At 35.9% G+C, this 144,179-nt stretch overlaps 1 protein-coding gene across 8 annotated transcripts; it reads right to left on the minus strand.

The window, feature by feature from the left end:
* Positions 1 to 10,763: 10,763 nt before the first annotated feature.
* LOC134847096 (uncharacterized) lies at positions 10,764 to 87,865 on the minus strand. 8 transcript variants are annotated; one of them, XM_063864528.1, is made up of 6 exons: positions 82,735 to 82,777; positions 82,153 to 82,635; positions 62,184 to 62,437; positions 48,919 to 49,805; positions 48,063 to 48,550; positions 10,764 to 11,829 (listed from the first exon to the last, which is right to left on the minus strand). In XM_063864528.1, the coding sequence occupies exons 4-6, from the start codon at positions 49,727 to 49,729 to the stop codon at positions 10,942 to 10,944; spliced, it is 2,187 nt and encodes a 728-aa protein (XP_063720598.1). In that variant the 5' UTR covers positions 49,730 to 49,805; positions 62,184 to 62,437; positions 82,153 to 82,635; positions 82,735 to 82,777; the 3' UTR covers positions 10,764 to 10,941. The 8 variants fall into 8 exon arrangements, with proteins under 8 accessions (XP_063720598.1, XP_063720599.1, XP_063720603.1 ...); XM_063864529.1 differs by having other exon boundaries at positions 82,153 to 82,304; positions 82,363 to 82,774; XM_063864533.1 differs by lacking the exons at positions 82,153 to 82,635; positions 82,735 to 82,777 and adding an exon at positions 87,798 to 87,865.
* Between the last annotated feature and the right edge of the window lie 56,314 nt (positions 87,866 to 144,179).

Raw genomic sequence — 144,179 nt, forward strand, 5'->3', positions numbered from 1 at the left:
TTTATCAGATAAAACCTTTTATTTTTTCTTGCCCAGTCATTACTTTCAATCAATCAGTCATTAAATTCAGATAAAAAAACAGTTACAAGAATTCATAACATCGGTTAACTTGTTAAAAATTTCCAGGGCAGAAAAGAAAGGAATCTTATTGAACTTTAATAACGATACAATGTCAGACTTACACAAGAAATTACTGGCCAAGTACAAGGGAGATCTCAGATTGCCTGACAACCCGTTATCGCTCACAGATCATTGCTCAAATAAGCTTATCAAACTCATGACGGACGAAGATAAAATCCTCAAGGAGGTAAAGAAGGCGGTACAGGAAGGCAGACCATTGGACAAATTCGGAGCCTACCTAAAAAACTTCCAGAGGGACATTCCTGTGAAAGAAGCGCTGTTATTTAACGATAAAAAATTGATAGTACCGGCTGCATTAAGATCACCATTCCTGTCACTTCTTCACGAAACTCACCCAGGACAGTTCGGGATGAAAGCCTTGGCAGAAAACACCTATACAGAGAGATCTACCATCACGGAAAGAATTGCATTCAGTGTATCATGGCGGGTAAGAACCTAAAAGTGTTACTGGGGACGAACAATACTGAGAAATTACCGATTCTGACCGAACCAAACGAAGAAGTAGATTTAGACTTTGCGGGCCTGTTGGACAAGAGTTGGGGAAACTCTAAATACCTTCTGTTATGCATCGATCGCTTTTCAAAGTTTCCATCTGCAAAGGTAGTGAACAATACCTCGGCTTTTTCTATTTTAACCTTCATGACAGATTACTGCCATCTTCACGGATTTCCAAAGTCCATTAGAGCCGACCATGGGTCATGTTTTACTTCGTTTGATTTTAGAAACTTCTGTGAGAAGAACAACATTAATTTAATCCTATGTACGGTCGGGGATCATAGATCCAACGGAGTAGTAGAAAGACTCATTTACACCGTCAAAGCTAAGCTACTGGCAATGTCGTTCAACGATCCAAAACCATCTTTAAATACGGCAATTGATAAAATTATTTGAAATATCCGTTCGACAAAACAATCATCAATTGGATGCTCTCCTTTCTCAGAACATTTTAATAGATCGCCCAATACGTTCTGGAAATCTTTGGTCTCTCACGCAATTAGTTTAGATTAGGGGAAGTCAATTCTATCAAAGGACAGAGCACAAGACTTGAAGATGGCTATCTGGAAAACAGAGCAATGGAGGAAAGAGGGTACGAGAGCGACCCTGCGGACAGAGTAGATAGAAATCTCCAGCGAGCCCCACTGTCAAACCCTTTCAGCCAAGAAGGTAACAGTTAACAGGAGGGAAGGCGAACCGTATTTTAAACCACTTGGGAGTAAACCTCTGTCAGACACGAAGCATACGGTCACATTAGACAACGGACACGTGATCAGAAAATCTGACTTAGCTTTTAACAAAATCCAACCGGCAGCTCCTAGGACATTTTCGGCAAGACCGAATTCGCTAATTAATAATAATGATTTAGCAGGCAAGCGAAAAAGAAACTCCCCTTCCAAGAGACCATATTCAAATGTAGGAGGCCCTTCAACGAGTTACACACCAACGGGAGGAAATACAAACAAAAGGAGGAGAACTATCACCACGAGCTCGAAAGGTTCACATTTCGACTTTAATAGCTTAGATTCTTCGTTAGAGTTTGACCTTCGGGATAAAGTCATTGATGACTACTTGCGTACGGAAGCGGAAACTGTATGTAGTACACCGACTGCTAACATACATAGTGATTTAGATCAGCCAAGAAGTACCGTACAAAGCCAAACAAACACTCAGACAACGATCACTATACCAACAGGCACAAGCGACGACCCAATTCGAGTGGACAGCTCTCCGGAGAAGACAATGGAGACACCAAAAACTCCGATATCCTTAAAACATCGTGCAAAAAGGAATCCAGGCCCCCCTAAATTTTACGGTGATAGGCGGTTTATCGACCAAGTGACGCTTGGAACGGACACCAACAGTGCAGTAGACTCCGATGACGAACTGCTAATTACGTTCTCCGGTGCAAAGAGTCCACGATCTACTTTAACGTACTGTACGACGTCGCCTTCGGATTATCTGACACCTATTGAAGAGATCCCACACCACACGACACTGGTTGCGGAAACCACACAAGGTCCTTTTTCAACACCCTCCTCTCAAGCAAAAAAGGCCGCATGGGTATCTCCACCATTGGTAGAAGTTACTAGTAATACCCAGGATGATGACGGCAGTGACATATCCGCGGGAATTGACACTGATGTAAGAAGAGAGGCCGATAACTTCCATGATAGATATAACGCCACGGCCTTAAACTCTGAAAACTGTTAAACTCTGGTAACATGATATCTTTTGTGTTTGCTTTAGCTTTTATCCATTGGATAAACCATTTTTTTAAAATTATTATCTAATTAGTGATTTAGTTAGTTTGCTTTAATTGTATAAATGCTACATAACCCCAGTTGTACATATCATCTTGTACATTCAGTATTGATATTTGTGTAAACCTGTAAGTAGCCTGTATATATTACCATATAATCACCTCCATTGTAATTTGTACTCTCTGTAAATGCCCATTGGTGCTAAACGTGGTTACTTTTTGTTTCTACTTTGGCCCTGGTGGAGCGAGGGGAGATGGAGTATATGTGTGATATTGGCTACATCGACGAGCGGGCAGATATTAATTTTTATGCAGTGGGGAATGTTGTGATTTAGTATTTTTAGTATGTTATAACCTTGGTCTCTATTATCTAATTATGTACCAGTCAATATTCACTCTACGAAGTCCAGTGGACTTCGGATCACTAGTTGCTCTTTTTGGACTACAGTCAGTTTTAATTCAAACAATACATTTATTCTCTTTTAACCTTAGTTAGATACTTTAGTTACCAGTGGTAAACCTACACTTTTATTAATACATTTTTTGTATAAGCCCGCAATTCGCGCTTTTCCCCAGGGATAAAATTTGAAACGTGTGCTGAGTCTAATATTTGTTTAGTTGTTTGTGGTCCAGTTTACGAACGTTGAGTGACCTGTACCCACCGTCATGTGAGCGATGCGATTGTACACTCTAGCTAATGTTTTTGTAGATTTCATCTTTGCGGCTCTAGAGTTTTTTTCCAATCTCGAGTTTTTTACACTAAATCTGTGCAGTTTCTGACGTTTCCAGACTTGTTTGTTCTTAAGTATCTTTTTCGATGACTGATGATTCTCGTTCTTTGAAAATTGTCCAACATCCTGTGATAACCATTATCTCAAAATCTTCTGTGGCATCCGCGTTCTCAACTAGTTTGCGTTCTCAACTTCCCTTGAATCGTCTGAAAATTATCTTGCTATCTTATCCAAATCCTGGGCAGTTTTTCGAAATGATTTTGCCAAATATTTTACCACATCTTGTAGTGCATGTTTTTTCTATCTCTTTATCCTTATCCGAGTTTTTGCTGTTTCGTTTATCCGAGTTTTGTTGTCTATTCTGTTGATTTCTGAACACCAATATTTTTTTTTATTTTTTTGTTTGTTTTGACTTGACTGGTTGTTTTCCCTGCAGTTTGACTTTTGTTTCGATGCATGTGTTGCTTGTTTGCTATGTTTGAATTTCTCAGCTCATTTTAACGCTTCTCCTTGCGAAAACTTTCCAAGTGAGTTTATACTGAAGAGTAACTTTCCTCACTTGAAAGATTAAGAGATCCCGGATTAAACGTCCTCAAGGAGTCCACTTCGGATTAAACGTCCACTTCTGATCCCGGATTAAACGTCCACTTCTGATCTGACTGCTTGAGCAGCTAGTGTCGCACGAAACGCTTTTAAAATTGGATTTTGTTTCTGTACTTATGTGAACAATTTGTGTCTTTCCCATGTAATATTTTTTTCTTTTTTCAAAAATTACTGTGAACATGATATAGATCTTTAAATGACCGTTTTGAGTGAGGATTGGTCTAAAACAGTTTATCTTTCCAACCCACTCTAAGGCTAGATTCAGACGTGAGGCCATTTTTGTTGCACTTGAGTAAGAAAAACACATGATGTCCGACTTCTGGTCCTCTCACGGTTCTTCTTGAATTTTCTACTCCCACTTTTTCTTTTGCCAATCTATCTTGCTATAACCCCGTTGCTTCTGCAGTCGTCGACTTTGTAGGTCCTGGTGTTTCCGGACTCGGTAGTTGTTCTAATATGAAAGGTTCCTCTGGTAGCAGTATTATACGTTGGCCCGGTTTCTATTTTATTGTCGCTGCTATCATAAACTGGTTCAACCACGTTTTAATCAGCCATGGTGGTTTGCTGACGCCAACCCTACAGCAATGAATTACTCAGATATGTCCTGTTCTCTTGGTTTGCAAATCTTGCTGATTGCGCCATGTGATATTTTATGATCTGAGTAATAACTGAATGCCCGTGAAACTAGATTTATAAATTACGACCTATGGTTTATCTGAATATTCTGAATGGTACTGAATCTAAACGACAACCGCAGCATATTGAGTTTAAGATAATGTCTATTTTGATTAAGCACCCTGGGTGACGTTGACCTTGACCGGCGGTTTACCTTAATAATAATTAAAAAGTTACAGTTTAACTGGCTACTGCCACAGCAGTCAGTGCCACACTGACACAAGCTCACTGTGTTATTCAATATAGTTTTTCAAAGTTTTTTTTATTTGTTGTAATTTTTGTGATGGCAACGTTCTGTGCAACTGATACAGCAACCAGCTGTGCTATCTTGACCTCTGCGAAATTCCACAATGACTGTCAAGTTTTCTCCGCTCTATGTAAGCATTCCGTCGCAGCGTTTTAATGATCTTCGGAAAGTTGCTATCAAACAGTGCGTTCTTTTGTGCTACCTTTTTTCGCAAAACTCTGTGTGTAGATTTCTTATGTTAAAACATCACCCCTATATTCGTCAAAAAAGTGAAGCAAGCAGTAAAATTGAATCAAAACGACCAGCTGGTTAAAAAACAGACACCAAAAGTCGAGGTGGATGGGTGGTGTGTTTTAAAATGCCACTGATTTTGGAGTAATATTGCACTGATCTGCTGCTAAGTACAAGTAATGTTGTGCTGTTATTTCAGGTGATGGCTCTACACATGGCAATGTGTCTGCTGAATCTGTTTGTGTCTGCCTACCAAGACAGTGTTGTGTCCTTCGATGACAAAATATCCATCACTCTTTTACCCCATTTGCACCTCACAATTGTGGCATGTTTTGGACTATACGAGGTCAACACGGTCAACGCAATCGATGTCAGAGTGCAGGATAGTGCTCGCAACTAACAAGAAATTCAGGGAAAAAAGTGAAAATTTTTGAAAAAAAAAATCTTTTTTAGATCTAAACAAAATTTCTTTCTTTCAAATTTCCTTGCATAAGTTATGGTGATCGCAACATTCTGTGCAATGCAGACAACAACCGGCTATCCTTGTATTCAATTTTGCTTTTGATGTGAATTCTGGTAAGAACTTTGGGTTTTCTATGACACTCGAGTCACCCAAGAGCAACTCATAGGCTTATCTGATCCGTGGACCAGATTGGCTCAAATCGTTTTCTTTTCGAGTCGAGATATTGCTCCATTAATTACATAATGCTCAATCAAAAAAGATAACTGAAAAGTCATTGCGATCAAATTTCTTTCAATGTAGCAATTACAATTCAGCTAAATGAGAACATTTTTCCATGAGTTGAACTGCAGAGCACTTCTGCAGGACACAGTCTCGGCAAGATACGTAGCCCTAATCTTCTCAATCATGGCTTGTCTCATGTCCGAAGTATGCTACTTGCTCAAAGACAACATTTTCGGCCAGGCGGGATGGTTCGTGTCTAGCATCATACTTCACAGGTTGTCTTCATCGCCGTTCACCCCACCCTCCCTCCCATATAAAAAATTTTGCTCGTGTTGGCTGAGTTCTAAATGACAAATGAAGCTTAGCAACAACATTGTTTGGTCAGCAGGAAGCGGAAAAAAAGTAACTACTTTATGATTTAAGTTTTCTAAACTTTTTTCGCTATTAATTATGTTCGCGTTATTTTGCCCTAAAAACAGCAATTTTTTTAAAATCCATAAATTGGAGTCTGTGATGAAAAAACCTGCCAAATTCGATCATGCATGGATAAAATTAAGCTCAAGTTTGGTGAATTTTTAAAAGAATTTTTAAGCAAAAACTGCGTGATTGTTAGAAAAGACAGATGGAAACGTGCAAAAATGTTTGATTTTTGCGCTTATAAGATGAAATTTGAACGTTTCTCTACTCTCTTAGTTTTTCTTTTTAGCAATAAAAAAGGTGTTTTTTTCCGGCCAAATGATTACTTTTTTCCGCTCCCTGTTGAGCAGTCTTAGAATCGTTTTTTTAACCGTGTAAAATTTGATTTGAAGTAATGAATTCTCAGTAGTAGTATCTTTATGACTCAGATCTAAGATTTTCGCAAATATAGAGGAGTTGATTAAACTAAACTGTTTTTTCTTAAATGAATAGAAACCGGGATTGAGAGCATTGGAAAAGTTTTTTAAAATCAATAGAAGTTTCTCAGAAAATGTTTTAAAGGCCATATCTGTTAGATATTGTTAATTTTCCATCTTTTTGGTTTGCTGAGACGGTATAAGATTAGGTGTTACGAGATCACTCTACCTGCAGTTCTTCCCATCAACCAGATGTCGCCTCAGGCGCGCGCTACCAATGCCTTCAAGACCATGTTCCTCAAGATGATTTCAGTATTCTCTGTGTTGCTGTTTTACGTGTTCATTGTCGGAATGGCAGTCGCCTCTCAGGTTAAACTTCACTAGAGATCTTTCTATCTTTTTGTGGATTATCTTACCAAGCTCGAAATTTGGTTTAAACTTTAGTGTAAGTGGTTATACGTGATAATAAGCTAAGTTGTGTTTCACTTAATGTCCACTTGTGGCATTTTTTTTATTACCAGGAAAAAGTTTTGAAATTTGTCTACGCTCATCTGCACATTTTAGCGGCTTGACTTGATTTTTTTCTTTGTTTCGAATTCATTTAAGAAATGGCATGAAATTGAGAACACCAAAAAACTAGCTATATTCGTCGCAAAAAAATCCTTGTTTTTCAATCAATTCCTACAAAAAAAATCAAAATTAGCAGCAAACATTGATTCACATGCTCTACAGTGCTGGTTTAAATTATCCGGAAAAACACATTTAACTCATTAAGAGACCACACTCTGCATTTTGTGAACTTCAAGTGGATTCCACAACAAGCCAAAATCAGATTTGTCACAGAATCCGCATCATTGCGATTTTTCTGTGATCTTTCATGCTGTTTTCGGTTCCACAAACAAATAGCTAAAACACAACCGCTCAAAATTGCTCTGAAAGTAGACAAATTTGCGTAACTTTTACTACATTTTCAAATTGAATCTATTTTTGCGAGTCATCATTAAGACTGTCCAACAGTTCAATCTCATCTCATTTACTGCAAAGAGCTTGAGCTAACCAGCTAAATTTTAAATCTTGAAAAAAAAATGAACTCCTTCCCGATCATAAATACTAAGAAATTGAACATTTTTGCAATCTCAAATCTGAAAAAATTAACACGTTTCCAATCTCAAACACTGAAAGATTGAACACTTCTCCCATCCTAAATACCGAAAAATTGGACACCTTTACTTTCCAGTTTCAAATACTGAAAGAATGAAAGCAAACCGAAGTAAGGAAATTCATGGATTATAAAGATGAAATACCAATCAATTTTATTCGAAACACAAAAGGTGTACATCCAGTTTTTGGCTGTACAGCGATTTAAGGTTTGTCATTGGATTCCACTGGCAAAAATTAAATCCTTGTTTCAAACCCGCATTTGCTTGATCGAAAATTAGCTTTGAATTGTTCAAGCAAAAACTGTTTCAGCTTTTCAGAAAAAAACTACGATCCACTCAGAATTGTCAAGTCGGCTTTCGTTTGCCGAATCCACTTACATTTTGCGGAATCCGAATACAATTGCGGAATCCGGAACAACTAATGATGTTCTCTTGTTGCGGAATCCTCGACAAAACTATTGTTTCGAAAAACCTAACATTAGATGTTTTTACGCGGAACCCACAGAAGTTCTGTAAATGGAACCACTAATTTTGGGCTCAAAATTTTGGGCTCGCTTCCTGATATACTCCCTAGGTCTTTGGTATAATTTTAAATCAGATTGAGTTATGATCCATTTTTGCCTATGTACGTTTTCTCCAACATTATCATAAAAATTCTGAGAAGTTTTAATCGAAAGAAAATGTTCAAGGAATTGTTTCTGTAAACGGGCTACTATCTATTTTTAAACCGCGATGGACTTGTATCAAAACAACATATTCTTAAAACTATCAAACAGGTACCCCAACTTTATCTGGCCCACTTGTTCAAAAATAGATTTTTACATTCAGTTTTTTCTGCACAGTGAGAATGTTTTGCGCTAGTTTTCTTATACTTTAATTAGTTTTATCAAGATTTTTCAGGAAGGAAAATCACAGATTTCATGATTGATTTTCATGCAAGTGGAAGTACAAGTTTCTTTTATTTATTTTTGTGAATATCACATCAAAACAACTCCGACCTGCTCTTTTTTATAAGGGTTCAATGTTTTGTCTTTGTTTTTTGACCGACGTGGTCGTATTTTGACCAAAAGTCCATGATCGCGCAGAGCCTTTAGCCGAAATGAAAGTCAAAACAAAAAGTTTAATTGAGTGGAACATAAAGTAGAACTGAGTTAGAACAAAAAATAGTTCAAAAGCGCAGCATAAAAATGATAAACAAAAACTTGAGCAAAAAGTTTCTGGTTTAAGGGAAACCTTACTCAGATATGGTGTTAAGCAAAAGTCATTCAAGAAGAGTTGGTTACCGCAAGCCATAAAGTTCCAGGCGACCTCTAAACCTTGATGATCTAAAGGCTCCCACGGTAGGAAGCACTAGAAAAAGTGTAAACATTTACAAATATTTATTGGGGGTTTGTTAATTTAAAATGATCAGAAAAAAATTTCCACAAATTATCACGTGAATAATTTCGATTAGAATTTACCTTTTTTTATGTTGCGTGAAAGATTTATAAATTGAGTGTTTAAATTGGTCAAACTTCATTAAATAGTGAAAATGATCGAGTCGAATCCTGCTTGATCGAATTTGATCAAAACTAATACTGGTTGGGCTGAAATTAGTCGAACTATTACAAAATGGTCAAAAAGGTTGAGCTGATTTTGCTATGTCAAACTTGGTTGAAGTATAATTGATTTTAATCAAAACTTTTGGCTAAAATGGTCGAACTGTGACTTGAATGGCCGGAAAACTCACAAAAACTTGTGTAGAAAAAATGGTGTTGTTTTTCCTTTTTTCAGACTGACACAAAATTTGCATTTGCCACGATGAGAATTTTCATGTTGTTTGAATCTGAGCTTAGCTTTTTCCTCGTCTGATTAAACTTATTCCATCATGTCTGTAAGACATAAATATGTCGATTGACTATAAAAAAGCTCATTTTGAAACTTGAACATGAACACCTTGGACATTTAATTTCTACGTAATTTCAAATGCTTCAAATCAAATAGAAATTTTGGCCCTGTATTTGGCAAAAACCCACTCTATTCTGGAAAACTCCACGCAATTTTTCGGTCTCTTTTTTGTCTGAAGTTCCACGCAAAAATTCAGTCTCTTTTTGTCTGAAGTGAAAATGATTAAGCAAGCATATCAATTTCAGGATTGAATTGTTTTGCCTGGACACTTTATATCAAGGTTAAAGATGCGCTGAAAGTTAAGATACCCAAAGAAGGCTCTGAAAACTATTTTAAATTATTCGACTTGCTTTTTCATTGATTTTTTCTCGAAATCATGGATTTGATAAATAACCTTCAGAAACCATTGTTACACCATATAAAAGGAATTTGCTCCTGACAAGGCGGGGTGGAAATAATCATATTTTTAGTTCAGTGCCAGCATTTTCTACTTATTCTATACTATTTTAGAAGTCATGGACCCACTCGCTCTACAATTTCGGCTACCTGGCGGGGGTCCTGTTTCTATTCGAGATGTCCCTTGCCCGCTTTATATTCAAGGCACTCTACAGTCAGCAGGTGGGACAGTTATTGTACTAGAAGAAGTCAAAATTGGGGGGGGGGGTAACGAACCAAAAAAATTGTTGACAATATATTTTTGTTAAGCAGGGTCATTAATCGTTCGAGTCAAACTTTCCCTAGGATAAAATATAAAGAGTAACTGAAACGATGCTTTATCGGATAAAGATTCAGTTTTTTAGGACTTGGCAGTACTCGCTGCTTTTCTCCTTCTCGTGAGCGGACACATCTTCGCCTACTCGCGACACATAAACCCGAATGAGACAACGACAGACGACAGCAGCGATTTGAACTTGTTTGCGCGCTTTCTCGAATATTGTGCTCAGTTCATAGTTTTCACCTCTGTAGTCAAGTTTGAGAACCAGATTTACTTCAAGCGAGTTGACTACCAGTGATGACATTACTATGACAAGATGGACGTACTACACATGTCTTCTTTTCCAACTCCGCCATTCATTGATTTAAAGCATGAACACGATTTTTCCCCATTATTTTTACTTCCAGAAAATAAAAAAACTTGCACAATCGAATTGTTTTAACCGAAATTTTCCAATTGTAAAAAATTATTTGCGTGATCATTATTTAAAAAAGTAATGGCAGGGCGAGGAAATTGAAGTTCAAGTTGTTTAACTTTTGTCGTGAAGAAAAATTGTCTTTTTTATCGTGCTTCTTTGTCTTAAAGGTAAAAGTTGGAACATTTATTATGAATCAAACAAAAATACATTTTTTCGTCCATTTAAATTCACTTTGCATCTATACAATACCCATTGCAATTAGTAATTGAACTATAATATATATTACTAATTTAGCAATTGAGAAATGATTTGGTGTGAAAAATGTGTAGGTAAAGGTAACAATAACGATAGATAAAGGTTAGGTCTCTGGTGGCTCTGATGCGCCGCCGTCCTGCTCATCTGCGGCTAAATAATGGTGGCTTGACTTAATGTTTGGCATCCTCAGTTTTGAAATGGACGTCGAGGAGGTTGAGGTTGTCATTGCAATTCCCGAGGACAGTTTGCTCGGAACTTGCACGTTGCTAGATGCTGCGCCACCGGAGCCCCCGGAGGTCGACCCAGTTCCAGGTGCTGATGGGGTTGGTTTTTTGTCGATTCGGCTAGGAGAATCATCTGATGGGGGCTGCTCTTTATCTTTGGTTTTAAACTGATAGAATCTGGATCGGTTGGCGGGTGCTAGACTGTTGTGCTGTGATTGGGCGGGGGATGTCGTGGAGCGTGGGAAGGAGGGCGAAGCCATTGAGTTGCTCGCAGATGTCACTAGGGAGTCTTCTGATGAGTTTCGAGGCAGTTGGATGTTCTTGGACAACGATGACCTCATAATGTCATCGGCGTCTATGTGAAGCGGATTGTTGAGATGAGACGATTGGATATTGGTACTCCTGAACCGTGAGTTAGATTCAATTGATTCACTTTTGCGAGACGCCTTTTGATTGAATTTGGAGTTCCCAGTGCCTTCAACTTGCTCCCGTTCGGTTATATCGCCGTTCGTTTCGGCGAACGATCGGACAGGTGTGGTGTCACAGCTACTCGGCTGTTTGCAAGTGAGATTCAGCTGCACGGGCTTGGAGGTGTTTGATGAGTCAACACAGAGGTCTACACTCACAGTTGAGAAGTCCACATCAGAGAATCCGGCGTCGAATGATGCAGTCCGGATGGCGTCCTTGATGAGGGTCTCGGCCAACTGCAAGTTCAAATTGACTCGGCTTCCATTCTGAGATGAGTTCAGCTCAAAGGAACTGGATAGCTGAAACACGTATCTCTAGGATTGATTTTATCGCTGTACAGCTACCGCCACGAGCATTGAAAGAATGAACAGGCTTTGATTTGCAATAACCCGCAGAAAAAATATCGTTGCGGTCCTTCTGGAACCTTTTCGTGACATAATTTAGTTTAATGATTATGTGATATCCGTGAATGCTGTACGCTAAACTTAAACTAAACCAAGAATAGCCGGTTTGATAAAATGTTCCTTTGTTACGGTTAATTCTACTTAGTTACAAATAAGATATGTTTAAAAAGTGAATTAATCTCTAAGTTAAAACATTAAAAAAGTGAGCGGTCATTCTCTCCGTCGGAGAGAATGAAGATAGCAAGGTCAAATCAAGATTAACCAGTTAAGATACTTTAAAGTAATTAGTGAAATGAAACAAATGGTAAGAATCACAACATTCCCCTTAGTGGGAAAAAATTTAAGTTACTAAGCGCCATGATATCTAACATGTTAACAATCCCTTTTTCTCCCTCTCGAGAAGTCCAACAAATGAAATTTTAAATACTGCACAGTATAACAAATGTCATTTTGATGCTCCAAAGGAATGACTAAATTATAGAGGATAATAAATTTCCTAAATCCGGCGGATTGTAATCCGTAGTTACAGCTAAGTAAGCACTAATTGCGCTTTAGACAAAATACTAGTACAGATTATAAATGACTAAATGTGAGATTTAAAAATTTGATTGAGTTTAGCTGTCCCCTTCCATAAATTTTTCCAGCTCGGCGTTGAAAATTTCACTATCTAAGTCGATGTAATTTTCAAAACAGTTCACGGCATCTCTCAGAGAATCGTCAGTAGAGGCGATGGAGAATCGATCAGGAGATTGGGTGTAAGCTAGGTCCGGTGTACTGTCTTCCGGTAGTGTGTTGCAAATGTTGGTCTGATTATCCAAGGGATTCTCTCTGAAAGTTTGTGTGGGGGAGCTCGAGCTGTCATCCTCGTCCAGAGATATAGGATTAATAGCGGAGCCTGGTTGGTTTTCTAGCTCATCTATAATATCTATGAAATATCGCTTACCATAGAATTTAGGGGGGCCAACATTTCGGCTTGAACGTCTTAAAATAAGTTCGTTACCGGTGGTATTAATTTCCTTAGGATGTCTATCCTCGCTGGTTCCAATTTCGTCTGAGGAGTCCTCTATTTCGAAAACTGGGAAATCGACCGGTTTTTCTCCCACCAATGGTTTTGTCCAATCCGAAGGAATGTTTGGCGGCTCCGTTGTCGTAGCCGTAGAAGGTTCGTCAGGTGAATGTGAGGTAGTTTGAAGTGCTGGTTTTATACTAATTGGGCATTCCGCTGTGTCCGAGGGTTGAGATTGTTCGTCTAAAATCTCAGGTTTTATATTAGTTTGATATGTTTTAGGGTCTAATGATGAGGTAGGTTCTTTTTTAAAATTGTCGTTATCTGAAATGAAGCGTTTTCTTATCATTTCTCTACATGGGAAACCTCCCGCAATCCATTCCCAATCGCTAATGTCCGACGTATCCGACGGAATAAACATTGATTCGTCACCTGCTAGGTATCCAGTATTCGACGTCGAGGCTTTATTTTGGTTCTTCTTCGATTTGTTGCATTTTGAAGGCTGGTTCGTTCCTCTAGATCTGGTGGTGACCGGGGTGGGCGACACTGTTTGTCTTCCTGACTTAGTGTCTGGTTTCCGCGTCTGTTGTGTCTTCGATTTGTGTGACTTTCTTGGACCTACTTGTAAATCACCGTTAGAGAAAAAAGGAAAGGAGATAATTCCTTTGAATGAACGAATTGTAGAAGATTTAGACTTTGGAATGGCGATGTCCGATTTTCTAATAATTTTTCCGTCGGATAATTCAACCGTGGATTTTGTTGAGTTTATTATTTTCTGACCTAGTTGTTTAAAGAAGGGATTTCCGTTTATACTTCTGTTAGTTTTCCGTAGTAATTTACCTTTAAACGGACTGTTTAAGGACACTCGGGCTGATTGAGGTTTTGAAGTAGTGGGAAGGTCTGAATCATAGCCTTTCTCCAATGGTGACTGGTTCTTTTTCGGTATAAGGGAGTCTTTGTATCCGTCCTCTGCCCGATCGTCAGCGTTCCAGTCGAGGGCCCTTTCTCTGCTTAAGATCAACTTCCCTTTGTCTAAAAATCCACCGGATAAATTATTAGATGCCAATTGCTTCCAGATCGTGTTCGGTTTTCTATTAAAGTGTATTTCGAACGGTGAGCATTTAATTTTAGATTGGAAGGAAGATCGTAGATTCCAAATGATTTTCGAAATGGCGGTTTGTAATGTGGGTTTTTGTTGATCCAGTGACATTGCTAATAATTTGATTTTTACAGTATGAACAAGTTTTTCTACAAGACCGTTAGAACGATGGTCCCCAACTGTACAGAATATTAGTTTGATATTAAGAGAATTGCAAAAAAATTTAAAATCCTGACTAGTAAAGCAGGATGCGTGGTCGACCCGAATAGATTTTGGAATCCCATGGAGATAAAAATAATCTTGAAAAAATTCAATTACTGTGTTTGATGACGTTGAAGATGTAATTTTTGCTGAAGGGAATTTTGAAAAACGGTCTATACACAATAAGATGTATTTATTGTTTCCCCAGTTGTTATCTAGTGGGCCGGCAAAATCAAGATTTATTTCCTCATTAGGTTCAAATAAGGTGGGAAGTTCACTAATTTGTGAAGTTGGAATGATGCTTTTTATGTTCTTACCGGTTTGCGTGCATTGTGTGCAATTAATCCCGTGGAAGTAAATTTGTCGATATATGTGTGGCCACCAAATGTATTGTGCCAAGTATTTCATACCGAATTGGCCAGGGTGAGATTCATGTAATGTTTTTAAAACGGCGTTTCTAAGTGTAAACGGAATAACTAGTTTTCCATCCATATATAATAGTCCGTCGGATTCATGAAGTTCTTTCGAAAATTGGTGTAGATAACGGGAATTTGCATTGATGTTATCTACTTTTTTCTGTAGAGCTTTAACAATTGGGTTTAATAATTCATCATCTTCCGTTAATAAAGCGACCAATTTTGCATTGAATAATGTATTTAAATCCAAAGGTCTTTCGGGTAACTTGAGATTTTCTCGGAGTTTAGTTACTAACTTCTTGTGTTCTGATGAAATTTGAAAATCGATAGAGACCTGTAACCTGGAAGTGGAAGGATTTACTACAATTTGGTTATTTGACATATTTACACTATTTATAAGTTTGAGATCCGAAGGATTACTAATTAAGCTACTGTTAAAGATTAAAAAATAGATAAAGGCTGAATTTGATAGGATAATTTTAGTAAAATCAGTGTTTGAGAAATCCAAAGGAATACATTTAGAATTACAAAGTTCTGTTCTATAATGTTTTTGATTGCAGATTGAAATGGAAGAGCTGACGAAATTCAATGCTGTGATTATTACGTGATTTCGTAATTTCATGTAATGGGAATTTTCCGAAATCGAATTAATTGAATTACGTAATGGATTTTCATTATCCGAAGGATTGAGTGCACTATATATTTTTTTGGTAGTAGCAACTACAAATTCTTCGTCGTAGTGTGATGAGGGAATTGCTTTACCCGAAGGAGTTCTTGAAATTAAGTCTGTAAAACCCATATCTTTTCCCGCTAAGTGTTTGATAGTAAAATTGAATGGTAGGAGACGATCTACCCATCTTGTCAATCGGCTATGGTATGTTTTGTTTCCGTGATTTGGTGACAAAGCGGAAAGGAGAGCTTTGTGGTCAGTGATAATTTCAAATTCGGAGCCATAGAGATAATTTTTGTAATGTTCAACCGCCCATACAACTCCTAATAACTCTAATTCGTTTGTTGAATATTTCGATTCGTGCGGATTTAAAAATCTTGAAGCAAATGACACTGTTTTCCAAACTTTCTCATGAAGTTGTTCAAGGGATGCACCTAATCCATTATGTGAAGCATCTGTTTTTACTCTCGTGGGCTTTTTTACGTCGAAATGATTGTTTTCGGTAAGATTTACTATTTCAGATTTAATCTTGACAAAAGCTTTTGAGTGATCTTCATTCCAAAGGAAAATTGACTTCTTGTTTAAAAGAGGTCTAAGCGGGCTTCCGAGGGATGCTAGATTTGGTACAAATTTAATGTACTGATTAGTTGACCCGAAGAATGATCTTAATTCTTTTAGATTCTTTGGGGTTGGAATATCTTTGATTGCCTTGGTTTTATCGAATAATGGGGCGATTCCGGATTTCGATATTTTAAAACCGAGCCATTCAATTTCTTTTTGGAAGAATTTGCACTTCGACCATTTAACTGCGAAATTGTAAGTGTCTAACGTTGATAAAATTTTGTAAACGATTTTCTTGTGATCGTTAAAACTTCCTTTGGAAGCGACTAATATATCATCGAGGTAGCAATTTGTAAAAAGAATGTTTCCCAAAGTTGAGTCCATGACTCTCTGAAACTCGTTTGGCATATCGCCGAGTCCGTAAAAACCCGTTAAAAATTGATAAGTGCCTGTTATATCTCCGCCGACTAGACTAAAGTTGCATTGGCTGCTAGTAAAATTGTCCAGTGCGAGTTGACTATATGCGTTCTTTAGGTCTAGGTTTGTAAACCATACTTCTCCGGCGGAATTGTCCGAAATTTGAGCCGCCACGTTATCAACTAATTCGTGTATATTAGGCATCTGATATTTGTTCTTGTATATTTGTTTGTTGATGAATTTTGAATCAAGGGCTAACTTTATCGATTTGTCTTTTTTACAAGTAATAACTATCGGACTAATAAATCTGTCCTCGTCACAGTTTTCTAATTTTTTGATGTGTCCTTCGGATTTAAGCCTGTATAATTCTGTTTTTACTGAGTCTAGTAAGTGTAAAGGGACCCTCCTGCCTTTTAATTGAATTGGCTTTAATGGTTCATGAAAATGTGTTATTTTTGTTTGATTCTTTATTTTTCCAATCCGAAGGAATAGTCGTTTGAAGGTTTTTCCAATCATTTCAATTTCATTATCTATGTCAAGTGAAGTAACGGAATTGATAGACTTACAAGTTCTCTTGTTGGTGAGTGTTGCGTATTGTTTTTGTGAAACTTCGATTCCGACTTTTGGTAAATTGTCGTTTCCCAAGATGTTTCTTTCATGACCTTGAGTTAGAAAGAAGTGGCATTCCTTGTGGGACCATCCATTTGAGAAAATTGGTACAATTACTTTTCCAGTGATATTTATTGCATTGTTCGTAAATCCACAATAGAGTTCCTTGGTAGCTTTATCCACTGGATATATTTTCACGTAGGGGTCTCGTAGTCTCAACTCGTGTAACACATTCTGTTTAAGGAAGCTTACAGGGCTTGCTGAATCCACCTGTTTGTTCAGAATTACTTGGTTTTCATTTCCTAAGCCGATATTTAGTAGTTTCTTCATCTCCTTTCCTTGATCATCGTAGATAGTTGTTACGTTTAATACTGAGTAATCGTCATTATCGCTTTGTCCAGACTCTGACCATGCATTTATTACTCCACAGCATTCTCTATTAGCGGTGTCAATATGTACATCTGGTTGTTCCGAAGGATAATGATGATCCGTATTATTTACAATTTGGCTATCCACAATATTTACATTTTTACGGCGTGATTTACAAAGTCTAGTAAAATGTCCTCGATATTTACAAGTCGTACATGTTGTATCTTTAGCAGGGCAAACCGCTAGATGTCCTTTTGTAAAACTTCCGCCGCATTTCATACATGTGTTGTTTCTTTCGATGTTTAGGGTGGGTTCTCTTTTTACATTAAAATGATTAAAAGATTTGTTGGAAGAATATCCGCTGGATTTAAAAGTACTCGTCATCTTTATGTGGTTTGTAATTACTTTTTCATCAATCAGGGCTACGTTTAAGGCTTCTAGTGGCGGTAAGGTTTCCGTGAGAAGTTTCCGTTGGATATCTGAATTCTTCATGTTATTAATAAAAATATCTCTAATCCATTCGTCTTCTCCTGTGGGAATGTTACATCGTTTTGCCATTTCAGCCAGTGCCCCCCAGAATTGTTCTAATGATTCTCTGTCCCTCTGTTTTCTGTTTAAGAGTTTGTGTCTTTCGAAGGTTATGTTTGTTTTTCTCACAAAAGCTGTGGACAAATTGTCCCAAAATTCTTTGAAAGAAATTTGTAGAACTTTGACTCTTGTGAACTTCTGGCCGAATATTTTCTTTCCTTCGTTTCCAAGGGCTAGATAGAGTATGGATCTTAGTTTTTTGTCCGCCTCTTCCAGTCTCATACCGTTGAATTTCTTGGTTTCTAACTTTATTGAGGCCATTTCTTCATCATCGAATCTCTTTTGTTCTTGGATATTCCTCTCGATGCGTGATGTTTTTTGAGCGTCGGATTCGTTTTCCGGCGGATTTTCCAATGTTGGGGGAGGTGGGTGATATCGTTCCGTTGGATTCAAGAGATTTTCGATGTCGATATTCTCTTTTGCGATTATCGCTAGCTGGAATAGATCGCTCCACTCTTCCCAAGGAATTGGTGGGTCCACTGTGTGGTTCTGCCAAAATGAAGGTATACCTCTCACGTTTGATTCGAACCTGCTGGCTGCGCCATGATAAAATGTTCCTTTGTTACGGTTAATTCTACTTAGTTACAAATAAGATATGTTTAAAAAGTGAATTAATCTCTAAGTTAAAACATTAAAAAAGTGAGCGGTCATTCTCTCCGTCGGAGAGAATGAAGATAGCAAGGTCAAATCAAGATTAACCAGTTAAGATACTTTAAAGTAATTAGTGAAATGAAACAAATGGTAAGAATCACAACACGGTTGCTGTGCAAGAAGCAACAAATGTTCCAATCATATTCTAAGAAAAATACATGATATTTTCCTCTTTTTTTTCAAGTTAGTGACGTTTTTGTGTGTGGTGTGATCTGAGCATCTGACGACGAAAGCCTATCATTTAGACAATGTCGACATATTTTACATTCACAGTAGAACAGGCAAAATGAGCCTTGATTTTGTCAAAAATCACAAAACGAATTGTTAAAAAAAAATTGAAAAAATGTTTGAAGTTCCTAGCAGATAGTTTATTTGAATTGTTAAGTTTAAATTCTAATACAGCCCTGAAAACAATTTAAAAAAAACTGCTAAAGTGAAACCTAACTTTCATGGCTTATCCTTCTATAAGAAATCGGGTCAGCTCGCTTGCTTTACTCGCTCGAAAATGATCAAGAACTGTTTTTCTCAACCAACCAGTTTGAAACTAGTTTTTCTCAACACTGGGACAACATTTTTGAAAATTTTTAATTTTGTTCTAATCAGCGCTAAAAGGGCTTAAAATTGATATACCACTCTTGACATTTCATTGGTTATTAGTGGTCACCTTTCTTGGTTAAAAAGTTAAAAAGTGAAATAAGCTTTCTGGCTCACTTTTTGCTTGAAAGTAGACAAAAAAGCAAAAATGTGAAAAACATTTGCTAGCTTGCTTTACTCGCTCGAAATTGTTTTTAATCTCAAAAACTTCAAAACCAGTGTTTCTCGACACTTCGACAATGTGTGAGCCCATTCTGATGAATAGCTGTGGTACCCGATTTTGCGTGGAGAACAGAAAAAAACTAAAACATATCCGAAAAAATTGTTCCTCCACATTTTTCAAATAGTTAGAGCAAATACTGAATCAAGGTAAAGTAACATATTGAAGTGTTTAGATACATAATGACAAAAACTTGATTAGATTTTCGTGAGGATAAGATGAATAAAAGCATCACAATCAACTGTAATCTTTCAACAGTAAAAAATCTGTGAGATCGCGCTCGCACTTAACTTCAGCACTAAGAATTCACTGGTCGCTAATCCAATAAAATAAATGGATTTATTTTAGGCTGATCATATTGCCCTCCTTGGGAAAAAATTGAAATACTCTCAAAAACTTTGAGTAAGTTTTGAGTTTTTAATTTCTTCATTACACTCAGTTTAGGTTTTAAAAACAGGTTCACATAATTTTTCAGTGCTAATTTTGCTTCCAACTACAGACGTTTCCTCATCAATGATAAAAATTTTCCAAAAGATATGGATACCGCACTAAAAGCTGTATACAAATCTCCTTTTGCGGAGTTGAACGCAATAATTACCCTCTTGATCCTGCCTCTTCTACTTAGTTGAACACATGTCGGAACGGGATGCCATAGAACCTAGTCTCCCTTTTGGTTCTACTTGAGCTTCTCAATAAACTGGAGATGTATGATTTGGCGTCCTCTTTTGGTAGCATGTCTTTCAATTTCTGCGTTCCTGCTTCTTCCTGCGTTTTGGTTTGTTGCCTCTGACAGTTAAATAAACTGTTGCGCTCATTTTTGCTTGCGGATAAAACTTGGCTGAGAAATTGGTAGGCTTTCTATTGTTGTGTCATTGGCTTGGGTACTGCAATCGTTTGTCAGACGACAAGGAATCAGAATTGTCCACTGTCTGCCTTGATATCTATCCTTACAGATTTCAAAATCGTAAAAATCCAGTCCGATGTTTTCTGGTATACAACAATTGTGTTAGGTGAATGAATAATATCGTGTTCGAGATTACTTTAAGATTTGAGACGACTTGTCTGCTGCTTCCAACCAACTCTAAACCTCATCGTGCCCTTGCTTAGATCGTTTCTCAACGGTGGATGCCAACAACCGGTATCAATCTGTGAAACTTTTGAAGAACCAATCTGCTTTTTCACCTCGATTGACCATTTCCGATATCTTTTGCGAGTCCGATCATTCTATCATTTGCTCTACTGTTAGCTTGTTATTTTCAAAGTTCTCATGATCTAAACTATTTTAAAGTCTATCTGCTCAAAGTGAGGAAAAATCGATAAGTTTCCTTTCAAAACAAAAATTTCCGACCAAGTTGACAAAAAGGCATATCTTTCAGAAATGTGTGCTAAGGGGTCCGAATATCTTCGTTAGTACGTTAAATTACAAATTGAATATCGGTGAAAATTGATTCCATTTGCATCGCTTCTAATTTTTTTAACTGCCTGGATACGAACTTAGCCTCAATCACACTTGTCTTCAACTGGACAAACCATCTGTTCAATTCCAATCTTCTTACAAAGTTCGTTTATAGCAATTTGCAAACCTGAACTTTGATAGGAACGCATTGAATCAGGCGTACTATGCTAATGAATATATCTTTTTAAGAATTTGTTAATTTGTTTGCTCATGGTTGTTTTGGTAATCAAAACTAAAGGATAATTTCAATTACGGTCTATGGCTGAAAAAATGTAAATTTTACTGCCTAGTTATTCCATTATAAGCAGATAAACTCTATGTATTTCTTTATCTGGCGCATTGAACTATGGTAGGAAATTAGATGAATTGGATGATTTCAAATTTTCGATATTCTTACCAAATTCTGAATATCAACGGTAATTTTGACAAATTAATATAACTTCACGGTGCATTCGTAGCCACCAAATACAGACTGCAGCGTCAATTTTCGCTTCCTGGCGTGGTTGTTTTTGGCGGAATTGATGGAAAACCGTTTTCGGCAGTCAAAAACGTAATGTTTTTTGTTTGTCAATAACGACACAATCATTGATGACTGAGAAATAGTCCTGAAACTGGCTATTAGCGGCTAAAATACTTTTCTTCAACAGCCCTAACTGGGATTCTTCTGTAAATAGCTCATTCTACATTTTTGCGTCAAGCAAATTCAATAAACCTGCAGTAGAAACTGACTTGTTTATCACACAATTGGCGTAATTCTCGTGACCAACATGTTCATTTCATTTACCATAATATCGATACTGGATGTTTCTGCTGACCTCTTTGATTTAAATTTGACCAAATTGTTAGCGTTATTATTTTTGAGGCTAGTCGCTTATGCCACTTAACTCTTGTCCGCCTAATTTGCTGGTTTTTTTCATGTGTTTCGGTGCGCTGCAATCTACTCCGGCTACCACTTGTTTCCGCAACTGCCTATTGATATGTCCTGAGTTAGGACCGAGTTGGTTAACTCATAGAGTAATTTCGGATAGGGTACACCGTCTGCTCGTCACGCTATCTTATTTTCGGCCGGATAGATTCGTGCAACTTCTTAGTCTAATACCGATCCTAATCTTACTCTTATACTATCTAGTCTCAGGTTGTTTAACTAGTCTCTGCTAGGCTCAATAGATCTAGGGTATACTGGTTTATTGCGGCTGCTGAAGTGCTCGGGAGAGTCCAACTAATTTCTAAGTTAAATTCAAATCTCTCTGGTGCTGAAATTACAAGTAACTTCAGCACTTACAAATAAGTGGGTTGTTAGTTAGATGGATCATGATTGGTTAATATTAAATACTTTACATTGGTAAAATATCTAAATTATCCAATCATAAAATGTAGTTTAGATCAGGTTCCACCCATCCGGGTTTTACAGAATTTTTTAGAATAGTTCTTCTGCAATTCGAAGGATGGATGATGGACGTTGGTGTTTGGCGAACATCTTATTTCTTCTGTTTCCTCTTTGTTAAAGAAGTTCCAGGAAGCTGGAGTTAGAGACATAAGACGTTGTGTCTTCTAGTGACAACGACTAAGTCTTTGCAACAAACTCAAATCTGATTTCAGAATGGTTTGCTATGTCAGGTTTTTCTGTTCTGCGTGGAGAACTTCTTTTGTGTCTGATCTAATTTGGGAATGGCGTAGAGATTGTGCGTGGAGGGGATGCCTGGTTACTCGGATCTGTACATATACTTGAACATCGAGGTGGTCATTGGTCTAGTTCAATGAAGTCCTTTTCTGCGAAGTCAAGTCGTACTCTAAATCCTTTGAGTTGTGATTGTGAGTGGCATATCGATTGTGGTTGGTCATTCTCTCTCGAGTGTAGTGGGTTCGTTTTGTCTTTAGATGTTCGTCCTTGGTGTTGTATTCTGATCTATGTATTGCATAATGTAATTTACATTTTATAAAACATTTATTAGTTTAATATTTTTTAATTATGATTTTAGTTAGTTGTTTTCACAAAAGCTTTTTGTTTTAGTTCGGTTATTTTGAAGAGTTACTCACACTTGAGTAGCTCTTATTAAAAATAGAGGTGTGGTCACAAAGCGTGGATGTAGCGCGGTGGGTTAGGCCGGCTATAGAGCATGCTCAGGACGTCCTTCCTGGTGGGTTAGGCCAGGAGTGGGAGTATGATTTCATGCGGTTTTTGTGAGGGGTCCTGTTATGTGACAACGTTTTATGTTGGGTTTGTTGTGGTTTTTCTTATGTCTTGTTGGTTATGTCCTTTTTCCAAAAAGCAAATTGTTCGTGGTATGGGTTTGTCTTTCGACTTTTTTGTGTTTTATTATTTCTTTCTTAGACTTTATAATAGTCTTCAAAAGAATAAATTGTCCAGTTTTAAACTGGGTTAATCCGGTTTGGGTACCGTTGGTTTCCTTTTCTTAGTCATGCTGTTATTCTATGATTTGTGGTATTTAGTAAGCTGCGTTGGTTAGTTTTGTTTAGTATATGATTCCTTTCCAACCGGGTTAAAGGAAAGTTTGAAACATGTTATTATATGTTAGAGTTGTTGAGTGTGAAAACTTGAAACTGAAATTCATTATTTTAAACAATTCTTCGTGGGCGAGCTGTGCGAGTGTGGATAGAATTTCTGTGCGAATGAATGGGAATATCAAAAGGTTAGTACTGCATTTGCATTTTATTAATTTACTGCATAGAATTTGGAAATTTACTGCTAGTTATGGGGGATTTTAAGTTACAAATTTTCATCATAATTAGATTTACTGCTTGTGGGGAAAATTTTAGAAATGAATTTACTGCATTGGTATTAAATTTATAAATTTATAAGTGTAAGAGATTAATAGAATTGTTGAAATCTGTTTGATGAAATTTGCGATCTTTATTTGTCTTTTGTGGTTTTTGTAGGTGATCGTCGGATGAAGGCTAAAAATCTAAAGAAAACATGGATAAAGTATGGTGAGTTTTTTTAATATTTTAATTAGTTAGTAATATTCATTTAATTCATACTTACCTGTTAGTCGTCGGGGAAAAAACCGTGGGGGAAGATGTCGTGGATGAGATCGGAATTTGTTAGTAGTTTAGCTAAGATGCGGATGATATTTTTAGTCTGAAGCAGTGGCCAAAGCAATTGAAGTGCCTTAATAGTGGTTAGTTCTTCAGTGCCAACTGCAAACTCATAAGGTGTGTTTTGGATTAGATTATATAATTTGTGATTGAATTTAGTGTTGTGGATGAATTCTAAAATTGGGATTTCTATAGGTTGTACAAACTCGTGCGGGATAAGGAAGGGTCGGGATTCTTCGGCGTTGAAGGTCTTGGTGATGGGACAGAAGATGTACATTTGGGTTATGGGATCATAATTGCGAAGAATACCATGAAGGTTAGTATCTTTAATGCAATATGTGAAATTTAGGAAAAATGGTGAAGTGTATTTGGAATTAATGAATTGAAAGCGATGGTGTGGTTGTCTAGAGGGTGTGTGTAGGTCAAAGTGATTTTGGATGAAGCGGTAATAACTATATGTGTGGGTTTGTTTAGTGCGCAACATAATATCGTGTGAGCAGTGTAAATCTCTTTCGTGTGGTGCAAGGAAATGAAAGGTTAGTGAAAATATTTGGAAGCGTTCTTTAAAACTTTCGTATGCTTGTGTGTCTGTTAGTGCTTCTGAAATAATGTGATCAAACTTTCGGTCGAAGATGTTTAGTGTAAATATATATGGTGTCTTGATGAAAAATTTCTCGGTAATTTGTGGATTAGCGAAGCGATCGTCGTCTAAGAATTGATCTTGGTTAGCTCTGATGATGTTTTGATCATAGTATTCGAGTGTATATTCGTTAGCTCTAGGTGCAGTGTGTGTTTTAGTGATTTTTTATATCCAACGTAAGTAAATTGTCTAGCGGTTAGTGGTGTAGTGAGTCGATATAGCATGTCCGTATTTCGCTCTATATCGATGTGAGTGTTAGATAAAGGTAAGCAAAGAGGGTTAGTAAAATGATAATATGAGGTCCAAGAGAGAGTGGGCATTAAAACGTATTCATCTACAAAGTTGCGTGTTTCGTTAGTGTCGTGGGGGGTGTTTAAGGTGTATTGTGGGAATGAGGGTAAGGTGATGGCTAAGAATTCTTTTGTGTTAGTATGCTTGGGGTGGTTGATGTATTCACGGGCTGTTCCTGGTTTTGCTGGGAAAGGATGGTTGGCGAACTTTCTTTTAAAATTTCTTTAAGCTCTATTAGTGTTGAGTGAAGATTCAGTTGATGTGGATGATGGTGCTAATGATTCAGTATAATTTGAAGAGGGTGTAGGGGTAGGGGGGTTGGATGAATTTATTGTGGAGGAGATTTGGTTTATGGTTGGGGTATTAAGGTGGTAGGGTTGTTGTTGAAGGGTAATAAAATTATCTAGCTCTGGGGAGATTCGGGGGGTGTCTGGAGAATGAGATGATTGGTCAGAATGGTATGAGGAGTAGGTTGGGGTAACTTGGGAAGCATAAGAGGGTGTGGGAGTGATTGGGTCAGGGTTATTGGATAATATGGGTTGAAAAGGGGGTTGAGAAAATTTAGAAGAGTTATGAAAATTATTGGATGGGGATGGTTCTGAGTCGGCAAATTCATCGGGGGTTTCAATATTCGGGTTATTGAGTTGTGAGATGGAATATATAACTGAGATGTGTGAATTAGTGTCGGAATTCATGCCTGATGTTACATTACTAGATGGAAAATCGGGTGGCGGAAAAGCAAAAAGTGGTATTATTGGGATTGGAGAGGTAAGATTGGTTGGGTGGGAATTTGATCGGTGTAGTGATCCAAGTTGGCGGCTCATCGTGGGCTAAAACAATGATTATTTTGAGACTGAAAAGCGGTGGTATGGGGTTGTTCAATAATTTGTTCATAAGTATTATGGTCTTGTGACTGGTGTGTCATTATATGTTGGATGGGACTTTGTGATGTGGTGAGTTGAAAATTTGGATTATGTGTGATGGCTAAATTTCGAAAATTTCGTGGGACTAGGGATAGTGGATGGTTATTTGGTAGGGGTGGTAATTGTGGTGCCGTTGGCGTTATGTCTACATTGTTATGTTCTTCGTCGTATGTATTTTGTCGTGTTGCTATTTTTGTGTTATATTCTTTTATTTGTGCGTCTAAAAGAATTTTGTTTATAGATGTAGAAAAGATTCCAAAAAATCCTGCAAAGAGTATGCGTGCTACGCTTGCTTGTCTGTTTACTTGTGTGTGTATAGCACATGTGTTGTAGATTCCTTTTAAAAGTGAGAAAAGAAATCCAATAAAGTTAAACATTGCGTATAAAATAGTCAATTTTTCTAAGATGTAGTAGGGCCATCCTAGAAAATCGAGGATCTCATTTTTGAGTGTAACAAAGCTAAAAATGTTAATTGGTGATATATCTTGGGGACGGTATTTTTCACCGTTTAGATATATATAATCTTTAATGTCTTTAAAATATCCGCTATAGTCTTGCGTGTAGATATCGGCAAATCCTGCGGTTTCTGCAAGTTTGCGTAAATTTTAGTCTATTGATTGTCTTTGTATAGTGTCCATTTGTGTTAATAATTCTTGGAATTGTTGTGTTCTAATGTGATGTTGAATATCTGATTTTGAATAGATTCCTATTGATTGTAAGTCTATATTTGGGTTTCGAGCAATAGCGCGAATGCTTTCTGGTGAAAATTTTTTGAGTGATTGCATTAATGTGGGATATGGAGTGAGAAGATAATATTTATTTTCATCAGGGTTTAGTTGTACTACATTGTGGCTGTTTTCTGATCCACATGGGACTGCGGTATCCCAGAAATAGGTTCTTCGTGAAAGTGTATCCACGAAATGTACTTTATTCTTATAAAAGATAGGGATTCTTTTATAACATCGTTTATCTTCAAAAACGTATAGTGGTGATACTTTTTTAGTACAAGTATAAAACCATAAGATGTTTCCTTCATAGTCTAAAAAATTTGATCTATTTCCAGATAATAAGTATCCTGCATAGGGTATTTTTAATACTGCTAGTGCAAGTGATTGTAATATTTGTGTTCGTTCTAATTCGCATAGTTGGTGTAGTGTTTCTAATTCGGAGAGTGACATTTCTTGAAAAATTCGGCTAATTGTATAATCTAGTTTCATATCTAAATGAATATCATAGTGGATATTACCGAAATATGTAGTATTCATTAGTGATAATTCTTGTAAGCGTGTGCTTCTGGTGTCATGGGGTTTTAGATGTCCACCAGGTTGTCCGTTGCTTTTTTCAAAATTAACTGGTATATAGGATGTTCCTTCGTTTGGAGGATGACCTGTGGCATATGGGTCGATTTTTACTTTTCCAGTGGTCATGTCGAATCCTTTTTCGTATTCAACTAATATTTCAGAGTATTGTGTTCTGTGAAGTGGATTCCTGTATTTACATGCAAGTTCTGTTTCTTGATATATTTGAAAACGTGTCAATTTATTTTCTATATTGTCTATGTTTCTAAAGTTAGAACTTAGTTTTCGTGATGGATGGACTTGTTCATATGGAATTGATTGTATAAAATATTTTTCGTGAAATTTTATCATACGAGCGTGTATTTTTGCTACTTGAAATGTTGTACATGTATCTTCGGGGAACCAAACAATTGTTGCTTGTGTTCTCGTTGTAGGGTCGCAACAACCTTGATCATTTTTACAAGGTAATCGGATTCCTTGATAGATCATTGTATTATCTGATAAATCTCGTGTTAGTTGTATTTTTTCGAGTTGTATTTTCCAATCGAAAAACATTATTTCTTGGTATCCTTTATTTTTTGTGTCTGCTTTGCAGTTTGATGGGTCATTTATACCAATGTGTGGTATCCAATGTTTATCGTGTAGGTCATAGGTTAATCGTCCGTGTGCGCCGTTATACGGGTATTTTTCGTCTAGTTTTATATGTCCTTGGTGTCTTTCAAGTTGTGATTGATGTACAGAGTCTGAAAAAACTTGAAAATTAACTAACTTTCTTGCGGAGTTTTTATTTAGTGTGATGTTTAGTCTAAGTAATTCATTTTTACAATCGTCGGGATTGAGATGTAAAAGACGTTCTATATTACTCTGATAGAATGATTCATGGTCAAGTCGGTTTTTGTTTCCGTTCGAGACTTGTGAACAATGTACTTTCTTTTCGGAAAATGTTGCTGTGAATTTATAACCTGTAACTGTTGTTGCTCGGGCTTTTGAATAGAGTGTTGCTATTACATCTGTGGTTTCTATAGCTTGTGGTTCTGTTTCACATTGTGATACTTGATTTATTGCATATTTATGTAGTGTTTTTTGTTCATTTTCTTCACAATCGTAATGTGTTACTAATAAATCTTGTGGTCCTGTACGAGGGGAAGGGTTTATGTTTTGATTTGAGATTACTAGAAAAAGGAGTTGGAGAAAAATTAATAATTTTAGAATATACATGTGTATGATAATCCTGAGTATGGATTATAAAATGTAATGTAGCCAATTGTGTTTTTGGTATATCTGTCGTATTTGTATATTACTTCAGTAGTTATAAACGGTGGTGGTAGTGATTGAGCTGTTATGTTAGGTGGATTTAATGGGTAGGGATGTTGGGTAATATTATTTAACTTAACTGTGATTTCAAACTTTAATTGTAAACTGTTTTGTTGGAGTATTTGAATATTGTGATCACGGATATCGTTGTGAATATCTTGGCGATATTGTAATCTATTAAGTGCCCAGTTATGAAGGCGGTTACTTTCTTGATGTTGTCCAAATAATGGTGGAGGTGCTGTAAATGTATTCCAATCTAGTCTTAAAGGAATATTTATTGATGATTGTTCTCGATATCTGGCGTCGAGATTATTTGGAAAATTTAAGTTAAAAGGTGGTGGTGAAATCTGGCTTATTGATGGTGTTGATGGTAGTGATAATGTTTCTGGTAGTGATGAGGATGTTGTTGTATCCGTAGAAATATCTATTGGATTATTGACTAAATTTAATTCACCTTGTGTAAATGAATGTGTTGTCCAATATGGTAGTCGTGATGCCTGGTTTGGGGGGTTAAAGGGATTTTCACGTATTTGTTCAGATGTTGGTGTTGAACCTAAGTAATCTGATGGTAGGCTTGAGGTGCTACGTTGTGAAAGAAGCGTAGGGGTTTCTGGTAATATACCAATGGGGTTTTCTGGAGTGTTTTGTGATGGGGATTGAGGTATATCAAAATGAACTCGGGGAGTTTGAAAATTTCTGTTTCGTCGAGGATGTATAATTTGTCTATTTATTTCGACTGTATTTTGGTTTTGACTAGGATTTCTTATTCTACTTAGTTCTTGTGGTAGTGTTGGGTATAGGTTATATGTTGGTTCGCTTAGAGGTGCTTGTCGTTGAACTGGTTCTAGTGGTTCTGATAAACGAGCATGTCGTTCTTCAAAAGTGTATGGATTGTCTTGAAAAGAAATTCGTGTAGATGTTTGAGGGTTTTGAGTAATTGAAGGTGGTGTTTGGTTATCTTGGGATGATGTCGGTGAAGACTGACTTTGTGACTGTTGGGTAGCAATTTTTGATGGATTTTTGAATTGTTACTTTAGTGGGAAGGTTTATGTTTATTATAATATTCTTCCAAAAAAAGAATTAGAAGGATTGTTGCTAGGGCAAATGTGAAGATTGCTTTCTTTATACATTTACATATTGTCAAAATGAGGGATGATAAGAATGCTATGAAAATTACAAACAATAAAAAAATATCAGTTCTACTGAAATTTTTTCGTATCATTTAGACAAGTTATATGAATCGTACCTGTGGATGTAATCAAGGGTTTTGGAAAGTTGGAGGAATAGTTCGAGTATAGTGTAGAAAATTAAAAAAATGTTACAAAAAACGATTAGGATTATTAGAAAAGATTCAAGTATATCAAAAAGAAATATTATAAAGGTTTCAAGTATTGTAAAAAAATGTTTAAAATTTATGAGTATTTGAGTAACTGATTGAGAGAAGAGCATTTAAGAAATGATCTCTTGGTCGAATATTTTTTGCTGTTCGAGGCGATTTTCTAGTGTGGTCGGATTATTTATTAGTTTTTTGACAAGTGGGTTGAGTTTTGTAAAAAATTGTTGGGGGCAATTTTCATGGTGATTGGGAGGTCGTCTTTTTCTTTATTTTTGTTTGTCAAATGATCCGGGGTATGGTGAGATTTTTATACTTTAGGCTAATTAAAATGTTCATTTTGTTACTTTAGGCTAAGTTAACAAATTTGCTTTGGGGGTATTCGTGGTCTGAGTTGGGGAAATATTGTTGATCTTTGGGTTATTAGATAAGGGAGGGGTACGGTATTATGGTGATATTTATTTTAGTTGTCAAGTTGGAGTGGTTTGCTTATTTTTGACCTGGAGGTCGTAAAGTTATAGTTATAGATGTGCCTGGAGTTTTATATGATTCGTCTAATTGGTCTTAGTTTGAGTTAGAGAAAGTGACGGATTGGATGAATCCTATTGGTCTATTTTGAACTAGAATTATTGCGTACTTGTCAGCATGTTATTTTGAAAAATGTAAATGAAAAATGTTTCGGAGGTTTCAAGATAGTGAAGTATAATGTTAAAATTACTTTTGAAATTCCACTTTCTTTAAAATTTTAGATTGGGGGATGAATATTTTATAGTTTTTACGTGGTTGATTTCGGAGTCTTGTTGTTTTTCTATTTTCTGATTTGTCGATTTGTTCTTGGGGTATTATTTGTTCGGTCATTTTTTTATTTTTTCTTTGTTTTGGGGATTCTTTATGGTTTTGTGTATTGTTTTTGGTGGCGATTGGTTTTGTGTTTTGATTTTCGGTGGGGTTATCATTTTGTTCTGTGTTTTTCAGATGTGGTTCATTTTGAATGATTTTTAATCCTGTGAAAGAATATAATTGAGTTAATTCGCGGAGTGCGTATTCTTTTGGGTAATAAGGTAATAGGTTGTTTCGATGTTGAACGATTTCTTTTTTGTTTGAGTCGGTAATTTTATATGTGACATCAGTGGGTTTTGCAATTATTTGGTATGGTCCTTTTCGAAGGGGTTGTAATTTTTTAGAAATTCCTTTTTGAGTATTAAAATTAGGTATTAAAACAAATGTTCCAATTTTTAATTCGGAGGCTGGTGTAAAACGTGAATTGATTTGTTCATTAATGTTTTGTCTTTGTAATAACTTTTTTGTTATTTTTTGATAAATTTCATTGTGTTTTTTATCTCTATTTAGAATCCATTCGGTGTGTGTACCGGAGGCTAGTTTAAGAATTTGTGGGTGATGAAAATGATCTTCATCGTGTGTATGTAAAGGTAGGTTATAACAAATTGAGTCTTTATTTGGTTGACAATAAACTTGTGCGTTTTTATGAGAATTTGCTGTAAACATTATTGGTTTGCGTGGCTTTTGGTTAAAAACCATTTCGTATGGTGATATTCCTAAAGTTGTCGTAATTTGTGAATTATACGCTAAGGGAAATAATTTTACATCTGCTGACCATTCGGTATATTTTGTATCATTTCCGTTGATGATACATCTAAGATATTCTTGTAATGAACGGTTCATACCTTCGACTAAGCCGTTTGTCCAAGGTGCATGAGATGTACGTGGTTTGTGTTTAATATTTGTTTAAATGGCTTATTTAAAATTTTGCTTTGCTCCATTGTTCTGGTGGGGAGGAGAAATAATTGGATTTTTCCGTAGTTTATCAATGTTGATCCTTGTGCTGTTGCTAACTTACTGGAGGTTTCAAGAGGTGTTAGCTTTGGGTGTAAAGTTTTTATTTCATTCCATGTGGGGATGTTTATTATGTTTGATTCTGCTCCTGAATCAATTAAAAAATCTATTTCAAGGTCTGGTGGTTGAAATTCTTTATTTCTTGGGCTTTCTAAGAGAAATGGTATTGTCCAAATTTTTTCTTTGGGTTGTCCTTTTTGTATATTTTGATAAATGTGGTTTGTATTCAAGCATTTTGTTTTGGTATTTTTATTGGTTTGATTTGTAGTGTTAATCTCATTTGTTTCTTGCGTCGTTGGTGTGGAATTTATGGGTGTAGTGTAATAATTTTGAAGAAATTCTGATTGATTTTCATATATGTGTGATGAAAAGGGTTGTTCATATATGACAGATTCATAGTCATTTTCGACTTTTATCATATTGATAGAAAGAGTGTTTTCAGTATCACTTTCTGAATCTGATGATGTACAGTTTATTTGATTGAGTTGTAACGTATCAGTTACTGTGTCATCAATACCTGGAGGGTCTGATGTTGTTTCTGGATTAGATTGTACTTGATTGATTTGTCTTTGATGTTTAGGTGTACTACTTCTGTGGCGATTATTAGAATTATTATAGTTATTATTATTCCGGTGTGGTGATTGGGAATAATTTCTATAACGATTATTATAACTTGAGTGTCGATTTTGTGAATTATTTCGCGATCTGTTTTGGTAATTATTGTTTGGTCTGTTGTAGTTCGATCTATTATATGAGTTATTCCTTGATTGATTGTTCGGGTAATTCTGGTTTCGGTTGTTTGAATAACTTCTATTTCGATTATAGGAGTAGTTTCTATTCCTATTGTATGATGAATTTCGTGATTGGTTGTTTGGATAGTAGTTATTTCTTGATTGGGAATTAGATCTAGAAACAAATCGTTGTGTATTTGAATTTGATCTGGAGTAGTTATTTCTACTATTTGGTCTATTGTAGTGATTTTGTGATGAATTTTGTGTGTTTCTTCGTTCTGGCGATCTTCCTCTATAACTTGAGTTATATGGTGATTGATTTCTTGTATAATTTGTATTGTTCGGGAGTGGTTTTCCTGAACTGTTGTTGCTGTAGACTGTTTTGTTCGGTAGATTTTGATCTTTTTTCATGTATTGATAGAATGATTTATTTGGTTCTTTATATTTTTGAGGTTTATTTTGATTGTCTTGCTGTTTTTGTCTACATTCGGAAATACTATGTCCGTATCGTCGGCAATAATTACACCATTTTTTGAAAGATGGTTTGCCTTTAAAGTTTGGGTTCTTTTCGTAAATATTGAGTATTTCAGTGATTTTTTCAACGAGGTCTGTCTCTGATTCCTGTATATTATTAATATTAGTGGGAGTCGTTTCAATTCTGTTAACGTATTGTAATTTCAGATTTTCCGTTTCTTCTAGTTTCATCGTGATTTCTGCTTGTTCTAATTTGTCTACTAGTTTTCGAAAATCTAAATTGGGTTCTCGAATTGAAGAAGGATGGGATGCTCTCTTTTTTATTGCTATTTTCCTTAATTGTGGTGTTAAGGTCATCATTAAGATTTCTGTCATCTTTGTGTTTTTATAGTCGTGTGTATTTAATGAATATGCTTTTCGAACTAGTGTTTCGATTCGTACTGCTATTTGCTTGATGGTTTCGTTTGGTAATCTGCGAATTTCATTACATAAAACTCTTTGTTGTTGTTTGTTTCTTTCGGAGTCAAACATTTTTGAAAATTCCTGTGTAAACCTTTTCCAGTTTGATTTTATTTCTAGAGGTAGTACTGAAAACCATTTTTGGGCTGCGCCATCTAAGGTTGTTTGTATTAACGCTGTGCGTCGATGTATCCAGTTTTGATGTAGTGGCGTATTAATTGGTTCAGGTCCAATATTTAAAATCAGGTTTGCTGTTACTGCATTTAAATAATCTTCTACAGAGTATTCAGGGTCTGTTCCTGTGAAAACCATTAAAGGTTTGTTTGATGTTATTGATGATCCACCCATAAGGTATGGATTCATTGTCATTTGTAATGATTCTGCTGCATTTGGCATTTGAGAAAAATTTGAAAGTTGGTTTCTTGTTATTTCATGTTGTTGGAGATAATATGGGAGTGGTATTTCATTTTGCATTTGTGATGGTTGATACGAATGTGCAGTCATTGGATTTTGTTGTTGAATTGGTTGAAAAGATTGTGTATTAATTAGATTTTGTTGTTGAATTGGTTGTTGATGTTGTGCATCTATTGGTTGTGGAGAAAAATTTCTATGATTTGTACGTGTTCTCTGTATTCCTTGTCTACGATATTCTCGAATATTTGGTGCAAATATATCTGGTTGTAAGAAATCATCATCTGAGGATAAATAATCCATTTGATAAGATGTCTGTTTTTTATTTTTATTTTGTTGAAAAAATGGGTAATTTTCACTGTGATCCTGTGGAGGATTTGTTTGGAAATTTATTGAATTAGGTTGGGTCATTGGGTTATCCCAATTTCGAGATCTTGTATATTGGTTAAAATTTCTTTGTGGTTGGTTATATGTTTTTGATGGATGTGTATAATTATAATTATGGTCTGCAAAGTTGTTTCTAGTGAATGTTTTGCGTGTTTTTGATGGTATTGTCATGGGTCTGTATGTTTGGTAATCCATATGTGAATATTTAGGAGCAACCGAAGGTTTAACGGTTGATTGTAAGGTTACCTGTGTTTGTGAAGGATTTGTATTTCTTGGTGTTGTTAAATTTGGGCGTATTGGTGAAATACTTTGTTGTGTAGTTGTTGTGTGTACAATTTCTTCATTTATGAAGTGTGATGGTGTCTGGATATCTTGTTGAGTAAGATTCCTAGTTCCATTGAGGTTTTCATTGTGTATAACTGTAGAGTTTAAACTATTATTTTGTGTATCGGGCAAAAATGTATTGTAGTTTAATGGTGTTGCATCAATGGTTAATGGTATTACTTTTACATAATCTCTTATGTAAGATATCGTACTTATTGCTTGACTTGAGATTGATTGTGGGAAGCTTATAAATGCGGAATGAGACCATTCGGGGTCCCAAACATAATCTGATTGTTCTGTGATAGCGGTATCATCGTTCGAGTTTTGGGGTCTAAAATTTTTTCTTGCTTGTGCAATTAAATCAATATTGTGTGTGAAATAATCTATTATGAACCATGCCAAAATTTTTTGTAGATCGTGTTTTGTATGTTGTGAAACGTCGTCTTTCGTGAAATTTTCTTTAATGATGTTTAAATAACTAGAGAGTAGTGTGATTTCATGTCGTACTTTCAAATGTTTAGATGTTTCTGTCGGTGAGACATTTGTTATTGGGATTTCGTTTTCTAATATCGAAATATAACTATATATTATTGCGAAAACTTCATTGGTGAATATGGAGTTTGCTCTTTGTGAGTTATGATATTGGATGCTTTTTATATATTCTGAAAAAACTTTTGAAAATTCTAAATCAAGATCGTCTGTTTGAATTGTATATTTTCTATTATTATGGTTTGGTGAGGTGAATTCTATGGAGTAGATTCCATACTGTTGTGTTATGTTGCATATATCTTTTAAGTAGTGGTCTATGATTTGTCTTTTGATTTTTACATCTGGGAACTCTGTTTTACATGGACTGATTCCGGGTTCAAATAAATTTAATAGTAAATTTTTGCAAAATATATGCTGTCCTCTATCAGTGGTTGCATCTACTATAAAAGGAAAGATTTCATCATCATCTGGACTTTCTTCACCTGGGGTGTGCGTTGAGCTCATTTTTTCGTTCGATGACTGTTAATATGTAATTATTAATGTGTCGAATTGGTTGATTCCAATTGTATAAATGTACTGGTTTGTGTTTATACTGCTTTTTTATTCTTCTTTTTCCTCTTTTTGATGAATTTGAAGTTGTTTCTGAGTCAGAAAAATATAATTGATCGTGAAGTGGGCAATTTTTATCTATTGATTCTTTTAGTTTGTAAAGTTCGTCTAAACTGTTGGTTTTTGATTCTGAAAATGCGTTTCGATTTTTTGAAAATCTTTTTCGTGTTATTTGTCTTTGTTTCGTTATTATTTTTCTTTTTAGTGTTTGTCGTTTTGTTCGAATGTATCCAACTGTTTGTGTATGAGGTGTGATTACAAGGTCGTATTTTTTGTTATCTATTTCACAATTGTGTAAAACGATTGTTTGTTTATTTCCTAGGTTTTTAAATGACATAAGGTTTAGGATGACGGATGCAAAAGGTTGTTAAATGATTTCTATTTTCCTAAACTGTTAGTTCTTACGATTTTTTGGTTAGCTTAACCTGGGTCTATTTGTTCAGGGTTGGAGAGAAAAGTATATCGATTCCGAAGAATGATTTTTTACTTTCTCGTGGCTAGTATAAGTTAAGGTGTTAACTTACTTAATCTTACTTAGGGGTAGTGATTGTGTTCAAGGGTTGGAGAATAGTAAATCGATCCACAAGGTTCAGGTATAATTAGAACGCGAGTAGTTCGTTAGATACTATTTTAAACTTACTAAGTCTAAGATTTATCCTGGGTCTGGTAAGAGGGGGGGTCAAGTGAAGGATGAATAACCGAAGTTCTTCACTGTTTATCCTAATTTGAATGATTAGTTTTGTTTAAAAATTTCTATTAGTCTTAGGTCTTTAGAAAGGGTTGGGTAGTGAATCGACGTTTGAGGTCGTTAGACACTAATTAAGTGGGTGGGGGAGAACAAAGTTGTTCTGTTTGATCCAAGGATAAGCCTTGATGATCAAATTTGAAATTTAATTAAGTAGAAAATGATTTAAGATCCAAGGATAAGCCTTGATGATCTGGTTTTAAAATTAAGTGAATTTAAGTTTTAATAAAATTTTAAATGTGTGTAAAGGAAAGATTTAGTGTTTTGATGATATTAGTGGGTTTATGATTGCTGTTATGTTTTAGATGATGGAGCTGGAACAACAGGATGATTTATGATTACTAACCATTTATTGTCATGCTACTAATTTTTATTTTTATTTTTCAATAAATATTTTCAAACATGTTTTGTATATTACTGCAGAGTTTTAGGAAAACGATCTTAGATCTTTTTATCAATCGTTATTGTATATTAATAATTTTGTTTAGCGCCTGAAATGATTTTGAAGATTAACTTCAAGGTTTTATGTTTGCAAATGAAAATCTAAATTCATTGCCAGTAGTATTCTAAATATAAAAGTTTGTTCTGGTTTTTGCCTAACTATCATATAGCTATATGGCAAGTTTCTACTTTGTCGTATGTCGTCTCTGGTTCGAGGTCTTCTTCCAATTCCGGGTAGTTCTGTTATGGTTCGGAATATTGGCTCTGATCTATTGAGTCGTAGAGACATTTCGATTAAATTATTGTCGTATAACATTTTGTAAATGTTTTTATCTAATTTCTAATCTATTTTGGTTAATTCTAAGCTATTAAGGTCTTGTTCGAGACTTATGGTCGCACCAGATGAGTTAGGACCGAGTTGGTTAACTCATAGAGTAATTTCGGATAGGGTACACCGTCTGCTCGTCACGCTATCTTATTTTCGGCCGGATAGATTCGTGCAACTTCTTAGTCTAATACCGATCCTAATCTTACTCTTATACTATCTAGTCTCAGGTTGTTTAACTAGTCTCTGCTAGGCTCAATAGATCTAGGGTATACTGGTTTATTGCGGCTGCTGAAGTGCTCGGGAGAGTCCAACTAATTTCTAAGTTAAATTCAAATCTCTCTGGTGCTGAAATTACAAGTAACTTCAGCACTTACAAATAAGTGGGTTGTTAGTTAGATGGATCATGATTGGTTAATATTAATTTGGTGCAAATATATCTGGTTGTAAGAAATCATCATCTGAGGATAAATAATCCATTTGATAAGATGTCTGTTTTTTATTTTTATTTTGTTGAAAAAATGGGTAATTTTCACTGTGATCCTGTGGAGGATTTGTTTGGAAATTTATTGAATTAGGTTGGGTCATTGGGTTATCCCAATTTCGAGATCTTGTATATTGGTTAAAATTTCTTTGTGGTTGGTTATATGTTTTTGATGGATGTGTATAATTATAATTATGGTCTGCAAAGTTGTTTCTAGTGAATGTTTTGCGTGTTTTTGATGGTATTGTCATGGGTCTGTATGTTTGGTAATCCATATGTGAATATTTAGGAGCAACCGAAGGTTTAACGGTTGATTGTAAGGTTACCTGTGTTTGTGAAGGATTTGTATTTCTTGGTGTTGTTAAATTTGGGCGTATTGGTGAAATACTTTGTTGTGTAGTTGTTGTGTGTACAATTTCTTCATTTATGAAGTGTGATGGTGTCTGGATATCTTGTTGAGTAAGATTCCTAGTTCCATTGAGGTTTTCATTGTGTATAACTGTAGAGTTTAAACTATTATTTTGTGTATCGGGCAAAAATGTATTGTAGTTTAATGGTGTTGCATCAATGGTTAATGGTATTACTTTTACATAATCTCTTATGTAAGATATCGTACTTATTGCTTGACTTGAGATTGATTGTGGGAAGCTTATAAATGCGGAATGAGACCATTCGGGGTCCCAAACATAATCTGATTGTTCTGTGATAGCGGTATCATCGTTCGAGTTTTGGGGTCTAAAATTTTTTCTTGCTTGTGCAATTAAATCAATATTGTGTGTGAAATAATCTATTATGAACCATGCCAAAATTTTTTGTAGATCGTGTTTTGTATGTTGTGAAACGTCGTCTTTCGTGAAATTTTCTTTAATGATGTTTAAATAACTAGAGAGTAGTGTGATTTCATGTCGTACTTTCAAATGTTTAGATGTTTCTGTCGGTGAGACATTTGTTATTGGGATTTCGTTTTCTAATATCGAAATATAACTATATATTATTGCGAAAACTTCATTGGTGAATATGGAGTTTGCTCTTTGTGAGTTATGATATTGGATGCTTTTTATATATTCTGAAAAAACTTTTGAAAATTCTAAATCAAGATCGTCTGTTTGAATTGTATATTTTCTATTATTATGGTTTGGTGAGGTGAATTCTATGGAGTAGATTCCATACTGTTGTGTTATGTTGCATATATCTTTTAAGTAGTGGTCTATGATTTGTCTTTTGATTTTTACATCTGGGAACTCTGTTTTACATGGACTGATTCCGGGTTCAAATAAATTTAATAGTAAATTTTTGCAAAATATATGCTGTCCTCTATCAGTGGTTGCATCTACTATAAAAGGAAAGATTTCATCATCATCTGGACTTTCTTCACCTGGGGTGTGCGTTGAGCTCATTTTTTCGTTCGATGACTGTTAATATGTAATTATTAATGTGTCGAATTGGTTGATTCCAATTGTATAAATGTACTGGTTTGTGTTTATACTGCTTTTTTATTCTTCTTTTTCCTCTTTTTGATGAATTTGAAGTTGTTTCTGAGTCAGAAAAATATAATTGATCGTGAAGTGGGCAATTTTTATCTATTGATTCTTTTAGTTTGTAAAGTTCGTCTAAACTGTTGGTTTCTGATTCTGAAAATGCGTTTCGATTTTTTGAAAATCTTTTTCGTGTTATTTGTCTTTGTTTCGTTATTATTTTTCTTTTTAGTGTTTGTCGTTTTGTTCGAATGTATCCAACTGTTTGTGTATGAGGTGTGATTACAAGGTCGTATTTTTTGTTATCTATTTCACAATTGTGTAAAACGATTGTTTGTTTATTTCCTAGGTTTTTAAATGACATAAGGTTTAGGATGACGGATGCAAAAGGTGGTTAAATGATTTCTATTTTCCTAAACTGTTAGTTCTTACGATTTTTTGGTTAGCTTAACCTGGGTCTATTTGTTCAGGGTTGGAGAGAAAAGTATATCGATTCCGAAGAATGATTTTTTACTTTCTCGTGGCTAGTATAAGTTAAGGTGTTAACTTACTTAATCTTACTTAGGGGTAGTGATTGTGTTCAAGGGTTGGAGAATAGTAAATCGATCCACAAGGTTCAGGTATAATTAGAACGCGAGTAGTTCGTTAGATACTATTTTAAACTTACTAAGTCTAAGATTTATCCTGGGTCTGGTAAGAGGGGGGGTCAAGTGAAGGATGAATAACCGAAGTTCTTCACTGTTTATCCTAATTTGAATGATTAGTTTTGTTTAAAAATTTCTATTAGTCTTAGGTCTTTAGAAAGGGTTGGGTAGTGAATCGACGTTTGAGGTCGTTAGACACTAATTAAGTGGGTGGGGGAGAACAAAGTTGTTCTGTTTGATCCAAGGATAAGCCTTGATGATCAAATTTGAAATTTAATTAAGTAGAAAATGATTTAAGATCCAAGGATAAGCCTTGATGATCTGGTTTTAAAATTAAGTGAATTTAAGTTTTAATAAAATTTTAAATGTGTGTAAAGGAAAGATTTAGTGTTTTGATGATATTAGTGGGTTTATGATTGCTGTTATGTTTTAGATGATGGAGCTGGAACAACAGGATGATTTATGATTACTAACCATTTATTGTCATGCTACTAATTTTTATTTTTATTTTTCAATAAATATTTTTCAAACATGTTTTGTATATTACTGCAGAGTTTTAGGAAAACGATCTTAGATCTTTTTATCAATCGTTATTGTATATTAATAATTTTGTTTAGCGCCTGAAATGATTTTGAAGATTAACTTCAAGGTTTTATGTTTGCAAATGAAAATCTAAATTCATTGCCAGTAGTATTCTAAATATAAAAGTTTGTTCTGGTTTTTGCCTAACTATCATATAGCTATATGGCAAGTTTCTACTTTGTCGTATGTCGTCTCTGGTTCGAGGTCTTCTTCCAATTCCGGGTAGTTCTGTTATGGTTCGGAATATTGGCTCTGATCTATTGAGTCGTAGAGACATTTCGATTAAATTATTGTCGTATAACATTTTGTAAATGTTTTTATCTAATTTCTAATCTATTTTGGTTAATTCTAAGCTATTAAGGTCTTGTTCGAGACTTATGGTCGCACCAGATGAGTTAGGACCGAGTTGGTTAACTCATAGAGTAATTTCGGATAGGGTACACCGTCTGCTCGTCACGCTATCTTATTTTCGGCCGGATAGATTCGTGCAACTTCTTAGTCTAATACCGATCCTAATCTTACTCTTATACGATCTAGTCTCAGGTTGTTTAACTAGTCTCTGCTAGGCTCAATAGATCTAGGGTATACTGGTTTATTGCGGCTGCTGAAGTGCTCGGGAGAGTCCAACTAATTTCTAAGTTAAATTCAAATCTCTCTGGTGCTGAAATTACAAGTAACTTCAGCACTTACAAATAAGTGGGTTGTTAGTTAGATGGATCATGATTGGTTAATATTAAATACTTTACATTGGTAAAATATCTAAATTATCCAATCATAAAATGTAGTTTAGATCAGGTTCCAGTTCGGACATTGATGGATGATAAAATTTTTTCGCTAATTGACATTTACAAAAAAACGATAAGCCGGAATATTTAAAAAAAAGGTTGTACTCTCTATGAGATTAAGGGAACGTGGAAAAAGTCTAAAATATGACTCTGATTTACTTAGTGTAAATTTACTGTCTCTGAACTCGCCCACTTCATGCAGCTTTGTGTGGTAAATATTAAGCGTCTAATCCGACGGATTGCTTGAACCTGATTGGCTGATTTTAAATTTGTGAATTGGGCCGGCTCTTTCAATTTTAATCGGAAAAAAAAACAATTACGAAATACCTCGCCGTTTCCGAACAAAAATTACGTATTCAGCGGCTTAAATAACATTGATTCATGGGTCGAATGCATGTAGCGACACACTTGTTCGGATTAAAATAGAATGACCTGTTTTTCTTTGGTCTATTTTCTGTATCCAGGTTCTATATTTCCAAGCAAGGTACATAATAACTGTCTCAATGGATACTTGGACCATTTTTTTTTGACGATTGGGACATGTTCTAACAGTTTTCAGGTATGGTTTTTGAATGTACTAAAAAAAATTTTAATTCTTCTAAAACTGTAACAGCCCTGTCAAAATCAGTTTAACATTAAGTTTTTTGTCCTAACTAGGTTGGGATGGCGCTAGAAAACTGGGTTTTCTGAATAGATAAACTGCGATACCAATATTGACTCCTGACATTTGGGAAATTGAAAATTCAAACAGTAATAAACGTTCTGCTCACCTGATGAGTCGCGATTGAGACTTCTTTTTTATAGGATAGCTAGAAGTAAGGCCTTGTGATTAGTGGACTTATAAGTAAATTCTCAACAAACAGTTTTTGCAAAATTTACCATACCCAAAAATTCCTAGTAGCTCTAGGTTGTTGGTAAGATATTTCTATTCCATCTGATTTAGGAACCTAGTTATAAAGGTTGTTGGGCCCAGTTTTTTCATTTAGTTTCTTGTTCTCAAGCGACTCCCATTACTTTCTTCTTGGCATCACACTTTATTCTTGATGATTTTGTTGCAAAATAAAGAGACCATTTTGTTGACTCAATCAGATTTAAATTTCTTTTTGATTGTTTTGTTTTGCACATTTTCCAGAAAAAAGTCAGTTTACTGCGAGCTTGAAGCGATGGCCTGAGCGGTTCAGCTCTTGATTGTAAATTTGGAAAAACATTGACAAGTGATATGAAATTCCAACTAAGAACCTCGATTTTTTTTTACTTTTCGGCGGCGTTAGGTATAGCACTGTTTTTTGTTTTCAGAGTTTTGAGCGAACACTTTCTGGATCTATATGAAACCCTAAGCATGTCATTTTTTCTAAGAAAACTAAAATTTGCTTCTTTTTAATTCAATTATTTTGCCATTGGCTTTTCAAAATTCTTAAACTGTTTTGTTATGATCTGAAATAGAGCTCCTTGAAACGACGAGAACTTCGTCCAAAAAAAAACTTTCCTAAAAATCCCTGAAAGGCGTTGTTCATCGCCTACTGAAACTCTTTTGGCGTATCTGTGAGAACCTAGAAACTCATTTTAAATCAGCAGGGCCAATAAACTCACGGCAATCAATACTGAAACATTGTTTTCTCACGGACTCGTTCAAAGATAACTTTTTTAAATTTAACTTAAAATCAAAATAAATTGGTTTCGAATGGTGCAAGGAAAAGTTTTTCGTTGCTTGTTCACAGTTGTCATCCTGTGTTTTTATCTTCAAACATCTCATATTCTTCGAAATAATATGCAAATGGTGTCGAAGTTCTAATATCATAGGAGTCAGTTATGCGCGATGAAAGCCCCAGTTAACAGCGTGTGAATATTTAGAATGCCATTCCAATTGTGTAACCGTCCTCAACGCCGAGGGATCGCCATTTGGATCTTGTGCCTCTGATGCAAATGTTGGTTGCTCTTAGTATAGCGAATGAAATTCTACATCTCACCCAGCACATGGCATGACTATATGGGTGGTCCCATTTTGATGCCAGACCATTTACTAGTCGTTTGAGGAAAAACGTGAACTCCGGTGCCAAAACACCATCTATTGAAGTGACAAGTGGAGTGAAAGACATGTGCTTTTCTTCACAAGCTGGTCCATACTTATTTTTTTTCTCAATCTCTGCAGTTTTCAGTACAATCATGGGATTGCGGTTTTGGTAAGACGGAGCGTCAGTGTCTGTAACACGGATGTCGAACGACGCAGCCGACTGTCCATCCCAAACCCCACGAGCTGAAAGATCTGCAGTTAGTGCCGGGGTTCCATTTTCTACATCTGGTTCCTTTACGACAGGTTCTCTTTTCACGTCCTTCCACAAAATTGAAGCAAGATCGCCCACTGCGTCTCTTATTTCGTTGTGTCGTAGTGTTACCAGTCCGCCCTTCTTGCAAGAAAGTGCATGCTGTAAGTCAAAATCTTGTCGACATCCATCGCATTTCGAGAAAGAACGTTTGAGTGGTTTTCTGTACCTGATACATAGAGCGTCTCTGAACTCTGTGGCTGACAAATCAAAATTATCTTTCAACAAGGGCAGCGAAGTTAGCCACTAGGAACAGTTGTTGTCGATTATTCTCCGGATCGCTCGTTTCTGATCTGCTGGTAAAACTGCAAGCAATTCATCGAGTTTATCTTTGTCCACAGCATTTTGTTTCTCCTCGTGGTTTTTTCTTGCTTCTCTCATCTTTGTTTTGTGTAGAGTTTGGTCGAAATCATCTTGGAGAAGGATCGAACTCACGAGACAGTCGGTTGCTTCACGTGAAGTGGAAAATGCTAGTTCGCCACCTTCTATTGGATTTCAAACACCTAGTCCCCCTCTTTTGACAGGAAGTGAATACAAAACACGATCTGAGTGTAAGACACTAGAAGTTCCTAGTAAGCTTGGCAAAAAGTTTTCTTCCAACATCTTCTCGAGAGGAGCAAACAACTGCGACGTATCTTTGACTACTTTCTGGACAAAATTCCATTCGCATTGCAGTGATCTTGTTTTTGTTAATCCAACTAAAGCAGCTTGAGGTTCTTTATCTGCCGTTTAGGACAACTCGCCAAGACAATCCAGCCATTCTTGGACCATTTTTAAAGTGAAACGAATTTTGCCTTCATCAGAGCCAATAAATCCGCCCAAATAATTTCTACTTTCAACTATTCTGATGCCGAACCTGTCAAACAATTGATGAGCTTTTTCAACAAAGTTCGGCTGAACAACCAAATAACTTTTGCTTGGCTCGGGGTAATAGCCATACTTCGGGCCGTTTTCAGTCAAAGATGACAACCTTTCAACCAGGATTTCTAGTGCGCCGAGAGCTCCCGAATCATCTGCATACCATGTTTGTAAATACTTATCTCGGTCTTTGAGTGATTCAATCAATGGCATCAATGAAACACCATAGAATAACATCGCTAGTGGATCACCCTGTGTAGTGCCTTCACTACTGAAAAGAAGTTCTGTCGTTCCTGCAAAAATTAGCGGAGCATACCTTCTATAAGTGTTGAAAAGAAATCGTGAGCACCTTGGCCAAAGTATTCTAGCATTCCATAGAGCCGTTTCCTTGTTCAATGCATTGAATACATTTGAGGCATCCATCAATAGAAGACCATGTCTGTCCTCTTTGGTGCTATTAAACAACTCCTCCACTGCGTGTACAGCTCCTTCTATTCCTGCTTTCACACCACAAGCTAGTTGTTGAGATCCACAGGTTTCTTTGAGATCTTTTTTGGTCGCTTCGGCCATACATTTACACATTATTCTTCGCAAACACTCACCTATGCCAATGGGTCTAACTCCGGGCACTTGTCCAAAGCGATCAGACGACCTGACATCAATGCTCGTATTTGGTTCCATGGAATAATTTCGTTAGCCATCTTTGTCTCTCAAAGCCGAACTATGTCCTCCAAATCGAAGAAATGCGCCTTTCCAGTGTTCCGAATCTGTTCCTGAAGGTCCGGCTCCACCGTGCATTGACCTCGCAAATTTTTCTATATAAGAAGAAGTGATGGTTACTATTTCTAACTCAGGTAAGCTGTCTACTTGTATTCTTGCTTCTTCTTTTGACTGTTTTGCTACGGGATGTTTTTCTTTCAGAATGTCAATGACTAATTTTCTTGTTTTTGTTGTGGAATCAATAACTTCGTCATTTGGATGGAGCAAACCTCCGCCAGATCTGCTTGTCAGCCAACGCATGGCAGTTCGAACTTTCCCTTCCATCATCATTCGTGCAAAAACTACTGCGGTGTGCTCCTCTTCAGATCTATTTTTTTATAGGTTTCCTCGGTTGTTTTTGTGAACATCGTTTGGCTTCTTGTTGTAGATTATTGAATTTACTTTTTTCCCAGTCTTCAAGTCCTCTTCCTATCAAAGCTCTCACATCACGTGTGGTTTTTATCATTGGGTCCCGCTGTAAGATTAATCGGCTGAATACAAGAAGTCGTTCTGAACATTCGTTTTGGTTCAATCGGCAGACTTCTTTCGTTAAAAGATCAACGTATTTACTGCCAATGTTTCCCCCGGGACTAAATACAGTTTGCTGATACCATCTGTTTCCCCATTCAGTTTCTCTAACTTCCTTAGATATGTCGAGAGACCCTCCAAAGGCGTCAAACAAACAGTTTGTGACGTTTTCTGTAATGGGTACGACAGGATAATGGTCTTGCTCGCTGAGGGTCATTACACGAAGCTGTTGAGTCGCCCCAGTATGTTGTTCTTCATTTTCTATTTTGTCTTCGGTTTCGTTGTATGAATCCTCTTGTTCATCGTCACTAACTCTCTGCGACGCAGAAATGGAGTCCTCATTTGGATTTTCTTCCGAGTGAAAACGAAAACCAAAAAAAGACGGCGGTCTTATTGCTCTGTCGCTTCTCCTCAACATTTCGTGTCGGGGTTGACAAACTCCTCAATAGTTGCAATAGTTGCAATAGTTGCGATAGTTGCTATTGTTGCAATAGTTACAATAGTTGCAATAGTTGCAATAGTTGCAATTGTTACAATAGTTGCAATAGTTGCAATAGTTGCAATATTTGCAATAGTTACAATAATTGCAATAGTTGTCATTGTTGTTGTGGTTGTTGTTGTTTTTTTCCTTTTTCTTTTCTTGTTTAACAAGAAGATAACGTTCAAAGATAACTGGCTGAAGGCGTATTTTATGTCTAATGTTGTTGACCACACTTTCTTGGCGAATTCAATGTAATAACCTTCGCTGCTGAGTCCAGCAGTACTAAAAAAAATTTTGCAAATGTTTACAAAAGATTTGGGATTTCGTCGATTTGGAATCAATAGCTAAATTATCCGAGCCCTTCTTTTCTGGCGTGGTTACTGATGAAGCTGCAAATTGCACAGATGTGTATATTTCCAACTTGGTTATGAGCTCTTCTTTTATCAGCTTTTTGATCTCTGCTCTTTCTTTTGGCTGATTAAAAGCTGGTACCATACCGTTTTTTTCTTGAAATGAATTTTCAAACAGTAAATAAACGTTGTGGTTGTTTCAATGCGATTGAATTCAGCATTCTATTTCTTCTTAGCTAAGGTTTCCAGAATTGGGACTAATCCTACTCTTCGTCTCCGGTCGCTTCAATTTCCCCAACTGGAAATTTCATCGGCTTGACGAGGGTAGCCGCAAAGCCAATCGGATTTCATGTGTCTAATCCCAAAGAAATTATCTTGTTTATTTTTCAGATATCAAGAAATGTAATTTTTCCACTACCCTGCCACTTGAATGTATGTGATTAACTAATATATCGAAACTTTTGATTGAGCGACGGTTGTAAACGACGTCTTTTATCTTGCTTGGATACTTGTCTAATGATTACACTCTAGCGTTATTTTTTCCTTTTATTAAGTGATTCGGTCCTCTTAAATATAAAAGATGTCCGGCTTCTTGTGTCCACGTCGGCCCTGAAAATTGAGCTCATTGTTCTGAAAGTTACCCCAGGCATTTCGTCTGACCCGTTGCTGCAATAATCACTTCTAGCTTTTTTACCGTTTCTACTTGTTTATTTTTTTGTTCTTAGGTCTGTGTAATCAGATTCCTGGTCTGATACTATGAATTTCAATCTTTTTCTTCAGATTATTCTGCGTTTTTGTCATTGGATTTTGAGAACCTACAGCTTTTTGCAAAAGGCTCGTTCTCGTCAGCTGTTACATGTTGCTGTACATCTGTCTGTTTACTCTGGCGTAGTCTTGTTTCTGTGAAAAACTTTGTCGGTGTTAGCTGGCCTTTCCCCCGTCCTGTAGTTGCTCTGTTTTTCGATCAATTGTTTTTCAATTGAATGGACATGGTAGGCTCCTGCTTAATCTTGAATGGGTTTCCAGAGGTAGTGGATGAAGAGATCTGTTTTTCAAGGTGTTGGCTATTGCATATCTTTTTTTTTACAGAAAAGCGGATTTAAGTGTTTCGTCTTTGTTTTCGTCTGGTCTAAAACAACTCTTTTGGGATCGCCACGAGCCTAATTTTGGCAAAGAAAATATCAATTATTGCCTCGTTTTCGACGTCTTCTATGTATCCGAGTTTAGCAGCCTGCCCTGATAGCCTCAGGTGAAACGCTTCATTCCTTTTTCTATTTGGTTAGCGACCTTTTTACTATATAGTTTTTATCACAATAGCCTCCATTCTACGATATAGTTTTTTGTCGCATTTAAATAGTCGTTTTTAATAGAACGAATGCAAGGTCAGATCCAAACATCCCATGGTTACCGAGGTTTAGTCGATGGCTTAGACCAAAAAAACTGGTACTCCGACCAGATCTGTTCTTTCGTCCAAAAAATGGTTTACTGATGGCTGCTCCATTTGATATCCGTGAATGCTGTAAGCTAAACTCAATCTAAAATTATGAAAACAATGTAAAGTAATTATCGAGTTTTCTTAGTTGCATAATTTTAAAACACTTGGTTACATAACGATACGGATAAAATGAATCAGTGAATCGAAATCAACTGTAGTCCTTTAACAGCAGAAAAGCTCTGAGAACGCTCACAAACTTTCAAACTCAATTTTTGCACTAAAAGTTGACAGGTCATTAGTAAATTAATCTGAGTCGCTACATTTTAGGCTGAACTTTAAATTTATTGCTGTAGAGTTTAAATAAATCGCAGATAATAATTTTTATAGAGATATCGAGAAAACAAAGCCAAGATTAGGCTGATATGTTCTAACTCTGGGACGAAAATCAGAAAGCGAAAACTTACGTTTTGGAAAGGTGGAATTTTGCTGGCGTGTCCAGACACTGAGAAGCTGGAACTCAAACTGTTCAGACCACGGAGGGCCAGTCCTTCTAGGAAGCCCACACTGCTCATTCTGTCATCAGTGGTCGTCCTTTCGGGCTCATCGGACTCATTGTTAGCAATGCTTCTCTTCGCTGATCCCGAGTCATTATCGGTTGCTCCTGGACCACCTCCGCCCGAAGACTGGGATCCAAAGTATCCGGCCTCTTCGTCCTCGTATCTCAGATTGGATCCCGGGTGGTGATGTGATTTGTGTTGCGCTTTTCTTCGACTTCCTGGCGCACTCGTGGGAGATTGGGTTTGTTGGCCTCCTCCATTTGCCCAGGGGGGATTGGGCTTTGATTGTGGTCCAGTAGAGACACTAACGGAGTGGTCATTGTGGTTCGCCAGACTTACTCCCGAGTTCTTCTTAGAAGAGGAGCTTCCGCCAGCACTGCTTATTGGCGAAGAGCCTGAACAAGTTATGACACCTAGGACTCTTTGTTGGGAATCTTCAAACTTTGGGACCCTTCAAATTTCAGAATTCTGATTAAATTAATAATATTTTGATTAATTTTTAAGAAAAGGTTTGCACAAAACACTGTAAAAAGGTTTTAAAAATATAGTAAAAATCATCAGATTAGTCATATTCATCACCATTTTCTCGACGCTGAAAAGATTATTTAATTTTTTGTCACTGCTCAAACTGCATCTAAAATGGCTTCAAAATGCTATGGAAATTTTGCGACGTGTTTTAGTAGTATTTGGTTTTGCATTGAAAAAAACACAAATCCAAAGTTCCGCCCAGTGGTCGGAATAAGCAAATTAGTCGGTAACATACCGGTGTTATTGTCGCTATCAAGGGTGTTTGAGGACCTGTTAGTTGTGAGTGCTCTGTGTTGTCTGCTGAGGAGAGATGATGGGGGCAACTGATCGTCGTCCACTTGAAGGGAACCTATCAAGTTAGTCTCGGGCGCATTGGTGAGACACTTTCTAAACTGCTCCTGCTGCTCTAGATCTATCAGGAGTCGTGTGTGTCGCGAGAGGTCAAACAGTTGCTCCAGCTCCGATTTGGCCTCTTCAAACATGAGGTCACAGAACTGTTTGAACGACTGAAGAGTCTCTAGCTCAGTGATTTTGCGGTAGCACTTTGAACACACTCCTTTGTGATAGGAAACATCCTTGGAGAAGTTGGGAAAAGATTCTCGCACCAAGTCTTTGTTCACAGGTAGAGTGCTGTCTGCCGCATGGTCCAAACAGACGAAGCAAAGTGAACGACTGTTGGCTGAAGAAGGGAAATTAGACGAAAAGCCACCGCCAGTTCCTGTGCCAGCTGCTGTTGAATAGCTGAGCGACGCGAGGGAACTGTTCAAATTGATGGTAGACGTCACTTCGTCATTTGAAGATCCGATGCTCTGACTAGCCGGCGAGAGCGTCGGTGAGTTACTTCGCTTGGCGCCTCGAGAGTTGCTGCTGCTGTGCACCGAATGCTCGTAGTGTTTGTGTCTTACAGCTTTGCGAGAGTGATTCGAATAGTCGGTAAGGGCCAATGGGCTTCCGGTTTGAGACAATGTCGGATTCGAAACCTCAACAGTCACGACTTCGGACTCCTGTGAGAGACTAGCTGCGGCATCCTTCTTACAGTCCCGCATATTTGTTCCAAATGATGTAATAATCGTTTTCAGCTCATTTTGCGACAAGGAGGTTTTCTACTATCTGAATAGAATTCTAAAACAAATCGATACTTGCTCAAAGTAAATCGCATGCCTATTTACAATTTTCAATTGGGGTGGCTTTAAGACTGTTTGTCAGGCAATTAGTGTTCAAGCAATCAAAATGTTTCCCTAGATTTGAGCGTTGATGATCCAAAAAATGTTAAAATAGCTTGGGCGATGTAAATGAGGCGCCCCCGCCTTTTAACCATATTCTGCATCTAAATTCATGTTTCACTTAACAATCGGATATTTGATTTGAATTTAGTTTCCAAATTCGTAGAAATTAGACAATAAATCAATCATGTGGTGGCAAAATTTCTAGAATTAAATATTTTTTAAAATTTTTTCTATAAAAAATATTTTAGATCTGCAAAAACTTTGGTTCATTTGATTTGGAGAAGATTTTGAATATACAACTCTTACAAAATTACAAATAATGGCCTCAGAAAAAGGTTCATTTTAAAAACTGAAAGCCAAAATTGCTGCTGAAGGGTGGAAAGGTTAAAACATAACCAGCATAAATAATAGATCTGAACTCAAATGGCTGAGAATTATAGAATCCAAATAAGAAGGAGAATGTATTTCTTCAGACAATTAAATGCAAAAATACAGAAAATGAAGAAACACATTTTTAATAGTCATCATTGAATTTATCTGACATTTTGTATAACATATCTGAAGAGGATAGACCAAGGGCATAATAATTGCCCGCTTGACGTCTACCCGGGTAGTAGTAAGACACGAAAAGTATAATAACTATAAATAAAAAGTATTGAAATCATAAAAATGAAAATTTTTCAATTTGTTTTTTTTTCAACTCCTTTCGAAAACATTTTTTTTTCGAGAATTTATTGAGAGGATAGAAGTTTATATCAGCGAATCGGAATTCAGAAATCACTATTCATATCCAACTGAGAAAACTTTAATCATCGGAGTGTTCTGCATTTGGAGCTTCTGTCTGAAATAATAGGTGGCACCCCGAATTACGGATGACAAGTTTTTGAAAATGAAAATTAGCCATTCAGAACCTCACTTAAAAAAATACTGGAGATTAAAGTCAATGTTAGCCAATTGCACTAAAAGCAGACAAGACTGCTCGGATATCAGGACAAAGCCCTGAGTGTTCCGACGGTCCCTTAATTCATATCGAATCGTTTTTGGGAAAAGAAAATATTGAAAACCTGTAAACTTTGAACAATATAAAAATGTTAAATGTTGAGTCGTATAAAATCAATACGACCGATCCGATTAACTAGCCTCCATTTAGTCCATAACATGGCCAATTTGGTAATTTTCAAACCCCCAGAACTTCAAAAAAAATAGTCGACGGTAAAATATCTTTTTACATTTGAACTCAGGAAGCCAAAATCTGCAATGGGGCATAAAAAGTTTTGTTGAAAATTATTATATCGATCGGTGAAAATTGACTGAATAAAAAAGCATAAATATTCCGGTTTCTTCGAAAGTCAAAACAATAACACTATTGGAATGATGCGTTTTAAGCGCTGGCCGTTCTGGGGACGCAAATTGTTCATGAAAACGACAAGCGTTGATCAGAGCTAAGTGGCGACGCGCGCAAAGAGCGCCCAGCTCCAGGTTACTAGTAGATAGTTACATTTCGCTTCCTCTTAACTGTGCTTTCAGTTTTTGGCACAAACAATTCAGCGAATGTATGAGTACGTAACAATTTCGGACGAATCTGGTTCGAATTTCTTATAACAATCGTTCGGCCTTCCCGGGTTGAGCTCACATTGAAAATTAGCGATAAAAAAGTGAAAAGAATCAGCGATCGCCATCGATGAATTATCGATGTTCATTGCCACAATAGCAAATTTTATCGATAAACATCGCTAATTTGGCTTATTTTTAGTGATGAAACAGCGATAAAAAACCTATCAAAATGAGAAAAATAGTGCTCTAACAGGGGTTCCATCCCCTAACCTTGATGAGAAAAATAGTGCTCTAACAGGGGTTCCATCCCCTAACCTTGTATCCTACCTCTTTGCTATCAATCCTTAAATAAATTAAAGGTAAAGATCTTATGAGCTATAACTCTAATTTGAAAGCTACTAGAATGAGTTAAAATTTCTTAAGTTTTAGCGATGATTTTCTACGGAATCATTAGTGAAACAGCTCTGAAAAATCGCAGGTTTATCTATGCAACAAACTCTGAATTATACATGAATCAGCGGTGGAAAATAGCGATCACTAGGATACTACAGAAAAAGCAATAATTAACGGTGGGACTTCAACCTGGGTTTCTATCCTTCCAATAGCCACCACTGGAATAGCTCTAGCACGTATCAGGTTGAACTCGCATTTACATGAATCTTTTCGAGCTTTTTTAAATTGAACTGATGGTATGTCGTAAATCCCGTTTTTTTAGAATGCAGTGTGTGATTGAAGGCTTGTTTTATAAACAAGTGGATGTAGCAAGATTTGAAAAACCGAGGTTTTTTAAACCGTTCCAACCCTGATGAAAAACGACGAATAAGTGGATTTTTTTTTTCAAAATTGAATCAATAATATTAACAAGACTGCTCGTATTAGTAGCATAAAAAAATTAAATGTAATGAAATAAAAAGAAAAATTTTTTTTCTAAAATTTGAAATTTTTTTATGAAATCATCCCCCCACACGCCATATAAAGTACAAAGGAATAGATTTCGCTCTTTGAAACATATCAATTATGGTAAATAAGCTTCTTTCAACCAATTTGGAACAATTTTTAAGACGGATTAAATCTCCGCTTACGCGTTAATAGCGTGATATATATCGCGCGTTAATTGTCCCAAGTTGGCCAAAATGCCAATTTTCAACCCCCATAACTTTACAAAAATGATCACAGGTAAAATATCTCTTGAAATTCAATATTAGGACAACAATACCTTTTGAATGATATAAAAAAACTCCGTCAAAAATGGCTAGTTAAAAAGCCGAAATTTGTCTGAAGAAAAAATAACCCACCCCGAGCACAAATATTCCGTTACTTTCGTATCGAAAGTCGGAACAATAAATGCTGGCTATTAATATTCAAAATGATTTCATCTGAGTTACCTTCAAACTCCCTGCTTTTGCTATTTTCTTCCCGTAAATTTTGCAAAAACGAGCTTGAGATCGTTCATAAATTTTGCTGAATTTGTTCTTTTAGCAATTTTTTACTGTGTTTACGGCTCTAGATCCAAGCACCATTTTTCTTAGAAAAATTCTTCCAATATAGTAAAAAAAAATGTTCATTTTTTCCGCATTTAGGTGGGTATAACAAAAAGACCAATTTAAAACCGACCTAAAAATTTCGGAGTTTTTGTAAACTTTTTTAAGGTCATCTACGTTGATTTTCGGAATCCTCCCAAAAAATTATTAAGATCTTGGATGCTACAGATTGTTTTCGCTCTTCTTTAGGTGCAATCCCTCTTCACATTTAGAATATACTAGAAGCAAAAACCACAAATGAAACCTTTTGATGTTGATCAGCCAAATACAGATAGTCGATCTGTCGTTATGAAGTACCAAAGGGAGGAATTTTTGGGCGGCAAGGGTGTCTATTTCCAACGCATTATTCCCATCCCCATTATCAAAACCTATAACTGTTTGGGAAAAGTTCACCTACACCAAGCCATTGTCTTTGTCTTTTTCCAATTCTTGATTGGAATAATTCAGAACTAAAAATTTACGAGCTTTGTTGAAAAACACAAAACAAAAATTTAAAATTTTTCAAGCGAAAAACTACATGTCATTGAATTTTTCATAATCGTTTTTCACAAAAAAAAGAGGAATGGCCAGTTGAACAGTAGCACAGAGTGTTTCGACCATTTTCTTCAAAACAAATTTCGACCATTTTCTATAAAACAAATAAAATGTGTTTTCTTTTTTTTAATAGTCCTTTTTATGCGTGGTAGTTTCGACACTCAAATAGACAAATTGGGCAACAATTTATGTATAAAGTTGATAAAAAAAAATCATACTTTTTTCTGAATTGTCTTGAAAAAACTTTTTAAAATTTTTGATTGTTTTTCCCCGAGAAGCTATAAAATTTTTTATAAAAGACCAATTTTTCTCGACACTGGGACAACTTTTTAAAATGTTTAAAAGACGTTCGAATTAAGACTGAAATTTTTTTTGTATAACATGTCACTCAATCCATTCCATTTTTCTCTTGTTGTGTCTAAATTTGAGAGGAAAACAAAAAACAAGACTGCTCGTATCAAGCCGAGGCCCTGAATGTTCTGACTGCCTTTTGAGGTTTATGGAGCAGTAATTACACGAAGAAATAAATGTAAAAAATATAAAATAACACGAAAAATTAAGAATAAAAAAAAGATAAAATAAATTTTTTTAAATTTAGAATTTTTGCAAAAATCATATCCCCACACGCCATATAAAGAACAAAGTGATAGATTTTGCTCCTAGCAACAAATCAATACTGGCAAATAAGCTTCTTTCAACCAATTTGGAACGATTTCTAAGACGGATTAAATCTCCGCTTACGCGTTAATAGAGCGAAATATCCCGGGTTGACGTCCATAAAAGAAAAATGCTTATCATACAATTTCATACAGGGCGGCTATGGAAAAATTGCTTATCATACAATTTTCAAAATTAAAAAACTGTATTAAACGTTTTCAGAGAAATACTTCTGTTCTACTTTCATCTTTTGAATCTTTCTGCTCAATAAAAACATGATTTTTATTTTAGTCAAAAAAACGCTTATCCTAATATTTTCATATATGAAAATTGTATGATAAGCATTTTATTATAGAAAAAAATCATCAAAATTAATTTAACGATGTTGTTGGATGAATTTACATGAAATTAAAAAAAAATTTGAAAGAATGCAATTTGACTCTCGAAAATATGATTTTAACTTTGGTCGAAAAAATGCTTATAATATAATTTTCATATATGAAAATTGTATGATATGCATTTTTTCATAAGCAAAATTACAAAGTTGAGGTAAAAAAGCTTTTAATCCTTTTTTTGGTTACAAACTTGCTTTTGTGCTTAAATATAAATTTTTGTGAAAAAAAAATTTGCATGCAAAATTAGACTTTTTGTGTTTATAAAATTATACTTTTTATTATATTTTATTATATATTTTTTTCATATTTAAGCTCAGGGCAATACTACCTTTCGAATGATATGAAAAAAACCCGTCAAAAATGGCTAGTTAAAAAGTCTAAATTTGTCTGAAGAAAAAAAACCCGATTTATAGCCACCCCGAGCACAAATATTCGGAACAATAAAAAACTCAAAACGACTGAAAAAATGTTCGTCCCTATTTTCTAATTAAAACTTATACGTTGCAGAGTAAAATAGCAACAGGGAATTTTGCTACTTAACTATTCATCTTTGTAATAAATTATTTTTTTTTGGCTAGGAGCGGATTGAGCAAAAGTGATATGTATTAAGGTTTTGATGTAAGTGAATTCAGCCAATTTAAGTTAATTCCGCAAAATGTAATTTATTGTGTAATGAATATATATTTGCTCGACGATTCTACAACTTGTGTTGCGGATTTAGCTAATTATTTGCCTGTTTCGGACCAATTTTGAGAAATACATTGTTTTAGCTATTTGCTCGTAGAATCCAAAACAACACAGAGAATAAAAACTGGCAATGTTGCGGTTTCCGCAACAAGTCAGTTTTCGGCCTACTGCGGAATCCGCTTACAATTCACAAAATACACAGTTTGACCTCGTAATGTTTCAATTGCCATTCGAATGGTACTGTTTAGCATACGTTTGAATTTTGAAATCTATTTTAAATGCTTAGTTACACTAAATGTTTTTCATTTCATATTTGGAATTCGGATTTTTGCAAAAATTTGAACCATTTAAACCAAAAAAAAATTGTAATAACTGATGTGCATGATTTATAGCCACTGCCAGTTGTCATTTAATTTTCTTATGAAAATGAGAACTTCTAAGCGATCTGCTTCCTCACTATATTCAAGATAAATGTGAAGCTGTGATTTTTTGTTCAAGAGTGCTAAGCCAGAGCTATCTTAGGTGGCATGAATCCGTCAGGAAAACTTATAAATTCTAAGACCACCTGACGTTAGTCTCAAAATTATTGTAAGCAATAAAAATTTAGAAGTAAAAAGTCTCAGTTTTCGCTCTTTCGAATAAAATATAGGGCGAATAGCTCAACGGAATTGATTGAATTTTTACCCCTCTCTTAAACTATACATGAAACAGTTAATAGTTCGCTCAATTTGGTGTAAAAAGATTTCAATCGAAAATATTGATAAAAAAAAGCCCGCACAGTTTTAAAATAGTTCGTCTATAAGTTCACGTTTCTCCATAACACTTGTAACTTTACTTCCAAAACGGGCGCGATTATTTTTTCAGACTATTTATCTAAAAACGCGCGATAAAGCTCAAAACTTTTGTAGGACAAAAAAGAACTATATATAAAATACAAATTAAAAACAAATTTCTTCAGAAATATGCTTCTTGGAAAATAGCTTCTTATAAAAATGGGCCCAAAGAGTATTTTTTAAGATAGCTTGACTTACTAAAGTGTATAAAACAGAATATAAAACAAAATGGGAAATATTGTTTTTTTTTGCTTACCGGATGCAAAAAAAACTCGCCATGTAAAAAATTCAGCAAGTGTTGAAATAATGATTAACTTGTTTTGTTTATCAGCAATATGTTAATAGAAGATGTGATGTGCGTTTGTTGCGTATCTTTTGCATTTATGATGTTTTAGGCTGTTTTTTGAAGCAACCATCAATATGTAACTCAAATAAATGTGTGTGTATTAGTAGTGGTTTTGTTTAAATGCTATTTAAAGGAAGTTCAAATAAGTGATTGATATTTGATGGATAAAACAATATGAAACTCGCAGCAAAAAATTGAAAAATCTATCTAATTTGGCCAGCATTTGCGAGGTTTCTTTCTTCATTAATGGTCCAGTGTTCAACAAAAAATGGCCTTAAGATAAAAAAAGATATCCTGAAAACTTCTAAGGTTTGCATTGCATTGGTTCGAATTTCTTCAATTAATTGCAAAAAACCAGTTGCCGTGAATTAAACTCAAAATTTTCCGAACAGAGGATGTTCCAAAAAACATTATTTATTAAGAAAAACAAATTTGGTAGAAGTATTTTTCTGGCGATTCTGCCAATTTACAAGAGTTTTAGAAAGAGCTCTTAATCATATAGTAAAACAAGACTGCTCGTATCAGGGCGAAGCCCTGAATGTTTTGACTGCCTTTTAAGGTCTAGAGAGCAGTAATAACATGAAAAAATTAAGTTGAATAAAATCAACCGAGTTTTTTTTTATTTGAGATTTTTTGTGAAAATCATCCCGCCACACGTCATATAAAATACAAAGTAAAAGATTTTGCTCTTAGTAAAAAACAATTTTGGCAAATAAGCTTTCTTCTACCAATTTGGAACAATTTCCAGGGCGGATTAGATCTACGCTTACGCGTTAAAGCGCGAAATATATCGCGCGTTAATTGTCCCAAATTGGCCGAAATGGCAATCTTTAGACCCCCATAACTTTTCAAAAAAATCACAGGTGATGTATCTTTTCAAATTTAAGCTCAGGACCACAATACCTTTCGAATGATATTTAAAAAACTCCGTCAAAAATGGCTAGTTAAAACGTCGAAATTTGTCTGAAGAAAAAAAACCACGTGCACAAATATTATGTTACTTTCGTTACAAAAGTCGAAACAAAAGTATCGACAAAAAACGGTGGAAAGCTGACGCTTTTAATTTTCTTATCCGATCAACTTCCCCGCTGAAAATCTGTCTAAAAACAGAAACATTCCAGCCAGTTTTTCTTGAAAATGAGACTTTTCTTCTAGAACTTTTGCATTAAGCATCTTTAAACTCATTTTTTTCGCAAAATAATGCTTACTTCTCTTGCGTGAACAGCTATTTAGCTGTCCAATCATAGGAATTTAGCATTTATTTTAGAAAAACTAGATTTATTTGTTCCGAACACTTCAAAGATCAAAAAGTGAAAATAATGATACTTCATGCACATATCTGATTATAAGTATCTTAGTGTCAAAAAAGCTGACCTGAATGTTTGGCTTGAAGAGAAAGGATGAAATGATCAGTTTTGAAAACCATGATCAGTTCTAAACCTTTTCTGAGTCAGTACGAAAACTCTAGTACCGATTATCTCTGAGTCATAGTTGAAATGCAAAAAAGCTCTTAACGGGAATGAGGCCCATAGTCTACAGACTTTTAGCCACTTAGAAAACTTTTCAACCGTCGTATCCCTAAAATCTTACTCATTCAGTGGTATAAAAGGCAGTAGTATAAAATATAGTTCCATCATTCAGAATTGCACGTGCTCTATTTGGCTTTCATGATTGTTGTGGTTATAATTTGTTGAGCGTTAGATAATGATCAATTTTTGGTTGTGCTAGAAGAAGGTCTGCAACAACTTGAGTTTCAGGCTATAGTTGAAATCGCAGTCGGGTGATCAGGAAAAGAAGTAGACATACACGTCCTCCGACCTAGTTTCGACTCATTGATGAGACTGATGATACAGAAGAGCTCGATGATAGTGACTCTCAACAAAAGCAGACTGGTTTGAAACAACCAATGCAAAATTTGACAACAACAGAATCTTCAGTACATTGCCGGCAACAAAAGAAACTTTCCACTGAGCTTCTTGATATCGAGCATCATAATGTAAGCAGTAGTTCAACTCGAAGTATGGGAAATTTGTCTTCGTTAAGTGCTTTAGAGATGTCATTTTATCGTAAATTACCAAACTACACACCCTTGACCTCACATGCTGATTGTATGTGGCAAGAACACAACCTTGTGAAAAGTGCGAAGTCATCGATGAACTGTATGAGAAAGTGCTGATTGGAAACCAAATTATTTGTTTCAAGTTCCGTTAGGTGCTGAAGAAAACCGGCTCGTTGAAGAAATGGCAGAATGGTTTTTTGCATTTGTTGAGAATTCTTGTAATGAACTTATTGCTATTCAGACAGCAAGGCTCATGCCACCACTTCTTCTTCAGAATATTTGCACAAAGTCAAAAACCTTATTCTACATCTCAAGCGCAGAAAAGTGGCAATTTGAAAAAAAAATTGAAGGAAGAAACGGCTGAAGAAAGGTACGTTTGTTCAAAGTAAGCTGCGTCTCATGAATAACAAAGTTCCTTAAGATAAACTTGCTTGCTCGTTTGCTAACCTCATGATGGAAGGAAAAATGATAGGTGCTATGCGATTGCTCAGTGGGGGGAAACTGAGGTTCTGAAATTGGACGATCTGACAGAAGTGAAAAAAAAATTGATGAAAATTAACGTGAGCACACCGTGAAACTATCTGTTTGTGAAGCATTGAAAGATAAACACCCTGCATCTCGTGAGTTCACCAAATCAGCAGACTTACCACAGACGCAAGAATTATCAGACACAGCTTTCCATTCTGCTGTTATTTTTGATAGTTTCAACTCTTATTAGAGTCGCCGGTGTGCTCGGAACCCATTTGAAGCAGCAGGACCCTCTGGCGCCGATGCTTTGCTTTGTAAACGCTTTTGTATGGTATTTGTTGAAAAGTATAACATTTTGTGAGAAGCATTGACCATGGCATCTCGTAAACTAGATACTTCGGTAGCAAATCTTTAGGGAGTGCATGCATTAAACGCTTCTCGTCTCAATCGTTTGGAGAAAATCTAGGTATCAGATAAAATGGCATTGGAGAAGATGCACGCTGAATCAATTCCAAGAGCACATTTCGTACCGCTGGTGCAACTGGGACGTCCCAACTGTGTGCTGGCCAACGGTCGTCTTGCGAGGCAACGGTTTCAGCTCTCACGTCTGTTTTATTGAGTTCGAAACTGAAAGACTGCTGCTGGGTGATGCTAGCAATGCATTTAATGAGCTCAACAAAACAGCTTGCTTTATTCAAAAATTATAATGAGTGCTAAGCTATGACCACTTTTCTCACCAACCTTTACAAGCCTGCAAACTTGTTGATAGACTGATGTCAATGTGTGGTATAGCTCTGTTCTCTCATTGAATGACTCCATGACCTTGTTAAGCAATTTTGGCATGCCAATGACTCTGCTGCAGGTGGAAAACTTGAATAACTGAACTTATGGTGGGAAGCGTTGAAAGAACTCAGACCGGAGCATGGGTATTTCCCGACTACTTCCAAGACTGAGCTTATTGTTAAACGTGACCACGTGGACTTTGCAGAACGTCTTTTCGCAGGAAGTGGTATAATAATTCTTTCAGAAGGACACAAAAATTTATGACGCCCTATTAGCAGCAAAAAAAATCTTTGAACAACGTGTTCTCAAAAAGTGAAATGGATAGATAAATGGACTTGAGAGTTTATCTCACATCGCTGAGACGCAACCACACTGTACTTTTGCAGCTTTTACGCATAGTTTCATTCCGAAGTGAAGTAGACGATGAGAGTGATCGGCTGTCGCCAAAGTGAAACTAAAAATACTCTCACCAAACGCGAAAGCAAAATCAGAACGCAGTTCTTGCCAAAGCTGAATGGTAGAGTATCACCAGAAGACATTGAAAGATCTGTGCTAGAGCTTCCGGCAAGACTGGGTGGTTTGAACACTATCAATCCAGAAACAGACGCCGCTCAGAATTTCAAAGACTATGAGTGACTCTGTAAACCTGTTGCTGAGAATCTTTTGTCAAGCAATAATGATTTAGCCGGAGTTGCAATTAGGCAGAAATGAGCATCTATTCAAAACAGAAGGAGAGCGAACGGTGAGCCGAAAGAAAAAAAGTTGCTCTGTTGTAGTCGCTTGTCACGCCATACTCAGAAGCATTTGAACTGACAAATGAAAGAGGCGCGTCAAGCTGGCACACAAACTTGTCGTTAGAAGAACATGGTTTTTGTCCTGAACAAAGCAGCGTTACGGGATGCCTTGTGCTTGCGATATAATTGGCCACTGAAAGGTGTCCCTTCTCATTGTGTTTGTGGAAAAATTTTCTCGGTTGAGCATTGCCTGTCTTGCCCTGCTGGAGGCTTTCCGGCTATTCGGTTTCGTCAAGTGAAAAACATAACAGCAGAAATGTTGACTGAATTTTGCGATGATCAGTGAGAAAAAAGAAATAACTTCGTATAGCCAAGTGCTTTCGTAGACTTGATGTCTTCTTGGATTTGCGCTTCTCAGATCTTCGATCATGTGTATCCGTGGATCCCGTTCATCATATCGGAGACCGACGCATGATTGTGTGAGCAAACAATTTTTGAAGCGCGCTTGATGGACATCAGTTAATTTGAATAGATATTTCTTTTTTTCCCTTTTGTCTTTTATTTATTATTCTACCATTTGTCTGTTAGCTGTTATAAATTGTTCGAACATGACCTCATCAGTGCAGAATAGGGATATGAAGATGACTTCAATGCAACAGAAGTACCGCCCACCTTGGAAGTTGATGTTTACGGTTTGAATGGAGCTGATGTTTATGAAACAGGAAGCGATTTTTATCAGTTCAATTCTACTGATTCTAATCACTCAATCAATGGAAATTTTGATTGGAAACAATTCTATTTAAAATTGCCTTCTTAAAACAGAAAAACAAAGTGCATAAAATTTTCATCGCTGTTTTAAGCCCTGATCAGTTGCCACGTGTTTATCAACATTACAGCTGCAGCACTGTCTCATGATATGTGGCTATTTGATGGCTATTTCTTAGGCTTCAACCCGCGAGGTTGATTGTTTCTGCTGAATATGAAAATATGTGATTGTTTTTTTTAAAGTTATAGGAAAATTTTGGGACTACTTTGACCACTATAATACGATTGGGATAATTTACGCGCAATTTATTTTTCCCTTCTTAAGTGAAAGCGGCAATAAAAATTCTTTCACTTGAATTGAGATAAATAATCTTTTCTTAAATGTCCATTACCAGACGCAAAAAATATTGCTTCTTGCTAAAACATGAAAGTCAAAAATATAAAGCAATGGAACTCTTCTAAATTTTTTTTGCACTTTGTTAAGCACTTTGCTAATACCTGTTTTCATCGTCATTCAAAAGCAGTCAGGTTTTTCAGTGATTATATAGAGTTTAATCAAGCTAATATAGTTTTTCAATTGTTCAATTGTGTTATCGAATTTTAGACGTGATTCGGATTTCGAAAAAAAATCAAAAACGTTTTTCTGAATATCGAGAAAAATTTATCTGATCTTTTTTTGTTTTTCAGACCAATTTCCTCAGATCAGGAACTAAGTTTTCGAGTCCTTGCTGGCCAGTTACTTCACTTGAGAGACATTTTTAAAACGTTAATTGACCTTATATAACAAATGATTGGAAATTTTGTTAGAACCCCCTCCCATCATGCCCCCTAAATGCCCCCTAAATGTTTGGATCGCTTTTTTACAGTTAAAAAACCATAATTTCGTATTTTCATACAATCGATTGAAATATATCTCACCTGATAAGTGACCAGGGTAACTATATAGTGAGAAGCAGTTTCGGTCGGTCGGTGAGTTGAATTGCGTAATTGACGAATTTTGGCGAGAACTGTGAATCAAAGTGTTGAATCCTTCATTCATCCTGAGACCAAAGATGAACCACGGAGACTAATAAGGTCATCATACTTCATATGTACTGGCCTATATCGAATCTGCTGAAGAATCGTGGGCGAGGAAATTGGTACTCGTTTGATCATGTGATGATATCCCACTTCTAAACAACAAAGCTGGTAAATGTTGTACATCAAAAAAGCCGTGGGCAAATATCTCAAAGGTTTTCAAAATAAGTTTTCCCATTGAGCTCAATTGTACCTAATTACAAATATTTTAATCCGCACTTTCAGATTTTGAGGATTTCGAAAAGCCCCTAACAATTTAATTCAAAACGCACTCTTCAATTTTAATTAAAAATAGTATGTGGAACATGAGTCATGATGGGAGTTTCTGAGAAGGACGCTCGGCGTCTCAACAGCTTACCCTTGACGAGAAACTTTTCGATTTTAGTGTGGTTACTTAAATTACAACTCCAGAGAATGGGACGAAAGTTTAACAAGAAACCGTAAAATCAGGCAAATTAACTGTAAGCTCTCATTCTAAATTCGAAATATAATCGTACAATTCAACTAATTTAGTAAGTTTTGTTTCTTGTAATTAAACCAAATTAACAATAGCTTAAACGAACTGAAAAAAGTAGTTCAGTTTAAACTTTTTTACGAATGAGTTCGTAAAAATGATGCCTGCGTTTATTTTTCTGAACTTGAATAGGGTTGAAGAATAGTGAACAAAACGGGGAGCGACAGGTTGAAAGTTATTTTTCAAATGAAGAAAAAATTCACTCGAGATGTTGAGAATGAGAAGCGACTTTGGAAAGAGTTAATGTCTTTGGTTGCAAGCACAGTTGCAAAAGAGGAATTGGATTGAAAAAGTGGTGAAAAAGTAGTAAAATAAGGGGTGGGGCGAGGAGGGATTAGATTAGACTACTGCATGTTGTAATGTATGCTGTCAAGGGATAAGTGATGGTTTTGTCTTACCCCGGGGAACGAGTCTCAGTTTTCAATTCTGGTTTCAAATTCACAACGAGTATCAGGGAGGATAGAGTTAGAGCTGTAGAATTAAAAAAGGACCCAGCTATGGCGGAAAAAGGGCTTAGAATTTAAGAAGACGGGACAGTTATAATTCATAATTTGTGCTTCTTTCAGGTTTTTTTTTCATAAAATAAAAATACAGACTAATAATCAGCGCCTGTTGGGAGTCGGTAGTATGTTACCTTACAAGAGGAGTAGAATTGCAACATGGATTTTAAGCTCCTTTTGGCTAATAGACGGTTGGGGGGATTGTGAAGTGCGTGCTGTACTGCTTAATGGCAGATATCTGTTGTTTGATATAACATAAACAGCGCCGCGGTGGATGATATAAATGTTATGTTATGTAATAATGTCATCATGTAGCTGGTTTAGTTCTATATATATATATATATATATATATATATATATATATATATATATATATATATATATAATTTTTCTATTTCTTTTTTTTTCTGATTTTTAGCTAAACGAACATGATGAAGTGTATATGGTATTACATGGGATGGTAAGCTGGTAGCACCATATAATATAGATGGTATATCGATGCTATGTATGATGGTATAGATGGAAGGGAATTGGTGCAGGGGGATAAGCGAGACTTCTCTGTCTTCCCCTTCTCTCTCTGTTTTTCTGTCCTGGCTTGCATTACGCTCCTATGCTTATGCGGCGCCGCTTACTTCTGGTTATCCATGTAGCTAGAACTATATACTCTAGACCATACGGATATGATATAAGGCCATGCAACCGCTCCTCGTCGCTGTTTTTTCTGCAACTTAACTGTGTCTCCGCCGCAATCCCCGCCGCCACTAGAGCAACCACTGGCACTCCACCATTGCGCATGAGGAAAGTGGCCAAAATTTTATTACACTACTTTTTTATCCCCGTCTCTCTCTCTCTCTCTCTCTCTCTCTCTTTCGCTAGTCTTGGTCGGAGTAAAAAATATATCAAATGCATATGGTGCTTGCCTGGTTGTTGGTTGTGAAACCTCAAGCAATGCAATATAAGTAATTAGCTTTTGAGTATTCGAAGGAATTAGTTGGTATAAAATGGCGTAAAATTGAATATAAAAGCGCTGCCGGTCTTTTTCAAACGGCCATCTCCTTTGAGAAGAGATGTTAGCTTACCTGCGTTTGATATTACTCAAGACATGTGGCTATCAATCACTTTCATCTTCTAATGTTCGTCCGGTTTTCCAACCTTCCAATTTTGGAACTGAATCACCGTAAAAGTGGTCTCGTTGGGACCAAGTTAACATCTTAGATCTGGGATCAATGGCCCAGCGCTGCATAAAAATACTCGATTCTTATTGGCTCAAAATTCGATCCAAGCTAACATCCTTCCCCTAAACTGCCTTGGGGAGATGTTAACTTGATCCGGAATCCGTCATACCATTTAGGCAAAGAAGTTCGCAAAAAAAGCTAAATATGAGAAACCGAGGTAATTTTCTTCATATCTTAAAAAAAATCGCAAAATCATGAGAACGTTTTGAACAAAAAAAAACGGTTGTCGGCGTAACTTACTTGTTTTCCCAAACTAAGAAAAAAACGATATTTAATTTTTTGTCAATTGAGAACTTTTATCAGCTCAGAAAAAATGTCGGAAAAAAGAGTAATGTCATTAAACAATGGTTTCGTCTGACTATTGACGCAACGGGTTCTGATCGCCAGGCGGAATGAGTCTTATTTAGTTCACGCATTCAACCGTTTTCATTTGCTTTCCAGATAGAAGACAACAGAATCATGTGCTGTGAAATGCGCATCCAAACACCTGATATCTAATGGGATCGATCCACCTACTTCCTAAAAGGTGCAATACAGAAGCCTACCTTGTAGTTATGTTGTAAAACAGAATGAGGAACGCCCACTCTTAGAAAAACAGATAAACAGATTATGCGGGGCAACCAATCACATCAAAAGGCAGCAGTGTAATATTGTCCTCTGCCTCTAGATTGTTGTAACCCAATATGATTTCTTTATAAAAAAAGATTGCCCGCAGTAGGCTGAAGTTCAGTTTGCATTGGCGAGCCTATGCCTTTGCTTCAAAAAGCGAACGAAAAACTGAAAAAATTGAGACATCTATTCAAATGACCTCAAATCAATGAAACCTTCTATTGAACTAGCGAACTCTAAGCTAAATGCTTGAAAAAAACTGCTCCTATATCTTGAAATTTATCGACTGCTCTTTGCGTCTCGAAGGGTTTCTGGTACGAGAAACATTGACCAAAATTGAGTTTTGCGCTGATAATCCCAAACAAATATTAAGTTTAAATTTTGAGTCGTTTATGAAATTAATACTACCAATCTGGAGTGCAGTCTGCATTTAGACAGCCCCATATTCATACTCGTCAGTGAGCAGACAAAAACTATATTAACCAATCAGAATTCAGATGAGAAAGCAAACTTACGAAATAATTAATTATTACTTATAAATTTTTTCCTTGTCTTGATTTTGATTGGTTGATATAGTATTTGCCTGCTCACTGACGAGTAAGAATACGCGGTCGTCTAAAAACTGCTACGTAACCGACTAACTAGCTTGCCTCAATTCACTTCAGAATGATTGCTTTAGTATTGGATATTTAAGTTAAAAGTGTTACACTTATTTGAGTGTGTTTTCAATGAGAGAACAAAAAAAAACCTTTTGAACAGTTTTTGGAGCAACCACAGCCAACAAAAAAGCGAGAAAGTTTTTTGTTTGTTGAGAAAGTCGAGAAGTCAAAACGTACCCATTTGTGTTGGAGAAAGTCAAAACATATCTATGGGGGGGTCCAACAAACAACTTTTTTATTTGTCAGTCGAGAGTCGAGAAATTCGAAACCTATCGAATTTGTGTCGCGAAAATCTAAACAGACTAATATGGGTCAAAAAAGTTAAAAACTGGTTTTATTGGGTCGAGAAAATCAAAACAGACTAATATTTGGTCGAGAAAATCGATACATACCAAAATTTGTCGGTAACGCAGCAGTTTTTGCCCGAGAAAGGCGAAACAAAAATTGAGCACCTCGACCCGGGTTTCAGCATTAAAATATGAAAGGAACATTTCAGTTAGATTATTTTCAGAAAAAATTAGAGGTATTTTTTATAGCGATTAGCGCGACCCATCAAACAGATTTTGGGATCGATTCAACTACTAAGCAATTATTTTTGTAAAAACGATGAAAAATTTAAAGACGATTAATGAATTAAAGACAACGATAACAGTTTACAGTTTCGCTCCACTGGAGCAGAGTAGTATCAAAGTCAGATAAAACTTGTTAAAAATCTCAATTAAATGAAAACAGTACAAATCTCCAACTGGGAAAAAATGCAGTTGAAACTTTGGGATGAAAGTGCCAACGTTTGATTTAGAAGGTAAATGTTTCTTCGAAGAAGGGAAGGTTTTCAGAATTTGTCATTTTTTTGTAGTGACTTCTCTATTAGTTTCCAATGAATTTCAACGTAACCGTTTTCTACCCTATTGTCCACAGCCCACCCGCATCCAGTTTCAAGCGTTAATAATCAATTATAATATGATTTTAGTACCTGTCTTATAAAAATTGAGAAAAAAACGCTTCTAATCAAACTATAATCGATTAGAATTTCTCTTTTTGAAATCAAATACAATCAGTTATTATACATTATAATCGATTATAAGTGATTATTTTAATCCGCATTTCTAAATTGTTCGTTTTAAAGGAAAAATCCATAATAATGGATTACAATTGTTTAAAATCCCTGTTGTTTGCCCATTTTGTCTTCGTTGATTATAATTTTGACAAAAGTACAATTAAGATTGTAATATAATCGATTGTTTTCTCTTTTTACTGAGTGCGGGTAGTTTTATAATCTAAATTCCAAAATGATAGATTTTCACAAGTCTAAAACGTTGCAAGTGTTAGAACAAGCAAGAATTTTTCATAACCATTGTTGTTTTTTCTTGAATTAATTTTGGTAATCTCAAAATCATCTGGAATCTCACTTTGTAAATGATTTTGAAATTTCTGTAAACATTGTTTGTTTAATAGATTCTATTAAGTGAATACTTAGTGACTAATTAGTGAACAATTTTTTGGGCCAAACCGTTGGACTGATGATGCCAGACTTATAAAAACAAGAAAATTCAATGTGACAAATCAAAGAACAAAGATCAAATGTGAGAATATGATTAGTACGACTAGTACAAAAATAATACGATCAATTAGCTAGCCTCAAATCGATTTGCAACAATTTTGTTGTTCGGGGTAAGACGCCACGCATAAATAATTCGCATTACGCTGTCAGGATTATGGAAAAAATCTTCAAATTTTGCATAAATTAGTCCAGAGCATGGTCAAATTGGAAAAATTCAAACTCCCAAAACTTTGCAAAAATTAATCAGGATCAAGTTAACATCCTCCCCCCTCCACCCCAGCGTTCAGTTTAAATTAAATTTGCAAAGCGCTGCGTGTAAAATGCTCAATTTTGATTGGCTGAAAAATCGAACTCATAAACAACATCCTCCCCCTTAAACATATTTGGGGAAGGATGTTGACTTGGTCCAATGATCAAAAATGTTTTTTAAATTTGATTTGAAGTAGGCGATATCTTCAATGGGGCATAAAAGTTTTTTGTTAACCACTGTTTTTTTGATCGCCGAAAACTGATTGTATAAAAAAAACAGACCAAGCATAAATAATCCGTTTTCTTGGAAAGTAGGAGAACAATAATTTCTGATAAATATTGGTACTAGTGAAGAATATGATTTCCATGCTTGTGAAACACGTAGCGTAACCTACTCTAAATGATTTAGGGATTCCGTGAGGAAAATAATTGATTGAAAATACTTTTGGAGAGTTTACTTGAAATCATTTCGCCAAGAAAACTGATTTTTGGTCAACCTACAGAGGGACGTGTTTAAACTGGCCTCAATTTAATTCCATTAGCACCGCAAATTTTAAATGGCTTTACTTGCCATAAAAATTGGGGAATTCAGTCAATTCTTTTGGAAGACAATGGAGGAATAAAGTTTTCACCGCAAATTAAACACCCTTTATTTGAGACAGGGGCGGATTTAGGATTTTCTCGAGGAGGGCGAATTTTCAAAAAAAAAATTCAAAAGTTTTGTCGAACTTCTTTTTAGTTCAACCAAATTGGTTTTGCGAGCTCTCCCAAAGCAGAACAAAGAGCCTGTTTTCGCCAAAACTAATGCGCCGCAGGCAAACTTTTGAAAAAAAAACAGGCCGAAAAGGGCGTTTTTGGCTTTAAAATTTGCTTGCGAGGGCAACCGTTCTCCAGTAAGCTTGCTAGAGTCAATCATCAAAGACATTGTGTTATCCGTTTGTTTTTGTACTTGTGTTATCTTTTATATCAAAATGGGTATTTTGGCTTTTAAGTGAGATTTAACATTAATGTTCGAATTGATATGTGCGTGTTATTGCATCACCGGCCAAGGAAGTAAAAAAAAGTAATTAATAAAAAATTAAACATCGTTTTTTTGTATCTATTAATATCTTCTACAAGCTCAAGTATCGATACAAAAATCTTTTTCAAAAAGATAATCGCAGAAGATAATCGCTGAATTCAGTGTTACAATCTCGCGAAACGCGACCTGGTTTAGAGTGGGTAGCGAGTATAAGTGACAATGTTGAAAGATTATTCAGCTTGGCGAAAACTTGTCCGCTGATAAACGCAAAAAAGTATTGCCGGTGTATCTGGAATCTCAAATAATTTTTGCGATGTCGTAAGATTAATGATATCATCAATAAAAGTCATTGATATTTTTTTTTCAAGTTGATAACAGCTATTTTTTTCATAAGCCTATTTGGGATTATCTAGCTAATCTTTTTTAAGTTTTCGATTATTCGATATAGCTATTTTTATCCAAAGATAATATCCAGATAAGATATTTTAAGCCCCTCTCATCGACTTTTTAAAAGTCGCATAGATTGCTTGTACCGTTATCCAGCTGTATCTAAATGTATTCGGTTTTTAGGGTGAGATTGGAGTGCTAAAACTTTCCACTGGAGACTTGAGTCATCTGCGAAGCAGCGTGAACTCACAAATTGCGAATGTTTGGCTACAGATATTTATTTTAAATATTCTGTTTGGCATCTGATACTTATTCTTTGAACAAAAACTGGTCCAGCTGAATATAATTTTTTTGCAATTTATTACGATTAACCTTTTGATCTTTCTCTCAATTTTCTACTTGATCTTTATATCAATTATCTTCATTCCAAAATGTTTTTTTTTGGCACTGAGACGTAAAAGTTCTGGTGCAATTAAAGGGAGAAGACAGTGGGGGTACTCTCTGGCGTTTTAATTGTGTTGGTATCAAAATTTTGTGCAAATGAGTTACTTGATCCGAAGTTCATAGAAAACTGAATATTTATGCACGGTTAGTTTTTTTATTCAGTCAATTTTGGCCGGTCAGTTTTATTCAGTCAATTTGCTGCACCATGAAAGCCTACTTGGCCGTACACAAAATTCTTTTTAAAGTTTCGTCGCAAAGAATTGAGAAGCAAATTATCTAAGAAAAATCAAGTTTTGGTAAAATATACCTTTCTTGTTCTCATTAAAAGCTGAAACACAAACAGCTTTTCGAAGGCAACCAAAAGGTATTGCCGTGTCTATAATATATTCATTGGAATCCCCCAATAATTAAAAAAATATATAAGCTTTCAGTTTCTTTAAAAAAATGATGCAAAATTTACCATAGACGAAAAATTTTGCATCAAAATAACAAATTCAACAAATTTGTTACCCAAAGAGTGTTTTGTTAACCGGATTGATGTTTTGTTGTTCCGAATTTCGTAACGAAAGTAACGGAAAAATTGTGCTCGTGGTGGTATTTTTTTCAGACAAATTTCGAGTTGTTAACAATTGACGGGATTTTTTATCATTCAAAAGGTATTGCTGTTCCGAGCTTAAATTTGAAAAAAAATATCCTTGACTGTCACAAAAAATCTGTCATAAAAAAGTTTCGTTTTATTTTATAACATTTACTTTTTTTCAGGTTATTACTGCTCATGAGACCTTAAAAAGCAGTCTGAACAATCAGGGCTTCGCCCTGATACGAGCAGTTTTGTTTCCCTTTTAAAATTAAAGGTCAATTGAAGGAAACATTTTAGAAGTTCTTCATAATGATAATCATAACAACAATTCTAAATTGTTTGCAATGTAGATTCCATTCACTGTAAAATAGCTCGTTTTCATCCTGCTATGACTTCTGTTGGTTTTTTATATCGATAGCTAATTAATAAATCAATAAAAATGATTTAGTGAAACTTTGAAGCGAAAAAAGGGGAAGTTTCAGCAGTATACCTACCCTTGACAGCAATTTTTATTTTAATTATTTTTACTCAAAAATGAGTTTTACCAATTGATAATTTCCTAGAAAAAAAATTTTCCAAAAACTCATGATTGAAGATTTTTAATTGACATTCTGTGCAGCTCTGAATCTAGGTTACAAAATCGGGGTAGTATTTTAGAACAAATTTGAAAAGTTTAATGATTCTAACATTTATTGAAGTTTGCTGGTTACCCTTTGAATGTACAGTATCTGCCTAGCTGAAAATCTCTTTTTCAAAATTGTATTCAATTTTTTTCAGTCACAGCTGCCTAGCTATGGCCGATATGCACGCTTTTCGCAAAACCTTACATAGTAACTTCAATAAGTATATTTTTGTTTTTGTCTTATTTTTTCTGTGCTCTCATTTTTTCCCTTAAAACAAATAATTTTGATGAGTTGTTTGATTTTAAGTTCAATTGTTTCTAATTTAGTTTTGTCTGATGACGCATGAGACAACACCCCGTACTTCCCAATTCAAACAACAGTATTTCTGTTTTCTTGTTAATATAGTTTTCAGCTAAAAGTGAGCTCAAAACACAAAAAAATTCTCATATTAACTAAATCCGGACCTTGTAACAAATCTCTCGCCCTATAAATAACTAAAACAAAAGTTCAACATATGTGAATTTTGTTTTTAGTAACGAATCGCAATAGTTAGGGGTAGTTAGAGAGACCCTTAAAATCTTCACCCATTGTCATCTTTGCTCACATTTCTCAAAAAGTGGTAAGAACGTTTACCTCCAAATAGTTCTTATATTTAAGATGTTTAAGTAATTCTGAAGCCATGAATCTATGATGATCAAGATTTCTACACTAAATTAATTTATTCCCGAAGCTGAGCTGGCGAGTACGTGCATCAAATATTTGCCGGTATTATGTTATTATTAGTATGTTAATAATTCTGGGAATTCTATGCGTGACATGGGTTCAAATGAAGTTTGAGATAGCAGACCAGACATGTCAGCAGGGATATTTTGAAGGCCGACTAGCGTCTTCGTATTACACTAAGATGGCAGTCTTTCCGCTTTCTCATTAAAATTCCCAATTACACCTGATGCAATAAAAGAAATCAAAGTAGGGGGGGGGGGTTGATGAAGGGTTTAGGGGAGGGGTTTAGGTTAGGAGCTGAGGGGATTTAGCTTTGTAGCGGAAATTAAAACTCAAATCAAGATACGCTGGAATGGTGAAAGATGACAGAAAGGCGGTAGAGGCGGACTTAGAGATACAGATTGAAAGTAAGTCATGCGTATAAGACGACATAAAACCAATATTTAATCGGTTGCTGCTTCTAAACGCTTTGGATATATTAAACACCACCATATAATTGAAACGACCCATCTTCCCTTGACTTTAAAGTACCTTGTTTTCAATGGATGCAGAAGTTAGCGCGCGTTGCCACAATACTGCTCGTAACAGAGCGAAGCCGTGAATGATCCGATTGCCCTCTAACGACGATCGAAAGCTCTTCGGAAAAAAATGCTAAATTTCGAGAAAAAAGTGGAAAATTTTGATTTGTTTTTCATAACTTTACAAGTTAACCCCCCAACACACGCGATGTAAAGTTCAATGTGATATACTTTACGTGTGAAAGCGTATTCATAGAAACAAATCGGTTACCTCAATTCAAATTGGAATGTTTTATTTGTCACACACTTCAATACGACAAATTATAATGCAAGATTTAAAAAAAATAGCCCGCAGTATAGAAGACTGCTCGTATATTAGATATTTTTTTGAAAATTATCCGCCCACACGCCATATAAAGTACAAAGTGATAGATTTCAGTCCGAGTAAGAAATCAATTATGGCAAATAAGCTTTCTTCAACCAATTGGGAACAATTTCTAAGACACAGATTAAATCTCAGCTTACGCGGTAATAGCGCGCAATATATCGCGCGTTATCGGTCCCAAATTGGCCAAAATGGCAATCTTTAAACCCTCATAACTTTACAAAAAACGATCACAGGTAAAATATCGTTTCAAATTTAAGCTCAGAACAACAATACCTTCCGAATGTTGTAAAATGGCTGATTAGATAGTCGACATTTGTTTGAAGAAAAAAAACACCCGGAGCACAAATATTCAGTTTTTTGTTTGTTACGAAAGTTGGAACAATTATAGCCATAAAAATAGTCTCAAAATTAAACTCGTATAACTTTGCGAACAATGACCACAGGTGATTTTTTTTGGTTCGGTTTTCATAATGAATGTAACTGAATATTTGTGCTCGAGGTGGATTTTTTCTTTCGACTTTTTAAATAGCCATTTTTGACAGAATTTTTTTATCATTCAAAAGGTATTGTCTTGAGCTTAAAATTGAAATTATATTTTTAATAAACTTATCGGGTTAAGATATCAATTTTGACCACTTTGGGACAATTACCTCGCGATATATTTCGCGCTATTAACGCGTAAGCGGAGATTTAATCCATCTTAAAAATCGGAAATTGTTCCAAATTAGATGAAAGAAGCTTATTTGCCATGATTGATTTGTTACAAGGAGCAAAATCTATCACTTTGTATTTTATATGGTGTGTGGTTTTAAAAGTTTTAAAATTGTTTCTTATCATTTTTTACATTAAATTTTTTAAATGTTTTTACTGCTGCATAGACCTTAAAAGGCTGTCGGAACATTCAGGGTTTCGTCCTGATACGAGCATTTTTGTTTAAATTGGTGCACTGTGCAGACTGAAAAAGAGATCTGTAAAAAAATGCTAGTGAAAAAGACGAAGTTTGTCCCGAGAAAAACACCAGCTCGTGCACAATCTTTCCGTTATTTTCTTCGAAAAACAAAAAACTAGATTCCTTTTCCAGCGATCTTTTCTCTGAATAAGTTAGTAAAATCCAACAAGAGTCAACCGTTAGGCCAACCGAATTGATTTCTCGAGGTCTCCCGAAAAATGATATGAGCCCTCCAAAGTTTCTCAATTTCTCCCAAAAAAACTATAAAGCCCTTTTTGACAAAACTGTAAGAACCCTATTCGGCAGTCAGTAGAAAAATTGTACGAACTGCATACAGGATTACTGTTAGCAAAATTATAGTAGATTAATTAAAGCAGTCGACGCTTTTATGAGTTAATTGTTTTGCTAATTTCTAATAATTTCAGTTTATCTTGATCTCAAATCTCCAATAATTGTTCAATGATTTTTAATTTTAGAATTGGCGCCAAAAAATTCTAATTTTTGCGGGGGGAGTGCGCGCCGAACAAGCGCAATTTTTTGGTCAAAAGTTTTCAAAAAATACTCAAAAACGTCTTTTTTTTTGGCCTGCTTTTTCAAAAATTTTCTAGTGATTTGGGAGAGCTCAGAAAACCAATTTAATTGACCTAAAAAAGGTCGGTTCAATTTTTGAATTTTTTTTTGAAAATCCACTCCCCCCCTCGAGAAAATCCGAGATCCGTCCCTGAATTCGGGTGCTGATCTAGGACTCTTTGGAGGACGCGCTGAGATAACATTTAATAAGTATTACACCTATTTTTAGATTTTTTAGTTCTTAATTTCAAAAACTTATTTTTTTTCTCATAATTTTTTCGGCTATTAATTACTTGAGATACAAAAAAATTCAGTTAAACTACTCAATGCATTACCTTGTGCGAGCAGAGAAGTCTTGTTTTTTTTTGTCCCTCAATGAGTTAATTGCTTTGCTAATTTGGAATGATTTCCGATTTCCGCAGGCTAACTTTTGAATAAAGAGGTCAAACATACCTTTTTGTAAAATTTTGGCCAAAGATTTGCGTTTTTCAGTGTGCGCTCCCTCTCAAATAAACTATATATTTGTGTCAAAGGCGCCTTCAGAAAAAATTTACTGTTAGTAGACCAAAAATAGATTTCAAAAAATAATACCAAAGGGGACCCATTGGTTAGTGAGGGTTTCGAAAGTCTGAGGGAGACGGCGTCCGACCCGAGCCATGGCCATCAATTTAAGTTAAAATTTTATGGATAAAAACCGATTATAATATGTTTTCAGTGTCAGCCTCCACAAAAATTAAAAATAATCGATTATAATTGAATAAAAATGGCTTCGAATCTATATATTTTTTGAGAAATCAATTTGATCCATTTTATCCTATCTGAAACTATAACAAAGGATAATTCATTTTTTCTAAAGTTATTTTGAAACTTTCAACACTGTGCAGTGTTTTCACCAATTGGCAGTTGCTTTTGACTCAGAAAATTGTTATTTTGTTTTCACGTTTTCCTTCACAGATTTGCATGTAATTTTTTTTATACATTCTTTTCATTTTACGTCTCTCATTTCCTCCTTGTACCCCATCCAACGCTAAGCTTCCTTTTAGGTATAACCCCCCTGTGGTGGTTGGCCATGATGAACGCAACGTCCAACTATTTTGAATCCTCCCTCAGTTTGCCACCTACTAAAATGTTTTCCTTCCTCCCCCAACATAAACTATCCCCAACATCCGAGGGTCTGTGTGTGGGGGGACTTGAAATCAAAGGGAAGGGGCGTTAAATTAGGAGAGGGGATCAAAGTGAGACGTGAGGGGGATGAGGAAGGGGCAAAAGGGAAAAGGTGGCGGAAGGGTGTGTGAGTGTGAGGGGTCTGGAACGAAGTATGGTGGTTGAGTATATTAGGATATTGAAAAGCCTTTTTCGATACGTTAACTTATTTCCCAAGTTAAGCAACTCAATTGTATCTATGATCAGAAAGATAATATTTTAGCGGTCAGTCGACGATGTCAGACACTCTGAAGGCCAGCAAGTACCTGTCAACGATTGCTAGCATCGAAGAAGAAAAGAAATGGTTGACAGAACGATAAATAGACATGAACTAGTTTGAACTTGAATGACTAATTTAACGACATTGGTATTCCCTCTTGTGAAATGAAATTTGAATAGGTACATACGAAATGAATTTTATGGATAGATAATTCAAAGTACTCAATTGAAATGTATTTGGCAGCTACAAAAAGCACCAAGTACGGCAAATCTTTAACTAAACTTTCGGTTTTCGACTCCGAACAGTCGTGCTCTCCCTGGACTATAACAGTTTCAAATAGTTTTTTCTGGTTAGTCTCTTTTTGATCAATTTTCATTGCCGCCTTTTGAGAAGTAGTAAATCATAACAGTGCCCATTCTATTTCGCCCGATTCATCTGAATGCAGTTTTTTCCTGGGTGCTGTTGCAGACTCGGCTTGTGTATGGCACAAGCCTTTGCTTGCGCCCTTTTTTTCGGTATCACTTCCGCCGGTGCTGGTACGGTTTGTGCCGGTGGTTCGTTAAGCTCTTCGAACACGTCATTTAGCCTTTTTTGTTCCTTTCCTCTAATTTAGCCCGCTTTTGCTTTCTCTGTGTCGCCTTTGCTCGCGCTCGACCCTGGTTTTAGGCTTGCTTCTGCTTTCTTGATTTCGGTAGGCGAGTTTCACCTGCTCACTTTGGTTGCTTCGTCCGCTTCAAGAGCCCTGTTGCGGCCTATTTTGTCCGTTCTGAGGGCTCTATAGAGGCCTGGATCTGGGATCATTGCTGGCAGCTCGCGTTCCGGTAGTTCCGATTTTGTCAGTAATTTTCCATCATGCGCTTCGATGATAGCGGCCTATCATCCTCGTCCGACTCAGATTCCTCTTTGGCTTCGATTCGTCTCCGTTTTTGCTCGACTTAGCTTTGTGCGGTCGTTTAGGTTTTTTTGCACTTTTTAGCATCTTCCTCGGCTCCAATTTGGCATCTTCCTCGGTGCCATCGCCATCTTGAATTGTCGTCACTTTTTCACACTGGTCTCTTTTCTATCAGCTGCCAGCCCAGTTTGGCCATCAGGTCCCGTCCCGTTTTTGACGGTCGATTTCCTCCTATCACTTTCATTGATGCTGAGGCTGCCCACTCATTCGACACGAGTATTATTTTAATCGTTCCAATTTAGTGGAGTGGGTTTTTCTCTTAATCTCGGAACTCTAGATCGGAATTCTTGAGTGTTAGTTCAGATACCTTTTTTTTCTGCGGAGCCTAACGTTTTTTGAAGTTCCTCAATCATGGAGATCGATATCCGCAACCCTCTGTCGAACCATACACTATTTTTTTCTATTGATTATGATCGGCAGTTTTGCGCCGGCAACCGTCAATTTCGTCTTTTTCCTCGATCGTTTTGCCATACCTAGATAGTTCTTTGAACTATCTGAGTCCTCGGAAGAATTGCGTTTCGTTGGTGTATTCACTCACCTCACTGAATTCTCTTACTGCGTTGTATCGTCGACCGTGTCTTCCAGCTCGAACTGCTTGTAGTCCTCCTGTCTCTTAGTCATTGCTACCGAGGATCGTCCCCGATTAGTTCTCTTAGTCAGACAAGTCTTTGTAAAATTCCCCAACTTTTGAAAAAATTTTATGTAACTCTTTTTGCTTCACATTCGTTCCTTCGTTCATAAAACCCGGTTTGTCACAATTGTAACACCTACGATCCCCATAATAGTTCCCCCTCGGAATTATCCTCTCTCTCTCTTGGAATAAACCACGTCCTCGCCCTCGATTCTTCCTTTATCCGCCCCTGATTTTTCCCAGCGATTCCGTCCCGACTTGCAGTTCTCCACACGTCGGTCCGCTTGCTGGTGCTCCCTCAACTGCAATTGACGTCTTTGCGTAATTGTTCCCCCGCTCGTACGACAACACCATTCGATACACCTCCTCCGGGGTTTTCGTCGATCTACACAGCTCATTTTGGGCTCCGCGGTTTGTCACAATCACCGTGAACACATCCATCAAAATCCGGGTTTCCAGCGCTCCGAAGTTGAACGTAGCCATGAGACCGCTTAGCAGGAGTGAAATTGTCCAGTGTTTCGCTGATTCGTTTTTTTTTTGCAATAGCAGTTGAAAGATCTTGTAAATCTCATTTCCTTCCTTTTTGAATTCTCGCTCGACCGCATCCAGTACCCTCGAGTAGCGTGTGACCACCAGATCAAAGTGCGGTATCCTTTTATACAGTTCGTTTCGACCTTGTTCCCCCAGAAACATGTGTAGATTAGAGATCAGTGTTTGCTTCGATTCCACTCTATATTTCACGTCTTTGTCCGCCGCTAGAGCCCCTATCTGCGCCGCCGTAAGGGTGTCCCCAAAGTAAAAAATTGCTGAAATAATAGAGTATTCCCCACCGAAAGCGATGTATACAAAATTTCCACAGCATCGGTGGTTCGGCGGGTTTCTTTGGCAAGAAAGACGTAATCCGCAGTGGGTTTTCCTCCTTTAAGTACTGCTTGCTGCACCATGTTGAAAACTTCATTTAGTACCTTCAATAAAATCCCAAGTTAAGCAACTCAATTGTATCTATGGTCAAAACGATGATGCTTGAGCGGTCAACCAACGAAGTCAGACACTCCGAAAGCCAGTACCTGTCACTGATGGCTAGCACCGAAGGGGAGCAAAAATGAATGACAGAATGATATGTAGATATGATTTAGTTTGAACTTGAATGCCTAATTTAACGGTGGCGACAGGGAGTTTTTGTGGAATGGGTTGTGGTGGTGGGTGTGAAAGGGGAAAGGGGGATGTGAGTGTGAAATTTTGTTTTTTTTTGGGAAGGGGGTACTTATAAAGGAACATAATCGGTCGGGTCTTAGTTTTGCAGACTGGTGCAAAAAATAGAGTAAACATTTCAGATTTGCAAAAAAAAAAATCATTTTTCGTGGATTTTTTGAACAAAAAATTTAATATACTGAAAAAAATGGAGTACATATATTATAATGGATTGTAATGACACTTTGAATTTGGGGAAAATCGGTTGTTATGAATATTATCGAATTTTATTGTTCATCCAACCATGAAAATGGGTTTTTAGGGGATTTTAAATTCAATATTCAAAACATCATTACAAATCATTATCTATTATAATTCATTTTTTTCATTATATTCGACTCTGGTAGCCAAAATTTTCCAAAGGGTCCTCCCTTTGGTATAATTTTACGAGTATCATTTTTGGCTGCTCAACATTAAAAACGTTCTAAATAACTAAAAATAACCAACCCGAGCACAAATAGATGATCACTTTTTTTGAAAGACAGAACAAAAAGCGGCGATGTTCAGAAAAATTGATGTTTGCAGCAATAATTTATCTCATATAGCGATTAGATTTAAAACAGATGAGAAATTTATGAAGTTAGATGGTACAATACACGGAATTGAATAAATTGTATGAGTTGGCGCCGTGCCTGTATTGTCTTCAAGTCACACCATAGCTTACCATGCTCATTCATTTTCACTCTTCTTCGCAAAAATTGTTGTCTTTTTTCTGGCTGTACTTTGTCCCTTTTTTGTGTTGTCGCCGCCGTTTAATTTTTTTCAATTGACGTCACAAGAATACTGAGAGGGAGGAAGTGAATTTTAAATGAGGTGTGGAGGTTTATTTCTATAAGTAACCAGACAGAGTTACTACTTTCTCCTCGCTTCCTCCCTTCATCAATTCCCCATATTACCTTTTCCTTCTTTTTCCCTTCTGCGAATCACTTACCTTTCCTTTTCATTTCCTTTCTTCGCTCTTTTTTGTTATAATCTAAAAGCATGCTTTAGAACAATGTAACACGATCGTGATGCGGTTCAAACGTTTACGATTGCAACCGGATGTGTAAATTAGACTAACGCGGAAGCAGATAGAAAGAAAAAAAAAGTTTTTTGTTCCGACTTTGGACAAAAGTGAAAAAAAAAAATTAGTTGGCCTGTTTCTCGTTGTTCCGAAAAAAGTAGAAACAACCGATAGAAAGACTTTGGACGAAAATGAAAAAAAAATTAGTTGGTCTGATTCTCTTTGTTCCGACAGAAGTCGACGTTTGAACTAGCCACTAATAAAAAAAATTCATACCATCTGAAAACTATTGATAATCTGAGTTGAAAATGAAAGAGATATTTCACCTGCTAGAGTTATTGTCAATTAGAAACAATTAGCATGCATTATAATTCTTGGTATCAAAGTCTAAAGGCGATTCAAACTGGGTTGATGCAAGCTTTGGCTTTATTATTACACAGCTGGACGCTAAAGAGCTATTTTTTGTAGAGAGCGCGAGAGGGGATTTAAAAAACTGAAAGATTTAAAAGATTTTATCAAAAATTATTTCTTAGACGTGATAGGGCTGTCGTAAAAATTCAGTGATTTGCCATGAAATTAGCAGTCTTGTTAGGCTAGTCGATGTTTGTATAAAGCTAATTTTAATCCGACCCTCGTAACGAAAATAACGGAATATTTGTGCTCGGGGTGGGTTTTTTTCTTCAGACATTTTTCGACTTCTTAACGAACCATTTTTGACAGAATTTTTTTTATCATTCAAAAGTTGTTGTTATTCTGAGCCTAAATTTGAAAAGATATTTTACCTGCGAACTTTTTTCGTAAAGTTATGGGGTTTAAAGATTGCCATTTTGGCCAATTTGGGACAATTAACGCGCGGTATATTTCGGGCTTTTAACGCGTATGCGGATATTTAATCCGTCTTAGAAATCGTTCCAAATTGGTTGAAGGAAGCTGATTTGTCATAGTTGTTACTACGTACTTTATATTGTTTGTTTGTTACTACGTACTTTATATGGCGTGTGGGGGCTCTTTTTCCTTTTCTCCCCGCCTGCAAATTTTTTAGAGTAATTTTTCTGTTCACATTGTCGAATTGTTATCAAATTTGGCATACGGACTGATTAGGCCATGACAAACTTATTTAACTTTCATACTCAACCTTGTAAAACCACTCGTTACAACATGAAATCGATACTTTTGTGAGGTGGGGGAAAAAGGAAAAAGAGCCCGTGTGGGGAATGATTTTCACAAAAAATCTCGAATTAAAAAAAATCATTTTATTTTTAATCATTTAATTTTCATGTGGTTACTGCCCAATAGACCTTAAAAAGCAGTCGAAACATTCAAAGCTTCGCATTGATACGAGCAGTCTTGTCTGAATTTGCATCAATTTACATTTCATGGTTTTAGTAGTCATAATAGCGCAGTTTTTCCATAAAAAAAACCGTTTGAATTTTTGATATTCAAATTTTCAACGCCAGAAACTTATCAACAAATTATTACTGAACTGAAACTATCTTTTTACCTGAAATCATTTTTAGTAAGAATGTAGGGGTTTGAAAATTGCTAATTTGGTATAATTAACGCGCGATAAATTGCGTTCTTATAAAACGCTAGCTGCTTGTTAATGCGTTCCAAAATGATGCTAGACACAGCCTTCATTTTATTCCCCCATACGCTCAATAAAACATAAAGAAAAAATGAAGAAATATTTTTATCTATTTTTCTTTTTCGTTTATTTCGTCAATTATTCAAGCAAAAAACTTTTATGTGACCTCAAAATTAAGTCCTGTTTTATTCTAAATTTAATCGCAGAATAATTTTGTACTAAAGTTTGGTTACTCGCTCATAATTACTGGTCCAACCAACCATCTAAGAAAAAGACGGAATATTTGAGCTTGGGGTGATTTTTTTCTGCAGACAAATTTCGATTTTTTAACTAGCAATTTTTGATGGTAATTTTTTAAAAACACAATTTGAAAACTAATTTTGTCCTAAGTTTAAATTTGAAAAACTATTCACCTGTAATCAATTGTCGTAAAGTTGTGAGGGTGTAAGGATTGCCACTTTGAGCAAATTAGGACAATTAATGCGCGATATATTTCGTGCTATTAACGTGTAAGCGGAGATTTATTCCGTTTCAAAAATTGTTTCAATATGAATTGAGTTATGTTATTTGTTGCATTTAACACTTTGTTAAATGCAAAATCTATAATTTTGTACTTTACGAGCATGTGGAGGGATGATTTTCAAACAAAAAATCTCAAAAAAAAATTTTTTTCATTAAATTTTTTTTTGTGAATACCACTTCAGTGACCTTTAAAACAGTCATATCTCTCAGAACTTTGTCCTAATACGCTCAGTCATTTGTCATTTTCATCTTGATATTTTGTGTGCAGTGGAAAACTCAACCAGTAATGTGAATAATACTGAATTTTTCTCAATTAAAGCATAAGGGGCCATCAAAACTATCATGATACGAGCAGTCTTGTTATCATATTATTCTCAAATAAGTTTATTTTAAGCGATTTAGAAATTTATAGGGTTGGAAATTCGGGAAGGTACTGTTTGGTTTTACTCAACTAAAACCAAAAACAGTACAGTGTCTCCTTTGATCAACTCAGGGCAGTATGAAACAAGGTTCAAGGCAGTATGAGGTATCAAATCAAGGCAGTTTGAAACAAGGTAGCACAGAATGTTCCGACCGCCAAATCTACAAAAACTTCTTTTTGTATGTGATGGGATAGAAAATTATTTAAAAAAACTATAAAAAAAGGGGGGAAAAACGAAAACACACTTCAATGCAAAATTCTTCCCCATTTTCAATGGCCGGATCAATAACCTTTAGTTTCTGATGAAAAAAATTGAGATTTTTGGCAAAGAATGAAATTTTTCTAAGCCTAAGTTAAAAATTAGAGCTCACTTTGTTGTCCAGCGCTAAGTATAATTTTTAGTTCTGCACCTAATAGAATTTGAGATTTTCTGGGTCTCGACCATGTCTAAAAAACGCCTCCTCTCCCCTTAATTAGTACTTCAATGCTTACGTGATTGTTGTTGCTTTTGCGTTGTTATCTCTAAATGGCTTCCAATACTCTATTAAAATGGCTTTATTAAAATAGTAAGAAGTTTCAATGATCTCTGTATTCAATTTCTTAAAAAGTTAAGACAAAAATGAGAAGTAAAAAAAAGAAGAGAACTTTTGCAAGAAAATGAACGATAATAAAAGCCAATTAAAGCAACTGTAATTTTTAAACCTCTTGTAAGATAAAGAACAAGGCTGCACAACTACACAGTCAGAATGGATCTTGGCACCCTGTGCCTTTAACTGTGCCTGGCATCTACAAAGGCTTATTCGTTTCTGCTTAGAAGAAGGGGGTACGACAAATAAAAGCCAGTGGAATCGAATTTAAGTTGGAGAAGGGAGAGAGAAAGAGAGGGAAAGCTATAAGAAGTGAACGGGGTAATGTTTTTTGTCCCTTGTGTGAACTGTTAAGTTCCTTCAACAAACGTACGGTTGATCGGTTTTACTTATCACACACACACACACATATATATATATATACAGAGCTGAAAGTGTTGGGAGGGCTGAAAAGAAAGCAATGGAAAAGGACTACTGAGGAATTTACTAGTGCTGTTGGTTGAATAGCGGGTATGCAAATGAAAAGAGCAAAATAGGAATTAATAACGGAAGAAAGAAACGGCGCAAATGGTAAGAAAGTGAAGCATGGCAGGAGGTAGCTAACAGGCTCAATTCCTCATTTCATAAGTCTCAATTCAGTTCAAACTGTCTGCACGCTGTAAACGTCTCCATAGTCCATTACAAAGTTGCAAAATCACGCAAGCCTATCAAAAAAAGTCGATCGGATTTTTCGAACATACGAGAGACTCAAAACATGTTTAGTTGTCCTCAGTACTACTGTGCGCAAGAATTTTTCAAGGGGGTGCTTTTTCGATTTTTTCGTTGTCAGTTTTTGAGACGAACTTTGAGCCAAACTTTATGCGGCAAATTTAAAAAAAAAGACGAAAAATAACGTTAGAGGGCGTTTTTTGGAAATTTTTTAGGGACGCGCTATCCCATCTCAAACTAAGTGTATGTTGGCGCCAAATACTCCTTTGAAAAAATTATTGGGTTGGTCAACCAAAAACTGATGGAGGCCGTAAAATAGGGACGTTTTGGAAAAGTTGACCACCTAAATTGCGGGGAGAGACAAGTCATCGCCCGACACCCTCCACCCGCCTCCAACCTTCTGCCTTCCCCTCCCTCCACGCGCCGGCTATTCCTTGCGGAACGAGTGGGCACAACGATTTCAGCTGATTTTATAGAGCAAGAAGAAATCAATATAGGCCACATCTTATTTCCAATCGTGTATGCAACGAATCTGCATCCGAAAATGGAAGATCCGGTAGAGGGAGAGAAAGGGAATGACAAAGATCGAGAGGCAAGTAACGAGGAGCAAGTTAGACTATGGCAAAAACAAGAAAACAGACGGCTTGACTGAAAAAAAATTAATCGGAGAAAAGTGGACAAAAAGCTCAAATTTTAATGTTTTTGTCATTGGAAAAGCTGCAAGGGTAGACTGCATTTTTCTTACCAGAAGTTCCCGTATATAAAAAGTTTTGATGTCAACCTCATTAAACAATGGGCGAAGATGGAGGACGCTTCTGTGAAAGAAGTGAACTTTTCGAAGCTTAGATTTATTATTTTCGGTCTGCAACAAAGAGACGTTGAAGCAGTTCTATAGAGCCTTGACAAATTTGATTGTAGGATGAGACTTCGGGAGTAAGAAGAATTTAGTCGCCACGAACACGTTCATATTAAACATGACACTCGAGTATAGAAAGAAACAATAATTACAAGCCAGGCAAAAGATAACTGCCATAATTGCGGTAATAGGCTTATAAACTAATTCACCGGAAAAGACGCCCAGGTAGAAACATTGCTTACAAAAATCGTAATTTAGGAGTCATTTTATGAAACATTTTAAAATTGAACCCGCAGTCAACGCGGTCAATGGCAATGGAGAATGCTCGGAGTAAAAAAACTGCAACGACATTCGGATTTGTGAGGAAGAATCATGGGTCGAAGAGTTCGGCGTATTTTCAACAAACATCGTGCGGGACGCGGCGGATAAAGAGAACTAACCATTTTTGTCAGCAAACTTAAGCAAGCATGTCTGAGTAAGCGAATTTCGGATCGATTGGGCCAACAGAGCCATTTTTTGCAGATAAAAGTTGCGTCATCTCAAGATAAGTGATAGGATGTTATCAATTCCTTTAAGACAACCAGAACTCAAGAAAAATTTTTAGCGAGCCATTGACGGCGCAATAAATGCGTGGACAAGCAATCTTTCGTTAAGAGTCGACAGGGTGGTAAATCAAAAAGCCAGAGAGATATATTGGGCGAAAATGTTCCCGTGGGGTTGGGTACTTAAGTTTGTTCAAGGCTTACAAACTAAGAAAATGAACATAACTCTGACAGACAGCCATTGCAGCCCATGGAGCTATTGAAAATATCATTTACCAATTCAGCATAAAATTTAAAACAAGACTGCTGTTTCAAATAGGCTTCTTTCAATCAATTTGGAACAATTTTTAAGACGGATTAAATCTCCTTTACGCGTTAATAGCGCGAAATATTTCGCGCGCAAAAAAAAATGTCTCAGATTGGCCAAAATGGCAATCTTTAAACCCCCATAACTTTACGAAAAACGATCACAGGTGAAACATCTTTTCAAGTTTGAGCTCATGACAACAATTCCTTTCGAATGATATAAAAAAAATTCCGTCAAAAATGGCTAGTTAAAAATTGCCTGAAGAAAAAAAACCCAACTCGAGCACAAATACTCCGTTACTTTCGTATCGAAAGCCGGAACAACAAGATTCTAGACAAATTAGAGTCAAGAGACTATTGCAGAGCTATTAAAAGGCGGTATTTTAATAATTCGGTTCTTGTACGGAAGACTTTATTTTACCGATAGTGTTGCTTGCAAAAAGGGACAGTTCTGTGATAATTGCTCAAATCGAAAGTTAAAAACCTAGCAGATTTACGGTATTAGATACCAAATGCTTAATTTGAGCGAGTTTGATGATAACGTAACACTGGATATGATTGGTATCACTACTTGCTCAATTTAGAAATCAAAAATCAATTATGCATTTTTTAAGATGAAGCTGAGCGCAAAAACGAGCGAATCGTGAAATTTCTTTATTATAGCGACAGGGTTTATTGTATAATGATACGTTCAAGACAAAGTTTTATGGTATGGGCAAATTAATTGTATCACAATTCAATATGTATTTGATACAAGTTACCAACCCGAGACTCAGATTGTGGAACAGCTTTTTGAAATACTGCGAGTGTCTGACAAAACTTATACGACAATGAAATGACCGATGACAATGTTTTTGAGCGAGAAATAATTAAATTGGAGACTCGTTTGTCATATATTTGCCCGAAAATTCTTCTGAAAATGGAGGGCCTTATATGTATGTACACACACACACACACACACACACACACACACACACACACACACACACACACACACACACACACACACACACACACACACACACACACACACACACACACACACACAAACACACACACACACACACACACACGCACACACACACACACACACATATATATATATATATATATATATATATATATATATATATATATATATATATATTTATTTACATATACCAATATATTTCCAATATATATATATATATATATATATATATATATATATATATATATATATGAAGTTGAGCACAAAAACGAGGAAACAGTCTATATATATATAATTATATATAAAAATTAAAAAATATATATTTACTTATTATATATATATATATATATATATATATATATATATATATATATATATATATATATATATAAATGTATTTGTAAACTGTCCTCCACTTGTGCTCAATCTGACCCCCGCATTGCTAACCGGTAGCAAATAAACATCGAACCGTGACCAATGGCCTACCATTGAACCAAAAAACTTCTGGAATTCATTTGGCACGTCACCCAAACCATAAAATTTGTGTTGAAGCTATCATTACAGGTGAAACCATGTCGCCATAAGAAAAATTTTGCACTGTTTGCTCATTTTTGCGCTCAACTTCATCTTGGAAAATGCATTTTTAAAATGATTTCCGAAAACCAAGCTGAGTACTTTGTGTTACCAATGATGTCCAGTGTTACGTTATCAACAAACTCGCTCAAATTAAGCATTCGATATCTATTACGATAGATCTGCTAAATACTTAATGTTCGCTGTGTGTGCCATATTCGCAGAACCATCCCTCTATAAGAACAACACTGTCGGCAATATTAAGGCTTACGTACAAAAAGCTGCATTACCGTCTTTCAATAGTTCAGCATTAGTTCCTCGACTTTCGATAAAACTTGGCCAGATTTTTTTGATTTTCTAGTTTGTCCACTTTGAACAAACTTCAGTCCCTAACCCCAGGATGGCATTTTCCCTCAATATATCTCTCTGCCCATTTTTGGCTATAAAACAGTTCGCCGTAGGATATTGACCGCCCAGCCGAATATCTACATATCTGGTTATAAAAAGATCCCACATTGTTCAAAATCATCAATTTGACGTGAAAAACAAAAACAGCGTGAAACTCAATGCGTGTAAAGCGGGATCAAGTGCGGACGAAGAAAAATCACCCTAGAGTATTGAGAATCAGTTTCTTATGCCTTAAGATTTTTTGAATAAAGCCGAATTGAAACAGCAGAATAGAATTTGCATAGAATACAGTGGATTTGGGTGGTAGCGCATGATCGGACTTTTTTTGGAATGCCTCTCAAGATAAAAACAGACCACAAGGTTTTATCGTTACGCTTAGCGGAAATGAAGAAAATTACAAAAACCACAAAAACTGAGCACATTCGTGGGAAAAAAATCAGCGGCTTGTCGTCTATTTGTTGAGGCAAAACTCTCAGAGTTTTCAGTACCAGACAAGATTGGGACACCGTTATTAAGACATGCAATATATTATTCTATTACTGGTAAAAAACGTAACATAGTTACTTAATTTAGCCTCAAAGTGATTTTTTTCTCATTTTTTGGCGTTTTCAGCAAACACTCTAAAAAAGTTCAGGTAAATTTACCTTAAGAATTACCTTAAGTTACCTCAACAGTTACGGCAAAAAGTGCTCAGCTTAACTTTACCTCAAGTCAACTCAACTACTACCGTAACTCACCTCAAGTTTACCTTAAAGTTTGTGGGGGAACTACCTTAAATTTTGCCTTAAGTCACCCCAAGTTTTCCCTAGTATTTTAATTTCAAATGAAACGTACCAAATGCGCTTTTATTTTTCGTTAAATTTGTGTTCTAGGCTTTTTTCTAGCTTGATTTCCCGTTCGGAACAACAACCCTGCCCTTAGAAGTAAAATGAGTCCAAGTTTCTAATAAAAAATGTTATACTCAAAGTTTCCGCGCAGATAGTGGTTTGTTGCTGATCTAATTTATTGGTTTCTAATCAGTTGGGTTCGGCTTAAGCAAGGGCCACCCTGGAAGGTATAAGATGCCAGATGTAAGCAAAAACAGTTTCTCGCACCGTACACAAATGAACAGATTCATATTCAACAGAAGAAAAGCAAAAGGATAAAAAGCAATAAAAAAAGCGATAAAAACTTTAAATCTGTCATACCTGTAAGAAATTTTATCTCAATTCCAGCCAGTCGAGGAACAAAACCGGGATAATGAATTAGATTTTCCCAGTCCCTTGCCTTCGGTGTAAGGAAATGAGAAATATGTGTTGAGGCGTGCAAATAGATTTTCTAAATTCCCCATTGTGCAATTATCATTGCGTACTTGTGCAACGGTCATATTATGACTTTAGAAAAATTAATACATTATCTTGCACGAGAGTCCGAGGGCCATAGCGTGCGAGTTCGGCATCCGAGTTTGAGGGTTATTCAGATGAACCAAGGAGATGGGTTCCATTTGAGAAGTTTGCATCAGGTCAAAATTATTTTATTTTGTCGAACATTGAGCTATTGGTCTGGTAGGACGATTGATTCTTACGCCTAGAAAGTGACTTCTAGTAATGTATTTTGATCGATTATTTTAAATTTTCATTAAACTAAGCAACAATAGATAGCATGATCACTACTAATAGCACAGCTTATCAGTGATTGGTAGACGATTAATTCTTAGACCAAGAGAGCGCTTCTAGCATTGTTTTTCGATCGAGTCTAATATACTGTCATTGAAATCAGCAACAACAAGCTATTAAAATAATTTCAACTGAAATATTTCAAGTTGATCTATATACCAGATCGGTTGGTGAAAAGTTTAAGTTTTTCTAAGCAAGCTATTCAAGCTACTAAACTTTGAAAAAATTCAAGTTGTATCATTGACTAATTAGCTTCGTTAAAATTTAAGTTTTTCTAAGCAAACTATTCAAAATATGAAACTTTGAAAGTTATTCTTTAGCGTGAATTAATAATCAGTAATTTTTCTAAACAGGAGGTTGCTCTTTTTAGTTGATTCGTTTCAGACAGAGAGGAATCTGTGAACGCGAAACTTTTTAAAAAAGTAGACAGGAATTTCGGTTTTTTTTTCAAACAGAATTCTAGAATGTCCTAGGCTTAAAGATGTTTGGACTTTCTGATCTAAACTTTTTTAAACGTTGCACTCGATAACCCCTTAAACATTAAGCCTTATTCTGAAAACGTGTTATTCATTTAATATATAAGATGAAAGATATGATGATCAACAATGATAGCATAGTTTATCAGTGATTGGTAAACGATTAGTTCTTGCGCTTAGAGAGCGACTTTTAGCAATGACTTCCGACCGAGTATGTTGAGCCTTCAGCAATGAAATCTATCATGATCAAAACTGATAGGACAGCTTACCAGTGGTTGATAAAACGATTGATTCTTACGCCTAGAGAGCTTTTTCTAGCAATATTTTTCGATCGAGTACGTTAATACTTCATTAAAATCAACTATGAAAGATATCATGATCACTACTGATAGTAAATTGTATCTGTGATTGTTAGAACGAATAATTCTTACGCCTAGAGAGCGACTTTTCACAATATCCTTCAATCGAGATTATTGAGACTTCAGGAAAATCAGCGATGAAAGATATTATGATTACTATTGATAGTACAAACTATCAATGATTGGTAGAAAGATTAATTCTTACGCCAGCAAAGTGACTTCTACCAATGTTTTTTGATCAAAAATTTTAATTTTACGTTGAAATCAGTGATGAAAGATATCATTGTCACTGCTGACAGTACAGCCTATCAGTGATTGGTGGATTTGGTTAATAACTACGCCTGTAAAGCGAATATTAGCAATGTTTTTTGAAAGAGTAAGTTAGCTGTTAATCAAAAGGATATCCAGTTCACTACTGAGAGTACAGCGTATCGGTGATTGTTAAAATTTTTCTTGCGCATAGTGAGCGATTTCTAGCAATCTCTTTCAAACGATTATGATTAAAATTTCCAAAATGAGTAATGAAAGATATCATGTAGATTTATGTTAGTATAGCTTATCGGTGATTGGTGAAACGATTAGAAATGACGGCTTGAGGGTGGCCTTTTGCAATAACTTTTGATCGAGTGTGTTATATTTTCAGTAAAAAGAGTTATGAATGATATAAGGTTCACTAATGATAGTTTAAAATATCGGTGATTGGTGACATGATTATTTCTTACACCAAGAGGGCCAATTCTAGCGATGACTTTCGATCGAGTATGTTTGTTTTTCTTTAAAATCAACAATGAAAAATAGTTTTCTTTAAAATCAACAATGAAAAAACAGCGTTTCAATGGTTGGTAGAACGATTAGTTTTTAGGCATTGAGAGCAATACGCAACAATTATTGTCGATCGTGGATGTTAAACTCTCATTGAAACCAGCAATGAAAGATATCATGGTCACTACTGAGAGTACATTGTAACAGTGATTGTTAGAACGGTTAACTCCTACGCCTAGAGAGCATTTTCTAGCAATGTCTTGCAAACGAGTATGCTTGAATTTTTGAAATGTGGACTGACAGATATCATGATGAGTAATGATATCACAGCTCATCAGTGATTGGTAAAACGAAAAGACAATCGAAAATGTTAAGTTTTCAACAAAATGACCACTGAATAATATCAAGATCACTAGTGATTGTAAAGTCTATCAGTGAACATTTCTTTCGCCTAGAGAGCAACTTATTGCAATTGCAATGTCTTTTGATCGAGTTTTAACTTTTTCAAAATGAAAATGAAAGATATCATTATATCATTACTGTTAGTACAGTTTAACATTGATTGCTGAAACGAATAACTCTTACGGCTAGAGAGTGACTTCTTGATATGTCTTTCGATCGAGTTTGTTGAATAATCACTAAAGTCAGCAATGAAAGATATCGGGATCACTGTTGTTAGTATAGCTCATGATGATTGTCAGAAAGATTATTTCTTGCGTCTAGAAATACTTTTTGGCAAAATCTTTTGATCGAGTTTTTTAATTTATTCCACAACATGAGCAATGAATGATATCAAGATTATTGAAAGTAAATTGATTGAATTTAACGCCTAGGGGGCGACTGCTAGCGATGATTTTCGATCAAGAATGCTTAGTTTTCCTTAAGCTTAACAAAGAAAGATTTCAACAAGACTACTGATTGGTATACCGAATTATGCGTACACCTATAGGAGGATTTCTTGCGATGACTTTTGATGGAGAAGGTTCATCTTTTTTTAAAACTAATAGTGAATGTATAATCAGGACTACTCATAGACGACGCTCATAGAGCGAATCAGTGATTTGTAGATCGATTAGCTTTTGCGCCTAGATAGCGACATATTGCTATTTTTTTCGATCGAGTATGTTAAACTTTTTAAAATGAGCAATGAAAGATATCATGATCACTAGTGATAGTACAAATTTTCAGTGTTTGGAAATAAGATTTCAAGTTAGGCCGAAAAGGCGACTTCTAGCGACTTCTTTCGATCGAGTATGATAAAAATTCACCAAAATCAGCAAAAAAAACTATCATGATCATCGTCGATATTACAGCTTAACAGTGATTTCTAGAACGATTAGTTTCTATGCCTAGAGAGCAACTTAAAGCAAAGTCTTTTGATCGAGTTAACTGATTTTTTTTTAAATGAGCTTTGAAAGATTTCATGATCAATACTTAGTACAGCTTATCAGTGGTTGGTAAAACGATTAATTTTTACGCATAAACGTTCATCAAAATCAACCATGAAAGGTATCATTAGAACTACTGACAGAAAAGCGTATCAATGATTGAAAGAATGATTAGCTTTACGTCTAAAGTGCAATTTGCAGCTCATCAGTGATTGGAAAAAAAGAAAAATTCTTGCTCTCTAGAGAGCGAACTTTAGCAAAATTTCTCAATCAAAGATGCTAAATTTTCATTGAAATCAGCTACAAAATTATCATGACCACAAACGAAAACGTAGTTCATCATTGGTTGGTACAATGATCAATTCTAGTGCCCAGAGAGCAACTTCTAGCAATGACTTTTGACTGAGTTTATTTAAATTTCAAAAAGATCAGCAACGAAAAATTTCCTGATCCCGGCAGATAGTAGAGCGCATCAGTGGTTCGTAAAACCATTAGTTTTTACGCCTACTGAACGATCTACATCAAAACTTTTGAAGGAATTTGTTGAAATTTCTATACAATCATCAACAAAGATATCATGATTACTGCTAAAAGTATAGCGTATCAATCATTGGTATAATGGTTAGTTCTCATACGATTTTCAAATGATTTTTTAGCAAGGATTTTCAAAGGAGTCTGTTAAACCTTCTTTAAAGTGAGCAATGAAATATATCGTATATCGATATATCATAATTTATTTAATCAGTGATTGGTTAATAATTTTTTCTATCGGCAAGAGAGCGACATCTAGCAATGTCTTTCAAACGAATAGCTTAAACCTTCTTTGAAAATGAGCAATGACAGCTGTCATGATCACTAATGATAGCTCAGCTATCATGGATTGGTAACAGGATTAATTCTTAAGCCTAGAGATCGTCTTCTTGTAATGTCTTCTATTTATTGGATTATAAATCGATTGTCATTCGATATTGGATAATCAATTATTATATTAATCTGTTTTTAGACACAGCAATGAGAGTTAACTTGATTACTAGTGATAGCCCAGTTTATCAGTGATTGGTAAAAATGACTAACTCTTACAGCTAGAGAGCGACTTCTTTCAATGTTTTTTTGATCGAGTATGTTAAACATTCAAAAACCATCAGCAATGAAAGATATTATAATCATTGTTGACTGTACAGCTCAACAGTGATAGGTAGAACGTTTAATTTGTACGTCTAGATATCGATTTATAGCATAATCTTTCAATCGACTATGTTGAATCTTCAATAAAAACCAATGAAAGGTATCATAATCACTATTGACTTTACAAACCGACAGTGAGTGTTAGAACGGTTAATTTTTAGGCCTAAAAGCCACTTCTAGCTATGTCTTTCAATCGAGTAGGTTGAATTTTCAAAACTGAAATCATCGGTTTCGGAAAATTTTAGTATGCTCATCAACGAAAAATATCATGAATACTACTGGAAATTCAGCTTAAGAATCATTGCTAGAATGGCTAGTTATCATATTACGAGATCGCAATGCTTTTTCAAAGGTGTCTGAACCCTCTTTAAAGTATGCAATGAAAGATATTGTGATCAGTACTGACAGTTCAGTGTATCGGTGATTGGTTAATGATTATTTCTAACGGCTAAAGAGCCATGTCTTTCAAGTGAACAGGTTAAATCCTCCTTGAAATATGAGCAATGAGAAACATCATGAGCACTGCTGATAGTAAAGCGTATCATGGATTGGTAACACGACTAATTCTTAAGCCTATAGATCGACATCTAGCAATTTAATTCGATCGAGCATGTTGCCTTTGTTCAAAATGAGCAATGAAAGGTGTCACGATCACTAGTGATAGTACTGTTTATCAGTTATTTGTGATACGATTAGTTCTTACGACTAATAAGTAATTTTCCTAAATACTTTTCGACTAAGTGTATACGATTCATTTGAACCAGCAATGAGAAATATCATGATCACATCTGATATTACCCCTAATCAGTGATTGGTAGAATGATTAATTTTTGCTCTCTAGAGCAATTGCTAGCAAAAGTTTCTCAATCGAGGATGTTAATTCTTACTTAAAATCAGCAATGGAAGTTAGCTTGACCATTATATTAGTAGAGTTAATCATTGATTGGTAGAACGATTAATTTTAAAGCCTAAAAAACGACTTCTAGCATTGATTTTTGTTCGAGTATTTTTAATTTCCATTATTTCATCAATGAAAGGTATCAAGATGATGACTGATAGTACAGCATACCAGAGTGATTTGTAGAACGGTTAGTTTTTTTGCCTAATGAACAGTTTATAGCAATTTATTTGCAACGAGTTCATTAATGTTTTCCTTATGATCAGCAATGATCACTGATCACTTTTGATCACTTTTGATTGTACAGCTCAACACTGATTGGTAGATTGACTAGTTTTTACAAAAAGAGAGCAAATAACAGCAATGTCATTTCATTGAGTAATTGATTTTTTTTGAAAATGAGAAGTGAAAGACTTCATGATCACTAGTGACAATACATCTTATTAGTGATTAATAAAACGATTAATTCGTACGGATAGAGATTCATAAAAATCAACAAGGAAAAAAATCAATGATTGCTAGAGAACGATTAATAGCAATTTCTTTCGATCGAGGAAGGATTAGTCCTCATATCTAGAAAGCAAATTCTAGCAAAACTGTTCAAAATGTAGGCCAAATCTCACTTAAAATGAGCAATGATTGATATCATGATCACTAGTGATAGAGCAACGTATCATGGATTGGTAAAAATATTATTTCTTAAACATAGTGAGAGTTTTCTCGCAATGTCTTTCGATCGAGCATGATAACTTTCTTCCACGTTCTTTCACGACAAGGCATGAATGAAAAATGAAATATTAGAACGCGTGATTGAAAAAAAAATAAATTTACATAGTTTCGCGCACTTTTCCCGGCTCTTTCAGAATTTTCGGGGCTCTTTCAAAATTTTCTGGCATCAGTCCCTCAGATAGAGCAAAAACTTACTCTTCAACAGTTAGAACATAGTTGAAGATGGCATCGGAAAAAAAGAGCCGGGCTCTTTTTCCCTCGGGCATCTTTCAACTATGTTCTAACTACTACAAAGATATCATGATCAGTACTAATAATACTGCTTATCATTCAATGGTAAAACAATTAGTTCTTACGCCTAGAGCAACTGAATGCAATTTGTTTCGATCGAGTATATTAGGTTTTTTAAAAAGAGAAGTGAAAGACTTCATGATCACTGGTGACAGTACAGCTTATTAAGGATTAATAAAACGATTAATTCACTCTTGAGCATAAAGGTTCACAAAAAACAACAATGAAAAAAATCAATGATTGTGAAACGATTAGTTGTTATACCTAGAGACTACTAATAGCAATTTTTTTGATCGAGGAACGATTAGTTTTTAGTTCTAGAAGGCGACTGTTAGCAAAATTTTTTGAAGAAGTACGTCAAACTTTACCTAAAATGAGCAATGAAAGATATCATAATCAATTTTTAAAAATCGGCCAGTTTTTCAGTGATTGGTATAATGAAAATTTCTAACGGCTAAAGAGCAATTTCTAGCAAAAATTTTCAAAGGAGTGAGTTAAATTTTTTCTTGGAATGAACAATGAAAGATATCATGATCGCTAGTGATAGAGCAGCAAATCATGGATTGGTAAAACGAAACGACTAATTCTTAAACGTAGATAGCGTCTTCTAGCAATGTCTTTCGATCGACCATAATAGATTTTTAATGAGCAAAGAAAGACGTCATGATCAATACTGATAGTACTGCTTATCAGTGATTGGTGACACGATTCGTACTTAAGCTCACAGAGAGATTTCTAGCAATGTCTTCTGATCGATAATGTTAACTTTTTAAAATGAGTAGTGAAAGATATCATGATCAGTACTGATAATACTGCTTATCGGTGATTGGCGAAACGGTTGAATGCAATTTCTTGAATGCAGTGCGACTGAATGCAATTTCTTTCGAGCGATTTCTTGCAATGTTTTTCAATCGAGTAAGTCAAATTTTCATTGAAATGAACAATGAAAGATATCAAGATCAGAACTGATGAAACTGCTTATCAGTGATTGGTGAAACGTTTAGTTCTCACGCCTAGAGAGCGACTTGTAGCAATGTCTTTTCTCAACAATGTTAATTTTTTTAATGCAAAAGTTATCATGATCACTACTGATAGTACAGTCTGTGAGTGATGGTTGGTGAAACGATTAATTGTTACAAGTAAAGAGTGAGTTCTTTCAATATGTTTCGAGTAAGTATATGAAATTTGCCTAAACCAGGAACGAAAGATATCATAATGCTAAGGATATTACACCTCATCAGTGATTGATAGAAAAATTGATTCTTGCTCTCCAAGAGCGACATCTAGCAAAGTTTCTCAACAAGCGAGGATGCTAAATTTTCCTTAAAATCAGCAATGAAAATTCTTTTGATCACTTATGATACTACGGTTTATAATTGGTTGGCGGAATGATTATTTCTGATGTCAAGAGAGCGACATCTAATTTTGACTTTCGGTTAGGTTTATTAAACCTTCAACAAAATCAGCAACGGAAGATATCATGATCACGACTGATAAAACAGTTTATCTGTGTGATTTCTAGGACGATTAATTTTTTAAATCTAGAGAACGATTTATAGGAATATCTTTCGATCGAGTTTGTTGCAACTTCCTTATGATCAGCAACGAAAAATATCACAGTTACTACTGACAGTGCAAGGTATCAATCATTGTAGAACGATTAGTTAGTATTTCTAGAGACCGATTTCTTACCAGGTCTTTCATTGAGTGCATTCTTGCGAAGTCTTTTGATTTAATTTACTAAATTATCTTTAAAATCATCAAGGAAGGAGGATTTCATGATCGGTTAATTTTCACGTCTTCAGTGACTTAGAGCAATGTAATTTATGTTAAAATTTCATAATAATCAGCACTAAGAGTAACTTTGATCTCTACTGATACAACCCCTTAGCAAAGTCTGGTAGAACGACTAATTTATTTTCTTAGAGGGCGACTTTTTGCAATGATTTTCTTTCGAGTATCTTTATTTTTTTAGAAACAGCAATGAAGGATATTGTGATAACTACTGATAGTACACCTTATCAGTAATTGTTAAAATAATTTTTTGTTGGCCCAGAGACAGATTTTTTGCCAGGTATTTCGATTGAGTGTGTTGAATGTTCGTTAAAATCAGCAATTAAAATCAATACCTAATGACAGTACAGCATATCAGTGATTAGCAAAACAATTAATCTTTTTTACTTGAAAAGCGATTTCTAGCAATGTTTTTCGATTGAATTTATTAGACTAACAATAACAAAAGCAATCAGAGATATCAGGATGACAACTGATAGTACAGCTTATCAGTGATTGGTAGAACGGTTAATTTTTTCGCCTTGAGTGGCCTCAACTAAAAGCTTTTGATAGAGTATCTGAAACGTTCATCAAAGTTAGCATTCTACGATATTTGATCTCTACTGGTAGTAAAATTATCAGTGATTGGTAGAACAATGATTTCTTTTGCCTAGAGAGCGACAATGGCTTTCGATCGAGTGAACTAGGTTTTCGTTATAATTAGCAATGAAGGTGGATTTCATGTTCCCTTTTGAGGGCCAAGCTTTTCAGTGAAAAGTAGAATGGTAATTTGTACGCCTAGAGTTACTTTGAGCAATGCATTTTGATGGAGTTTTTAAAATTTCACTAACTTCAATATTAAAAATTTTTTGATCTCCACTGATAAAAAACCTTATCAGTGATTGGTAGAACAATTATTTCTTCCGCCTAGAGAGCAAATTCTTGTATTGTTTTCCCCTCCATTGTGTTATTTTTTTAGAAACAGCAATGAAAGCATCATGATCACTACTGATGGTACAGTTTATGACTGATTGGTTGAATGATTAATTTCTACGACTAGAGAGCGAATTTTTCTAACGTCATTCGATCGAGCATACTATATCTTCATTAAATTCAGAAATGAAACGTAACATGATAACTACTGATTCTCGGTGATTAATAGGGCATATCTAAAGTAGAGTCTCTCGGTAAATGGTAGATCAGCCAATTTTTACACCTAGATAGCGACCTACTGCAATGTCTTTTGAACGATTATACTGAACCTTCATTGAAATCAGCAACGAAGGATGATTTAATGATCACTATTGATAATGAAGCTTATCAGTGATTGGTAGAACGGTTACTTTTTGTGCCTAGGTTGGTTTCGAGCAATGTTTTTGATAGAGTATGTTAAACTTTTTTTGAAATCAGCATTAAACAATTTTTTGATCTCTACTGATAGTACACCATATCAGTGATTGGTACAACGACTAGCTCTTCTGCCTTGAGAGCTACTTTTTGCAATGTTTTTCCATAGAACATCTTAGTGTTTTTTTAAAAACAACAATGAAGGATATCATTCTAACTACTGATAGTAAAGCTTATCAGTGATTGGTAGAACGGTTATGTTTTACGCCTAGAGTGGTTTCGAGCAGTGTGTTTTGATAGAGTATGCTAAAACTTTGTTGAAATCAGCATTAAAAGATATTTTGATCTCCTCTGATATTACATTTTATCAGTGATGGAAAGAACTAATAATTCTTCTGCCTAGAGCTCGACTTTTTTCAATGTTTTTCCGCCAAGCACTTTTTTTAGAAACAGTAATGATCACTTTTGATGGCGAAGCTAATCAGTGAATGATAGAATGGTCAATTTTACGCCTAGATTGACTTTGAGCAATAGATTTTGATAGAGTATGTTAAAGTTTCACTAATTTCAGCGTTTATATACATTTTGATTTCTACTGATAATTTTCTAATAATTTTTTTTGTCTAGTGAGTGAATTCTTGCGAAGTCTTTTGATTTAGTTTACTAAATTATCTTTAAAATCATCAAGGAAGGAGGATTTCATGATCGGTTAATTTTCATGTCTTCAGTGACTTAGAGCACTGTAATTTGATAGATTATGTTAAAATTTTATAATAATCAGCATTAAGAGTTACTTTGATCTCTACTGATACAACCTCTTAGCAAAGTCTGGTAGAACGACTAATTTATCTTCTTAGAGAGCGACTTTTTGCAATGATTTTTTTTCGAGTATCTTTAGTGTTTTTTAGAAACAGCAATGAAGGATATTGTGATAACTACTGATAGTACACCATATCAGTTATGGATTTTTGTTGGCCCAGAGACCGATTTCTTGCAAGGTCTTTCGATTGAGTGTGTTGAATGCTCGTTAAAATCAGCAACTAAAAATACAACCTACTAACAGTACAGCCTATCAGTGATTAGCAAAACAATTGATATTTTTACTTGAAAAGCTACTTCCAGCAATATTTTTCGATTGAATTTATTAAAGTATCAAAAACATAAGCAGTGAGAGATATCAGGATGATAACTGATAGTACAGCTTATCAGTGATTCGCAGAACGACTAATGTTTGTGCTAAGAGGGCGACTCTTTGCAATATCTTTTGATCAAGTATATTAAATCTTCATTATTGTCAACAATGATAGATATCATGATTACTCTTGATAATATCAATGGTTCCCTGAAAATTTATTTTCTACGCCTAGAGAAAGTTTTCTGATAATGTTTTCCGCTCGATTAGTTTGTGCCTTCATTAACTTCAACAAGGAAAGATATCATGATGTTACTAAATAAGCAGCTTGCGAGTGATTGGAAAATCTTTTTCTTAACGTAGAGAGAAAATTCTAGTAATTTTTGTCAATCGAGTGCAGTAAGTTTTCTTTAAAAAAGTGAATGTATATTACTCTGAAATTACTGATAGTACAGTTTATCAGTGATTCGTATAACGATTAGTTTTACGCATGAAGAGCGCCTTCTAGCAATGTCTTAAGATTGATTATGTTAAATTTTCATAAAATCAGCAATGAAGGATATTATGTTATCTTCTGACAGTGCAGCTTATCAGAGATTGTTTGAACGACTTGATCTTACGCCTAGAGAGCGAATTTTTACAATATTTTTTGATCGAACTTGTTAAAATTTCATGAAAACCAGTAATGAAAGATATCATGATCAGTGGTTCGTAGAGCGACTAACTCTTATGCTTGCAAAGCGTCTTCTATCAATGTTTTTGATCGAGTACTTTAAATTCTCATTAAAATTAGCAAGAAGAAAAGGTTTGATAATCATTAATAATGGTACAGTTTATCAGTGATTGGTAGAACGATGAAATCACACAGCTAGAGATTGTTTTACTTGCAAAGTTTTTCGATCGATTACGTAGGGCTTTCATTTATTTCAACAATAAACAATTACAGTTTCCACTAAAAGTACAGTTGCTCAATGATTGGTAGACCGTGTTTTTCGTAGAGACAAATTTCTGACACTGTCTTTCGATCGACTACACTTAAGTTTTTTTTTAAAACCACCAATGAATGTTATTATGATCTCTACTGATAGCTTAGTTTGTCAGTGATTGGTAGAACGATTGGTTTTTAAGCATCGAGAGCAAATTACGGCGATGTGTTTCTATCGAGAGCATTATACTTGCATCAAAATCACAAATGAAGAAAACTTGATCTCTACCGATAGTAAAACTTATCAGTGATAGGAAAATACTTACTTGTTCAAACCTAGAGATCAAACTTTAACAATTTTTATCGATCGAGTGTGTTCAATTTTCAATAAAATCAGCTTTGAAAGATTTCTTGATCAATATTGATAGTACAACTTAACAGTATTGGTGGATTGGTTATAACTACCCCTGCAAAGCGAATATTAGCAATGTCTTTTGAACGAGCAAGTTAGACGTTAATCTAAAGAAGCAATGAAAGATATCCTGATCACTACTGATTGTACAGCGTCTCAGCGTCTCAGTGATTGCTAAAAACAAATAACTTTTGCGCTTAGAGCGCAAATTTTAGCAGTTTTTTTCGATCGAGCATGCAAAAATCTCATCAAAACCAGCGAGGGAAGTTATCATGGTCATTACTTATAAACTAATATAGTTATTACTTATTAAGAGTAAACGAATTAATTCTTACGCCTAGAGAGCAACATCTAGCAAAGTTTTCCAAACGAGTTTGTTAATTTTTTCAATTAAACTTGCAACGGAAGACATGATGATCACTACTGATAGTACAGTAATTGTAGAATGAATAAGTTTTGCGCTTGTAGAGCAAAATTTAGCAATGTCTTTCGATCGAGTATGTTGAGCCTTTAATAAAATCAGCAATGAAAGATATCATGATCACCACTGGCGTTACAGCTTTACAGTTATTGGTAGAATGATTAAGCCTTAAAACAAGAGAGCAAGTTCTAGCAATGTTTTTCTATCAAATTTAAAGAACTTTCATGGAAGTCAGCAGTGGAAGGCGTGAAGATCACTGAAGATAGTACAGCTGATGAGTGATAAGTAAAAAGAAATAATTCATATGACTAGAGAGCGTTTTTTGGCAACGTTAACCAATGAGTATGTTGTTTTCCTCTGAAAGTCAGCAATGAAAGATATCATGATCATTTCTCAGCAATTGGAAGAGTGATTAGATCTTACGCCTACGGAGCGTGTTCTAGCAATATCTTTTGATCGAGCTTATTAAAACATCTTTAAGATCAGCAATGAAAGATATCATGAGTACAGCCCATCAATGATTGGTAGATCGATTACTTTTTACGGCTGAAGAGCGACATCTAGAGTCTTTCGATAGAGCTTGTTAAATTTTTATTAAAACCAGCAATGAAAGTTATCATGACCATTACTGATAACACAGCTTGTCATTGATTAGTATACTGATTAGTTCTTACGCCTAGAGAGCTACTTCTAGCAACGTTATTTGCTCGAGCATGTTAACCTTAATTGAAATGGCCTATGTTTCGACTGTGCTCGACCTATGTTCCAACTTTCTCGACCAAAATCGGGTATGTTTCGACTTTAGCGACCTATATTCCGAGTTTCTCGACCAAAATCGGGTTTGTTTCGATTTCTTGATCTATGTTTCGACTTTCTGGACCAAAATCGACTTTGTGCTTGACTTAAAATTGCATCTCGAACGCGAATAATCAGTCACAAAACTGCAAGTGCTCGACTCTCAACTAAGGCGCAACTAAGATCACCAAGTAATGTGTCGTCGGAGGGATTAGCAGTGCAAACAACAGGTTGTGCGAAACCGAATCTAGAAGCGTTGACAACGATGAATAGTCGCCTAACTCGACGTCAGTGGCAGCGAATAGAGCAAAGGATGTGTCATGGATTGTTCGTTACTCGAACTCGGAATATACTACAATGCAAATGGAGATGGTTGAAAAAAGTATACTATAGTCCCGTTTTATCTTGTTCAAAGGACGCGAAGACAAAGCAAGCCAATTGTGAAACGCAATTCCGCAGAGCAAGAGGGTATCAGCCATTGATCACAGAGACTCAAAGATTACCAGCAAACGGGAGTAAGAGGTTTTCACCTCCCCATAGACGCCCGTGGCAAAGCTCAAAATCATGACGCCAGCTGATTATGTACAGCCACAGGCTGAAAATCTAGCCCCCGTTTTTGAAAGAACAGCTTACGCTGAAAACCTTAAGAATTCCCGGTGCAAAACAAGCGACTCTTAGACAACTACCTCAGTTGCTAGGTGACCGATAAACCTTTTTTTTTCAAATTGCACAGCAATCGAAGGAGGGAAAATAATGTCGTCAGGATCAATTCAAGGTTGAAAAGCGAGAGGGAAAGATTGTCATAGGGAGCACTAGCGACGAGGACAGCTCGAAACGTATAGACGTTGAATAGGTACCAAGGGGGTGCATGTGCAAGCCCGAGAGTAGAGCCACCAAAGGTCCACAACAAAGTACAAACACCAAAAAACACAAGGATGAGACGGCGGACTTTTACAAGGAGTTGAGCCCCTTTTTACTGGGGAGGGAGCAGACCATGTGACTGATGGCATCAAGGGCTTAAAAAAGAATCATTTTCATACTTTACGGATGTCATGAAGAAATTACGAAGGATCTTTGATCATTATATGAGCTCGGTCAAAATTTTTGACGAAGAGGGAAACTTAGATGACATAATTCAAGCTGCAAACCGAAGAATTAAGTCGAGAAACAGAGGTGTGAAAAAATACTTCGTTCAGCAGATAAATAGACATTTCTCAGGACTAGTGAAAATATGCGAGGCTATGGATAGAGCTTTCGAACTTTATTGCTAGTAACTAACTATATCTCCTAAAAGGGATAGACGGCTGTGTTGCTCAAGTCAGCTCATAAGAGAATCAAAACTGGCGACGATTCAGATCAATAGTGGAAGATTTTATAGAGGCCATGTAAGGAATTAACGGGAGAGGACGAGGATATAATCATGGATGAGCTGCAAGAACAGACACTGTACTTAGTCTGAAACTATTCTATGAGTTAGCCAAAAAACGGAACCAACTCAGTACGCAAAAACTAGAAAAAAGTTTCCTAAATGTAATACTTTATTAGAATAAGGATAGCCACATTCATAAAAACTGGGTTGCGATAATCTGGACATACCTTCACATTAGAGCCGTTTCTAGCCCGCATGGATGATAATCAATTATATTGAATTTTCGTGGTCTGTGTCAATAAATTTCAATTATATTAGATTATAATCGATTAAAAATGGATTACAATCCATTATTTTTTATATCAATATAATCAATTATAATCGATTATAAGCCATTAAAAACGGATTATGTTTCATATATTTTTATGCCAAAATAATCGCTTATAATTGGTTATAGTCAATTATAATGGAATTTTTCGAGAGGTTAGTCACGAAATTTACAAGTTTTTATAAATTTATCGCATTTCCTGTTTAGTGCAGTTGCTTCATTAGGTTTCATAAAATTTTACATTTCACTTCTCAATTATTATAATTTTTTTTCTTATATACCCTTTTTACTAATGCATGATGTGATTGAAGAACTATACAAAAGCGTATAAAAGTAGTTAATGGACAACTTTTGATTTCATAAAATGAATGAAAAACACAAAATGAAATATAATAAAACAAAATTCTAATTTCTTTTTTGTACACAAATTGGGATAAACAAACGTTACTCGATCGTTTTATTTAACTCACTCGAAATTGAACAAAACTCAAGAACTGTTTTCAATTGTTCTCAACGTTGCAACGATTTTTTGAATTTTTATAGTAGTCTTTCGTAATCCTTTTTCAATCCGAGCTCCGCGATTTTTCTCATAAAACTTTGTGAAAGTTGAAAGAAACATCCCGACAGCTTGGACTTTGAATTTTTCTGAAACGCTTGAATAGCGGCCTGCTCAAAATCCAGCAAAACTTTTTCAGGTCTACTATCAGGGGCTAGTATTTTTAAGGCTTCTAAGAAACGGTGGTAAGTTTTTTCTGGTTTATTTGACAGGAACGCATATATGCAAGCGGGGGCTATTCCTGAAAGACTAACATGTATGGAGTAAAGTTGATAAAACATTTTCGGGGTGACTTTGAAAGTTCCATCAGCCAACCAAAAATTTGATGTTTCAAGCACACGTACCATTTCAGGGTCGCCGAATAAAATAATCCTCTCGTGATCATTTTGCCCACTGTCAAAACTTCTGGTTGCTGGAGAGACTGGTAAGACTTCTTCTCGTTGCTTGCGCGCTCGTTATGCGGTGCGAAATAAGTTTTCTTTTTGGTTGGTAGGGCTAATTGAGTAGCAATGTCTTCTGTAATGGGCTGAATGGCGGTTGCGACTGCGACTGTTGGGGTGTTAATATTGCTTACATCCTTGATGTTTTTTAAAACTAGTCGAGCATCGGGTTTGCCTGTGGAAATATCGTGATTATGTTGACCCCTCGTTTCAATTAAGTTTTCTCCATCCGTAATTGCTGTTGCGCGGCATTTATGGGTTTGGTTTTTCGAATATTTCCAATTTTTTGCTGTCTTGTTTTTGCGTTTAAGGTGATACTCGTGGCCTGATACCACTAGCATTTGTTTTTTTTCAAAGATAGAGTAAAATGGAATGACGCTTCAAACATTATATCTGATAGAGTGATACAACAATGGTTAAAGAAATAGGCAGTATATTTTTTTTTATAAAACTCACAAACGTCTTCTGTTGCCTTCAATTAGCACCATATAGGTTATCTCTGTTTTAAACACTGAGTGAGGAATTATTTCTCTAACTAATCGAAATGCAATTTTTTTTGAGATGCTAGAGGCATCAAGTGAATTAAGACTAGCTTTTCAGGCCTCAAATAGTAAACTTAATTGGACTACTCCTGTACTTATAAAAAGGACCTAATTTGAAACAAATTATCTTCATTAAAAGGGGGTTAATTTTTTGAGGGGTTATCATGTTAGGGGGTTATAATATAGGCGGTGTAAGCATAGGGGGTTAAATATCGTGGGGTTAAAGAGTGGGACACCGTTCAAATCACGACTGAAAGAGTTTTTTTTTTTTAAAGTCATTTGACCATTCCGAATATTATTTAAATAATATTCGTAATGGTCAAATGAATTTAAAAAAAATAACTTTTCCAGTCGTGATTGTAGCACCTGAATTTGCATGGAAAGAAAAGAAAAAAAAACCGAAAACAAACCCGAATACAAAATTACTCCCCATTTTCAATGGTTAAAAAAGCAAGTGTGTTTACTAAGCTACCGGGGATGCTAAACTTCTCCCATCTTGCCAGAAACTAAATGGAGAAGTGCACTAGTAGAGTCAGTAATCAGTATTTTTGCTCAGTTTTTGTTTCATATTACCTCTATCAGATATAGTTTTAGATTGGTTGAAGGAGGAAAGTAGAGAATGGTGAAATAATAACTGATGATTACATAGAACTGATTACAATTCAAGGTTTTCACCGGTTTGATCGTTGAGTTTGCTGTTGACTGTTTTAGCAGATGCACCCTTGGCGTGAGTGCTTAAATTCAGTTTTAATGTTCACACTGTCCTCGCTTTTAACTTTAATATTAACGTTACGGATAACATAGGGTTTCGGTAACTTCCACAGTCTGTTATACGATCCTCTTGCGGTGTTTTGGTGTATCGAAACTTTGAACACAATACTGAAAATCTGATATTTCAACTCTACACAAAGTCCATTTAAATTTTTTTAATTTTTGGGATCGTTTAATCCATTAATTTTTAAAATTTTTGACAGGAAAAATTGCAAAACTCGACATTATTTGAACCGTGATAAACCAATATTGACCTTCATTCCATCAGGTATGAGAGAAGCCTTTAAGGGTCTGTATAACACCATCTGACTTCATTTGGCATTGGCAATTTACTCTTATGGACCATTACCTCCACTCTGGAACCTGATCTAAACTACATTTTATGATTGGATAAATTAAATGTTTTACCAATGTAAAGTATTTAATATTAACCAATCATGATCCATCTAACTAACAACCCACTTATTTGTAAGTGCTGAAGTTACTTGTAATTTCAGCACCAGAGAGATTTGAATTTAACTTAGAAATTAGTTGGACTCTCCCGAGCACTTCAGCAGCCGCAATAAACCAGTATACCCTAGATCTATTGAGCCTAGCAGAGACTAGTTAAACAACCTGAGACTAGATAGTATAAGAGTAAGATTAGGATCGGTATTAGACTAAGAAGTTGCACGAATCTATCCGGCCGAAAATAAGATAGCGTGACGAGCAGACGGTGTACCCTATCCGAAATTACTCTATGAGTTACACTTCGGTCCTAACTCATCTGGTGCGACCATAAGTCTCGAACAAGACCTTAATAGATTAGAATTAACCAAAAATAGATTAGAAATTAGACAAAAACATTTACAAAATGTTATACGACAATAATTTAATTGAAATGTCTCTCCGACTCAATAGATCAGAGCCAATATTCCGAACCATAATAGAACTACCCGGAATTGGAAGAAGACATCGAACCAAAGACGACATACGACAAAGTAGAAACTTGCCGTATAGTTATATGATAGTTCGGCAAAAGCCAGAACAAACTTTTATATTTCGAATACTACTTGCAATGAATTTAGATTTCCATTTGCAAACATAAAACCTTGAAGTTAATCTTCAAAATCATTTCAGGCGCTAAAAACAAAATTAATATTATACAATAACGATTGATAAAAAGATCTAAGATCGTTTTCCTAAAACTCTGCAGTATTATACAAAACATGTTTGAAAAATATTTATTGGAAAATAAAAATAAAAATTAGTAGCATGACAATAAATGGTTAGTAATCATAAATCATCTTGTTGTTCCAGCTTCATCACCTAAAACATAACAGCAATCATCAACTCACTAATATCATCAAAACACTAAATATTTCCTTTACACACATCTAAAATTTTATTAAAACTTAAAGTCACTTAATTTTAAAACCAGATCATCAAGGCTTATCCTTGGATCTTAAATCATTTTCTACTTAATTAAATTTCAAAATTGATCATCAAGGCTTATCCTTGGATCAAACAGAACAACTTTGTTCTCCCCCACCCACTTAATTAGTGTCTAACGACCTCAAACGTCGATTCACTACCCAACCCTTTCTAAAGACCCAAGACTAATAGAAATTTTTAAACAAAACTAATCATTCAAATTAGGATAAACAGTGAAGAACTTCGGTTAATCATCCTTCACTTGACCCCCCCTCTTACCAGACCCAGGATAAATCTTAGACTTAGTAAGTTTAAAATAGTATCTAACGAACTACTCGCGTTCTAATTATACCTGAACCTTGTGGATCGATTTACTATTCTCCAACCCTTGAACACAATCACTACCCCTAAGTAAGATTAAGTAAGTTAACACCTTAGCTTATACTAGTCACGAGAAAGTAAAAATCATTCTTCGGAATCGATATACTTTTCTCTCCAACCCTGAACAAATAGACCCAGGTTAAGCTAACCAAAAAATCGTAAGAACTAACAGTTTAAGAAAATAGAAATCATTTAACAACCTTTTGCATCCGTCATCCTAAACCTTATGTCATTTAAAAACCTAGGAAATAAACAAACAATCATTTTACACAATTGTGAAATAGATAACAAAAAATACGACCTTGTAATCACACCTCATACACAAACAATTGGATACATTCGAACAAAACGACAAACACTAAAGAAAAAAAATAATAACTAAACAAAGACAAATAACACGAAAAAGATTTTCAAAAAATCGAAACGCATTTTCAGAATCAGAAACCAACAGTTTAGACGAACTTTACAAACTAAAAGAATCAATAGATAAAAATTACCCACTTCACGATCAATTATATTTTTCTGACTCAGAAACAACTTCAAATTCATCACAAAGAGGAAAAAGAAGAATAAAAAAACAGTACAAACACAAACCAGTACATTTATACAATTGGAATCAACCAATTCGACACATTAATAATTACATATTAACAGTCATCGAACGGAAAAATGAGTTCAACGCACACCCCAGGTGACGAAACTCCAGATGATGATGAAATCTTTCCTTTTATAGTAGACGCAGATACTGATAGAGGACAACACATATTTTGTCAAAATTTACTCGTAAATTTATTTGAACCCGGAATCAGTCCATGTAAAACAGAGTTCCCCGATGTAAAAATCAAAAGACAAATCATAGATCACTATCTAAAAGATATATGCAACATAACACAGCAGTATGGAATCTACTCTATAGAATTCACTTCCCCAAACCATAATAATAGAACATATACTATTCAAACAGACGATCTTGATTTAGAATTTTCAAAAGTTTTTTCAGAATATATAAAAAGCATCCAATACCATAACTCACAAAGAGCAAACTCCATATTCACCAATGAAGTTTTCGCAATAATATATAGTTATATTTCGATATTAGAAAATGAACTCCCACTAACAAATGTCTCACCGACAGAAACATCCAAACATTTGAAAGTACGACATGAAATCACACTACTCTCTAGTTATTTAAACATCATTAAAGAAAATTTCACGAAAGACGACGTTTCACAACATACCAAACACGATTTACAAAAAATTTTGGCATGGTTCATAATAGATTATTTCACACACAATATTGATTTAATTGCACAAGCAAGAAAAAATTTTAGACCCCAAAATTCGAACGATGATACCGCTATCACAGAACAATCAGATTATGTTTGGGACCCCGAATGGTCTCATCCCGCATTTATAAGCTTTCCACAATCAATCTCAAGTCAAGCAATAGGTACAATATCTTACATAAGAGATTACGTAAGAGTAATACCATTAACAATTGATGCAACACCATTAAACTATAATACATTTTTACCCGATACACAAAATAATAGTTTAAACTCTACAGTCATACACAACGAAAACCTCAATGGAACTAGGAATCTTACTCAACAAGATATCCAGACACCATCACACTTCATAAATGAAGAAATTGTACACACAACAACTACACAACAAAGTATTTCACCAATACGCCCAAATTTAACAACACCAAGAAATACAAATCCTTCACAAACACAGGTAACCTTACAATCAACCGTTAAACCTTCGGTTGCTCCTAAATATTCACATATGGATTACCAAACATACAGACCCATGACAATACCATCAAAAACACGTAAAACATTCACTAGAAACAACTTTGCAGACCATAATTATAATTATACACATCCATCAAAAACAAATTATCAACCACAAAGGAATTTTAATCAATATACAAAACCTCGAAACTGGGATAACCCAACGGCCCAATATAATTCCGAAGAAACGGAGAATCTGAAATTACAATACGTTAACAAAATTGAAACGACTTCCACTAATATTAATAATATACAGGAATCAGAAACAGACCTCGTTGAAAAAATCACTGAAATACTCAATATTTACGAAAAGAACCCGAACTTTAAAGGCAAACCATCTTTCAAAAAATGGTGTAATTATTGCCGCCGATACGGACATAGTATTTCCGAATGTAGACAAAAACAGCAAGATAGTCAAAATAAACCTCAAAAATACAAAGAACCAAATAAATCATTCTATCAATACATGAAAAAAGATCAAAATCTACCGAACAAAACAGTTCACAGCAACAACAGTTCAGGAAAACCACTCCCGAACAATACAAATTATACAAGAAATCAATCACCATATAACTCAAGTTATAGAGGAAGATCACCAGAACGAAGAAACACGTATAATCCATCACAAAATCACTACAATAGACCAAATAGTAGAAATAACTACTCCAGATCAAATTCAAATACACAACAATTTGTTTCTAGATCTAATTCCCAATCAAGAAATAACTACTATCCAAACAACCAATCACGAAATTCATCATACAATAGGAATAGAAACTACTCCTATAATAGAAATAGAAGTTATTCAAACAACCGAAACCAGAATTACCCGAACAATCGATCAAGGAATAACTCATATAATAGATCGAACTATAACAGACCAAACAATAATTACCAAAACAGATCGCGAAATAATTCACAAAATCGACACCCAAGTTATAATAATCGTTATAGAAATTATTCCCAATCACCACATAGGAATAATAATAACTATAATAATTCTAATAATCGTCACAGAAGCAGTACACCTAAACATCAAAGACAAATCAATCAAGTACAAGCTAACCCAGAAACAACATCAGACCCTCCAGGTATTGATGACACAGTAACTGATACGTTACAACTCAATCAAATAAACTGTACATCATCAGATTCAGAAAGTGATACTGAAAACACTCTTGCTATCAATATGATAAAAGTCGAAAATGACTATGAATCTGTCATATATGAACAACCCTTTCCATCACATATATATGAAAATCAATCAGAATTTCTTCAAAATAATTACACTACACCCATAAATTCCACACCAACGACGCAAGAAACAAATGAGATAAACACTACAAATCAAACCAATAAAAATACCAAAACAAAATGCTTGAATACAAACCACATTTATCAAAATATACAAAAAGAACAACCCAAAGAAAAAATTTGGACAATACCATTTCTCTTAGAAAGCCCAAGAAATAAAGAATTTCAACCACCAGACCTTGAAATAGATTTTTTAATTGATTCAGGAGCAGAATCAAACATAATAAACATTCCCACATGGAATGAAATAAAAACTTTACATCCAAAGCTAACACCTCTTGAAACCTCCAGTAAGCTAGCAACAGCACAAGGATCAACATTGATAAACTACGGAAAAATCCAATTATTTCTCCTCCCTACCAGAACAATGGAGCAAAGTAAAATTCTAAACAAGCCATTTAAACAAATATTCCATATCACTGATATTAAATATAATATCATTGGAATACCATTTATTTCAAAGTATATACCAACAATTAACATACTAAATAGTAAAATATTAATCAAAGATAAATATACAAAAACAAAAGAAACATCCTTAACATTTTTTCAAAGATTAAATAAACAACCACCATTCTTTTCAAAATTTTATCCAATATTTAACCAACAAAGAAAACACCTGAAACCACTATCAGGAAACATCTATAATTTTTCAATCAAACAAGTTCACCAATATGATAAAAAACAAAACAAACAAAAATTTTATATGTCAGATTTTGAATTCAAACCTATTCATAAATTTTTCAAAATCACAATCTCTTCAATAAAATATTTGAAAAATTCGAATTCAGATATTATTTCCTTACATGTCTATAATAATACACCTTACCAAGTAACATTATCTTTAGGACTTTTAGGATATTGTGAAACCAACGCTACAATATCACCAATACACGAAAAAGCCTATCGCGTAAATAATATACTCCAATTACTAGATATTTTCCAATCTACAATTCTTAATGAAGAATTATCTATAAATAATATAATAAGTAACGAAAACAGAAATACGGATTATTTCACAAAAACTCCATATTTCAAACCTACATTCAACATAAGTAACTACACAGCAGACCAACAGAAATTTTTAACAATGTTTAATTTCCAACATTCACAAATAACACAAGACAATTTCGAAAAATTAGCCAAACAGCTAATTAAATATTCATCAGTCTATGCAACATCAAAATTCGATGTTGGCAAAATCAGTTCATCACTACATCTCCCGTTAAAACCAGACGCAGTTTTCAAAAAACAGAGAGCAAGTAAAGTACCAATTCACTTACATGATAAAGTAAACAGATTACTCGATATTTTAGAACAATACAACATTATATCACCAGTTAATAAAGAAGAACAACCAAAAGGCAACACATTCATCAACCCCGTTATCATTCTAGCTAAAGGAGAATCATTAAAAATCGTTCTCGACGCTAGATACCTCAATTCACTCATAGATGAATCAAAATGTAATTGGCCCATTGAACCAATACAAGTTATTTTAACAAAAATAAACGGCAAATACTTCACAACCGCCGATATGAATAGTGCATACAATCAAATGCCACTAGATGAACAATCACGACGTTTAACACAATTTGTTATCGGAAACCAACAATATGAATTCAACCGCTTATTCTATGGAATATCCATAGGACCAGCAGCATTTTCAGCTTTTATGAGCAAAATTTTTAGACCACTAATACTCAAGAAAAACGCAATCACCTATCTAGACGATGTTTTTATGCAATCACAAACAAAAGACGAAATGTTCAGTGTTTTAGAAAAATATCACCAAATACTTCAGAACGAAAATCTGAAGGCCGCCCCCGATAAATCACACTTCTTTTTGACAAGAGTTAAATTCTTAGGACATAACATAGAAAGAAAAACAATCACTCCACTGAAATCACGCATTGACGCTATTCAAAAACTTCAACCACCAACAAATAAAAAGAAAATCCAAGAATTCCTTGGAATGTTAAACTTTTTAAGTAAATATGTTTATAAAATGCAATTATATCTACGACCATTTTACAACATCCTTAGACAACAAAATAACTTTGAATGGAACACAGAACATCAAACACGATTTGAAGAAATAAAGAAACTTTTAACTGAACAAATTTCAAACACAATTCCAGACTCAAATCAACCATTTTATGCAATGTGCGATGCTTCGAACTTTGGCATCGGCGCAGCACTATTACAATCACATAATGGTACAAATAAAATGAACTTGATATCAGCAAATTCTCGATTATTCACTCAAGCAGAGCTACGACTCTCAACTCTAATGAGAGAATGTACAGCCATAATATATACACTGACAGAATATGAATTTCTGATACTTGGATCAAAACATCCCACAGTTTTATTCACAGACCACAAACCAATCATTTTTCTTTTCACACAGAAATCTAACCCAAACCACCGAGTTTACAGATTTCAACTAATTCTAATGAAATTTCCAAACTTACATATAGTTTGGACTGCAGGAAAAAATCTTGCATTACCAGACACCTTAAGTCGAAATACACCACCTGAATTACTTACACGAAAAACAACAGTTGAAATACCCAAAAACATAAAATTCTACCTTGCAGAAAACGAAACATCACCTCGATTAGAATGCAAATATGCAGTTAAAACTGATATTGAACAATCACAAATAAATAATTTACAACATTTCCCACTTTATTTAGATTGTCAAAATAATCATTATGAAGTTGATCTACTTGGAACATCAACTTTCAAACCAATCCCATATTCTCAATGGATAAAAAGTAACACCCAACAAAAACGAACAAAACAACACCTACCTAAGAAAGACCATTTTCCACTAATCGAAAAAGAAGATTTAACTGATAAAATAAATTTATCAGGACCACAAACAAATGATTCAAAATACACAATAAATCAAGTTTTTGACCTCCATGACCCACTTGATACAATACCCTTATCTAAATTAGAAATCGAAAACATTTTCCTCCCCCCAACAGAAACAATTACAATTTCAACACTGAAACAATACCAAAACCTTGACCCAGTAATTCGACAACTGAAATCATGGCACAAATATAAAACTAAACCTATCAAAGCAGATTCAACCATTCTAGGAAACAAAACACTCCTCCGATACTTTCGCAAATTTAACAACACAACAATTAACGAAAAAACAGACCTTTTAGAGTATAACCTAAATGAATCTACAGTTCCCTGTCTCCCTATAAGTATGATTCTTATAGCTTTTAATATTTCACATACACAAAATATTAAAGGACACTCTGGATCAGAAAAAACATATTCAAATTTTATACAAAATTTTTACTTCCCAAATGCACCGATTTGGATAAAAGTACTATGCAATGATTGTATAGTATGTCAACTGAATAAACCTTACCCAAATCAAAAACAAATAGCACAAAAACAAGATTTTAAAGGACAAAGTTTGTACTTTAATCACCGTATCTCATTTGATACTAAAGGACCAATTTCACCCTCATCAGAAGGAAACTCCTACATTATGGTAATTGTTGACGCATTTACACATTATGTAGCACTTAACCCAGTACCACATTGTAACGCTTATTACGCTTACACAACACTCTATGAACACTGGATAGCAAAATTCGGACTACCAGAAATTTTAGTTACAGACAACGGTACAGAATTCATAAATAATGAAATAATAACACTATGTCATTTATACAACATTAAACACAAACCACGTACATCTCATGCACCTTGGACAAACGGCTTAGTCGAAGGTATGAACCGTTCACTACAAGAATATCTTAGATGTATCATCAACGGAAATGATACAAAATATACCGAATGGTCAGCAGATGTAAAATTATTTCCCTTAGCATATAATTTACAAATCACAACAACTTTAGGAATGTCACCATATGAAATGGTTTTCAACCAAAAGCCACGCAAACCAATAATGTTTACAGCAAATTCCCATAAAAACGCACAAGGTTATTGTCAACCAACTAAAGACTCAATTTGTTATAACCTACCTTTACATACACACGATGAAGATCATTTTCATCACCCACAAATTCTTAAATTAGCCTCCGGTACACACACCGAATGGATTTTAAATAGAGATAAGAAACACAATGAAATTTACCAAAAAATAACGAAAAAGTTATTACAAAGACAAAACATAAATGAACAAATCAATTCACGTTTTACACCAGCTTCCGATTTAAAAATTGGAACATTTGTTTTAATACCTAATTTTAATACTCAAAAAGGAATTTCTAAAAAATTACAACCCCTTCGAAAAGGACCCTACCAAATAATTGCAAAACCCACTGATGTCACATATAAAATTACCAACTCAAACAAAAAAGAAATCGTTCAACATCGAAACAACCTATTACCTTATTACCCAAAAGAATACGCACTCCGCGAATTAACTCAATTATATTCTTTCACAGGATTAAAAATCATTCAAAATGAACCACATCTGAAAAACACAGAACAAAATGATAACCCCACCGAAAATCAAAACACAAAACCAACCGCCACCAAAATCAATACACAAAACCATAAAGAATCTCCAAAACAAAGAAAAAATAGAAAAATGACCGAACAAATAATACCCCAAGAAGAAATAGACAAATCTGAACATAGGAAAACAACAAGACTCCGAAATCAACCACGTAAAAACTACAAAATGTTCATCCCCCAATCTAAAATATTAAAGAAAGTAGAATTTAAAAAGTAATTTTAAGATTTTATACTTCACAATCTTGAAACCTCCGTAACATTTTTCATTTCATTTTTTCAAAATAACATGCTCACAAGTACGCAATAATTCTAGTTCAAAATAGACCAATAGGATCCATCCAATCCGTCACTTTCTCTAACTCAAACTAAGATCAATTAGACGAATAATCTAGAACTCCAGGCACATCTCTAACTATAACTTTACAACCTCCAGGTCAAAAATAAGCAAACCACTCCAACTTGACAGCTAAAATAAACATCACCATAATACCGTACCCCTCCCTTATCTAATAACCCAAAGATCAACAATATTTCCCCAACTCAGACCACGAATACCCCCAAAACAAATTTGATAACTTAGCCTAAAGTAACAAAATGAAGATTTTAATTAGCCTAAAGTATAAAAATCTCACCATACCCCGGATCATTTGACAAACAAAAATAAAGAAAAAGACGACCTCCCAGTCACCATGAAAATTGCCCCCAACAATTTTTTACAAAACTCAACCCACTTGTCAAAAAACTAATAAATAATTCGACCACACTAGAAAATCGCCTCAAACAGCAAAAAATATTCGACCAAGAGATCATTTCTTAAATGCTTTTCTCTCAAACAGTCGCTCAAATACTTATAAATTTTAAACATTTTTTTTCAATACTTGAAGCTTTTATAATATTTCTTTTTGATCTACTTGAATCTTTTCTAATAATCTTAATCATTTTTTGTAACATTTTTTTAATTTTCTACACAATACTCGAACTATTCCTCCAACTTTCCAAAACCCTTGAATATATCCACAGGTACGATTTTAACAACTTGTCTAAATGATACGAACAATTTTCAGTAGAACTGATATTTTTTTATTGTTTGTAATTTTCATAACATTTCTATCATCCCTCATTTTGACAATATGTAAATGTATAAAGAAAGCAATCATCACATTTGCCCTAGCAACAATTTTTTTAATTATTTTTTTGGAAGAATATTATAATAAACATAAACCTTCCCACTAAAGTAACAATTCAAAAATCCATCAAAAATTGCTACCCAACAGTCACAGAATCAGTCTTCACCGACATCATCCCAAGATAACCAAACACCACCTTCAACTACTCAAAATCCTCCAACATCTACACGTATTTCTTTTCAAGACAATCCATACACTTTTGAAGAACAACACGCTCGTTTATCTGAACCACTAGAACCAGTTCAACGACAAGCATCCCTAAGTGAACCAACATATAATCTTTACCCAACACTACCACAAGAACTAAGTAGAATACGAAACCTTAGTCAAAACCAAAACACAACAGAAATAGATAGACAAATTATACATCCTCGACGAAACAGAAATTTTCAAACTCCCCGAGTTCATTTTGATATACCTCAATCCCCATCACAAACCACTCCAGAAAACACCACTGGTATCACACCAGAAACTCCTACACTTTTTTCACAACGAAGCACTTCAAGTCTCCCCTCAGACTACTTAGGTTCAACACCAACATCTGAACAAGCACGAGAAAATCCTTTTAACCCCCCAAACCTAACATCACGACTTCCATATTGGACTACACATTCATTTACACAAGGTGAACCAAATTTAGTCAATGACCCCATAGATATTTCTACGGATACAACAACATCCTCATCACTACCAGAAACATTATCACTACCATCAACACCATCAATAAGCCAATTTTCACCACTACCCTTTAACTTAAATTTTCCAAATAATCTCGACGCCAGATATCGAGAACAATCATCAATAAATATTCCTTTAAGATTAGATTGGAATACATTCACAGCACCTCCACCATTATTTGGACAACATCAAGAAAGTAACCGCCTTCATAACTGGGCACTTAATAGATTACAATATCGCCAAGATATTCACAACGATATCCGTGATCACAATATTCAAATACTCCAACAAAACAGTTTACAATTAAAGTTTGAAATCACAGTTAAATTAAACAATATTACACAACATCCCTACCCATTAAATCCACCTAACATAACAGCTCAATCATTACCACCACCGTTTATAACTACTGAAGTAATATATAAGTACGACAGATACACCAAAAACACAATTGGTTACATTACATTTTATAACCCATACTCAGGATTATCATACACATGTATATTCTAAAATTATTAATTTTTCTCCAACTCCTTTTTCTAGTAACCTCAAATCAAAACATAAACCCTTCCCCTCGTACAGGACCACAAGATTTATTAGTAACACATTACGATTGCGAAGAAAATGAACAAAAAACACTACATAAATATGCAATAAATCAAGTATCACAATGTGAAACAGAACCACAAGCTATAGAAACCACAGATATAATAGCAACACTCTATTCAAAAGCCCGAGCAACAACAGTTACAGGTTATAAATTCACAGCAACATTTTCCGAAAAGAAAGTACATTGTTCACAAGTCTCGAACGGAAACAAAAACCGACTTGACCATGAATCATTCTATCAAAGTAATATAGAACGTCTTTTACATCTCAATCCCGACGATTGTAAAAATGAATTACTTAGACTAAACATCACACGAAATAAAAACTCCCAAAGAAAGTTAGTAAATTTTCAAGTTTTTTCAGACTCTGTACATCAATCACAACTTGAAAGACACCAAGGACATATAAAACTAGACGAAAAATACCCGTATAACGGCGCACACGGACGATTAACCTATGACCTACATGATAAACATTGGATACCATACATTGGTATAAATAACCCATCAAACTGCAAAGCAGACACGAAAAATAAAGGATACCAAGAAATAATGTTTTTCGATTGGAAAATACAACTCGAAAAAATACAACTCACACGAGATTTATCTGATAATACAATGATCTATCAAGGAATCCGACTACCTTGTAAAAATGATCAAGGATATTGCGACCCTACAACGAGAACACAAGCAACAATTGTTTGGTTCCCCGAAGATACATGTACAACATTTCAAGTAGCAAAAATACACGCTCGTATGATAAAATTTCACGAAAAATATTTTATACAATCAATTCCATATGAACAAGTCCATCCATCACGAAAACTAAGTTCCGATTTTAGAAACATAGATAATATAGAAAATAAATTGACACGTTTTCAAATATATCAAGAAACAGAACTTGCATGTAAATACAGGAATCCACTTCACAGAACACAATACTCTGAAATATTAGTTGAATACGAAAAAGGATTCGACATGACCACTGGAAAAGTGAAAATCGACCCATATGCCACAGGTCATCCTCTAAACGAAGGAACATCCTATATACCAGTTAATTTTGAAAAAAGCAACGGACAACCTGGTGGACATCTAAAACCTTATGACACCAGAAGCACACGCTTACAAGAACTATCACTAATGAATACTACATATTTCGGTAATATCCACTATGATATTCATTTGGATATGAAACTAGACTATACAATTAGCCGCATTTTTCAAGAAATGTCACTCTCCGAATTAGAAACACTACACCAACTATGCGAATTAGAACGAACACAAATATTACAATCACTTGCACTAGCAGTATTAAAAATACCCTACGCAGGATACTTATTATCTGGAAATAGATCAAATTTTTTAGACTACGAAGGAAACATCTTATGGTTTTATACTTGTACCAAAAAAGTATCACCACTCTACGTTTTTGAAGATAAACGATGTTATAAAAGAATCCCTATCTTTTATAAGAATAAAGTACATTTCGTGGATACACTTTCACGAAGAACCTATTTCTGGGGTACCGCAGTCCCATGTGGATCAGAAAATAGCCACAACGTAGTACAACTAAACCCTGATGAAAATAAATATTACCTTCTCACTCCATATCCCACATTAATGCAATCACTCAAAAAATTTTCACCAGAAAGCATTCGCGCTATCGCTCGAAACCCAAATATAGACTTACAATCAATAGGAATATACTCAAAATCAGATATTCAACATCACATTAGAACACAACAATTCCAGGAATTATTAACACAAATGGACACAATACAAAGACAATCAATTGACCAAAACTTACGCAAACTTGCAGAAACCGCAGGTTTTGCCGATATCTACACACAAGACTATAGCGGATATTTTAAAGACATTAAAGATTATATATATCTAAACGGCGAAAAATACCGTCCCCAAGATATATCACCAATTAACATTTTTAGCTTTGTAACACTCAAAAATGAGATCCTCGATTTTCTAGGATGGCCCTACTACATCTTAGAAAAATTGACTATTTTATACGCAATGCTTAACTTTATTGGATTTCTTTTCTCACTCTTAAAAGGAATCTACAATACATGTGCTATACACACACAAGTAAACAGACAAGCAAGCGTAGCACGCATACTCTTTGCAGGATTTTTTGGAATTTTTTCCACATCTATAAACAAAATTCTTTTAGACGCACAAATAAAAGAATATAACACAAAAATAACAACACGACAAAATACATACGACGAAGAACATAACAATGTCGACACACAGCCAACGGCACCACAATTACCACCCCTACTAAATAACCATCCACTATCCCTAGTCCCACGAAATTTTCGAAATTTAGCCATCACACATAATCCAAATTTTAGACTCACCACATCGCAAAGTCCCGTCCAACATATAATAACACATCCATCACAAGATGATAATACTTATGAACAAATTATTGAACAACCCCATACCACCGCTTTTCAATCTCAAAATAATAATTTTTTTAGCCCACGATGAGCCGCCAACTTGGATCACTCCATCGATCAAATTCCAATCCAACCAACCTTCCTTCTTCAATCCCAATAATACCACTTTTTGCTTTTCCGCCACCCGATTTTCCACCTAGCAATGTAACATCAGGCATGAATTCCGACACTAACTCACAAATTTCAGTTTTATACTCCATTTCACAGCTAAATAATCCGAATATTGAAACCCCCGATGAATTTGCCGACTCAGAACCATCTCCATCCAATAATTTTCATAACCCTTCTCATTTTTCTCAACCTCCTTTTCAACCCATATTGTCAAATAACCCTGACCCAATCACTCCCACACCCTCTTATGCTTCCCAAGTTACCCCAACCTATTCCTCATACCATTCTGACCAATCATCTCCAGACACCCCCCAAATCTCCCCAGAGCTAGACAATTTTATTACCCTCCAACAACAACCCTACCACCTTAACACCCCGACCATAAACCAAATCTCCTCCACTACAAATTCATCCAATCCCCCTACACCCTCTTCAAATTATACTGAATCATTAGCACCATCATCCACATCAACTGAATCCTCACTCAACACTAATAGAGCTTACCGCACTTTTAAAAGAAAGTTCCCCAACCATCCTTTCCCAGCAAAACCAGGAACAGCCCGTGAATACATCAACCACCCCCAACATACTAACACCAAAGAATTTTTAGCTATCACTTTACCCTCATTTCCACAATACACCTTAAACACCCCTCATGACGCTAACGAAACACGCAACTTTGTAGACGAATACGTTTTAATGCCCACTCTCTCTTGGACCTCATACTATCATTTCACTAACCCTCTTTGCTTACCTTTAACCAACACTTCCATCGATACAGACCGAAACAAAGATATGCTATATCGACTAACTACACCACTCACCGCTAGACAGTTTACTTACGTAGGATATAAAAAATCACTAAAAATACACACTGCACCTAGAGCTAATGAATATACACTAGAATACTACGATCACAACATCATCAGAGCTAACTAAGATCAATTCTTAGACGACGATCGCTTCGCTAATCCACAAATCACCGAGAAATTTTTCATCAAGACACCATATGTATTTACACTAAACATTTTCGACCGAAAGTTTGATCACATTATTTCAGAAGCACTAACAAACACACAAGCATACGAAAGTTTTAAAGAACGTTTCCAAATCTTTTCACTAACCTTTCATTTCCTTGCACCACACGAAAGAGATTTACACTGCTCACACGATATTATGTTGCGCACTAAACAAACACATACATACAGTTACTATCGTTTCATCCAAAATCACTTTGACCTCCACACACCCTCTAGACAACCACACCATCGTTTCCAATTCATCAATTCAAAATACACTTCACCGTATTTCCTAAATTTCACATATTGTATTAAAAACACTAACCTCCATGGTATTCTTCGTAATTATGACCCCATAACCCAAATGTATATTTTCTGCCCCATCACCAAGACCTTCAACGCCGAAGAATCCCGACCCTTCCTTATCCCGCACGAGTTTGTACAGCCTATAGAGATCCCAATTTTAGAATTCATCCACAACACTAAATTTAACCACAAATTATATAACTTAATCCAAAACACACCTTATGAGTTTGCAGTAGGCACTGAAGAACTAACCACTATTAAGGCACTTCAATTGCTTTGGCCACTGCTTCAAACTAAAAATATCATCCGCATCTTAGCTAAACTACTAACAACTTCAGAACTAATTCACGATATCTTCCCCCACGGTTTTTTCCCCGACGACTAACAGGTAAGTATGAATTCAATGAATATTACTAACTAATTACAATATTAAAAAACTCACCATTCTTTATTCATGTTTTCTTTAGATTTTTAGCCTTCATTCTAGATCATCTGAAAAATTCACAAAAGAAAAATAAAAAATAGCAAACTTCTTCAAAACTGTTAAAAACCCTATTAAACTTGTGCACCAACAATTCAATAAATATAATACCAATGCAGTAAATTAATTTATAAAATTTTCCCCCAAAAGCAGTAAATATTCATATGATGAAAATTTATATCTTAAAATTCCCCCATAACTAGCAGTAAATTTCCAAATTCTATGCAGTACATTAATAAAATGCAATTGCAGTACTAACCTTTTGATATTTTCATTCATTCGCACAGAAATTCTATCCACACTCGCACAGCTCGCCCACGAAGAATTGTTTAAAATAATAAATTTCAGTTTCAAGTTTTCACACTCAACAACTCTAACATATAATAACATGTTTCAAACTTTCCTTTAACCCGGTTGGAAAGGAATCATATACTAAACAAAACTAACCAACGCAGCTTACTAAATACCACAAATCATAGAATAACAGCATGACTAAGAAAAGGAAACCAACGGTACCCAAACCGGATTAACCCAGTTTAAAACTGGATAATTTATTCTTTTGAAGACTATTACAAAGTCTTAGAAAGAAATAATAAAACACAAAAAAGTCGAAAGACAAACCCATACCACAAACAATTTGCTTTTTAGAAAAAGTACATAACCAACAAGACATAAGTAAAACCACAACAAACCCAACATAAAACGTTGTCACATAACAGGACCCCTCACAAACATCGCATGAAATTATACTCCCACACCTGGCCTAACCCACCAGGAAAGGACGTCCTGAGCATGCTCTATAGCCGGCCTAACCCACCGCGCTACATCCACGCTTTGTGACCACACCTTTATTTTTAATAAGAGCTACTCAAGGGTGAGTAACTCTTCAAAATAACCGAACTAAAACAAAAAGCTTTTGTGAAAACAACTAACTAAAATCATAATTAAAAAATACTAAACTAATAAAAGTTTTATAAAATGTAAAATCACATGATGCAATATATAGATCAGAATACAACACCAAGGACGAACATCAAAAGACAAGACGACCTCACTACACTCGAGAGAGAATGACCAACTACAATCGATATGCCGCTCACAATCACAACTCAAAGGATTTAGAGTACGACTTGACTTCGCAGAAAAGGACTTCATTGAACTAGACCAATGACCACCTCGATGTTCAAGTATACGTACAGATCCGAGTAACCAGGCATCCCCTCCACGCACAATCTCCACGCCATTCCCAAGCTAGATCAAACACAAAAGAAGTTCTCTCCGAAGAACAGAAAAACCTGACATAGCCAACCATTCTGAAATCAGAATTGATGCTGTTGCAAAGACTCAGTCGTTGTCACAAGAAGAAGCGGAAGAAAATTATGATGTTCGCCAAATACCAACGTCCATCATCCATCCTTGAACTACAGAAGAACTGTTCTAAAAAACTCTGTAAAACCCGGATGGGTGGAACCTGATCTAAACTACATTTTATGATTGGATAAATTAAATGTTTTACCAATGTAAAGTATTTAATATTAACCAATCATGATCCATCTAACTAACAACCCACTTATTTGTAAGTGCTGAAGTTACTTGTAATTTCAGCACCAGAGAGATTTGAATTTAACTTAGAAACTAGTTGGACTCTCCCGAGCACTTCAGCAGCCGCAATAAACCAGTATACCCTAGATCTATTGAGCCTAGCAGAGACTAGTTAAACAACCTGAGACTAGATAGTATAAGAGTAAGATTAGGATCGGTATTAGACTAAGAAGTTGCACGAATCTATCCGGCCGAAAATAAGATAGCGTGACGAGCAGACGGTGTACCCTATCCGAAATTACTCTATGAGTTACACTTCGGTCCTAACTCAACTCGCACTTTTATACAGTTGACGCAATAATATCGCTTGTCCCTTTATGGTTCTATGCAAAACAAAAGACCGAGCTGTCAATTGAAACGACCGAAACTGCTCTTTGTCAAGCCACCCCGCTGTACATTCTGTTGCTCAATAAAAGTTCCAAAGCACAAGTTATCAAAAATCAACGGCAGGATCAAAGGAGTTACTTCCCTCCTTTCCTTTACCGAAAAGTAGGGAACCAGACCCAGACATACATTGACACTCAATAACACGCACAACGCGTGTATTTACGTTATTTACGTCACTTATGTTATTATTTGCATGAACCAAATTGAATCTGCTCGCAGTACTCATTGCAACTACATAATAACAATTATAAGACCACCCTTGAAATATATAAATACAGCTGAATTGAGCTGAAAATTTGCTCAGGGCTTAATAGGACAGAGTAGTACAAAGACTACAGCAATATCTTGCAACAAAAAAGCTCGCAGAAAAAAACTTGTAAGCCAGACAGTTTGCAAAATTCAAGGAAAGCGACCCTTCACAAGTTTTGAACCTTTGTGTAACAGAAAATGATTTTTTGTACTAAAAATTGTTTTTTTTTGGCTATTCAACAAAAATTTATTTGCTTATCCATAATTTTTGAAATTTTTAGCCGTTTTAAACTTTTTTTAGTTATAATGGACAGCTTGACTAGAGTCGTTTCAAACTTTGACAGCCACCCGGGTTGATCTCCATACCGAAAATGCTGATCATACCATTCCATAATCTAAGTCTATGAAAGAATACTAATCAAACAACTTTCATACATTTTGCTAAAACGAAATCATCAAATTTTCAAAGAATTTTCTCTTGTTTTGGCATGAAAACCGGTGTACTGTCATAAATAAAGTCAACGAAAATTGCTAATCATAACAATTTTTTTTCCATACAGGACTACGTTATGCACACAAAACTTAGTTTTTTTTGTCTGCATAACGTAGTCCTGGATTTTCAAAAGTTGATTTTTTCTCCATTTCTCGGGATTAATTTTTTCAAAAACTTCAAAACGCCTATTTTATTCTGTGGTAAGTTTTTGTATGCCTTGATCCATGCATGGTTAATTGAAAATTTACCTTTAAAAAATCACCTTTGAAAACTTTTAAGCCAAAATTGAAAAAAAAATCGATTTTTTCATAATATCATTAGCTTATGGCAAAACTAAGACAATTCAGGACGTTTCCGATTCATTGCAATTGCGAGAGTTGACTTTTCTATCGAGTAGTCAAGGTTTTGTGTTAGGTTATCAACACAAACCAAAATATTCCAGAGAATAAAATTTAAAAAAAAAAAAACTTTTTTTTTGGTTTATGGAAAAATGCTACATAAACAGTTTCCATATTAAAAAAATATAAAAAATCAGTAGTCATAGACCTTTCACGCATTTTTGCGTGCATATGGAATTGCATGAAAAAAAAGATTATTATTATTCCTTATATAAAAATCGTGCGACTAGCATTTTTGATCAACCCGGGCATATAATAGGCACAAATTGATTTAACTGTTGTGACTGGTTGTAGTAATCTAATCTTATGATTTTCGGTATGGATTAGGTACCTGCAGTCTATGTTATCCATAGACCATTGGTTAATCATCGCGTTAGTAAAACAGAAATTTCAAATCAACACATTTTTAAAATTTTTTTAAAATCTTTTAGTTTAGTGTACATAACTTGAAATTAATAGATAGAACATCTTAACATTTTTATATGGCGCAGACAATCCATTCAAAATTGCGGGGATCTTCTTCGTTCTGGTCAAATCACACCCTGGAGTCCTCAACTACCTGGACCTAAGGAACGACTAATTTCAATTGGCAATTATCTCGAAAAAGATTTTGGACATTAAGGGTCTCAGCGGACCAGAGATTCCAGAAACTCAATTTATGATCTTGGAAAGAACTTCAGATATGGGGTTTCGCACTGATAGAACAGTTTGGGAGACAATTTATCGGACGCGAGGTAATTCCTCAAAGCCGAAGAAGCAATGGTAGAACGATTTTTTCATATGTCCATTTTGCTACTTCTAACAAGGTTTTTTTTCTATCAATCAAGTCAAAATTTCATCAACATCTGCAACAAAAAATCTCCCGATCACCACTGACATGACAACTTATTGGAGTGTTTTTAGTAACCCTAATTAGTTAAAGGTTTTTTTCCTTAAAAAAACGATCAAGAAATTCTGCAGAAACCGAGCTCTAAGACAGTAGTTGACAAAATTGATTAAATGTAAATTGATTGTTCGCCAACAAAGATTTCACTTTAGACTTTGCTGGATTGTTGAATGGCTGTTGGGGAACCCGAAAACAAATAATATTGGGTACTGACCTGACCGCTTTGCGATATTTTTTTATCTTAACAGTCAAAATCACTCATTCACTTTTAGTTATCTCATTATAAAACAAATATAGCCATGAATCATACTTTTATCTTCACTTTTAAATCACTTTGTCCATAATTCAACTATGAAACTTTGTTTTGTACAGTGAGAGATCAAATATCAAGAGGATTCCTCAAAAGACTTGTATATGCAAATAAGGCTCACTTATTGGGCAAGTCGATCAAATTATCAAAACCGACTTTAAGTTCGTCGATCGAAAATATTATTTGGAACATGAGTGTCATGAGTCGACCTTCGGTACCTCACTCTAATCTATTTAATTATGTATGTCTTATATAGCTTTGTCGTAATTATCTACTTATAGTGCAGTAATTTAACTCAAGGACAAATCTCACCAGCCTAATCGTTTAACGGCCAGTTGCGAAAGCCTGATGTTTGAAATCTAGTTGAAAAACATTCGTGTGAATCTAATCAATCTATGCAATCTGGAAACGTTAATTCTATATCCATTATTCTACTTTATTTATTTATATAGCATATTTAATTCACCATTCGATTTTTATAAACAAGTTTTCCCTACACCAACTGAGGGAAATCTCATGGCGCAGCCAGCAGTTCCTGTGAATGAAGACAGGACTGACCTACTCGGAATACCACCATTTTGGGCGAAAACATCGGTCAACCCACCTTTAATTTGGGAGACTTGGGCAGGACAGTTTTTCTTGGCCGTTAGTCTTAAAGACAATATTTCACCGTGGGAGGTGCTAGTTGCCCTAGCAGAGTTGGTTGATGAACCTTACCCGAAGCTTGAAGCCCCGGGGATTGATGAAAATGCAGCAGATATAGCCAATAGGAATCTTCGAGTCGCAGCAGCTAATTGAAGTATTGACGAGTACAATCAAGAGAGAAGGAGGAAAGGACCTCGCATTGGACAAAACTGGTGTTACCATGAGGCAGAGGCGCGTTTGAAATCTCGACTTTTCTTCGCACTGGGAAATGAGGGAAAAAAACGATTTTTGGATTCTTAACCTCATCTGGACCTCAATACTTGCTCTTTCATTGATTTTCACAAATGCTGCGAAGATCTCTTTAAGGCAGAGCGCGACTACACAGTCTCTTTAAGGCAGAGCGGGACTACACACATTTACATGCAGGATAATGATTCATTTTCCTCATGCTATGCCCGACTTAGCGCTCAAACTGCGCTGTGTAACTGGCCACTCGATCAGGAAAGGGTGACGCTGAAAGACTTATTCATTGGTCGCATTCGCGATGTGGAGGTCCAGTGGCAACTAATCAGAGCGAAGGCTAATCTTGATGATACTCTGGAATTGGCGTTGGAAAATGAGAAAGGGGCCAAGACATCAGAAAAATTTCGGAAATTACTCCCGCATAACAACACTACTTCCAACAATACTAACTCTATTCGAGTCAAGCAGGAACAGAATTCGTCAGTACAGCAATTTAAGAATCAAGGAAACAGCAGTCGTGGAGGAGGTGTCAACCGTCCTAATCAACGTTAAAGTCAAAATAAATCGTGTTACTATTGCGGTAATCCGTTTTGTCTCGAACACCGTCGGTTGTGTCCGGCCAGAGAAGCTACTTGCAATGATTGTAAAAAGAAGGGCCATTTTGCTAAGGTGTGTAACACTACGAAGCGACGTGTTAACATGGTTATCTTCCGATCAAGAGTGCAACCTAATTGACGTAAACGGTGACAGTGAGCCGGAATATGGAGTCAGGGCAATAGACGTTGTACAGATTAACAATGTAGAACTTTTGAAGACAGCGGGAGGACAACCAAGGAGCCTCAATATTCAGTTACGTTCTGGTAACTCTTTTTTCTATGCTACGGTGGACACTGGCAGTCCCGTGTTTTTCTTGAACTAGAAAACGGTGGAAATACTGATGAGGCGGCTTCCCAACGTAAAGTTTAAGGACGTCGGGAGATATCCATTAAGTGTTACTTATTTTGATTATAATAAGAAACCAATTAAACTGTTCGGATCACTAGAAATTCCAATTAGGTCGAAGGGATGGAAAATCGACAATGCGTGTTTCTTGGTTTCCGAAAATCGTACACGGAATCTGCTCGGGTTGAACATTCATGAACAAATGGGAGTTGAAATGGCTCAACGCAGACCGGCGGAAGTTAGCTTGGCGGAAGAGGTGCAGGAATTGGATCCGACCTCACAGTTCTGGAGGGATCATTTTGTCAAAAGGTACCCTTATGTGTTCAGCAGGCTGGAGAGGTCAAAAAATCATAAAGTATTCACTAATTTTAAAGAACCTTTGGTGCCTAGACAAGTTGAAGGCCGAAAACTCCCTATACATTTACAAGATCAAGTCACGGCTGAGATTAAAAACTTAATCAAAGACAAGCATATTGAAAAATTAGAAAAGTGTACTACGGATCATTTCATCGCGCCCATAGTACTAACAGCAAAGAAGGACGGGTCTATAAAACTTGCACTCAATGCTAAACCCATGAATGCCCAAATCTGGCAAAACAATAATCAAATGCCTAATATGCATGAATTGATTGACTCGGCGGCTCAAATCATCACTAGAGACACACCTGGGAAAGTGTGGTTTACATCTCTTGACCATAAAAACGCTTTCAGTCAATTACCTTTATCGGATCTAACCAGTTGTCACTGTAACTTTAGTATTTTGTGTGGAGAGGTAACAGGCACATATCGATTCAAGAATGGTTTCTACGGACTGACGGATATGCCTACGGAATTCCAGAAAGCGATGGACTGTACTTTACAAGGATTGGAAGGTGACATATGTTACCTTGATGATATACTGGTGGTCACTAAAAGAAGAGTTGAGGATCATAACGTACTGGTCAAAAGAGTCATGGATCGATTGAATGAAGAAGGATGGGCGTTAAAACTTAGTAAATGTGAGTTCTCAGTTAACAAGTTGGTCTGGTTAGGGTACGAAAGCGATGAAAACGGTTACGCCCCGAAATTCTCGAAAAAAGAGGCTATTAAATCACCGTTGCCACCAAAAACCCTTAAGCAGTTAAAATCGTTTATGGGGACTCTCAATCATTTTCAACGTTTGATTCCGGATTTGCATAAATATACAATCGCATTCAGAGCTTCGTTAAAAGCGGAGAATAAGAAATCCTTTTTTTGGGGGGAAGAGCAAGATTTTGCGATCCAGAAACTTTTAAATCTCATTGCAAACATCCCTAATTTGTTCCACTATGATGCTTCAAAAGCTTCTCGAGTTAAAGTGACGCAAGTCTTAGCGGGCTGAAGGCTTGCTTGGATCAAGAAGTGGAACCAAATGTTTGGGCCCCGATAACGTTTGCCTCTAGATTTTGTAAACTCCGCGGAAATCAAGTATAGTACCAATGAGGTAGAGCTTCTAGCCATTGTGTGGGCGTGTGAACTTTTTCGTACATACTTGCTTGGTCAGCGCTTTGTTATCCTAACCGATGATAAGGCCATTATTTCAGCCCTCAACGAAACGTATGGCAAGAAATCCTATCGGTTACGACTCTCTCGTTGAGCGGATCGTCTTATTCCGTTCGATTATCAGATCGAACATGTGACCGGTTCATCCCTTGGTATTGTAGACTATATGTCAACACAGCCGACTTTTGAAGCACTTTTACCGTCGTCGCATGATGAATTATTTGTCATTAAATCTATTCAAGCTTTTCATAATGCTTTAAACTCGATCAATACTCAGTCCAGACCTCAAATAGTGCCGGTTGGGAAAGTTTCATATTATAACCATTTTCAACCAATCAGAGAGCTTGGTAAAATTGGAGGCGATATCAGCTACCTCTTAAATAAAGCGGTGGACCAATCACCAATTGCTTCATATCACCAATCGCATGTTGGCAATCAGTTTCGTTCGTCGTCCCTAGAGGGCGTCGCGATTAGTAACCAACTTGTTAACCAATTCCAAAAGGATATGCTAATTTATAGTCATAATTTCTCGCCGCTAGGGGGCGTTAATTCGTGCTCTCAATCAGCCAGCCAATCATATGCTAGTATGCAAAATCGTGATTGTACATCATCGCCGCGAGAGGTCGATTTTCCATGCTCTGGTAGATTCGACCAATCACAGCTCAGTATGCAAATGAGATACGCTAAACCGGAAGTTTTTGATCAAACTCAATGTCTCCGACCTTGCATCTCAGAATTTAGTCACGCTATGGATACTTCAAATAATCTCTCTCAAAACGCTACTCTCAACTCTACTCAAAATATCTCTAATACTTCTACTAATACTATTGACTTCGCAAACAACACGATTGAACAAACAAATCTCCTCAACTTTGTTGAAAATGTTTCTACCAGTTCTCCTAACTTTCGTACCTCAAGTCAACAAAGACCCAGACTCTCAAAAGTTCACCCTAAGAATCGCCCGAGCCGTATTGACCAAATACGAACACGAAACCTTGCCAGAATGAGACATTCACGAGAACGTTTTGTGGTCGCTCGAGGACAGTCTACACAAGGCCCTTGCTCAGTTCCTCGACAGATGCCGGAGGCAGAGGCAGACGAAACAGGCCAGACAGGGGGAGACACTCAGAATGGGGGTTAATGCCATCAATAACCGCAAACCGCTGGTCACTCCGGAAAAAAAGAAAGTGGTCGGACTACCAGGGTTGTTCGATGTGGATCTGCTGGGAGAGCTGACAGGTGAAGACCCATTCCTCGGACCGATGAGGACTGCGATCATCAACAAGGATGTACAATCCTTCAAAAAACTGGGGGCGTACATGGCCCAATTCTGGACGAAGGCGGTGGTGGTGAACAATTGTGTCCTGATAGATAATAAGTTGGCTATACCCGAGCAATTACGGAGTGCCATTCTGATTCGACTTCACCGCTCGCATCCTGGACAGGCGGCTATAATTGACGCCTCGGAATATATATGGTGGCAACTTCTCAATCGTCAGATCGTTAATGTCTGCGAAAAGTGCCCGGAGTCTACTTTATTTGGTAAAAACATCAAAACCTCGGCGACTTATAACTCTGCTAAGCCTTTACCACCGTTGTCAGCTCCGAATCAAGAATTACAACTTGTTTTTGCGGGTCCGTTTATAGATGATAAGAAGGGAAAAATCTACATTCTAATCGCAATAGATCGTTTTTCTAAGTTTTCTTCGGTGATGTTAACTAAGACAACCAGTGCGAAAAAAATAGTCAAATTTTTACGATCGTATATTTGTAATCATGGTATACCAGAAAGCATTAGGACAGATCACGGATCTCGGTTCAACTCTGATGTTGTTAAAGAATTTTGCAAATTGGGCATAAAACATATCCTCACAGCGGTGGGGGATCATCGGAGTTGTGGGCTGGTGGAAAGGTTGATTCAGACCATTAAACGGAAGTTGGGAACAGAGAAATTAGATCCTAAATTTAAAAACATGAAGTCGACTTTACAATAAATTATTGACGATATTCGGAAAACAAAACATTCTACGTTAAAAACATCTCCTTTTGAGGTACACTTTGGGAGGAATCCTAACACTGAGTTTTCGATAGCGCGTAATAATGATGTTCATTCTCCCACTTCAGCGCAAGGACTGGAAAGAAACCTCCTGACACCGGAGCAGTGATCGAGTCAAGATTACAGCCGTGATAGAGCTAAAGTTGTACCCAGAGGAGCTTCGCACAGCCCGGACATCCCTTGTAAATTCAAGCCTCTCTTTGATGTGGGCGCTCGTAAAGCAGACAGTCAACCATACAAGGCACTGGAGAACCTTGCAAACGCGGCTAATATCTGGAAGCAGTGGAAACGGAATGCGCCTCCGCAGCAGGGATAAGAGCTCCTCCGCAATTTAGCTGCTCGTAATAGTGACCTTGCAAACTCGCTGAAATTGGGGATCACAAATGGGACACTGCGCTTCTATGACAACGTTCGAGACACGTCAGCACCAGCACTCTCGCATTCCCAGCGTATGAACGTGTCGTCCTCATCGAGGCCGAAAAGACTCTCAAAAACACGTAAATTAGAAAAACTAGTTTTGCAAGATCCTTAAAGAGTCAAAATCTTTCGAAAAAATCTTGATCGAAAATCGGGAAAGCCTCTATTCAAGCTAGCTAAAGTCAAGATCACTCGTGTTACGGACCATACTTACATTACTGACAAAGGGTGAGTCTATCGGAAAAATCAATTAAGTCTAAGATATAATTCTAACCACCCTAAGTTTTCAGCTACGCCTGGTTCGGTGGGAGAACAATTAAAGAGACGAATTGCTCCTCGGCCTCAATCTCAGCCCTCTACTTCTCCAGTTCAGAGGCAAATCAGCGAACCTTCTAAGTGCAAGGTGATTGATCTGACGGCAGAGTCATCAAGTGAGGACTCATTAATCACTGGACCTCAGCTTGAGTTGGTGGAGGCACCCGTTACTGCGCCTCAAGGATTGGCTTCCGCGGATGTTACATCAAAGGTAACGATTGTACAACCTCCGACGAGCCCCACCTCGTCATCATCCACAGGAGTTTTAGCAACGCCTCATGATTCGTCCACTACACTAATGCCACAGACTTCAGGAGACCCCCCACAAGTTGCAGTTCAGTGCCCGGTGGCTACCGATGATGCGGAGGATAGCGATCAAACCGCTCAAGCCAAGAGTGATTCCACCCGATCTTCTGGACAGTCAAAGAAACCGACGAGGTTTTTTCGGCAATCCTCTTCGCCATTCGGTTAAGAGCGTTACCGAATCCGCACCTGCTGAGCCTTCATGACAACTACCAGTCCCATAACAGTCGATTACTACACCTTTCGCCCGGATTGTCCGAAAAGGATCTCAGTTGCCTTTTCCGAAAACTAAAGACCAAACTACTCCGTTTAAGAGAATCAGAATCGACGAACAAGAGAATAATCTTTAAACTTAAAACTTACATAAAACTTTGTTCTATCTGGTTTTCTAATTTTGCTTAAACCAACTGATTAACGTGTGCTATAGTATATTCCTCATCATTCTGCTTTATACATGCCAAAATTTATACTGTGCTAAATTTTCTTCAAGAGGGGGAAATGTCATGAGGCGACCTTCGGTACCTCACTCTATTCTATTTACTTATGTATGTCTTATATAACTATGTCTTAATTATCTACTTATAGTGCAGTAATTTTACTCAAGGACAAATCTCACCGGCCTAATCGTTTGTCACTTGAGAATGTGAAACGGCCAGTTGCGAAAGCCTGATGTGTGAAATCTAGTTGAAAAACATTCGTGTGAACCTAATCAATCTATTCAGTCTGGAAACGTTAATTCTATATCCATTATTCTATTCTATTTATTTATATATCATATTTAATTCAGCATTCGGTTTTTATAAACAAGTTTTCCCTACACCAACTGAGGGAAATCTCAATGAGAACTACGAAACAGCCTTATATTGTGTCGTTTCGTTTTAGCTGGACTGATAATCATTGAGATCGATAGAAATACACCCTCCTTGAAAAGAGAGCACACAAGCGGGAGCTACAAGATAACGCACAAGACGGTTATCTGGATGTGAGTATGAGCAGTTCCTAATCCTCAACGAATTCAGAATACAACGTTTCCCTCGCAACAACTAGTACAATCATTAGGACTCTCACTTAAACCAGACCCTCAGGCGACTCATTTCTTGATGTTACTTTTATAGGAACACCACGGATCGCAAAAACGTGGAACCTTACTTTAACCTCATCAACGAAAACACCATGAATTCCTCAGATTTAAAATCTTCCTAAAGGACACTATCTTCGTGAATCGGATCGTGCTTTCAAAGATAAACTGTTTCCAGACTTGACAAAGCTTTCGTAAAATCGGCACCCATTGCGCAGAGCACAATTAGCCTGACGAGTTTAGCGGAAAAAGAAAGATGTCTATTTAAAAAGACAACTTCTGAGGCAGTCCAATGAACGATTCTTTGCCAAAAACCCACTACTTCCCATTCCCAGAGTCACCCCAGGATTCATCATGTTCCTCCTTTCTTCTAGTCGAAGGTTTTTGGGATTTCCCCAGCAAACAAACGACGATTGTTTACAGCTTAAATTGTTTTTTGAAACTCAGTTATGAAAAACAACCAGCAAAATTTTGCACAAGATTTGATAGGACAAGATAGTTGAAAGATTGCAGTGGTATCTTGCGGCAAAAAAGTAACTGGAAAAAAAACTTGTAAAGCCAGACAGCTCGCTAAAATGAAGAGGGACGACCATTAGTTCACAACATTTGACAATTTGTGAAACTTAATACGGTATTTTATAGTAAGTTTTTAGCTTTTTGGTTTTGTAAAAAATTCTCGTTGTTTTAAATTTTAATAGCTTTAAGGAACATCATGACTGAAACTATTTTAAATGTTGGAAGCTATATGATTGATCAAAATATTATAACTAGCTTAGCTATTGGTCCAATAATTTTGGCACAAAATTGTTTGATTTTACTATTCTGTTTGCTTATATTTTTGCCCTCAAGACACTTTTTCATTTCACGTTTTTATGAAAAAAGCCCGATTTTGCCAAAACCGACGCATCGGTATCTAATAAGTACAAACATTTTTTGTTGGCATGCCCCGTACCGGAGCTTCCCACAATTCTTTTTTTATTCTCTCGAATGCTTCTTCTTGCTCCATGTGAATTTTTCGCCTTTGTGCCGTATCAGTTGTTGCATCGGCTATACTTTGTCGGCATAGCCCTTGATGATTTGCCTGCACTAGTTTGTGAAACCAAGGAAGCTCATCAGTTGAAGTTCTGTGGTTCTTGATTTCCATGTGAGGACAGCCTCCACAGCGTCTTGGTTTGTTCTTATGCCAGAAATTTTATCGAGTCTTTTAAGATTTCAAAATTCGATGTTTTCCTTTTTAGACCCACTCTTTTCATGCAGGCAAACACCTCATAGACGGTCGAGTTGATCCTCGAGTCTGAGTGTTGTTATTAATACGTCGTCCATGAGTCAGTCGGTAATATTCTGAAGTTTGACCTTGAGATGAAAATTTAACCTTGATTTTGAGGACAAAGGTAATTTTTCAAAAACTCAAAATGACCATGTCATGCTCAAGTTTCTCGCAACAACTGAAAATCAGAAGTTATTTTTATCAGAAGATTCGAGATATAATTGCGGGAAAGTTGACAGAAATCACTAGAGTAAAACTGCTATTCGCATTTTTACCAGAATCTGTACGAGTAGAGCCGACTTTTTCTCGACAGAGTTCAGAAAGAAGTGCAATCGTAGAGAGAGAGAGAGAGAGAGAGAGAGAGAAAGAAAGAGAGAAATCTTGACTGGTAAGGTGGACAGCTGAAGCCGCCCAATGGTCCGGAGGACAAATTTACTTGAGCCAAACTTATATAATTAAGACTTCCTCTAGAGTCATCTTAGTTACGTTATTTACTTGAATCTAGAACGAGTCAGTGTGTGAGTGCTGAAATAAATTTCCTAAGTGCTTTTTATGTGATTATGTTCAGATAAGGCCAGTTTTAGGTTGATCCATCTGAGATGGATCAAAGGTTCACTGTCTAATAAAAACTAATGGTATACTAGATCTTCCAACTATGTTTTTAGTGACGTTCGTGTGTTTTGGGTATTTAGAGAGCTAGCCATGGGGGCGCTCTTATTTCTAGAGTGGGGGTATTTTGGTAGTGGCCTTCAAGCGGTAACACGATTTTTAGTCTCAAGTCTTCCACGAACGGTATTGGCTCCGGCTGAATGAAGTATAAAAGCACAAGAGATAGTTTCCCGGAGCCTTGAGCCAATGGTTCTAGGGCCTGTTTTTCTTGACCTCATATGTGACATAAGAAGGCGACTGTTACATGTTACACCACGTAACATAATATCTAGTTCCCTGTTTCTTCGTAACTCTTGTCGATGCATGTGCCTATTAGTCTCTGAAAAATGGCTGATGCATTGCATAGATCAAACGGCATTCGTGGTTTCCATTGAAACAACCCTAGCTCACAAGCGAACCTAGTCTTCTCTTGATCCTGTTTTCTAAGTGGCAACTGCTAAAATGCTGATCTCAAATCAAGGTTGAAAGCTTTTGCGTCCCTTGGTTTCGATACGTGCTCATCTATCGTTGGAATTGGATAAGCATTCTTCACCGTGATAGCGCTCAAATCAAAATATTGAAGATCACAACAGAACCCCAAATGATCCCTTTTTTAACAACCAATACTCCACACAACCACGGTGACTTGGATGGTTCTATCGTGTCAAACTCTAGTAACGTTTCTATTTTTTTTCTACGTGTATCTGATTTGCTTGGGGTCCTTCTCCTCGCGCCCTCCCTATATGGTATGGCCGGTTCCTTTAGTTCTACCTCAAATTCGAAAAAATGCAACACCCAATACTAGCCTTGAGTTTTTTAAAACATTCATAATTGCGATCTAAAATAACCTTGATGGGCTTCAGCTGTTCTTCTGAAGTCTTTGTTTGCCTGCATTCTTCCCCCTTAAAAGTTCTACCTCTGGTAGTATCGGTATATCCCTATCCAATTCTTCAGGTGTCTGTCTTTCTGAAAACTTGAACAGCTCGAGAGTCCATTGTCTGTCTCAGACTTAAAACAATTGATTTTTTTCTTTTTCTTGGTAGAATCTTTTTTTTCTTCAGTCGGTTCAAAATAATTTTTTTTCTGAATGATTTGGAAAATCAAGAATTTGATGTTGTTCAATATTTTCAACCAACTCGTATTTTCAACCAAATCGAGTCTTTTAGGATTTCAAAATCCGATGTTTTCCTATTTAGACCCACTCTTTTCATGAAAGCAAACACCTCATAGACGATATTTAATAGTAAGTTTTTTGCTTTTTGGTTTTGTATAGATTTCTGGTTGTTTTAAAGTTTAATAGCTCTAAGGAACATCTTGATTGAAACTATTTTAAATGTTGGAAGCTATATGATTGATCAAGTTATTATAACTAGTTTAGCTATTGGTCCAATAATTTTGATACAAAATTTTTTGATTTTACTTTTCTGTTTGCTTATATTTTTGCCCTCAAGACATTTTTTCATTCCACGTTTACTTTTTATGAAAAAAGCCCGATTTTGCCAAAACCGACGCATCTGTATCTAATAAGAACAAACATGCAGGCAAACACCTCATAGGGATATACCGATACTACCTCTGGTAGTATCGGTATATCCCTATCTAATTCGACGGGTGTCTGTCTTTCTGAAAACTTGAACAGCTCGAGAGTCCATTGTCTGTCTCAGACTTAAAAGAATTGATTTATCTCTTTTTCTTGGTAGAATGTTTTTTTTCGTCAGTCGGTTCAAAATACTTTTTTTCTGAATGATTTGGAAAATCAAGAATTTGATGTTGTTCAATATTTTCAACCAACTCGTATTTAAATTTCACTGGCAGTGGATATCCAAGCTACCTCCCTCTTTGTACTGTGAACGAAATATCAAGAGTACTCAACGACATACTATTGCAGAGAACCCTCTTGTTGATTGAGAAGGATCTTTCTAACACGGCAACCCATTGAGTCCTAGGGTTTGGAGCAAGGCGTACCTATTTAGTTTAAATGAAATCTTTTCAACTTTCTCTTTTTCTTTCCTATGCTTGCTATTGCGGCCTTGTTAGCTTTCAATTTTTATTGAAGAAAATCCGAATTCTCCCCTCCTGTATCTTTATCACGTTTATCGGTGTTGTTACGTAGTTCTTTTCTGGATTGAGGATTCTGAATATCGCGTTGTTTAGGTTGATGGTCATGTCAAATATTTCTAATTAAATATCTTCCAAGGATGAATTGATGTGATTCATCTAGATTGTCTACTACCAGGAAACTCATCCAAAGATTTTGCCCCAATTACAAGCCACAATAGGGGTTCTGCTGAGTAGCTTTAGCGCACATTTGCTCGCGCGGATCTACGTCTGCTAAAATTGATCAAGTCCTCTGTTTTTTATTCCATTTCCGACCTTGTTGCTGCTCCTGTATCTAATAGTCCTTTTATTTTTTTTCTGTTCCATTGATGCCCAGTAGGTGGATTGACAGATATGCTTTCGTACCAAGCTGCATTGCATTTTCCTCGAGCATCGCGCAATTTCAGCTTGCCCTCACCTTCAGCTCCCCCATTCCTACAAAAATTTGTCCAGCCAAGTCGTTTCTGCCATTTATCATTGTCTGTTGAGAACGTGTAAGTGCCATCAGTATTTAGTATGACCTGGTTATCTTGTTCATTCGTCTTTTGCTCTTGTTTTCTTGCCTCCGTTTCTGCTCGATCTCTTGTGTTGCTAGATCCTGCATTACTTTTTCGATCCAATCTGCTGCAATTATCTGATAGCTAATTTCTGGTTTCCTCTCCTCAAATTCATGTGCTCCATTGTCCTGATCTTTTTGTTTTGCAAGGATTCACTACTTTGTTTTACAGATAATTGTTTTAATCGTTGCGTGTTGTTCATTTCTCGAATTTTGCACAGCCGCTAACGCTACTTCGTGCTTTGAATGATTTTGGTTCTTAAATGGTTCACCAAATGAAGTACAATACAATCGAAAAGGGCCATGCTGGTTTCAAAAGAAACGCCTCGCCCCTCATTTGGTTATCAGGCCGCTGGAGAACTCGAAGTCGTCCATCTAGCTCAGTTCATCTTCGACAGAGGCACAGCGCAAGCTCTTCATGCCTTGCCTGTATAAGGTGCAGTCCGTTACGTGGTGCAGTCCGCTACTTGGCTCGTGAGCGACGTTTGTTCACGTCGTCTCCAGGCTTGTACCAATGCCTTTTTGGTCATTTCTTGTCCTGTTTGAAGGCAACGCTCAGCTGAGATCGAGTGTTTTTTTGGCTTCATCACCACATGCTCTCTAGATTGTGCCTCATCTCTTCTGGAACTGGTTCGTTGTCTCTCGAGAGCGTATAGTAGATAAACAGCATGGCTCTCAGATTGTCATTTGTCACTCAATCTACGAATTTGGATGAAATGCTGATGTTTCTTCTGCGTCACTCTTTTGTCTCAAGCTCACTAGATCATCAACAAATTGGTCAATTGACTCGTCGTCCTCTTGTCCCTTCTTCTCTACCCTCAATTCTGCTTATTTTCTTCTTTTGTTTAGGACTCTCTTGCTGCGATGATGATCAATTTTTCCGGAGTGCGTTCAGTTTCTCTTGTATTACAAACACGCTTTTTTGCTTGGTCTGTGCTTCCGATGACCATCCTCGACTCTAATTTCATGAATTCTTTTTTAATTTTTTTTGGCGTTTTTTTTTTATTTCATCCATGCTCTCTTTGACTTTTTTCTCCCTCTACTTATCTGCCTATTTTACTACTTTTCATCAACTGTGCCACTTTTTCTTCTGCTGCTCTTGCTACTATACAATAGTTACCCTGTCCTTCGCTTTTGTTGTGCCTTTTTTCCCTCTTCAACTCTTCTCCGTCTTCCTCACCGTGCTTGATTTTCTTCTGTGTCAGGTCCAGCTTTCGCATCAAGTTATTCATTTATATTATCTTCTGGTGTCCGGAAGATCCAGTCGTTGTGGGAACTGAAGCATCTTGACATTCACTTTTTGTGTTGTCATTTTGTGGTTCGTTCTGTCTGTTGTTGTGTTCAAAAACTTTCCTTCAATCGTCTTTGATGCGTTCTCTTCTCATTCTCATGCCCTCATGCGAACCATTGTTGTTAACACCGCTTTGAAAATATCTGTGCAGGACGTTTTCTTGAGAAGGCGTTCATCTTTTTTGTTTCTGATGTATTGCCCTTGGTTCAGTATCGTCGCTTATTGCTGATGAGCTCAACTGAATAATTTGTTTGCTTTTCCGTGTCTACCATCGATGTCGTTTCTTTCCCTCTATCTTTCTTCTTTTTTTCAGTGTTTTTAGTGTGATTTGGTGTCTAAAGTCAATCTCTCCATCTTGGCTTCCGTCTCTTCTTTATGCTGAAGAATGTCTTCAATAACTTTTTCTTTCTCGGTTGTTTCTTTAGTCTTTCTAGTATTCACCATGCTCACTGAAACTTTCTTCTTCCTTAAACTGAATGTCTGCAATGGTGATTGTAATTCCTTAGTTCTTGGTTGACGGATTACTTTCATTGAAAAACTCAGCTTCTTTCAGCTAGTGATACTCGAGTCCTTTTTCATTATTTCCAATCCCCAACCCCATGCGCTAATTATACTTGTTCTCGAGAGTCAATTTTCTGTCTCAGACTCAAATGATTTGATTTTTCTCTTTTTCATGGTAGAATCTTTATTTTCTTCAGTCAGTTCACTACTTTTTTTTCTGAATGATTTGGAAAATCAAGAATCTGATGTTGTTCAATACTTTCAACCAACTCGTACTTAAATTTCACTGGCAGTGCATATCCAAGCTTCCTCCCTCTTTGTACTGTGAACGATATATCAAGAGTATTCAACGACATACTATTGCAGAGCACAAATATCCTAACGAGTTTAGCGGAAAAAAGAAAGATGTCTATTTAAGAAGACAACTTCTGAGGCAGTCCAATGGACGTTTCTTTGCCAATAACTCACTACTTGCCATTCCGAGCCCAAGGGCATAATTCAAGGACCATTTCAGAGTCACCCAGGATTCATCAAGTTCCGTCTTTCTTCTAGTCTAAGGTTTTTGGGATTTCTCCAGCAAGCAAACGACGATGGTTTGCAGCTTAAATTGTTTTTTTGAAACACAGTTATGAAAAACAACAAACAAAATTTTGCACAAGATGTGATAGGACAAAGTAGTTAAAAGATTACAGCGGTATCTTGCAGCAAAAAAATTACTGGAAAAAAACTTGTAAAGCCAGACAGCTCCCTAAAATGAAGAGGGACGACCATTAGTTCACAACATTTGACAAATTGTGAAATTAAATACGTATTTTATAGTAAGTTTTTAGCTTTTTGATTTTGTATAAATTTCTGGTTGTTTTAAATTTTAACAGCTTTAAAGAACAACTTGACTGAAACTATTTTAAATGTTGGAAGCTATATGATTGATCAAATTATTATAACTTGCTCAGCTATTGGTCCAATAATTTTGGCTCTAACTTTTTAGGTTTTACTATTCTGGTTACTTATATTTTTACCCTGACGACATTTTTTCATTCCACGTTTACTCTTTATGAAAAAAGCCCGATTTTGCCATAACCGATGCATCGGTGTCTAATAACTACAAATTTTTTTTTCTGGCATGCCCCGTACCGGAGTTTCCCACAATTCTATTTTGATTCTCTGTAATGCTTCTTCTGCGCACTTGCTCCATATGAACTTTTCGCCTTTGTGCCGTATCAATTGTTTCATCGGGTACACTTTGTCGGCATAGCCCTTGATGATTTGCCTGCAGTAGTTTGTGAAACCAAGGAAGCTCATCAGATGAAGTTCTGAGGTTGTTGATTTCCATGTGAGGACAGCCTCCGCAGCGTCTTGACTTGTTCTTATGCCAGAAATTTTATCGAGTCTTTTAGGATTTCAAAATTCGATGTTTTCCTTTTTAAACCCACTCTTTTCATGCAAGCAAACACCTATTGACGTTCGAGTTGATTGTCGAGTCTGAGTGTTGTTATTAATACGTCGTCCATGAGTCAGTCGGTAATATTCTGAAGTTTGACCTTGAGATGAAAATTTAACCTTGATTTTGAGGACAAAGGTAATTTTTCAAAAACTCAAAATGACCATGTCATGCTCAAATTTCTCGCAAAAACTGAAAATCAGAAGTTATTTTTTATCAGAATATTCGAGATATAATTGCGGGAAAGTTGACAGAAATCACTAGAGTAAAACTGCTATTCGCATTTTTACCAGAATCTGTACGAGTAGAGCTGACTTGTTCTCGACAGAGTTCAGAAAGAAGTGCAATCGTAGAGAGAGAGAGAGAGAGAGAGAGAGAGAGAGAGAGAGAGAAAGAGAGAAACCTTGACTGGTAAGATGGACAGCTGAAGCAGCCTAAAAACTCACTACTTCCCATTCCGAGCCCAAGGGCATACTTCAAGGACCATTCCAGAGTCACCCAGGATTCATCAATTTCCTTCTTTCTTCTAGTCGAAGGTTTTTGGTGTTTATCCAGCAAATAAACGACGATTATTTGCAGCTTAAATAGTTTTTTTGAAAAACAGTTATGAAAAACATCAAACAAAATTTTGCACAAGATTTGATAGGACAAAGTAGTTCAAAGCTTACAGCGGTATCTTGCAGCAAAAAAATAACTGAAAAAAAACTTGTAAAGCCAGACAGCTTGCTAAAATGAAGAGGGAAGACCGTTAGTTCACAACATTTGACAAATTGTGAAATTAAAAACGTATTTTATAGTAAGTTTTTAGCGCGTTGATTTTGTATAAATTTCTGGTTGTTTTAAAATTTAACAGCTTTAAGGAACAACTTGACTGAAACTATTTTAAACGTTGGAAGATATATGATTGATCAAATTGTTATAACTTGCTCAGCTATTGGTCCAATAATTTTGGCGCAAACTTTTTAGGTTTTACTATTCTGGTTGCTTATATTTTTGCCCTCAAGACATTTTTTTATTCCACGTTTACTCTTTGTGAAAAAAGCCCGATTTTACCATAACCGACGCATCGGTGTCTAATAAGTACAAACCTTTCTTTCTTGGCATGCCCCGTACCGGAGCTTCCCCTAATTCTATTTTTATTCTCTGTAATGCTTCTTCTGCGCTCTTGCTCCATGTGAGCTTTTAGCCTTTGTGCCGTATCAGTTGTTTCATCGGGTACACTTTGTCGGCATAGCCCTTGATGATTTGCCTGCAGTAATTTGTGAAACCAAGGAAGCTCATCAGTTGAAGTTCTGAGGTTGTTGATTTCCATGTGAGGACAGCCTCCACAGCGTCTTGGTGTGTTCTTATGCCAGAAATTTTATCGAGTCTTTTAGGATTTCAAATTTCGATGTTTTCTATTTTAGACCCGCTCTTTGCATGCAGGCAAACACCTCATAGACGTTAGAGTTGATCCTCGAGTCTCAGTGTTGTTATTAATACGTCGTCCATTCGCCAGTCGGTAATATTTTGAAGTTTGACCTTGAAATGAAAGTTTAACCTTCATTTTGAGGACAAAAGTAATTTTTCAAAAACTCGAAATGACCATGTCATGCTCAAGTTTCTCGCGACAACTGAAAATCAGAAGTAAATTTTATCAGAAGATTCAAGATATAATTGCGGGAATGTTGACAGAAGTCACTAGAGTAAAACTGCTATTCGCATTTTTACCAGAATCTTCAGTACGAGTAGAGCTGACTTGTTCTCGGCAAAGTTCAGAAAGAAGTGCAATCGTAGAGAGAAAGAGATAGAGAGAGAGAGAGAGAGAGAGAGAGAGAGAGAGAGAGAGAAACCTTGACTGGTAAGGTGGACAGCTGAAGCCGCTCAATGGTCCGGAGGACAAATTTACTTGAGCCAAACTTATTTAATTAAGACTTCCTTTAGAGTCATCTTAGATACTAAATTTACTTGAATCTAGAGTCGTGTCAGTGTGTGAGTACTGAATTAAATTTCTTAAGTGCTTTTTATGTGATTATGTTCAGATAAGGCGAGTTTTAGGTTGATCCATCTGAGATGGATCAAAGGTTCACTGTCTAATAAAAACTAATGGTATATTAGATCTTCCAACTCTGTTTTTAGTGACGTTCGTGTGTTTTGGGTATTTAGAGAGCTAGCCATGAGGGCGTTCTTATTTCTAGAGTGGGGGTGGTGTTATGGTAGTGGCCTTTAAGCGGTAACACGATTTTTAGTCTCAAGTCTTCCACGAACCGAATTGGCTCCGGCTGAATGAGGTATAGAAGCACAAGAGATAATTTCCCGGAGCCTTGAGCCAATGGTTCTAGTGCCTCTTTTTCTTGACCTCATATGTGACATAAAAAGGCGACTGTTACATGTTACACCACGTAACATATTATCTAGTTCCCTGTTTCTTCGTAACTCTTGTCGATGCATGTGCCTATGAGTCTCTGAAAAATGGCTGATCCATTGCATAGATCAAACGGCATTCGTCCTTCCCATTGCAACAACCCTAGTTCACAAGCGAATCTAGTCTTCTCTTGATCCTGTTTTCTAAGTGGCAACTGCTAAAATGCTGATCTCATATCAAAACTGAAAACTTTTGCGTCCCGTGGTTTCGATAGGTGCTTATCTATCGTTGGAATTGGATAAACATTCTTCAACGTGATAGCGTTTAAATCAAAATAATGAAGATCACAACTGAACCTCATATGATCCCTTTTTTTAATAATCAATACTCCACACAACCACGGTGACTTGGATGGTTCTATCGTATCAAACTCTAGTAACGTTTCTATTCCTTTTCTACGTGCATCTGATTTGCTTGGGGTCCTTCTCCTCGCGCCCTCCCTATATGGTATGGCGGGTTCCTTTAGTTCTCTTTCAAGTTCGAAAAAAAGGCAACACCCAATACTATCCTTGAGTCTTTAAAACATTCCTAATTGCGATCTAATTTAACATTGATGGGCTTCAGCTGTTCTTCTGAAGTCTTTGTTCGCCTGCAATCTTCCCCCTTAAAAGTTCTACCTCTGGTAGTATCGGTATATCCCTATTCAATGCTTCAGGTGTCTGTCTTTCTG

The sequence above is a fragment of the Symsagittifera roscoffensis genome, chromosome 1, assembly GCF_963678635.1.
Source record: "Symsagittifera roscoffensis chromosome 1, txSymRosc1.1, whole genome shotgun sequence".
NCBI classification, from domain to species: Eukaryota; Metazoa; Xenacoelomorpha; order Acoela; family Convolutidae; genus Symsagittifera; species Symsagittifera roscoffensis.

Bases quoted from the DNA above. Each gene is read 5' to 3' on its own strand.
- LOC134847096 (XM_063864533.1), bottom strand. From the start codon at position 49,729: ATGCGGGACTGTAAGAAGGATGCCGCAGCTAGTCTCTCACAGGAGTCC. The intron at 48,551-48,918 runs GTATGTTACCGA...TAACTTGTTCAG, and splicing joins TGATAGCGACAATAACACCG to GCTCTTCGCCAATAAGCAGT. The intron at 11,830-48,062 runs GTAAGTTTTCGC...TACGTGTTTCAG, and splicing joins AAATTCCACCTTTCCAAAAC to CTATCCAGTTCCTTTGAGCT.